Below are 117,551 nucleotides of genomic sequence, written 5' to 3' on the forward strand. Positions count from 1 at the left end.
CAGCTGGGGCTCCCCTATTAAGCAGGCCCATCAAACCCTCACCCTGACAAGCTCTACCTCCCCTGCATCTGCAGTACCCCAATGAGCCCCCTCCCCCCGGACACCCTCCCCACTGAGCACCAAACACCTGCACCTGGACCCCCATCCAAATGAACCCCACCTCCCCTGCACCCAGATCCCCTCCCCCACGCTGAGTGCCAACCGCTATCACTTGGTCCCCCCTGCAGACTCCCATTGCCCCTGCACCTGGAAACCTCCCAGTGCATCCAGATCCCCCACTGAGCTGCCTGCACCCAGACTGCCCCACACAGAACCCTCTTACCACTGTCTGGATCCCTGACACACATCTGGTGTGCCTGCCCCCAGGATGTTTCTGTGGCAATCATGGCCCTTGTGCTGTGTCAGGGTCAGGTTCAGCCTCACTGCCAAGTCCCTGTCCCGGGGGGCAGGGAAGGCTGCAGGGTGATCTCCCACCTCCATGTAGCCAGTGGCCTGTGCTCCCCTCTGCCATGGTGGAGCTTCCACATTTATTTATTGTAAAAAGAAAATTGCAGAATTTTAAAATATTGTGCACAGAATTTGATGCAGAATTCCCTCAGGAATATAGGGAGCTGTATAGCTGTGATGGTGGGACTGTGAAGGGGGTGCTGGACAGTAGGGGATCTGTGGGTGGGAGAGCTGGGCAGGGGGTATGGTGTGCAGGGTGCTTTGCAGTTGTGGTGGGAGGTCAGCGGGAGGGGTCTCTGGGCAGGGGGTGCTTGGCATAGCGCAGAGGTTGGCAAACTACAGCCCACGGGACCCTCCTGCCCAGCCCCTGAGCTCCTGGCCCAGGAGGCTAGTCCCCGGCCCCTCCCCTGTAGTTCCCCTTCCCCTGCAGCCTCAGCACGCCGTGCTGCCAGCGCAATGCTCTGGGCAGCCAGGTAGCGCAGTTGCAGAGCCACGGCCTAACCCAGCGCTCTGGGCGGCGCGGCTGTGCGCTGCCAGCCACTGGTGCTCCAGGCAGAGTGGTAAGGGGGTAAGGGACAGGGAGCGAGGGTGGGGGGGTTGGATAGGGGCCAGGAGAGTTCGGGGGGGGGGGGTGGTCAGGGGGCAGGGGTGTGGATAGGGGGTGGGTGGTCAGAGGATGGGGAAAAGGGGGGTTGGATGGGGCAGGAGTCCCAGGGGGCAGTCAGGAAGGGGGGGGGTTGGATGGAGCAGCAGGGGGCAGTCGGGGTGGGGGGGTACGGGGCTTGTCAGGGCACAGGGAGCAGGCGGTGGTGGATGGGGTAGGAGTCCAGGAGGGGCCATCAGGGGACGGGGGGGTTGGATGGGGCAGGAGTCCCAGGGGAGCCATCAGGGCAAGAAGTGGGGGGGTCGGATAGGAGGCAGGGGCTGGGCCACGCCTGGCTGTTTGGGGAGACACAGCCTCCCCTAACCGGCCCTCCATACAATTTTGAAAACCTGATGTGGCCCTCAAGCCAAAAAGTTTGCCCACCCCTGGCATAGCGGGTCCAGGGGCATTGGGCATGGAGATCTGTGAGGGAAGTCTCTAGGTGAGGGGGTGCTGGACATAAGGACAGGGCACTGGGCAGGTGGGCAGTGTGCGTCTAGCAGTTGTGGGTTTGTAAACAGTGCCCTTGTGCTGGGCTGAGTGGGGCCACTCCCACTGTGCTGCGCCTCACTGCCCCCAACTGGCCCCTCGCTCTGCAGACTGCCCCACATCACATGCCCTATTTCCCCAATGGGAGCCCACAAATAAGTATGGGGCCAGGCCCACAAAAAGTGAACTCGGACCTCTTAGGAGGGCATGATGCTATCTGTGCAGAGAACTGCTACCTCCACAGCAGCTCTGGCCTCCTGCAGATTTAGCCCCACTCCTTGGCAAGTACAGGTCCGCTGGAGCCATGCTACCAGGGATTCCTCTGTCTGCAGCTATCCCAGCACCTTCTTCACAAAGGCCCAGAGGGGTAGGCCATGGAAAGATAATCATGCTTCTCTCTGTATTACATTTCCAGGTTCCAGCATAGGGCTCCTATCAAAAGGATGCTTCAGCCATTCCCCCTTCTGTTTCTGACACGTGACCTTGTTCCACACCCAGAATATGCAGCCTCTTGTTCAAGGCCTCTTGAGCTGGGGATATATACGGGGAAAGGGAGAGTTGTGCTTACTTTATGGCTGCTTTATGCTAGCACGGCATCATAGGATGAAGATTAATTCCCCTCCAGCATGAGTAAGGATGGCAGAATCCAACCCTAATTAAAGCAGTCCAAACTCACTGACCATAGAAACCTCCTGAATGCTTCAGGGAAGAACTGTGTCAATCGAAAGTCCCTTTAAGACTCAAAAAAGATAAGAAATGTACAACAGTAGTGAATGGTCACTTATTTGTTTGTCTGCAGAAATAAGCTAGTTACCTTGCTGGATCAAGTGAGGACTTTTTTTGGATCGCAGCTGGAAGGTTTCTGTAATCAGTGGTTCAGGATGGCATGTTTAAATTCTTTGTCACTTCATTCAAACCTGAAAATGGAAGACTCTTGTACTGGTCCCTGCACATTTTCAGAGTGGAAATGGTATTTCTAAATCTCAGGCAACTCTGAAAATGTATGGGACTGTCTTCTGTCACCTTAGGGGAAAAATGCATTATGGAAATTGGTGCTTTGTTCATATAAGACTACCAGGCGTCTGAAATTGCACTGAGTATTATTTGACAGTACAGCATGTAAGTTTCAAAACACCCCTGGGAGCTTTGAACAATCTTCCTGTTGAGGTTGGTAGGGATAGATTTCTGTTTTCACTCAAAATAAAGGATTTTAATGTCTATAGAAGGAAGTAAACTTAACCTAATACCACAAACATTGTGATGCCTAGGGGGTCCATTGTCTACAGCCAACCTCTAAGATACAACCGCATTTGCTCCAATTCCTCAGACAGAGACAAACACCTACAAGATCTCTATCAAGCATTCTTAAAACCACAATACCCACCTGCTGAAGTGAAAAAACAGATTGACAGAGCCAGAAGAGTACCCAGAAGTCACCTACTACAGGACAGGCCCAACAAAGAAAATAACAGAACACCATTAGCCATCACTTTCAGCCCCCAACTAAAACCTCTCCAGCGCATCATCAAAGATTTACAACCTATCCTGAAAAATGATCCCTCACTCTCACAGATCTTGGGAGACAGACCAGTTCTCGCTTACCGACAGCCCCCCAACCTGAAGCAAATACTCTCTAGCAACCACATACCACACAACAAAAACACTAACCCAGGAACCTATCCTTGCAACAAACCCCGATGCCAACTCTGTCCACATATTTATTCAAGTGACACCATCATAGGACCTAATCACATTAGCCACGCCATCAGGGGTTCATTCACCTGCACATCTACCAATGTGATATATGTCATCATGTGCCAGCAATGCCCCTCTGCTATGTACATTGGCCAAACTGGACAGTCTCTATGCAAAAGAATAAATGGACATAAATCTGACATCAGGAATCATAACACTCAAAAACCACTAGGAGAACACTTCAACCTCTCTGGTCACTCAGTAAAAGACTTAAAGGTGGCAATTTTGCAACAGAAAAGCTTCAAAAACAGACTCCAACGAGAAACTGCTGAGCTTGAATTAATATGCAAACTAGATACCATTAACTTGGGTTTGAATAGAGACTGGGAGTGGCAGGGTCAATACACATATTGAATCTATGTTAAGTATCCTCCTACCTTCTTATCAACTGTCTAAATGGGCCATTTTGATTATCACTACAAAAGTTTTTTTTCTCCTGCTGATAATAGCTCATCTTAATTAATTAGCCTCTTACAGTTTGCATGGCAACTTCCACCTTCTCTGTATGTATATATATGTCTTCTTACTATATGTTCCATTCTAAGCATCCGATGAAGTGGGCTGTAGCCCATGAAAGTTTATACTCTAATAAATTTGTTAGTCTCTAAGGTGCCACAAGTACTCCTGTTCTTTTTGCGGATACAGACTAACACGGCGGCTACCCTGAAACCTGATAGAAACCAGGTATATAAGAATGTTCCTACTGGGTCAGACCAAAGGTCCATCTAGCCCAGTATCCTGTCTTCCAACAGTGGCAAGTGCCAGGTGCCCCAGAGGGAATTAAAAGGTAATCCTCAAGTGATCCATCCCCTGTCACTCATTCCGAGCTTCTGGCAAACAGAGGCTAGGGACACCATCCCTGCCCATCTGGCTAATGGCCATTGATGGACCTATCCTCCATGAATGTATCTAGTTCTTTTTTGAACTCTGTTATGGTCTTGGCCTTCACAACATCCTCTGGTATGGAGTTCCACAGGTTGACTGTGCGTTGTGTGAAGAAATACTTTCCTTTATTTGTTTTAAACCTGCTGCCTATTAATTTCATTTTGTGACCCCTAGTTCTTGTGTTATGAGAAGTGGCAAAACAACACTTCCTTATCTACCTTTTCTACACCAGTCATGATTTTATAGACCTCAATCATATCTCCCGTTAGCCGTCTCTTTTCCAACCTGAAAAGTCCAAGTCTTATTAATCTTTCCCCATATGGAAGCCTTTCCATACCCCTAATTATTTTTGTTGTCCTTTTCTGAACCTTTTCCAATTCCAATATATATTTTTTGAGATGGGGCGACCACCTCCACATACAGTATTCAAGATGTGGGCATACCATGGATTTATTTAGAGGCAACATGATATTTTCTGTCCTATTAGCTATCCCTTTCTTAATTATTCCCAGCATTCTGTTAGCTTTTTTGACTGCCACTGCACACTGAGTGGATGTTTTCAGAGAACTATCCACAGTGCATCCAAGATCTCTTTCTTGAGTGGTAACAGCTAATTTAGATCCCATCATTTTATATGTATAGTTGGGATTATGCTTTCCAGTGTGAAATACTTTGCATTTATCAACAGTGAATTTCATCTGCCATTTTATTGCCCAGTCACCCAGTTTTGAGAGATCCTTTTGTAGCTCTTCACAGTCTGCCTGGGTCTTAACTATCTTTAGTAATTTTGTATCATCTGCAAATTATGCCACCTCACTGTTTACCCCTTTTTCCAGATCATTTATGAATATGTTGAATAGGATATATTCCTATTCATAGGTAGGTGGGATAGGGACTTCTGGAATGTATTTTAGTTATTTTTTTATACCTTATTTATTCTTTTTTTAAAAAAACTAATTCCAACCTGTTTATCTGTGCTCCTGCCTGGTCTATGCAAATACATGTTCTTATTACTCTTCCCACATCCTACCTTCACTGTTGATTCTGATTGATTGATTGATTGTTTACATTCACTTGCGGATTCTTGTCTTAATTAGATGGTAAGATTTCAGGGCAAGGATGGGTTTTTATTCTGTATTTGTACAGCACCTAGTACATGTGTGGTCCTATCCTGATTGGGGCTAGTCCATGCTATCACAATCCAAATAATAAATACAAATTCTTTAACCTACTTAACAGTACTTTTTTTCTTTTTAGAGTCTAATATTGAAGGATTCAATCAGTTCCCAGAATTGAGTGTTCCATTTTTATTTGTCTTCAGAAAATGATAATAACTGGACCAAGAATTTTCCCTTATGAGATACATCACTCACATTTTTGTCACTTCCCCCCTATCGATACAAGTAGAACTGCTCTAAAAAAATCTCAAATTTCAAAAAAAATGTTGAAGAAAAAGGCCATTTTTAACAAAAAAAGGTTCCATTTTTTGACCAGCTCTAGTTGCAGGTAATGCCTTATGCCCTGTACCTAAGTACCTAATGGTTTTTTAAAATAAACCCCATGCAATTGGACCCCTGCGCCTTTGCAGAAACCCCCGAGGGCTTCTGTACTGGCCCAGAGCTCTGCCTGTTCAGAATTAATTGCAGAGACGAAAGGAAAATTGTAATGCCTTTTTTCCTAATTACGTTATTATTAGCACAAGCGTTGGTACTTTGTTTATCACTTCCTTGTCTCATGCACTAACATGGTGGTTCTTTCTGATGTGGTTCTCGGAGCCCATTGCCCACTGTTTCCTAGCTCACATGGGAGAGTGTAGCAGTGCAGTCTCTCATATTCCCAGAATCCTTACGCAGAGTCAAGAGACGGAAAGGGAGAGGCCAATGGGGGCAGACAGGTGCCTTCCCATGAGGCAGGGAGAGGCCTCATGAATCCAGGCAGGGAGGCAGATAGTCATCTTCATGATTCTGGAGAGACAGCTGGCTAATTACACTGCAGTAATCTGACTGGCATCAGTGAAAATTAAAACGGTTACAGAAATGCTGTTAATTGTAAGATGCCTTGAGGTCTTCAAGCAGTTAAGCCTAAAGATTGCCACTTACTATGATTTTACAGGCAGTTGCCTAGTGAAAAATAAAAGTAATCCATTAAGGAGCTTTGAGATCTATAGATGAAAAGCACTATATGAGAGATAGATAATATTTTATTATTACTTGACTATTTCTCTGAAAATCTTTCAGTGAGACCTTCCCATTCTTCCCCCTTCATTTTTGCAAATCAAATCCTGCCATTGGTGCTCCCCTTGATTTCATTGTCAGTTTTGCCCGAGTAAGGAATGCAGGACCAAGTCCTGGAAAGAGGAAAAGGTTGAGTCTATTATACTGATTTATCCCATAGGAACAAGTACTTTCTCCTCATGTGAATTTTCCCAGTTTAATCCCTGATGGTCATATTTATCCCTGGTATAAAACTCTATAGCTCTTTGTGTTTGCACCAAAGGTAAATTTGGCCCAAGGTTTTGTTTTATATCATTGTATCTCTATTTCCTTTTCCCTACATAGGAAACAATAAGTACATCAACAACACAAAACAAGGGAAACAAAAACTAAGAGAGAAGGATGGTCTTATCATTAAAACACAGGACTGGGAGTTAGGAAACTTTAATTTTCCAGCACGACCACCAGCTTCCGGTACGTCACTTTTTAGGGTACGTCCACACAGCAAAAAAAATCCCATGGCAGCAAGTCTCAGAGCGCAGATCAACTAACTGAAGCACACAGCAGCACCAAAAATAACAGCGTAGACGTTCAGCTCAGAAACTAAACAATGGCGGAGAGTCTCGCCCAAGCCCAAATGTCTACATTGCTATTTTTAGTTCCCCCTTGAGATTTGCTTCTGTGGTTTTGTTTTGCTTTGTTTTTGTTTATTTGCTGTGTAGATGTACCCCTAATCTCTCTGGAGCAGATTCTGATATGCTCATTCATGCTAAATAGCTAACTTTACACACATTGCATTACTCACAAGTAGAGCTGAGTGGAATGTTTTGGCCAAAAATAATTTTCACCAAAAAATGCAGATTCAGGTTGCCTGAAACATTTTGCAAATGTGGGTCCATTGTGGCAAATTGTTGCAGTCAAAACAAAACAAAAGAACTGGAGACACAAATTATTGAAGCAGGGAGTCCCCACTCCCAGCTCAGGGTTGTAACCACTGGGCTGTAGATTCATGCTTACTTTCTCCCTCTGGCCCAATAACTTTTCAAGTATTTTACGTGAAGTGGAACAGTTTCAGCAGGAGAGATTGAGAGAGTTTCCCCCCCCGGAGACTAGCCAATAGTCTGGCAGTTAGGCCCTTCCCCTAGGAAGGGGAGATCTGGGTTCAAGTTCCTGTTTCAGAACTGGGATTCAAATCTGGGTCTCTGATATCCCTGGTAAGTACCCTAAGCGCTAGGGTATGGGGGACACCCTTTCTCCACCTTGATTTTGTGAATCTAGCCCTTCATTTCTTTTGCTTTTATTTAAAAATGGTTAAAAATGCCCCAAAACATAAGAAACTTTTCATTTGACCCACATTAAATTTTTCAACTTTCAATTTCTGTTTGATCTGAACTTTTTTTTAACTGCCAGTGAACCAAAAAATCAGTTATTCACACAGCTGTACTGACAGAGCATATGAGTAAGTGTTTGCAGAACTGGGGCCTTAGAATCCTCATTACTAAAATGGCAATAATCACTCTCTGCCTTAGAGTTATAATAATTAAATAATTAAACCTAAGTACTACTCCATTAATGAAAGACTGTGTATTCGTCTAGGCTGTTCCTGGGGGAGTTGAGTGAGTTGTGCACGTGGGGACAGTTATGCTCCCAGAGATTGTAGTGAAGGTCATATTGCTGGTTAGGAAGGTTCAGTTGTGTCGGAAGAATGTTTTAAAAATATTCTCCTCCTCATTCCAGAGCACCTTTACAGACACAGAGAGCAGTGTAATGTCACTATTCATTCCTGTCCACGGCTTGTTCCTCTATTAAACCCACCCTGGTCATGCCTCTGCCTATCATGTCCCATTGTCTAGTCCGTGGTCAGTGTCTAGGATTGATAACCTTGACTGTGTCTGGATTATTTTCTTTGGCATCCTAACATCTGTTTGCTTTCTACCGTGTGCCCACCATCGTTATCTTTTCAACTGCAGCCAATCCTGGACCCTGACTTTAGATCCCATCCTTCTTCTAACTTTTTAAAATTTGTCTTAAAATCATTCTGGTTTGATAAATTTGATAAATAAATTTTCACTTGGTACCAAACATAATATTTTTATCAATCCGTAATTTCATCAGCTTCTGTGCAGCACTTGTAGCTAAAGCGCATCTCCTTGTAACATCATCCTAGATGGAACCTTTGGCACTAATCAAGCTTCCTAGGTACAGATAAGATTTTAGTTGTTTTACGACTTCACTATTGCTTCAGTCCAACACTATCTATTTTCCAAGATACAACCACTTTATCATCTTGGCATTTATTGTAAGTCCAAGCCTACTACACTAATTTTCCAAGGTAGTGAAGAGTATAATTAATTCAAACATGTCTGCCAGTTGTATGAAGTCATCTGCATAATTTAAAGAGCTTAACTTTTGGTCACCCAATGTCATGCCCTCTGACTTGTCTATCATTCTTAATGTCCAATTTAAAAACATGATGGAAAGCAATGGTGATTCTATGCCCCTTTATCTTACACCAAACTTTGACTTGAATCAGTTGCTTAATTTTTCCACCAGTTTTTACAGCACTACAGAAGTCTCTGTATATGACTTTTATAATTGCAGTTATCCTATCTGGAACACCATATGACTTTATTATTTCTATAATGCTTCTGACCAAATTGAATCAAATGCCTTTGTGAAGTGGATGAAAACAGCAAACATCCTCATTCTCACCTTTTTCCCCCCATCAACTGTGGGAGAATGAATATCTGATCAGTACAACTTTGGCCTGGTCCAAAGCCACACTGTTCCTTTGCCTACTACTTCCTTTACAACTGTCCTTAATCTGTTGACAATAACTTTCATCAAGATTCTTCCTGGTATTGATCATAATCTTATACTTCTATAAGTATTTGGATCAGCAGGATCTCCTTTCTTCAGTACTTGATACAACTTGATCAAGTACAACTTGATACAACTTGATACAACTGTTTCTTTTAGCCAGTCATCCAGTACCTCTTGCACCCACACCTTCTTATATATTTTTCCTGATGCCTTGATAGTCCCCCAGGCTTTAGCAGCTCAGCTGTTATATTGCCTGTTCTGGCAACTTTCCCATTTTTAACTGCTTTACTGCTCCTTCTATTTCTCCAGTCTGCCTTGCAAGCTGCCCCATTCATCTAGTAGGTATAGAATGCTTGCATATGGATGAACTGTAGCTTTCAGTACTTTGTCAAAAAGCTCTTTCCATACTTCCAGCACTGCTTTGGCATTTGTTATTTGTTCACTGGTAGCCTTTCTTACTGCTTGCATCATTGGCCTGATTGTGTTTCCATACAACTTAACCTTATTTCATATAGTTTCCATATATTGTTTTCTTGACACCTCCTCTAGTTGTTGAGCCTCTTTTTCTGGAACTTTTGCTTTTCCAGTCTTTCTTTGTGATTTGTTCACCGCTTTGGGCAATGCTTTTATTTCTTCTGCTTTCCCAGCAGTCTTGGTTTGCTTGCACTTTTCCTGTAATGTTCTGCTTGTGCCTTCCACAACTTCCTCTGCCAGGGGCGCCAGAACTTTCCCAAAAATTGGCCTCCCCCAAAGCCCCGCCACTGCCCTTGTCCCCCACCCAGGACAGGTGGAGGGACCAAGGCTCCACACAGCTGCTCGCACATTTCTTACCATGGCTAAGCTGTGGCTCCAAGACTCCACCCCGCCCCCCCCCACGACTTCTCCCAGCCAGAGGTGGGTTGGGTAGAGCTGCGTGGGCAGCTGTGGTGAGCCAGAACAGAGTCGCGGACCCCTCCACCTCCACCTGCCCTGGGCGCGGGACATGGGCCAGGGGCTGCTCTCAGCCCCCGTCACCGTGGGCAGAGGATCTGCATGCACGGCTCCCACAACTGCCTGGGCTCTCCTCCCCAGCTGGGCTCTACACTGGCCTGGCTGCGGGGTGGGACCTCGGCGGGGAAGGGTGCCCCTAGGGTTGCTTCCAACTGATGAGTCCCCAGTTTATAACAAAAAATCTTGTTATTAATCCCTAAATGCATGACCTTGCACTTTTCACTATTAAATTTCATCCTATTACTATTACCCCAGTTTACAAGGTTATCCAGATCTTCCTGTATGATATCCCAGTCCTTCTTTGTATTGGCAATACCTCCCAACTTTGTGTCATCCACAAACTTTATTAGCACACTCCCACTTTTTGTGCCAAGGTCAGTAATATAAAGATTAAATAGGATTGGTCCCAAAACCGATCCCTGAGGAACTCCACTAGTAACCTCCCTCCAGCCTGACAGTTCACCTTTCAGTAGGACCCGTTGTAGTCTCCCCTTTAACCAGTTCCGTATACACCTTTCAATTTTCATATTGATCCCCATCTTTTCCAATTTAACTAATAATTCCCCATGTGGAACCGTATCAAATGCATTTCTGAAATGGAGGTAAATTAGATCGACTGCATTTCCTTTGTCTAAAAAAAATCAGTTACCTTCTCAAAGAAGGAGATCAGGTTGGTTTGGCACGATCTACCTTTTGTAAAACCATGTTATATTTTGTCCCATTTATCATTGACTTCAATGTCCTTAACTACCTTCTCTTTGAAAATTTTTTCCAAGACCTTGCATACTACAGATGTCAAACTAAAAGGCCTATAATTACCCGGATCACTTTTTTTTCCCTTTCTTAAAAATAGGAACTATGTTAGCAATTCTCCCATCATACGGTACAACCCCTGAGTTTACAGATTCATTAAAAATTCTTGCTAATGGGCTTGCAATTTCATGTGCCAATTCCTTTAATATTCTTGGATGAAGATTATCTGGGCCCCCCGATTTAGCCCCATTAAGCTGTTCGAGTTTGGCTTCTACCTCGGATGTGGTAATATCTACCTCCATATCCTCATTCCCATTTGTTATCTTGCCATAATCCCTAAGATCCTCATTAGCCTCATTAAAGACTGAGGCAAAGTATTTGTTTAGATATTGAGCCACGCCTAGATTATCCTTAACCTCCACTCCATCCTCAGTGTTTAGCGGTCCCACTTCTTCTCTCTTTGTCTTCTTCTTATTTATATGGCTATAGAACCTTTTACTATTGGTTTTAATTCCCTTTGCAAGGTCAACTCTTCATGGCTTTTGGCCTTTCTCACTTATCCCTACATGTTCTGACCTCAATAAGGTAGCTTTCCTTGCTGATCCCTCCCATCTTCTTCTCCTTGTAGGCTTTTAATCACCTTTCTAAGATGCTTGCTCATCCAGCTTCGTCTACAACTCCTGCCTATGAATTTTTTCCCCTTTCTTGGGATGCAGGCTTCTGGTAGTTTCTGCAACTTTGACTTGAAGTAATTCCAGGCCTCCTCCACCTTCAGATCCACAAGTTCTTCAGTCCAATCCACTTCCCTAACTAATTTCCTTAATTTTTTTAAATTAGCCCTTTTGAAATAAAAAACTCTAGTCACAGATCTATTTTTGTTTATCCTTCCATTTAGTTTGAACTGAATTATCTCATGATCGCTCGAACCAAGGTTGTCCCTTACAACCATTTCTTCTATGAGGTCTTCACTACTCACCAAAACCAAATCTAAAATGGAATCCCCCCTTGTTGGTTCAGCAACTACTTGGTGAAGGAATACATCAGCTATTGCATCCAGGAAAATCTAAGCCCTATTATTATTACTAGCACTTGGCCTCCAGTCTATATCTGGGAAGTTAAAGTCTCCCATGATCACACAATTCCCATTAGTATTTACTTCATTAAAAACTTTAAAGAGGTCTCTATCCATATCCAAATCAGATCCGGGTGGTCTATAGCACACCCCAAACACTATCCCAGGGGAGGCTCTAGTAGCTTTCTTCCCCAATGTGATTTTTGCCCAGACACTCTGTTTTATCCATTCCATTACTTTTATTTCTTTACAGTCTACCTCATTGATATACAATGCTACCCCACCACCTTTGCCTTTATTTCTGTCTTTCCTAAACAGCACATACCCTTCAATAGCTGTACTCCAGTCATGACTACTATTCCACAATGTTTCTGTTATCCCTATAATATCTGGTTTCACTTCCTGCACCAGTAACTCTAGTTCCTCCATTTTGTTACCTAGGCTTCTCGCACTGGTGTACAAACATCTTAATTTTTGCTGTTTGGCTTCATTCACATTCTTTACCCAATTAGGCACAGACTTTCTGCCGCCACTATCACCTATTAGACTGGTATCTACAGTACCCTTCCTCCTTATGTCCATTCTCCTACCCATGGCTGTATCCTTTCTTACTTCATTTTCTTCCCTCTCAATATTTTAAAATCTGGTGTGGAGATTACCTGGACATCTCCCAACCATCTCCCCCAAATTCCTAGTTTAAAGCTCTCTTAATCAATTGTGCCAGCCTCCATCTTAGAAGTCTATTTCCCTCCCTACTCAGGTCAAGTCCATTCCGAGAGAACAGTCCTCTGTCCATGAATGCCTCCCAGTGGTCATATATCCCAAAGCCCTCCTTATAGCACCACTGCCTGAGCCATCTGTTGATCATCATAATCTTGTCACACCTTTGTTGCCCTTCTCTAGGAACAGGCTGAATCCCACTGAAGATCACCTGAGCCTCGATTTCCTTAAGCATCTTCCCCAGCCTGGCATAGTCTCCCTTGATTCATTCCAGCGAGAATCTATCGGTATCATTTGTTCCCACATGAAGGATAATCAGTAGATTCTTTCCCACTCCCGTTAGGATCCTTTTCAGCCTCAGGTCCACATCCAGTATCTTAGCACCTGGCAGACAGCATGCCCTTCTGTTCTCTGGATCAACTCTGGTTACAGGCCTGTTTATTCTTCTCAGTGAGGAGTCCCCAATCATGTAGATCTGCCTTTTCCTGGTGACAGTGCGATTCTCCGGTCTATCCCCTGTTCCCTATGACTGCAAGTCCTCTCAATTCCTATTCTCCCTTGCAATCCTCTTCAACCCATCCCGTATCCTCCCGGGGCTCATATTTGGTGTTATCTCCATTAATTCTTCCCCTCTTCCTACAGAACTAGCTACTCTTCTCTTCTTCCTTGCCCTCCCACCTTCAGTGATCACCTGCTGTGCCCCTTCTTCATTTTCCAACTCTGCAAACCTGTTCCTGAGCTATATTTCTCCTTCTTCTCACTTCTCCTTCTCCTTCACTTCAATCTTTTCCTCTGCCTGGTTCTCTTAGACACATGATTCCACTGTCCACTTTCCTGGAGGTCAGGTATCCCCTCCAGGATCATGTACATGCTGCAGCTTCCACGTCCAGTCATCTTCATTGTGTCTTCCACCGCTTCGATCACCACCACTGCTGCTTCTGTATCTGTCATAGCCTTCTCACCTAAATCCTATTAGTCTAGGAAACACAAACCAAACCCCAAACGACCACCACAACACTGCCAGACCACCACATACTTCCTTCACTAGCCTGTCTGTTCCTCTGCCTGGTTCTCCCAATGTTCTACTAAATTTGGACCATAAAACATAGAGGTGTCTGGTCATAAATTAGCCGAATCCAACAGAATACGCATGCTAAAGTAGGGGTAGAGGGGCTTTTTGACCCATGATGTGTTGGAGGGTGGGGGGGGGCAGGTTATTTTGATGAACGAGTTAGGAGTAACACTTGTTCTCTCTTTTTTAATAGTTAATTTTCAGGGTTTGTGGTCAAAATTATTCTAAAATCCAGCAGGCTCTAACAGTATTCAGAGGCCAGGTCTACACTGCAAACTTTTGCTGACTAGTTGCACTAGTGCTGGTTTTTGGGGTACTTTTGCACCAGGATCTGGGTTGGTTCTGATGCAGTAGGAACAGCTAGGTATGTTCTTAGACAGTGAAATTTGAGATTAAAAGAAGTCAACAAGTTCAGCGTTTAAACTGTTAGTTATGTTGGTTAATGGTGTTGATGAGATGTAGTCTCTGATTGAAATAGGTGAGACAATAGGGTGGAAAGTTATGCCATCAAAATTGCACTTTTGACGGTAATGCTTATTTTGCACCGAGGTGTTGCTGGAATAAACTATACAGGAAAAAAACAGTTTTGCTGATATAAACAGCATAGCTATGCCAGCAAAGTGCAACTAGCCTACACCAGGCCAGATACTGGATCTGTTGGATCAGATACATGCTGTTAGCCCAGCATGTTTTGGAGTCGGGATATTTAAGGTGTATTACAAATGGCAAACGAGATGTCTTAGTTAGGCAGAAGCTTTCCGCCACTGTCTGGGGACCAAAATCAGGAGGATGGAAGAGGTTGCAAGGCTGCTAGTCGCAGAATGCGCCTTTGTTTTGTTTTGCTGGAGTAGGACAGCAGCTAAAAGCGTTTCTCCATTTCAGGCGGTTGGGATGCAGCAGGTGCCAGCCCCCAGTGTAGTGGCAGGGCTGCTGCGGCCAGGCGCTGCAGCGTCTGGATTATCTGGGTGTATTTATTTTGTTCTCTCCCAGTAAAATCACTGGGGCTGAGACAAGACAGGCTGGCTCCAGGGGGCAGCCCCAGGTCCTCATGGCACTGTAGGGCGGGGATGCGGCAGGGGCTGGGGGGCGCTGGAATTTGAGACCCCGGGGCCCACGCGGGCAGCGCCGACGCAGCGGTCACGCGGCGCCCGCCTCGCGCAGGCGCCCCGAGGCACGAGCAGCGCCGCCTCCTCCTCCCCCCCCCCCCGCCGAACCACCTCTCACGCCGGGAGCGACGCCGGGCTGCGCATGCGCCCAGGCCGGGGCAGGAACTGGCTGTCGGCGGCGGCTGCGGCGGGCGGAGTTCGCGCCCCGCCGGGGATGGTGAGCACGGCCCCGCTGCTGCGCCTGCTGACCGCCATCGACCGCCGGAGGATGAAGCTGCTCATGGCGCTCGCCCTCGCCGCCTACGTGGCCTGTGAGTGGGGCGCGCTCCGCTGCCGCTGCCCCTTCCGTGGGGCCCCGGCCGGGAGGCTCCGCCGCGCCTCGCCCCCCCCCCCCGGCAGCGGCGCATGCCGCTGTGCCCGGCGCTGCAGCCCGGCTGGTCCCGCCCAGCCGCTTGACTCTCCCTGGGAGGAGTTTTTGGGGGGGGCGGGTAGGGCCCCCCCGGCCCATGTGCTGCCTTAGCGGGGCAGGGGCAGGGGGTGCCGAGCCCCAGAGGCAGGGCGCAGGCCGACGTGCCCGTGGCAGGAGAGCGCCAGGCGCGTTTGCCAGGCTGCTCCGCGTTTGAAAAATTCAGTGTCCCTGGCTGAGCCCCCCCCCCCCCGGTGTGTTGTTTTCTGAAGCTGCCCTGCCGTGGTGGTGGTGGTGGTGAGGGACCTCTCCCGCTCCCTACAGACAGCTGATGGTCAGGACAGCAAACGTGCGGCTCCGCCGCTTAGCAGCCGTACTTGTAACGGACGCAGAGCAGCGTTTCAAAGCCAACAAGAGCTGGCCTGGGCATTGGGGGGGCACCTCATCAGGGCTGACGAGCCGGGGGGACAGTTGTACCAGGGTCCTGAGCTCCGGGCCACCTTCCCCCCCTCCACCCCCCCGACACCCCCCCCCCCAAAATTCAAATTCCCGCCTAAATAAGGAAGAGGGAGGGAATGGGGCCCCAGCGAACATGATGTACCCCGGCGCAACATTTCTTCTGATGGGCCTGACCATCTAATTGTAGTGTTCAGACTGCCTTGTCCATGGCTCCTGGGTTCTTACTGATCTTTATAACATAACTGTTGAGGGTTTATCTTGTGTGTTTTCTTCTCTGTTGTTTTTGTGTTGAGCTGCTTGTATTACACTGTATTTTGTACGTCACTGAGTAAGACTGAATGTGTTCATGGTCTAGAACTGGTGTGGGGCAGGGATTCCTCAACCTTTTTCTCTCTGAGGCCTCCCCAACATGCTGTACAAACTCCATGGCCCACCTGTGCTACCACAACTGTTTTTCTGGGCCCTTGTTAGGGGGTTGCAAACAGGGCAGTTGCCCAGAGCTCTGCGCCACAGGGGGCCCTCCAAATCTAAGTTGCTCAGGCTTTGGCTTCAGCCCCAAGTGGCAGGGCTTGGAGCCCCGGGGCTTCAGCCCCATGTGGTGGAGCTTCAGCTTTCTGCCCTGAGCCCTAGCAAGTCTAATGCTGGCCCTGTTGGGCAGATCCCATGATACCTGCTCGTGGCCCCCCAGGGAGCCCTGGATTCTGGTTGAGAATCTCTGGTGTGGGGTACAGCTAAGGAGAAAGAAGAAAAGGAGTACTTGTGGCACCTTAGAGACTAACCAATTTATTTGAGCATGAGCTTTCGTGAGCTACCAGAAAGGAAGATGATGTCTGTCTGTATCATGATGATGTCTGTCATGCTCAAATTGGTTAGTCTCTAAGGTGCCACAAGTACTCCTTTTCTTTTTGCGAATACAGACTAACACGGCTGCTACTCTGAAAGCTAAGGAGAAGTTCTCCAGGAGGACAGGTGCCATGTCTCTTCTCGTGTCTGTATAGCACCTAATATCTCTTGAGTGCAAATAGTGATCTTATATTGTGTTTTGTGCAGTACTGAGCATGTTGGATTCTAAGATCCTGGATAGAAGCATAAAAATAGATGGGAGAATATTAAGATAATTATTGAAAAGAACCCAGGTGGCTCACTGGACCTGAATTAAGCTGCAAGGCCCCAGAATTACATGACCCCTCCCAAGTCTTCTCCTCCTGGCTGCCCAGTTCAGTCTATTAGTTTTCGGTGCGCAATGTGTGTATTTAAATTCAATTTATTTTATGCTAGCCCACATTTTTTATTTTCAGTGTGCTGCAGATCTTTCTATTGACAACAATTAGCTGCACCACAGAAGTTGGCTGGGATGATGCTGGAGACTTCAGCATTTGGGTTGGGGACAATGGGAGCTTTTTATACCCACCAGAGAGACATGTGACCTAGTTTAGTTTTGGGTATGCAGGAGGTAGTTTTAGGCTTTTTTTTTTTTTTTGTATTTGTGATGGGATGTATGCATTTCTTCTTTCCTTCTCAGGCAGAGGATATATATCTTGGGAGAAAAGATGTTTGACTTCCATGTTCCCCACCCCATCAACTGCTGGAACAGCTAGCTGCCCCACTGCATCTCAGTAGCTGCAGCTACACCAGTGATGCACACTGTTTCAGCTAAAATGGGACCATTTAAAATAATTCAGTTGCCAACAATAATGATCATTAGACTCCATAGGACAGTTCACATCTCACAAAGATATTTCAGATTGCCTGCAGACTTGGGCAGGCATTGGTACATTGCTTTATATCCATTAACAATTTGAAGGTTTTCTTCATAGTCAGAAGAACTAGAGACTTTATTAAAATGAAAATGTAATGTCTAGAGCACTGTTAAATAGGCAATGTAAAAATAAACTGCCACCTAATTTTGGTTTATGTACCCACATAATTATTTTATGTACCCACATAATTATATTGTCTCTGGGTAAAATATTGGCTGGGTTGGGTTTTTTTAGCCAGCAGTTCATGTCTACCTTCTAGTGCATGGAATAAAGGGAGAAGGGGAAACAGTGTGAGGACATTTGCTGCATGGCCCTATAGGGTCAGAGATTGTGTCTGCTCCTTCTTTGAGAATCACAAGAATAAGGGAGAAGAGAGAGACTAGTTTTGCATGTGTTTAAGAGTAGCCTGAAATGAAGTAGATAGGTAGCTGTGTAATCCTGCAGGTAGTTGTAAGAGGAGGCTTTCTGCAAATCCGTCATGTCTGATTATTATACTCCTAAATCTTTTGACAGGTTTCAGAGTAACAGCTGTGTTAGTCTGTATTCACAAAAAAAGAAAAGGAGTACTTGTGGCACCTTAGAGACTAACCAATTTATTTGAGCATAAGCTTTCGTGAGCTACAGCTCACTTCATCGGATGCATACTGTGGAAAGTGTAGAAGATCTTTTTATACACACAAAGCATGAAAAAATACCTCCCCCCACCCCACTCTCCTGCTAGTAAGAGCTTATCAAGGTGATCACTCTCCTTACAATATGTATGATAATCAAGTTGGGCCATTGCCAACACAAATCCAGGTTTCCCCCCCCCCCAACCCACGTTGTTAGTTATGATTCTTGCATCTTCAGTATAGTATGACAAGGTGCTGAACTGCACTGATCTGATAGTTTCCTGAGAAACTAAATGTTTTTTGTCTTTACTGTAGAAGGTGTCTATCCCTTCCCCCATTCTTTCAAGTAATATCCCATAAATATACTTTCATCAACACAGTGCATTGGAGTGGTCAGATAATGCCAACCTGAAGTAGTGTGGCAATTGAGAAAACTGAACTACTGAGCGGACACATGTTCTGGCACAATTTTTTCAAGTTCTCTTAGCGGTGATTAAGTGTTTGAAGGCTATGGACCTCCTTCCTGTTTTTTCCCCTATTCCCATATGTTGAGTTGACTGTTCTTACAAGATGAATTTTATTTGGAATACGGTACAATACTAAGACTGAACATAAATGTTTAAGTATTCCAAACATTGTTTATATAGAGTTCATGCTTCGTGCTTTACATGTATGTGTTGTGATATTTTGGTGGAATATTGCTTGTGGGCATGTGTTTGTAAGCCCCCAAAGAATACTGAGAGAATGAGATTGTTCTAGGAGGCTCTACCCTGGAAGACTCTTTTGGCAGCATGTATTGTACATACACACTTAGCCCCCCTCCCCCCAGTGTGGGTATACGTAGCAGTGTAGGTGGTGGGGTACAGGTTAAGCCAGGGGTGGGCAAACTTCTGGGCCACATCCAGGTATAGAAATTGTATGGTTGGCCATGAATGCTCATGAAATTGGGGTTGGGGTGCGGGAGGGGGTGAGGGCTCTGGCTGGGGGTGTGGGCTCTGGGGTGGGGCGAGAAATGAGGAGTTCAGGGTACAGGGGGGGACTCTGGGGGGGGCGGGGTGTGGGCTTTTGGGTGGGGCTGGGGATGAGGGGTTTGGGGTGTAGGAGGGTGTTCCGGGCTGGGACCAAGGGGTTTGGAGAGTGGGAGAGGAATCAGGGCTGGGGCAGGGGGTGGAGGCACGGGGCGGGGGGGGGGTGAGGGCTCCAGCTGGGGGTGCACGCTCTGGGGTGGGGCTGGGGATGAGGGGTTTGGGGTGGAGGAGGGTGCTCCAGGCTGGGACCAAGAAGTTCGGATAACGGGGAGGGGGATGAAGGCTGGGGCAGGGGGTTGGGGCGCTGGGGGTGGCTCAGGGGTACAGGCTCCGGGTGGCATTTACCTCAACCTCTTCACAAAGGAATCTACTTCTTAGAGAGTTGGCAAACTGGATGTAGGGCCTACTGAAGCCAACTGAAAAAGTCTCCTTGCATCTCCAGTAGCAAACTGTGCGACTTTTAGGTGTTCATTTTTTTAAGGACCAGATCCTATAATTGCTCTTCTCTCTGAGCAATCACTTGGATTGCAGTATCGTGTAGAGATTGGTTGCAGAATCAAGCCATGAGTCACTCGTTACAGAACTTAATGATTTATTAGGAACAAGAGATGTCCTTACCTTCCACTTAAGTTTACCCTAAAGACTTTGTAGTCCTCGTTTTTATTAAACTTGTTTCAACTGACTTAAAGGAACACTGTGCACTTGAGCTAGCCTGTAATTCATGTTTTATAAAAACGAAGTCCAAGAGGAATGTTCCACAATAATATTTTTAAAAAATAACTACCCACTGAAAACAGTTAGTTTAAACTCCCCTGCAAGTCTGAAACCCAAACTCTGCAGGGCTAAGAACATGAAAGTGACAATAAACAAAAATGAAATTGACTTAATTTTCATTGTCCAAGACAAGAAAAATCCAAATAGTACACAGACTATAAATAACAAACAAAATAGATTTTAAAAATCTTTCACTTTTTAAAAATATCGTGGCACTAATAATGTACATAAATGTATTTGATTACACCATAGAATCTAAGATTTTAAAAATGGCCATCTAAATGTAGGCTCTTAAGTCCATACTTAGGCAGGTAAATAAATCAGTGATCCTGCAAAGGCTTACGGAGCTGCTCAGCTTCATTCATGTGCATAATCTTATTGATGTATGTAAATCTCTTCAGGATTGGTGTTTTATCTAGGTTTATAAGTCTGGACTTGGAGTTTAATTTTTGGAAATCTTGACTAAGATTTTAAAATTGACTATGCCTTTAAATCTGTAGAGCCCTGCATGGATACAAATTTATATCTGTGGATATAAATCGGTATCTGCAGAACACAGGGCTCTCCCAGGAACTGCAGAATGTGGGGCCACTGCTCCCAAGAGCCAGCTCCCTATGCCAGCAGCTCCTTTGGCATGGCTGTACCTCCCGCAGCCCTGTCCCTGCCCCCCCATCACTTCCACGTAGCTGTCTGTGTCTCCTTCTGGGGGCGTGCGCGACACTTGAACACAAGAGTGTGACCAGAGATAGCTGCTGCCGGTGAGCCTGGTGCTCACCCTAGTGGGCGGGGCTGGGAGTAGTATAGCCGCACCGGAGGAGCTGCCGGTGTGGGGTGCTGGCTTCGGGGAGTGATGGCCCAGCACTGCAGGTCCTGATTTATATCCACATCCTCAGCTATAAATTTGTATCCGCGCAGGACTCTATAAATATGCATAATTTGCTTTAATATCAATATTTTTTTATAAATCACTTAGTGATGTCTTAATATGATATGGTGATCAGATGTTCTTTATTTTCTTTAAGATGCAAGAATTCCACTTCCAGTATACTGTACTTCAATAATTTTTTGATCATTCACAAACCTTATAATTCCAAGAATGCATATTAGTGGTCTCGCTCCATTTCACCTCAGAAATGTTAGTAATATTCCATAGTGAGGTCTAGTATTACTATGACTTCATTATTTTTGCAAAATATATCACAGTACATTTACTACTATAAAAACTAAATATGCCAAAACAATGTGCAAAATACCCTCCAAAAATGTACTTTGATTTTTTCCTAGTAGTGTTGGCTTACTTAATTGTTAAATTGCAAAATTGGGTGAGTTGCTGTGATCTCCAGATTTGTGTTAATGAGAGACTAATGTATATTCCAACACAGCAAGTAATATAACAAAATAACTAAACCCCTTTGTTTTCAGTTTAAACAGATTTTTTTACCAAACCTCCCCCAGGTTTTACAAAAAGTATTAGTTTCTTTTCCAAATTTCACCCTACTTTTTTATCATTCAAATATATAAAAAATAACTTATTCTATTAGGAAAATACAATACATTGCATGAGGTGTATGTCTTACTGTAATACAGTAGTCTGTATGTATATGCAAAGCTGCCTGTTGAAGTAAGGCTATGAATTAGTCTAGAAGATGCCAACAATAAGCAAATAGGCGTGCGTGCAAGCTCTGAAGTGCGTGAGCATCTGAATGTACTGATGAATCTCATGCCCACCGCATACACATTTCAAGCTGCTTACTCCTGGGGGAATTTTATGCCACTGTGCGTGCGCATAATTTATGTCCCCCGCATATTTCTTTGCTTCCCTGCAGAAAAATGACTTTCGAACGGGGAAGCAAAGGGAAGCCCCAAGAGCGGTCATGCGACCCTCCTCAAGCAGTATGTTTCAGCTGCCCAGGGCAGCTGGCAGAGAGGTAAATCACTGTGGGGTAGGGGGCATGACTGGGGAAGGCCCGGCTGGTGGCTCTTACCCTGCACCGGGCTCAGCAGCTATTCCCAGCAAGGCTGGGGACGAAGGGACTTCTCAAACCAAACCTTAGATTTCTCCCTTGGCTGTAGGAAGCTCTGTAAACTCCCCCCCCCCCCTTTCTTCCTGCACCACCCATCGCTCCTTCACTTCAGGGGGAGGGATCCCTGTATGGGGAGCTGCTCCCCCAACCCCCATGCATCCAGACCCCCTCATACCCAAGCCCTCCAACTGAGCATCACGCCCCTCGCACCCAGAACTCCCTGTTCTCCCGACAAGCCCTATTCTCCCATCTACACTTGGATCCTGCCTTGCTGAGCTCACTTTCCCATACTTGGTGCACCTGACACAGAGGGACAGGGCCCTGGGATATTTCTGGGGTAGGCCAGTCCTTGAGCTGTGTCAGGGTTGGGTGCAGCCTCACTGCTGAGTCAGTGTCCTGGGTGGGAGAGCTGCACAGGCATCTATCACCTCTGTGCAGCCAGTGGACCATGCTCCCCAGTGCCATGCTGAAGCCTCCACATTTATTTGACAAATAAAATTTGCAGAATTTTAAAATATTGTGCACAAAATTTTTAAGTTTTTGGTGCAGAATGCCCTCAGAAGTACAAGCTGTTAGCAGGTAACAGTTTAAACATCTGTCACACTAAAATGGGAAGAAAACAAAATTCTGCATCAGATTATGTTTCAGAACACAAGAAAGTATTGGAAAGTTAAAAAAACAAAAACAGGAGAAAAGGATTAAGTTGAATGTATGCTCTGCAAATGGTGTGGCACAATTATTAAATGTAATATTTATAGACTAATAGTTCTAAGTCTACAACAGTAAATTGTTTATTCAAATGAATAGTTTTATTTGGGGATTAGAGATGTGTTGTTTTCTTAAACTCCAAGGTGGCATTGTGTTTTGAGTTCTGTTTTAGTTCTGCAGCAAACCACATTGAATTCTATTAATCAAAACATTAACCTACTGCATACTTTTCCCCCTGTCCTTCCGTCCACCAAAATAAACCCTAATATTTACCCAGAAAAATTAATAATAGTTTTTTCCCCACTGATTTGCACCTGTATTTTGTTGTTATAGTAATAAACACTGATAAATTCCTGGGGAAAAATAAAATAAAATAAAAATCAGCCTACCTATAACTCAGTCATTTAGAACTAGATTTTATTAATAACCTCCAGTTAGTCAAACACTTTCCTTATGGGTCTGTTTCTCCACTGCCTTGCACCTTGTATAGTCATTTACTTTTTTTCCAAGTGAGTGTAAAATGCCACCATTCTCATTTAGCAGTGTTTCACACTGGCTTTGCACAAGTGAAAATTAGTGCCCAAGTGGAATTAGTGGAAAGTAGTGGAGAATCAGACCCTTCGTCTAAGTGTTTGAGTATCTGGAGTGTAACAATTAATACAAGCTAGTTGTAAATGACTTTGAGAGTACCATAGGTCATCCTCAACCGCCCCCCCTCAACTAACTGACCCAGTACAGGTTGGACAAGACAAGGTTATAGTGGTCTGTGTGACATTACACTAGGCCACCTTTCATGTCAGCCTGCTGTTTTGTGAACACATCTGCTTGCGGGCTGAGGGTCTGATGGAGATGCTTTTCATTTGTGGGTGCATACAGATAAGCTTCCTGTCTTGCACTGCTCCCCGTTTGTCAGACCATTGGTCTCAATTCCTGGCTGTGCAGCCCATGGAAATGTATTACAATTCTAGGACTGTAGTAACTTCTGCATTAGAAATAGGGACAGATTGGCTTGAGGCCAAGATTTTTTTTTCCCCTAAGAACATGTTTACCTGGAAAGATGATGAACTGTGTCTCTCCCACCTCAGTCACTGTTGTGTTCTGTGCGGGAGCTGTGTCCCATCAGAGTTATGAAGGGCATAATGGTTGTCTCATCCTTCCCTCTCTCATCTTACAAGTGTTCACCCTTTGGGCTGCATTTTCTCTCTCTTCTCATAGAATCATAGAAATCAGGGTTGGAAGGGACCTCAGGAGGTCATCTAGTCCAGTGCTTCTCAAGCTATCTGATGTGAGGGACCGGCAATTTTTTTTTTCCAGTGTGCGTGCAGACCGGCAGCCGATGGCTCGCAGACCAGCACCGGTCCGCAGACCACCACTTTGAGTAGCACTGATCTAGTACGCCACCCTGCTCAAAGCAGGACCAATCCCCAACTAAATCATCCCAGCTGGGGTTTTGTCAAACCTGACCTTGAAAACCTCTAAGGAAGGAGATTCCACCACCTCCCTAGGTAACCCATTCCAGTGCTTCACCAGAAGCTTTTCACAGAAGCCAAGTTGTTACCTGGAAAGTTAGAGCTCTCACCCCTTCAAAATTTCACCTCAGCTGACTGATCATTCTGCCAGGGAAGTTTACCAATCTCTTTGTTAGCCTGTCAAGGTTCTCTGAGCACTGTGGGTAATACCCACCCAACATCAAGAGTCCTTACTGAGAGAGGTGCCCCGTACCCTTACAGTATTGCCTGGGAAACAAAACTGAAGTTTTGGGCAACGTTCAATTGACAGTGTCACTTTCAGAAAACAAGTTTTAAAAATGAAGACTACAGTGCTGCCTGGGAAAGAAGTAGCTATATAATACTTAACTTTGTAGTGTAGACATAGCCTCAGTTGTCTGAAGTTATGTCGACGTACAGCCACCAATATGATTATATCACTGTTGCACGTTCACACTCTGCTCCTCGTGTCGGAGTGCATGTACAGTAGTAGCTCTTGCATTGACAGAGAGCAGTGCACTGTGGGTAGCTATCCCACTGTGCAGCTGACCCCAGGGTGTTTTGGGAAGGGTTTGTAATGCTTTATGAGGCAGGTTCAGTGTCATATGAAGCCGGTTTCTCAATCCCATCATTCCATGGGCATCCTACTAGGGTTCCAGCTGCTTTTCAACTGCACTGGTAACCTGCGAGCCAGCCATCTGTGTCAGACAGCATGGATCCAACACTGCTCTTCAGTATTGTGCTGTGCATTATGAACACAAGGCTATAAGAGGAGCTCAACGGGGGCACTATTCACCACTACCTTGACCCCAGACCTCTCCTTGTACAAGTGGCATGTCTGTGGCACTGCACTAGAGGCAACTGTTTGCCTCCCTGGCCTTCTGCTATGCTTGCCCGCAGCTCTTTGAGTTTTACGCAGCACTGCTGTGTGTCCCTGTCATAGCCATTTCCCTCCATGCCCTGAGCAAGTTCCTGAAGCTGGAGCAGAGCTGTTCCTGCAAAGCCTCCTTTCCCCACAGACCCAGGAGATCCAGCACCTCCTGTGTACTCCAGGCGGCAGTGCATTTGCTGTGTGGAGCTGGCATATTCAGCTGGGAGCTCTCCACACTGAACAAACAGGAAGAGCAAGTTCACCCGTTTACCTGGCTACAGGGCAGTGGAGTTCAAAACAGTGACCAGAGCAGTCGTGAGATACCTCCTGGAGGTCACTTAAGTCAATGTAAGCAATGCAGCATTTACACTTAGGCCTTGTCTACACTACAGGGGAGATTCGATCTAAGCTACTCAATTTGAATTACATGAATAGCATAACTCAAATAGACGTAACTTAGATCTACTTAACCGTGGGGTCCATGCTACATGATGTCAACAGGAGAGCGATCTGTGATCGATTTAGCGGGTCTTCATTACACCCGCTAAATCGACTGCTGATGCATCGATCGCCACTTGTAGATCCCCCAGTAAGTGTAGACAAGCCCTGAGACTGTTTCGCTATAACTATGTCACCCTAAGCTCTGCGCCTCTCGTGAAGGTGATTTGATTATGTCGGCGTAACAGGAGAGTTAAAGCAGCGGGAGGAGCATTGCAGTGTGTACGTCAACCTAACTGTAGCTGCCTTATGTCAGCAAAACTGTGTAGTGCAGATGTGGCCTTAGTCTGATGTCTCAGCTGCTAGACATGGAGTGCTGCATCTTCCTCTTCACCCCCACAGATTATGGAGTAGCCTTTGTGTTCCCAGAGCACAGGCAGCCTACGGAGGTGTGCTGGACAAATAGGTGCACAAGGCTTATTTTGAGTGGATTAGACCCTTTCGTTTTATCCTGTTTGTTTTTTCTGTAGCTTTTACCCTTACCACAGGAGTTTTGTGACGATTAAAATCTATACAGCACTTTGTAAATGTAAAAACTAAGCATTGATTTTATCCCATGTTAAGGCCAAGAACTTGCACTCTCCATGTTTCATTTTAAAAACTGTTAACTCTTGAACAACAAACTTTAAAATTTTAAGTGGCCTTAACAAATACCTTAGTTGTAATACTATTTTATATCAACGTAGACACCAACAAGAAAAAGTGATGGCTTTAATTGCCTTGCATATATTTCTTCTCTGACCTGGAAGAAAATCCAAAATACTAGGATCGAACGTGTGAGAGAGAAGAGGGGGGGAAAACACTCTGTACAGCTTCTCTTGTTGGTGGAAACTACACAAGAACACAACACAATAAGGCCATGGCTACACTAGCACTTATGTCAGCAAAACTTTTGTCACTGAGAGGTGTGAAAAAACCCTCCCCGAGAAACAGAAGTTTTGCCAGCATAAGCACTTGTGTGCACAGATTTTTTTGTTGAAGGATGGCTACTTTTAAACCAGTTGTTGAATGTCCAGGGAGATTGAAGTGTTCTCCTACTGGCTTTTGTATGTTACCATTCCTGATGTCTGATTTGTGTCCATTTATTCTTTTATGTAGAGACTGTCTGGTTTGGCCAGTGTACATGGCAGAGGGGCATTGCTGGGACGTGATGGCATATATCACATTGGTAGATGTGCAGGTGAACAAGCCCCTGATGGTGTGGCTGTTGTGGTTGGGTCCTATGACAGAGTCGCTAGGGTAGATATGGGGACAGAGTAGGCAACCTTCAACAAAAAAACTTTAAAAACAGGTTTAAAAGAGAAACTGCAGAGCTACAATTCATTTGCAAATTTAACACCATTAATTTGGGCATGAATAGGGACTGGGAGTGGCTGGCTCAGTACAAAAGCAATTTTACCTCTCTTGGTATTGACACCTCATCAATTATTGGGAGTGGACCACATCCACCCTGACTGAATTGTCATCACTGGTTCTCCACTTGTAAGGTAACTCCCTTCTCTTCATGTGCCAGTATATTTATGCTTGTATCTGTATTTTCACTCTATGCATCTGAAGCTTTTACCCACAAAAGCTTATGCCCAAATAAATCTGTTACTCTTTCAGGTGCCATCGGACTCCTTGTTGTTTTCGTGGATACAGACTAACATGGCTACCCCTCTAAAAATTGAAAGGGTGACTTGGAAGCAAGTGAATGATCAGAAATTGCTTTAAGTGACTTCTGTAATTGACTAGATTGCAAGATGTCATTATCAGTTTACCATGGTTCAGCATGTAATTGCTTCAATTACCCATGCTTAAAAGTACTCACAGGGTATGTCCGTGCCGTAATGAAAAACACACGGCTGGTCCATGCTGGGCGACTTAGGTTTGCAGGGCTCTGGCAAAGGGGCTGTTTAATTGCAGTGTAGACTTTGGGCTCAGGCTGGAGCCTGAGCTCTATGACCCTGTGAGGTAGGAGGGTCCCAGAGCTTGGACTCAAACGTCTACACCTCAGCTGGCATGGTGCAGCCACGGGTGTCTGTTTGCAGTGACACTGTAGACATACCTTCACTGCCTACCTGAGGAATTGGGACCGAGAAAGTTAGAGAACTTGTTGCAGGCAGATTAGGCCCAGCAAATAACTTCTAGATAGTCAAAATGGTGCCAGTGTGCATGCAATGCCTACAGTACTGAAAACAACAACAAAAAATCCAAATTAAAATATCATAGTTAAGAGAACCTAAGTGTCTGAAAGTGTGTATGTTTGAAATGTTCCAGGGGGTGGCTTCATGATTGTGAAATGTACTGTATTCTTTGGGATGAAAGTAAATGTTTTTTCAACTTGGAAAGTGTGAAGGTCTGTAAACAAGAACATGAGTATTTAAAGCTCAGGGCTGTAATTGTTGGTAGCTGATAGGTACTATAACCTGCTTGCAGTAGGTTATAGTACATAGCAAAAAGGGGTTAAATGGAAAGAAATGGTACCAAAAAAGGGGGGATGAACATGCAAAAAGGAAAACATAAGCGAGGAAAGAATTGATGGGGGAGGAGAAAGATTGTCAGGGAGAGTTGGAGAGAGATACATCTTGTGATGAGAGTCCGATCACATCAGTCCTTAAATGATATTGCTAACTATAATATCACAAGACAAAATAATAAGCATTTATACATAAGCATCCCTTCTTATACAAGTTACCTTACATTTTTCAGTATATCAACCTTCTCTTTAATTCCAGAGTTGATCTCCCAAATACAGTTGCATGGGAGCATGTAGAAGTATACATGGTTGCTAACTTTTCCATGTGATGTTTGTAAAAAAACAATAAGGGCTGAAGGCAGAGGAATATGTAATACAGCAGAGAAAAGACGTGCAAAGGTGTCTTCCTGGTGTAACTTGGAGATTGGGAATTAGTGCTACCTCCTTTTTGCTATGTGATGACTAGCTCTGGGATAATTGTGTTGTGTGACAATATAGCAGAGGTGGGCAAACTATGGCCCGCGGACCATCCTGCCTGGCTCTTGAGCTCCCAGCCTGGGAGGCTAGCCTCCGGCCCCTGCCCTGCTGTCACCCCTCCCCTGCAGTCTCAGCTTGCTGCGCCACCAGTGCTCTGCCGGGCTGCATGGCTGGTTCCGGCTAGGCGGTGTGGCTATGAGCTCCTGCTGCTCTGAGTGGCATGGTAAGGGAGTTGGGGGGATGAGGGGGTTGGATAAGGGGCAGGGGGTCCTGGGAGACAGGAGTGGGGGTGTGGATAGCGGTTGGGGCAGTTGGGGGACAAGGAGCTGGGGATTGGATGGGTCGGTGGTTCTGAAGGGGGCAGATAGGGGGCGAGGGCCAAGCTGTTTGGGGAGGCACAGCCTTCCCTACCCGACCCTCCATACAGTTTTGGAACCCTGATGTGACTCTCAGGCCAAAAAGTTTGCCTGCCCCTGCAATATAGGGTGGAGGAATGTAAATTCTCTAACCCATCTGGTATAAGTGGTTTGCATATGCTTTGGCACAAACAATTGGAAGCATGTGGTTTCCCATTTTAAAGTTTATGCTGTAATTAGGAGGTAAGGACGTATGATCAGCTGAACTTGAGCTCCAAATGCAACGTTGTGGCCCAAAAGGATGTATAAATAGGGGAATATCGATTAAGAGTAAGGAGATTATATTACCTCTCTATTTGGCACTGATGTGACTACCACAGGAATATTCTGGGCTGGAGCACCCACAGAAAAAAATTAGCAGGTGCTTAGCACCCACTGGCATCCAGCTCCCCCCCTCCCCTCCAGTGCCTCCTGCCCACCGATCATTTCCTCCCTCCCAGCACCTCCTGCCCACCGCAGTCAGCTGTTTCGTGGCATGCAGGAGGCTCTGGGAGGAAGGGGGAGGAGCGGGGAGGGGTCATGCTCAGGGGAGGGGGTGAAACTGGGCGGGAAGGGGCTGGGGGGGGTGAAGGCTTGGGGGAAGCGGTTGGGTGGGGGCTGGGCCTGGGGCGAAGCAGGGGATTGAGCACCCCCCGGACCCTGAGGAAGCTGGTGCCTATAGCTCAGGTGACTAACTCAAGCCACTGCCGGTGCTGCAGTGTCCTATTTTTAGTGTGCTAGCTTGAGCTGAGCTAGTGCAAGTCTGTCTACCTGTGCTGGGAATCACAGTGGTCAACTGCAGTGTAGCTATACCATCATAGGTCACAGAGGTACTGCAAAAAGAACGAGGAGGACTTGTGGCACCTTAGAGACTAACAAATTTATTAGAGCATAAGCTTTCGTGGGCTACAGCCCACTTCATTGGATGCATAGAATGGAACATATAGTAAGAAGATATATACACATACAGAGAAGGTGGAAGTTGCCATGCAAACTGTAAGAGGCTAATTAATAAGGTGAGCTATTATCTGCAGGAGAAAAAAACTTTTGTAGTGATAATTAAGATGGCCCATTTAGACAGTTGACAAGAAGGTGTGAGGGGATACTTAACATTCAATATGTGAAATGACCCAGCCACTCCCAGGGAAGGGGTGGAGTGGGGGCAGGGCTGGGAGCAGCAGGCAGAGGGGTGTCTGATGTGGCCCACGGGCCAATGTACTAGTCCTCACATGGCCCTCGTGGTGATTTGAGTTTGAGATCCCTGCTCTTACCCATGTTGCTGTACTCAGCCTCCTTCCTACCTACTGCTGATCTTGGGTCATATATAATATAAGAAATTTTACTAGCTTCAGTTCTTTTCGCAGCTGCCAGTGCCTTTCTCTCCTGCATGTTTCCTGTTCTGCAGCTGAATGGGGAGCAATTCATGTTTTTGGCTGCCAAGTTCTATACTGCTCAGTGTGAGACACTTCTTGATGGTGAGAACAAATCAGTGAATAGTGGGGACAGTGGTGAGAGAGATGAACCTGATCTCACATGCAGGTGAGGATGGTGGAGGACATAGGATCAGCTGAGAGGGGCCAGGTTGACCATAAGGAAGAAGGACTGAGGAGCAGGCATGACCAGAAACCTGGTTGGAGCTTAGGGGTTGGTGGAAGGAGACTGGAGAGAAGTTATGAGAGAAGCTAGGTGAGCCTAAGGCAGCTTTTCACTTCAGTCTGCCTCTGACCCTTCTGTCATCTGCCTTTCAGCCCCTGTCATCTCCCAGTAGCCTGTACCTTCTATCCTGCCACGCCCTCCCTCCCACCTCTGCAGTGTTCTCTGCACACCTGGCTTCCACCACCTGCTATATTGTGTCCTCCTGGAGTCCAAAAGGGGAAGCATTGAATATGAAGAGACACAGCCTGGCTGCCTTTGATTAATGCACTTCAGCAGCCCCCTCCCCACTTCTCCCCTTGCCAAAAAGAAAAAAAAAAAGCACCTGGAAAGAGGAACTGCTATGGAATTCCTGTTGTCTGTCTGCAGCACTGGTGGGTGAGGGAATCTAATTCGTGAGTGTGTGACCGGTAGAATTGTCTGAAATTTTTCAAGACTGTGAAATTTTGGCCAGCAGCAGCCAAAAAACAAAAACAAAACCACCACATCAACTTTTACAAAAATGTATTGCTTTTTGACCAGCTCTAGTATGTCTCCTGTGAGCTGGCATGACACTTGGCAACCTGGAGGGAGAGAAGTGATTTTGATGTAATATGTAACATTTACCATTAACCGCAAATGAAGAGATTTTTTTTTTTTTTTTGGACCTGAGATGGACTTTGATTCTCAAAATGAAAACTGTATCTCTTACTGCATGTTGGGTACAGCACCTGAAAAAGTGCATACACACAACAAAGTCCTTACTGAGAATGTGAATGTACTGTTTCTTTTTCATTTCTAGTAACAAATAAACTTGCCTTTAGGAAGGTGAACTGTCCTCACAACTTACAAAGATAAACAGGATTCAGCCATTTGTGTGGATGTAGGATTCAGTTATTTAGTGTTATTTAGTGTTATGCAGACTCCATACCAAAGGGGTATATGTGCCTCATTTTTTTCCTTATGAAAAGCATGTGGGATTGGGAAGGAATGTGCAGAGTGAATTCATTTTGCTCATTGTGTAGTCTGGAGATCTGATTTTTTTTTTTTTCTTTCTCCGAAATCAGTTGGTTAGAATAATGGCATGAATAAGATGCCAAACTGTGAATTTGTTTCAAGCCTATGGGATTAACGGATAATCTGTCTATAAAAATAATAGCCCAGAGTTCACACTTTCAGAGAGTAAGGAGACCAATAGACTTAGTTTACCATAATGTACTATTCCACTGGCATTAGTACACTACTTCACACTGTGAAAGGTGTTTGTGTAAATATTTAATTGTTCATCTGGGGGGGTGGGGGGAGCTCACTAATGGAAGCTCAAGTCTGGTAAATTTAGATGGGGATCTCTTCTGGGCTTAGCTGTGGACCTTTCCTGGCAGTGATCAAGAAGTCATTTACAACTCTTGTTCTGCTCAGTTGAAAGCAGAACAAGCCATTTCATAGAGGTGGTTAACTGCCCTTCAGGGTCAGGTGTAAGAGTTTTTGTCAGACTGATTCCTCTAACCCTGAATCCTACATGCCAACCAGATGTTTTTAACCTCTTGCCTTCTTCTGTCACTCCTCCTTGGGAGGGTGTGTGTGAGGTAATCGTTAGATCTTTCATTCAGTTCACATTTTGTGGGCTTTAGTTACGCTAGTTTTAGAAGGCAATATGATCTCTGCGTACCTTCTAAGGTATTGGGATGAGTCTATTAGGTCTGTTGGATATTTGGCTGTCCTTCTCTCTTGCCTCACCCTATTTCCAAAACATGAGCCAACTAGTTCAGCTGTTGTGAAGTCTTGTGGTTCTCTTTTCTGGGCCCTGCATCAAAGGCCACATTTGAATTAAACAAGAATTTATTTGTTTGGTTGTACTATCATTAGACACCTCTGCCCCCAAACCTTCCAACTGCCAAAACTTTCCAGTCCCCACCTTCTCACAGAACCAGATGCCTTAATATAACCCTAATACAGTCCCCACCAGCAAACCCTGATCAACAGTTTGCTTAAATGCAAAACCTGCCTTGCAAACCCTTAATAGCAATACAATGTCCAGTTAAGGGAACTGTAATGTGCAGCAGTTAAACTGGGTTAGTGACACTAATCCATTTCACAGGTAGTTCTCTGCACCTCCACCAGAAGCTCCTTTGTACATACAAAGAAATACAATACGGACAAAATCCACTCTAATCTGCGCCATAATGCAAAACCTCAACTCTCACCTCAGCAGCATTGAGGCATGTACTATGTGCAGATGTACATTGGCTAAAGAGAATATTTTATAAGTGGGAAAACACAAAGTCATAGTTAAGTTTTTGTGTTCGGTCCAGTTCAAGGAATTTTGTGTATTGTTTCTCTGCGTGCAAGGGAGATTGTTGTGGAGTAACTTAGTGCAACCTTAAGTATGGAGTTGCTACTGTGTATCCATAATTGAGGCCTTTAATTTTTTTTCTAATACAAGAGCTTTTGAAACCTTTCCCGTAAACGTAATAAAAAAGCCATTTACCTGCATAGCTGTGGATTTGTTGGTAGCTGTGACATCACAGCATGGTGCATTTTGCAGAGAGAAAAGTGGAGTTATTTGAAGTTCTTCCTCTTCCTGTTTGTTCTGGACACTAAGGGTACATCTACATTGGAATAAAAGACCTGTGGCATGGCCGCACCAGGCCCTGGCCAACCGACTTGGGCTCACTGGGCTCAGGCTGCAAGGCTTAAGCCCAAACGTTTACATGGCAATTTTACAGCCCAAGCTCTGTGAGCCTGAGTCAACTGATCTGGGCCAACCATGGTGGTTTAATTGCTGTGTAGATGTACCCTCCATTCACAATCCTACTTCTAGGTCAGTTGTCATGCAATATTTTTATATGGCCTCATTTAAAAAGTTGGTTTCTTACTGTAGCTCCAGTGAATACCTCTCTACAGCGGGAAGTGAAAAGCTTGACATTTCCCTTGCAGCTGACTACCTTCCTCATCAAGCCACCTCAGTTTCTCTCTGCCACTTGAAAACAAATTGATAAATTATATAGGGCATTTTCCTGATCTACAGAGTTCTATTATAAGTGGATTTTGACAATGTGTGCCTCAAGAATTCATGAAATTTCTCTCTGTAGCCTGCCTGGCTCTGGCTGTAGTCTTCACTGAAAAAAAAATATATATATTTTATATTGAGATGGCTATCTATAAAATTCCATTGAAGATAAGACCCCAAGTAGTTTTAGTCAAAGTCAACCCTAAGCCCCTCCTACCTCTCACCTGGGGTCTACCTTGATATAGCTAGTCAAGGTAAAAACTAGAGTACCTTTTCTCAGCTAACTCAATGTGGACTTCTAGTGATCACAATGTAAAAGTGCATCTATTCTTTCAGTGAAGACATAGTCTTCCTTCCTTCCTTATTCTATTTATAGTTTTGTAATGCCTTTGGTTGTGGCACCACAGAAAGTCCTGAGATTTTGGAGGTAGTCCAAAACCTCTTTGTTCTCTCCTTCAACATCATTCGTGAAGCTTTGCCAGCCTTTCCTCTGACCCTTTCTCTTACTTTTGCTTTCCCCCAATCCCATCACCCTGTAGATAATACCAGCCTTTATAGCCCCTTCATTTCCTTTCCCACACCTGCTCCTGTGCAGTTATCTATGCTGACATCGTGCCCAAAATGCTATCCTGGAGCTTATTTCATAGTCCATCACATTGTCCTAATTTAAAATCTCTCCTATTAAAAACTCACTTGTGCAGTATTTCCTGCAAAAAGGATTCACTTGATTTTTCCCTATCAGAGCTTCAATGGTGCGCACTCAACTGCATTATAGTATTGCCCTCACCCTTCTCCACGGCCTTTTTTATTTTGTCTCCACTTGTGGATCACTGTGGAAGGCCTTAAATCAGGGGTTCTCATAACAAAATTTTTGGTGGCCTCAGAGTGCGGCCACCAACTCTTGCTGGTGGCTGCGTTGGCAATTTTTACTCAAATAATTAACTTTAGGAAAAAAATAAATATGCGCATACATATAAATATGCACATATTTGCAAATCATTGTAATTTATTGAATCTTTTTGCAGACTCAATAAAAATAATGTACAGTTGTCTCTATTGTTTACTGGACAGTAGCAGAATAGAAACACAAATAAGGTGCTTTGCAGGTTCTTGTCTTTTTTGTTGTTGTTTTTCTTTTGTTTTTTGGTTGCTTTTTTAAAAAGACTTGCTAGCTAGTAAGTCTGCTGCTGTGAAAAGTGAGCCCAGGGACAAATTAAGTGTTGCATAGGGAGGTCAGTGGGAGGGGATGTGAGGTCTGGGGAGGAATGCATAACGGGCCGGCAAAGGCAGCAGGGGCCGGGGCGATGTGGGGGTGAGCCCCGCAGCTGGGGTTTGTAGCCCTGTGGCCAGAGCCTGCTGCCTGCCACCTCAGGGCTGGAGCCAGACCCTACATCCCTAGGAAGGTGGGGAACTCACTAACTGCCTGCTCCTCCAGCATTTGTCTCTCCAGAGGGCGTCATTGTTCAACCCCTGCTGGTGGCCCTGGGGAAGGAACCACTGCTTAGCCACTTCCCACACCACTGCCGAGGGGGCTGTGGCCACAAGAAAAGCCCCTGGTGTCCGCATGCGGGAAACGCTGTGCTTAAAGCATTGTGAATGTTGTAAGCTTTGTCTTCTATACTTCTCTGTAAAACACCCTTCGCACACTTGGGTGCTGTAAAGAAACAAATAAGAGTCCTAAGGAATTACATACAAGCCTGAGGCTAGGCTGTTCTACTTGAGTGTCCTTTATTTGGCAGACTAATTCATTAACCACCACTCCAGGACTAAAGCAGCCTACAGGCAATTGAGGTCACTGCAGAAACTTTTTGTACTGAGAGGCATATGCTAATACCATAACTGAACAAGACTTTTCTCCCCCCCTCCCCAACCCCAAGAATGAAGGAATTTGTGTGCTCACCCTGAGGCTTGTTGTGCAAGGACTTCTGGAGAGATTTAGACTTTATTAGATTCTGTGTGTTGCTTATTAAGGAACTTGCCCTTCATGTTCAGTGGTCCCAAAAAAACCTAAAATTGCTAGTGCAATCTTCTTAATAATTGGGGGATTTCTCTTCTCTCAGTTTATCTCACACTCCCTTTCCTAGGCAGAAGAATTAAGAAAATACAAGGGACCTGACACTCTTAATATAATCACATAAGCACTGAACAGGTTCAAAAAACCAATTTCAATAGTGAATAGTTTCACCAGACTGATATTCCATATCTCTGTATCTCACTATAGAAATGGAAAAGCTGACATCTGTTTGTTCACTATTCTGCATTGTATTGTGACTTATATCCAAAAAGAGATTGCTTTACAACACTCTTTCTCATTTATATATGTGTGTATATATGTATATGTATATAAATAAAAAGAGGGTTAAAGTTGCCAAGGAAAGCATTCGGAATTAAGAAATGCCACTTGTGATGAATCAGTCTTCTCCCCACAATAGTTTTTAAGTGATCATGTGCTGGTTTTAATGCAGGATCCTTTCCTCATCCAGTGCCCAGGTTGAATACTGCTGTAAATAAGGAAGCTAGCTGTTCAGTCTTTGTCTTTGATGTTCAGCAATGGCCAACGGCCGCATTCACTGCACACCACCCAACCCTTCAGGCTGGGGTCCATAGGACCCCTTTCTTGCTCACAGCACGTTGTCCAGTTTCTTTAATGAATAAAGCATTATATAATATCCACTTTGGCAAATCGTAATTCAGTTACTGCTGATATGGTTTACTCTATTCTGTGATGTGTGTGGGATTGATATATAGAAGGGGAGTATATTAGCTGATCATCTTTTCAGATAACTACAGATATATCTGTTTGGAGTATCTCTCAATCTGATATACTGCATGCTCTTTGTTTATTTGACATGCATGATTCAAAATTTTTCCCTTTTGTAGCACAGGAAAAAGCCTCATCTAACTTCATCGGTTTTGTTTGACTTGTACAAAGAATTCTGATCACTTGGCATATATAAAGTGACTTGTTTTTAGAATAGATAAGTTAGTTTTAAATTTCTTCTTATTAGGATGACATAAAATTGAGAAATAAGTAATAGTTTGTTAAATGGCACTATAATGTTTTTTTTTTCTTTTTTTTTAGCTGTATGGGGCAACTTTATCAACATGAGGTAATACTTTATTTTGTCCGAGTATCTTTATTTGAAACGAGGTTATTTCCGCTACCATCCCATCATGCAACAATAGGAAGAAATCAGAAAAAGCTGCTCACAAAGTTGTTGAAATATCAGCTCTTAACAATGGTAGATGTAGAATCCACCATTCATGTAATAAAAACGCCTTCAGCATCAGAGAAGTACTATAGGGCTGTGAACATCCTCACTGGCAGGGGACAAGACATGCTGAGTTTCCTCCTCCTCATTCCACTGGAGTGGAAGGACATTCCAAGATAACAGTAAAGGATTTGTACCTCCTTAACCCTTAAGCTTTGCCTTAACTGCAGAGTTAGATGAACTTTTGGCTGTAATGCATCTTCTGTTCACACAAGGAAAAACCTCTGTCCAAGGCTTGAGTGTGCTTTAAGACTAGGCTAGCAAACACATCTGAGGGTTTAGGCTTTAGCTTAGGTTTTTTTCAGCCAGGCTGGCAACCTACCTATTTTGCAATGAGACTGCAGGTTAAGCAAGCCCAGTTGCTGTTAGTCCTCCAGTGCTTTCCCACAGTTTCACCTGACCTGTGCTTCCTTGTCTGTGTGCTCCCTTTTACTGAACTGTAAGTTAAGTATATTGGCTCAGCATTTTAACCCTGCATGTGTCTGCTTCATCTGTAAGTCAAATACATTGGATCAGCATTTTAACCCTGCATGTGCCTGCTTCATTTCTGCTGCATTTTCCACAGCATTTGAACAGAGGCGCTATCCGAGTAAATGCAGTACAAATCACTTTGTGGTTTGCTAGCTGAATTGCTTAATGACCTTCCCATTAAAAGTTCTTGCTCTCAAACGCTGTTTGCTTATGCCTTCAGAGCTATTTGCATTAATAATGAGTAGCTTCTCTTGGAAGTTATTTACATTAAGTATTATTCTCATGTCACTACCACAGACAGCAGCTCCATGTTAGGGGTAGGGGAGATGCATCCTGTGAATGAATTCACAGAGTGGCCCAGTTTAGTGGACCATTAAGAATAATGGGATAACCCACCAGAAACCCATCCCAGCTCATAGGCTACTACAGCACCATTGGGGACCTAGCCACATGGGTCTGACACAGGTAGGGCTTTATGGTGGGGACACTCTATTCGGGCTAATTCTGTGGTGAAGGCATACCCTGAGATGTGTAGAAGATTCCTGCCGCCACTCCCTCAAAGCCTGCCTTGAATCTAAATATCTATGAATCAGCGAGGGTTCCCTGTGCAGCAACCCAAGGAAACTAATTTTAATTGAGAAAGCATGATCTTATGTGGGAATATCCCCATAGAGTTGTAAGGGAAAGGAGATGAACCTTTAGGGGAGAGACCATCCGTGTAGCTTCACTCCACGGAAGTAGAGTGCTCAGACCAGCCCTCTGTAACTAAATTGGTAAGTTAAGGAGGGGAAAACTCACTTAACATAAAGCTGCAATTGGCCAGTGCTCAAAACTACAGAATGTGAACACACTACAACAGATTTGACTTTTGAGATTACTTTAAGAACCTTTTAATATGTTGTATTTTCTGTTAAGTTTTTCCTTAATCACTTACCACAAAGGAGAAGATTCTCTGTTCCACAGATGCACGTTCAAAGTTGTGTGCATTATCTATTTTCAGGAAAATATCTAATACAGTAACTATTGTGAGTTAGTGTTACTCCTGAATAATATTCTAATGCTGCATGTTAACCTATAAGTCAGTTTTTGCTGCTGCTGGTACAGTAAGTGGCTGTCTTTTGTGAAAAGAGTCTCTAGAACCTGAATGGTTCTACTCAATACTGCACTCCTTCCTGAGGCAAAACTACTGAAGTCAGTAGGAGTTTTGCCTGAGTGAGACATGCTGGACTGACTGACTTAGTAAGATTTTTTACAGAATGATGTGAGGAGAATTGTTGTTCTGATTTCTAACACTGTGGTAGTATGTGTGTGTGTCTACTTAACAAACGGCCTTCTGTTTCTCGAGGTGTAATGAAGGCAGGTCCCAAGTAAAGGAGCTCTGTTTTACTTGAAAGAACTCGATTTTGCATTGGCTGCCCCTGAAACCTCTAGTATGCAAAAACTTACCACTGTAAATCATGTTGAATAGTTCCATAAGCTGTCTGAAACGAAAATTAAGTTGAAACAAGAACTCATGCAAACTTAAGTGAAATCACGTAGGCTTGGGCTACACTAGCAAATTATGTTGGTATAACTGTGTTGCTCAGGATATGGAAAATCCATACACCTGAGCGATGCAGTTATACCGACCTTACTCCTGGTATACATAGCTTTGAGTTGATGGGAGGACTTCTCCCATCAGCATAGGTACCGCCTCTTGGGTAGGTAGAGTGGCTATGCTGACAGGGGAAGCCCTTCTGTTGGCTTAGGTACCATCTTCACTGAAGCGCTACAGTGGTGCAGCTGCAGTCTTTTAAGAGTAGGCAAGCCCTTAGTCACAAGAATGCGTATGCTAAGTGGCTTGCTCAGAGGAAAAACATCTCTAATCACCTGAGATGTTATATACATTTAAACACTAAATTAGATTACAATGAAACCTGTACAAGAGACCAGCTTTATTCTGCACCTTCTTGTCTTAAGAGGCTACCCTGAAGTATCCCCAAATATATTAGCATGGCTCCACCTTTACTAAGCAACCTTTGCTTAAGTATGTTTTTGTCCATAGAGTGGTTACTTAAAACAGTCTTCAGTGTGCTGATTTTGCTTTTAAAAAAATTCAAAGCTGCCTTAAACTGCAGAACTGTTTACCATTTTCCAGTCAGTTACACTTTTGTATCACCCCACTAACTGCACTGGAATTTCACAGGTTCTGCTGAAGACATTATTTGGTCTGTAAAATCTTTATTATAGGTGGGAAATGAAGAACCTATCTTAACTCTCTGATCCTAGATTGAGTTCGCAAATTCAGCAGTTGGAAAAATATATTATATTTGTACACTTGATATGGAGTCATTGAGACAATAAATACAGACCCCTTCCAAGCCATTTTAGTCACGTTTCCTAGTAGAATTGAACTACAAAAATACTTTTGGGGAAGGTGACCCTGTGATGAGTGACTAGGTTATCTTCTTATATTGTATTGAATTTTGAATACAATGTTGAATCTACCATGTTGATCAAGACTGCTAACTTTGGACCTGATTTAAAGGCCATTAGAGTTAATGGAAAGGTTCCAGTTGACTTCAGTAAGCATTGGATCTGGCTATGGTGGTCATTTGCTCTGTTTGTGTAGCTCTAGAGAACATATTCTGGAGTAATAAACTTTTTAAAGGAAATTTTTAAAAAATTAAGAACACATTGGAAATGGCATTTAGTTGATCTGTTTAATGGCTCTTTTTCTTCAACAGGTCTATCCAAGACAATGGGGATCAGAAGGTTGAAAGTAAGATAGAGGAGGTTAGTTTATTAAGTGGTTAATATCCTCTTTATTTCGACCTTTTTTAAAATTAATTTTCTTTCTAACTAGAATATTTTACTTTATTATTCTCCCACTAATGTAATCCTCAGCATTAGGTCTCATTCTTCATTAGAGTGGACCCAAACAGCTAATCAGTGGCTTCCCTCTGTTTTCCCTAAATCTCTCTCAGAAGATTATAATTCGAAAGATCCAATCCTGTTTGCCACAGTATCTTCCTAACTATCCCAGTCATGCTGGGAATTGAGCCTTTGTTACCAAGTTTTAGGACTGCTGTACTAACTCCTTTCTCTGTCACCCCTCCAAAAAGTTAAGTGTATTTAACTTTTAACAAGCATTTACTATTTGAAAATTTCCACCTATGTGCATTGCTTTGTTCTTAACTCTTATGCAGATTAACCAGTTATATTTTAGCGATGAAATACTATGCTGATGAGCACAACTGAAAAACCTAATAGATTTGTACTAGGTTTCCAATTCATAAAATGAAAGTTTAGTAGCATATATAGACGCTGTTCTATGACTGACTATTCATTTTTAGGTGAGGCAATCAATAGTGTGTTTGATTTACCAGATTTCTCGTATCTCAAGAGAACTATATATCCACTGGTTTCAGAGTAACAGCCATGTTAGTCTGTATTCGCAAAAAGAAAAGGAGTACTTGTGGCACCTTAGAGACTAAATAAATAAATTGGTTAGTCTCGAAGGTGCCACAAGTACTCCTTTTCTTTTTATATATCCACTGTTACTTTAGACGTGATTTGAAGCCTATTAAATTCACTTGGTCTTTTCATTGACTTCAGTAGGCATTGGAACAGGCTCTTAATGTCTTGTGTTTTTTCATTTTGGGTACAACTGCAATAGGTTTTATGGATTTGGAAATGCTGTTTTTAACTTCTTTTAAAAAAAAAGTTAAGATGTACAAATCTGTGAATACCCAACATGCAAAAGTTACTGTAAAATTCCTGAGAAATAAAAATTCTCTGGAGCTTGCTGAAAGTACCTAGCCCCTAATTATGCTGCCTTAATTCACATTGTGTAATTCCTTTCTCCATTGGAATCAATGGGACTGCTTGTTGAAGTACTACTCAGCATGAGTTACTGAATTAATAAGCCCAAATTACAGTACATAGGGGGGAATAACACAAAGCACGGTTCATTTCCATTCCTGGAGGCTTTCAGTTGTCAAAATCGAATCTGTCAATATTTTTTAAAGTAAATCCAGAGTTTGTTAAAGGGCACTGTGGTGCTAGTGACACAATGCAGGTGATCCTAAAGAGATGCTGTCAACTTATATTTGGCCCTAAATTTAAATTTTGTAAAAAGCATTTATAAAGCCTAAAACCAAAAAGTATGTTCAGACTTCATCTTCCTTGTTTAAAACTCAAGCCTGGCATTACATGATAAAGAATCTGGAAGTGAAACTAATTTCATTTATTTATCACTGTCCAAGTTCAGAGAAATGAAGAGAGTTAAACAAAGAGCATAGATATTAGTAGATAAACTGCATTTTTAAATTTCTTTCCCTTTAATAATCCAGGGTGGTTGTAACAAGCCTGTTGAAGAAATGTGTTTAGAACTCGATTTTTTGTAATGTGTCATTGTCTCTTTAAAACAGAGGCCCTGACAACTTTTAGTCTTTAAAGGCAGTTTTCACAAGAGCTAGAGGTGTTAGTCTTGGTGTGATGGCTATATTCTAGTACGTTTAACTATATTCTGGCTGCCTAAACTTCCCCAACAACTTAAGTTGAATATTTCATGTGTTGTCCTAAACTGTTGTTTACTGTTGCTACATACTTTTTAAACAGCTACTCTGCATGTGCTGCATGTCAGTGGTAGGTGAAGTAATTTCCTGTATTTATAGCAGGTTCTTCCTTTTTTTGTAATATGCTTTGGATCCATTGGCACAAAACTCTCTAAATATAAGTTGTTCTGATCTTGGTTTCTTAAATGAATTTATTTAGACGAGGTGTAAGATTGCCACCCCTACTGTTACTCTTATAATAGTCTGCGTAGGCATTGTTTTTCTTTTTTCTGAGATGTAAATTCTTGCAACTTCCTTTAAAGAATTACTTTTATTGCTTCTTTAGGCTGTTGCACCACTAAGAGAGAAAATCAGAGACCTGGAAAAAAGGTACGTCTGTTCTTGTGGGGTTGGGGTTCAGTCAGCAGAGCTGTGTTTGTTTTGTCCTGAATGAGTCTCAAGGTCTTCAGTGAACTCACATGAATATTATGTGCTCAGTAATGTTGTACGTCTCCTGTTTGTTAGTAAGCACTGAGGCCTGATCAGTACTACGCAGGTAGGTTGACATAAGGCAGGTTATGTTGACCTAAATTATGTTAGTGTACCCACTGCAGCCTTTCTCCTGCTGATGTAAGTGCATTTATAACTGCACCAACATAATAATTTCTCCTCCACAAGAAGCGTAGCGCGTATGTAGCTGTAGTTAGGGCGCCGCAGTGTCCGTGTAGACACTGCAGCATTATAACTGTGTGCATTGGGAGTGGTCTCTTTGAAGTTAATGGGACTACTCATTGTTTGTGAAGTTAAGCTCTTGCATAGGGATTTGTAGGACTAAGGCCTATAATAGTAAATGTCAGCAGCACTCTGAGCACCGATTAACAGCTTGTATGAAAAGCCCTAAGGTGACCGTGTGTTTTTTGCCTTCATTAAAAAACAACACAAAAATAAAATCTGTTCAGATCTCTGCTATTAACTCAAGAAGGGTTCAGTTAAGTAAAAATATGAAGAACTAAAAGATGAACTGAATTTAGGAACGTTTTCAGCATTCATCAGTTTGGATGAACTGCTCTTCTCGTTTAAGAGAACTCAGGGCTGATAATTCTGTCCCTATTCCATATTTTGAACCCATGCCATATCCCACAGGCTGTACAGTGTCAGTAAGCATTTGAGTGCACCTGACATGCTGGCTGTCACTGTGCCTCTCCCATGGATGAAGAGTGAAACTGTGTTCCACTCCTGAAACTGAGTGTACATAATGCCTGCACAGTTTCCAGGATGCTGCACGCTTTGTCTTGGGTGCAGACGATATCGTGCTCAAATACAGATGTCCGGTTTTATTTTACAGCTGACTTCCAGTTTTACTGACCAGCCACTTACAATTTTTGTTGAGAATGTGTGACCCTCATTTACTAAATCCTAATATGAGCACTGACTTGACAGATCAAACAGGGTGACCTTGTTGGCAACATGCAGACATTGATTACACGTGGCCACCAGTAGGTACTGTACCTGCTACTGCTATTTTTATTAAACTGTAGTCATGAATTAATGGCTTAAAAAAAGTCCTATATATTCTCTTGTCTTCAATTGATTGTTATGAAACTAAGTACAGTAGAACCCTGTTTATCTGAGCCTCCATTATCCGGCTCGGTGTATTAACCAAACCATCAGTGTACATAAAGGAATATAAGTAATTGACGCTTTGGCCCTGGAAGGCACGACTCGGGCTGTCGGCCTCGGGCTGAAGCTCTTTGCCCATTCTTCTAATTATCCAAATTTCTCATGATCTGATCCGGTCTCGGTCCCAGTTAAATTGGATAAATGGGGTTCCACTGTATTTGTTTAATTTTTAACAGTAGCAGAAGTGTTTCTTTAGTGGGTTTTTTTATCTACCTGACTTGTGCTGCTGTCTGTTCTGTCCTTCGTGGATGGCCTGTGTGATGTGATGGCTTGATCAGTATTAATTTTTTAATAGTGTTACATTTTGGTGCAATATGTCAAATTGAGATCTATTTCTTTTTGCATCAGAGGCAGTAGGTTATTTAGCCTTTGGTGAAGACACACATGAATGACTTTGCATTTGGAGTATGTGTGCAGTATATTGTTAATGGGTTATATTTCAGATGACATTGTGTGCCTGCCACTGAGGGGGAAAATACGTACATGTACCCCTCTCCACACACCCGATTTTGGCATTATGAAATCACAAGAGATGAGCCTGACTTGCCATTCTTGTGTCTGTGTAGTTACTCACACTCGGTCAAAGCGAGTGTAAAATGCTATCCCCTGGTGAATTTTGATCAGGTAGCATTTTACATTCACTTTGCAAGGACGTAAAGAGCCACACAAGGGCCCTCTGAGTCTGTAGTTAGAGAATTGAGGCTGATGAATAGCGAGCCTTTAAAGCTTATTCTTCGCTACTGGTTTTATGAGTGTTGTGGTGGGTGAAAAGCGCTTATCTTGTACAGTCCAAAGGTAACCCATCCTCATGGTTCTGCGGAGGAGGAAATGAAGGCATTCTTTAATACTTAGCCCTTGAGAAACTTTTATTAATTTATCTGGAGTGAACTTTCAGAGTTCATATAAGTAACTTAAAGCATTATCAGAGTGGCATAGTTATCATAAACAATCGCTAGAAATCAGGAAAATCAGAGTTAAACCTAAAAAGAACCAATTAATTCAAAGCATAAAAATGTCCAGTTAAAGGATCCAGACAACCGGAACTGTGTTCCCTGTAGTGAGGACCTGAGGACAAACATATGGAGACATCCTTGTGGTCAGGGAAGGAATGGATTCCATTTTTTTCCCCACCTTATTTGATCCCCCTGTTTGGATCAAAGAAGTTCTGTTACCTCACCATCAAGGTGTTCTCCAGTGGTATGTGTGTGAGGAGAGTCTGCAACCAACCTCCAGGCATGGGAACATTTGAGGTTTCTGCTGCTGCCTGGTTTCCACACACAGGAAGCTGAAGATAGTATCACAAGCACTCTCAGGATGAAGGGTTGATGATGCCATTCAAGTACACAGCATCTGTGCTCTCCCTCTTGGAGATCCCCATTGAGACAAGGTTGTGGATGAGAGATAGTTGAGGCATGGTGCTTCAGACCCAGGGGCATGGAGGCAATCCAGTGGGATTCTGTTTGTGTATGGATGAAAAAGTAATCTTTCAAGGAGAATTCTTGGCGTATATGCAGTTCCATTCGCTCTACTGATTCATCTCATCCACTAGACTTTTAATCTTTTTAAAGGCAGTTTTCACAAGAGCTAGAGGTGTTGCAGCATGCAAACTAACTGGAGAGGAGGGGTGATGAATATTTGAGTTACTTTTTATGACACTTACTTAAGAATGACCTGAGTTACTGAAATACTGGCAAGACTAAAATGCTGCTTTACTGAATCTCAGCACAACCTTACTCGTTATTCCCATAATACAGCACACAAACAAGTGAAAAAAATCATTGAGGGGTGATAGTTCAGTGTCCGTAATTCTTTATGCTCTTGAGCATCAATTGTACGCTTACTATTTTCAGGCCTAGTAGTTTTGCAGAAAATGAGAATTGCTGGCTAATGTGTTTTATTTTAGTTCTCACACCCCCACCCCAGGAACATCTACCTTTTGTGTATATGGATTAAGGGTGCAAAAAATGGTATGGGAAATGGTAACACACACCCCTCCAAAGCAGTGGTAGTCTTCTGAGTCATCCTTAACTCTCACATTATGTAGCTCTGTGAAGGCTATCCTAATTTTAAAACAATTTCCTTGACTTTCGGGTTTTAAATTTTACATAAATGAAATGTAAAAGAAAAGAGTGAGAGGTTGAGGGTGCTGAGTAGTTAACAAAACTCTTTTTTTCGTCTCTCAAGTGGTTTTCAGGAGTTTTGATTTAAAAACAAATTCAAAACCAACCATCTGAAAATACTTGCCACTCAGCAGCAGTTCTGGTTTCAGACTCCTGTGATGTCATCATCAGCACCAGTTCTCCAGCTGTCCATAGGCCCAAACCCTGAAGGTTTTAGTGCAAAATCAAGCAAGAAAAGAAACACTTTTTAAAAAAGAATCTGTGCACCATAAAGCAGAAAATAAGGGGCCACAGATTTTTTTATTTGCAACTGATAATTCAGTCCTCTTTACCTTATTTTTACTAAATGCAGAACAGTTTCTTGTGGCGGCTCAGTTTTTTTTCTTTAGGAGGGTGATAGCAATTTGAAAGCAATGTTGCCACAAAGTTAAAAATCTAAGTAAACACACTTTTTGAGAATTTTCAGTGCCTGATGTTCTCTCCTATGAGATGAAATGTTAATTTTTGTGACAGATTTCACAAAGTAGATACACGAAGGAAAAGTTGTCATCAGTCACCTAAATAAATCTTAATTTAGTTTTTCTTCTTCCTGTTTTGAAATGTTCTGTAGTTTCACCCAGAAGTATCCACCAGTGAAATTTCTATCAGAAAAGGACCGTAAAAGAATTTTGGTAAGTCAGTATTTCATCAGGGCTCATGTTGTGGAAATACGAGGCATTGGTTTAGAATTGTGTAAAACTCAATTAGGGTCACAGGATTAATTAAAAGAAGATTTTTATAATTTTGTTGTGCAGCTTGATACCTCCTACATAGGTTCAGGAGCAACTACTCTAATTCCTTTCACCCTGTGGTGGTGAGGTGCTCAGTGACAGCATGTGGATAATAGCCTTGGGCTCTGGATTGGCGGTGTGACTCATTAATAGGGTTTCTGCTGTCTTGGAACTACATTGGCTGGGCTCTAAGATGTGTTTTTCAGAAGGGTGCTTGTCCATGTTCCCAGCTGCTGGAAATTTTCTGACATTGGGATTCTTCTGAAGAGGGGCAATGGTTTAGAAAGTGCAAAGTGTTGGAAAAACCTGTCCGACCAAGGCTTGGAGAGAGAGTCTAACGTGGGGTCAGATTCCTTGATGCCCTGTGGTCCCTTTTGCATTGCCATAGAGCAGACATGAGACAGACAAACATAAAGATAGAGGAATACGCCAGACCCAAAGAACCTGGGAAATCCTAGAGAGCATAGAAGACATTCCAGGGTGCATCACAGGAAGAAGAGGCCATGTTATGACAGGGCATTCTGATGCTCCAGGGCATCTCTGCTGCTGTCATGGCCCATAGATGCCATTGAAACAAGGTGGAGGTGAGCTCCGTCCTTAGATTTTTCGGTTCCCTGTGGTGGCCCTTGCTGCGGGGCAGGGATGAACTTGCCTGTGGATTCTAAGAAGTTTTAGAACAAACGGATTCTGTATCGTGTGCAAGTACGTGGTCCAAGTTTTTGCCGCCCTGGTAGGGAGCGGAGAGTAGTACAGATCTCTGTGTAGTGCTCTTATGCTTAACTTGTCTAATGTTCATTTTGATCTCAACTCCTTGCCTTTTAGAAAATTCAGTGGAATGAAAACAAGAGGCTTGTTTTCGCTATTAAAAATGAAGTTCCCAGAGCATGGGTAATAGCTTACATATGAACAGAAATTCTTCTGTATTCTTTTTTCAGTATATGCAAAGTTTAATAAAGAAGTGAACAATAGTTAAGAAAAGCCTGTGCAAAGAAAAAGGCCAGTGATCTGAAATCAATACCTTTTGATAGTTATCTGTCTGTAGTTGAGAAAGGTTTGAGGGCTGTATTATCAAGGCCCGCTCTAAAGCTCAGTGACAGTAAATGGAATGGCTACAGTTGACTTTAATCAGCTTTGGATCAGGCTGATAGAAACTGACTTGACTTTGGACAGAATGGCCAAGGCCTGCAGTACTTGTCTTTAGATCTTTGTAATCAAGTCTGCTAACAGGAGTGCATTGCTGATACTGCAGCCTTATTGCAAACATCTCTTCCAACCGTTGTCAGTATTATATTGCAAGCCCAGTGTACTCTGCATGAAACTAGATTTCAGCTTTGCATCAAGATCCTTGGATTCTTGTGCATAATGCAGGAAATTCTGTAGCTGCTTCATTTCAGTTTTTTATAGGAAGTTCTAAAGAATTAGATATAAAAACAAATACAGCCAGTAAAGTAGCATCCGTTTATTTTGACAATAAATTACCTTTATGCTGTACTGTCTCTGCATTTTCAATTCTCAAGTTTTCGGATAATGCATAGCTGCACCATGGAAATCATCAGTGACTCGGATGTAGATGTCATTTGAGGCTTTTGGCCCCTGCAGAAAGCACTAGAGGCAGTTTGAAATTGTGGATAGCATCCTAGCAGGATGGTTCTGCTAAATAATCAGTAGTATAATAGCTAACAATAATGGTCAAAATTTCATCAAGTTTGTGTCCATGCCCCATAGACAAGGAAGGGGAAAGTTAGCAGCTCTCAGAGCTGTTGTTTCAGGTGACTGCAAACTCAGATATCAGTGCACTAGTTTGTGTGGTTTGCATCTTCACAATAGCAAGGGCTAGAAATGTAACTTTTACTTTAAAGCAAAATTTTAATTTCTAGAGAATAGTTCTTTGGCAAGGGGTAAATTCCACAGCACATTCTGAGGCTGCAGAATACATTATATGTATTCTAAATCTTCACAGTATATAAGCAGCACTCATTAAAACCAGTAACATTAAAGGAAAAAAAAAAGCACAGGGCCTGATACTGTCTGGTCCTCTTGGCAAATTGTCTGGTCATGGCAAAACTCTCATTAGCTTCAGTGGGAGTGGGCTCAGAATCTTGGAATGTAAGCAGTCATGTAGTATGTTTGTCACTTATAGGTGGGACTGGTAATGCCACTTATTAAGGTTTCCCAACAGTTCTTGTTGGAAAATCCTGTTTTCAGTTACTTATAATGTTCGCCCAAATGGTTAACATTTGGTAAACTTCTCCATGCTTTCTGACTGAAGCTGATTTTTTTTTTTTTTTTTTTAAAGAAAATTTTCACCAAAATGGTTGCCTTTTCTGAGAACAAGGCTAGGAAAAAAGTTTTAAAAAAGTCTGGCAACCTTTTATTTGAGAAGTTATAACGTAACTTTGTGATAGAGACTGAAATTTGGCCTCTATGTCAGGGATGTGCCTTTGGCCATCCCTGTGAAAATCTACTCAAATCTGGCCGAGTTATAAGCCTTTGAAAAATCAGTTTGCATGTACAGATTTAGTAGATTTTAACAGCTACATTTCTTGAAGATTCTGTCCGTGGTGGCCATGCTCCAACCTGTAAATAAGCAGGACTTTTCCTGAAATTGCAGATCTGCGCTGCTGTGGGCTGTGGTGGATCCAGGTCCAGACACTTGAACTGAGAGCAGGGAACCTGTCTCTTCTGTCCTCTTTGTGCTGTCCTGCTGGGCACAGGCAGCATGGAGGAGAAAGTGTCTGATTTGAATGCAATGGGGGCAAAATCCAGACCTGCCGAGGTGCGGGAGGATGGAGTAGCTCGGGAGAAGGAGCCTGGAGAGACAGGTGGTGCTGGATGAGCAAAGAGACTGGGGTTGAGAACCAGTGGGGGCTGGAGAAAGAAAGTGAGGAGGGAAGAGAGACTGATCCGACAAGGAGTCAGGGTGCAGGGGTTGGGGGAGAGAACTGGGACTGGCTGAACGAAGAAACTGGGGCAAGGCGGTGGGGACACTGAGATTAGATGAGGAGCCCAAGAAGGCAGATTGGGACTGGGAGCATGGATGTGGAGGTGACTAGAGGGCATGGAAGGGAAGAGAATGATCAATTGAGAAGATAGGAAGGGGAGGAAACTGGGACTGGCTGGGTAAGGAGACTGGCCAAGGAGGCTGTGAGGGACAGAACATAAAAACGGCCATACTGAGTAAGATGAAAGTCCATCTAGCCATCTTCCAACAGTGGCCAATGCCAGGTGTCCCAGAGGGAATGAACAGAACGGGGCAACCATCTAGTGATCCATCCCCTGTCGCCCTTTCCAGCTTCTGGCAAACAGACTAGGGACACCATCACTGCCCATCCTGGATAATAGCCATTGGTGGATCCTATCCTCCATGAATTTATCTAGTTTTTTTTAAAGCCTGTTATAGGCTTGGCCTTCACAACATCCTCTGGCAAAGAGTTCCACAGGTTGGCTGTGCATTGAGTGAAGAAATACCCAATTTTGTTTGTTTTAAATCTGCTGTCTATTAATAGAAGAGAACTTGGAATCTGGAGGGTTTGGGCAAGGAGACTGGGATGGGAAGCCTGAGAAGTGGAGACTTGGAGACTCTAGGTGAAGAGAATAGGACTGGGGCAAGGAGCTTGTAGGGGTTGGGGAGGAGAATAGGACAGACAGGTTGGAGGGGATTGGGCAGAAGGGTCATTGTTGGGAGAGAATGGGCAGAGAAGAATCTGCCCTCTAGAGCCTGGAATGGCACTCGAGGTCCTGAGTGTCACCGTTCCTCTGCTGTCAGCAAGTATCTGTGGAACCCACTGACAAAGTGTCTCATCCCCCGATGGTTCTGCTTCACATAGAAGATAACCGCCTACAACTATATCAGGTACTCCATTAGCTCAGGTGGCAGAGAGCTGTGCCGTGGATCTCCAGGTTTCAACCCTGTTGATGAAGGTTGTCTATATGATACCATAGGATGGAATTTGTTTTTCCATTTTGCTTTTTGAAAAACTTAGGAAACCACACGAGGAGTTCTACATTAAAAGAACATTAAGGTTGCAAAGTCAAGCACTCAAAAATTAGAAAATGCCAGAATTAAGGTTGCCCTGTACAAACAGTCTTGCTCCCTGGGGCATATGTAATTGTGATGCCGGCCTTAATTAAATGACCACATACTATTTTTCCCTCAGGGCCTCTTCCTCATTTAGTGCACAGACTGGACACACACAATTAATGGATACTTTTGACCTTAATCTCTGTGCCTTGGTTTCCCATCCGCAAAATGGGGATAATACCAGTGTCTTATCTCACAGAGGTGCTATGAAAATTAATTCACTTCTTTGAAGTGAAAATTGGTGATCAAGAACGTTTGCGCAGCCCTCGGATAGCTATGAGCACCTTAGAAAAGCCTGTGAAGAAAGTAATAATTCTATCTTCAGGGCAGAGTTTGAAGAGTCTACAGTAAATAAGGCATGGAGCCACACATTGAGGAGAAATAATATACTGAATAGCTGAACAAGTGAGTGCAATGCACTCTGCGCACTGAATGAGATGGGGTCCTTTGAAAAAATTAGATTGTCTCATAATCCATTTGCACAGTGAGACTGACATGAGACTGCACAGGCATTTCCCAATTTGTGGGATTTTGCAACCTTAATTTTTATGTAGTTTTTGTGTGTGTTGCTATGTCAAGACAGTTCAAATTGTTGTGCTTGGGCTTTTTAGATGCAGTCTTTAAAAATTGGATAACGGAATAACTAAGAAAAATGGTTGGATGTTTCGTTCAATTCTGAATTAAAGTAGGCAGAATAGTGTCTTTCTCTCTCGCCTGTAGGAGAAATAGCTGAATAGCTTGATTGTGCATGGCAGAAGAAATCACTGAAAGGGAAAGCCAAGTGAAAAACCTGAGCTCTCCAGTCAGTTTTGAGCATTTGTGGAAGTGAATTCCATTATGTAAGTCCAGCTCCTGTGAAAGTCGGGTCTTCTGTGCTCACCAGGCTATCCGTTGTCTGACAGTTTCATTGTGTTGGTAGAATGTAGCGGTCAAGAAGGGACATGGTCCCAGAGGAAAAAGTGTATTTTCAGGCAGCTGAGGTCAATATAGGGATTGCTTTGGGTATCCGAGCCCAAATCTTCAACTAGGCATTGAATTCTTTGGGGAGCAAGTGCAGAAAGAAAAGCAAGGAGGTGAGGTGTTTACAGTGACTGTATATGCCCACTGTACTCTGGAGTCTGCTCATGTTCTCAGTTTGACTCCAGAGGCAATTGAAGGTGTGTTAAACCTAAGAAGTTCTTTATGGTTTGGGTCCTGGGTGCTTTAGAGACCGCCTTTCTGCTCATACTCTTGCCCATCAGTTGAGCATACTCAAGCTGACAACTCCTAGATGTGTCCATTTAGGACTCGATTTAGTCTCAGTAGAGGGTTCCTCACTGAGTTCATTTCCACTACCACACTGGTCCAATAGAGCCCAAGTCTGTTAAACTCTATTCCTTGCTGCTGGGCCTGTTTGTTTACCCATGCTTTTCCTGAGAAGATGGGTAGGTAGTAGGCTGCTTTCTTTTTTGGAAAATTTCTTAATATGGTTGATGTCAATTTAGGATCAGTACCATGTGCTCTCTAAATCTTACGTGATGTACCTATGAAATTATAAAATGAAAATATAATGTCATTTCGACATGGGATATTAAATGTCTGAAAGGGATATTAGATGCCTGAATCTGACTGAAAGCACCAGATATGACTGCAACGAGAAGGAAATGAACCTGCATGGCAAATATACAAACTTCTAAGTGTTCCAGATAGAGATGAATTATATGCTATTTTTAATGCATTTTAGTAAATGTTGAAGTCATCAACCATTTTATAATACTATTAAAGTAAATTTATTCTACCCAGATGGTGCTAGTGTATCCTCCTCAAGCACTAGGTATTGGGTCTGCAGGTTTGAAGTGACAGTTGTTGATCTGCAACATAATGAATTTGTGGTCTGTTGTGATTTGTAAGCAGCTGTGTTTTGAAATAAAGTGTGTCCACCCTGTCTTTCTGAACTACTGTGATTGCTGGAAGATTATATATAGACAATTTGGGTGCTAAAATCATCCTTTCCTTCCTTTTGATGAAGCCTGAAGTGAATTAAAATTATGTTGAATTAATTCAACAACTGTTTACTTTTCTGGGAAAATATTCAGCTCCTTTTCCAAATAATCTTCATCTAAGCTTTACAGAAGCCATACATTAATCAAGATAATCTAGATTTATCATAACAGCCCTTGGTAACATTTCAAGATGACTGCAAAGTTTAAAAAAAAAATTGGGTTTGTGCCCTATTTTGCTTGCTTACGACGTTAAGAGAGCCTAAACACTTGCCTGTTTTTTCAAAATTTTGTTTTCTCACTGTACCTAAGAAATATCAGCAATTTTGGGTCAAGCCTTCTCTGGATTGTTGCATAGAAGTGGTACCAGGGGTTTCTTGCAGCTTAGTCAAAGGAGGTGAGTTGTGGCTTCTTCCACAGAAACAGATTTTTGTCACACACAGTGCAGAAAGGCAAGACACCTGGTATGTGGTTTAACTAGACTTCATCCTCCTTTTGTTGTTCATTCTACCTGGTGGAGGGTTGCTGTCAGTCCCAATACCATTGCTGGGACCCCACCACCCTCTCCTTGCTGTACCAGACATGAGAAGCCCTAACCCCATTCCCCACCTTCTTGTACAGATACCTTTTCCTAATCTGCTTTCAGTTCCAGCTTATCTGGGAACTGGCTCCCTTATTGAATGATTACCTGCCCCCAGTAGTTGCCAGCAACAAAAGAAAAAAGAAATTTAAATAACTAAAATTTCCTCCTCACTTGTTCAGATTTCACTGTTGTTGTTTTTATTTACTGTGCCATTATATCAGAAATTCTGAATTTCTAATGTGAAGTAAAACAAGTGTGAGAGAATGGGAGGGGAACTTTCAGGCCTTTTATGGAAGAAAATAGGAGTAGAAACAATTTTCCCTTTGTAGGTCACCTGTCAGGCAAATAACACAGGCAAATAGAAAATTATTTTCCCTATCTTTTTTTCTTTTAAATTTGCATGACAGGCTTTTTTTATTCAGTGTTTGGGGGGGGGGGGGAAATGAATATTTTGGCTTTTATTAACAGAAGTAAAAGGATTTCAGTAATCTGTATGATCCTTCTGATGACATTTTATCAAATTGTCACATTATCCAGTAGTTGGATTCATTTCTTGACAATTACAGGAAATTCTTTCACTGTGTAGTTTGCAGGGCACTGGTAATCATTGAAGTACGCTGATGATACAGTGACTGTATAGTTAGATCACCTTGTTAAACCTGATCTTGATCATAAAGTCACATAATAGTACATTTCATATGAGATGTCATACTGAATCAGGTCAATTTATTTTGGTTAACTGTCTTTGGCAGTGGCCAACTTCTGTTTCCTTATACATTCATTAAAACTGCTTGTGAAGCCTAGAGAAAATAACTGCTTCCATAGACATGTCCCTTCGAACACTTCGCACAACGTGGGACTTGAACCTCTTTGTTGAAGCAGTCATACAATTACTGTGTTCAGTGATTCACTGGTCTTTAAGGGTGAGCTGCAAAAGCTAAGGCTTTTTGTACTTTTAAGCACTTTATGGAAAAGGTGTGAAAGTTAACTTCCAAAGGTTTTTTCTTGTTTCTTTACAATAGTTTCAGAGCTTGTCTATACTATTCTTCTGTCATCCATATAGTTACTAGCTAGATTGAAATATAAGCTGAAAACTGAGCAATACAGTGGGAAAGAGATAGAAGACAGTTTGGAGGATTTTTTTTCACACTCACACTTAACAGCCATATGGAAGAAAAGAGATTCAACTCCTTTGAATAAGATGAGAGCACTTAAAATATTTCTTTAAGCCCACCCCTCCCCACCATATCCTCCATCAAAACCAGGAGAAGACCAGGCTTAATTGTAGTAATATCAGGAATGTTGTGTGTTTTTTCTTGTGCATGAAGGGCACAAGCCCAATTTAAAGGGGCAGTGGGGGTGTCAGGCAGGAAAGAAAAAAATTGAATCCTTTAATATTCTCCACAATGGTCTTTGTTCAACATTTTCAGACCACGTGAAGTATTTCTCTTGAAATGTTGTGCTACCTAATATTGGGCCTGAAATTTAAAAAAAAAAAAAAAAAAATTAAAATGGAAATGGAGTTGTGTTCTCCTCCCCCCCTCCCCCGAGTGGTTCTCCTCCCCCTCCCCCCCACCCCTCCGAGTGGTAAGCAAAGTTTTGAAAGCTGCTGAATGTTCTTCTGTCTTCATGTTTGTGGACTTTGTCTGGTGTTTCTGTAAAAAGAAAAAAAAAATTCATACCCACTGTCCTAATGCAGATAACTGGAGGAGCAGGGTTTGTGGGTTCTCATCTTACTGACAAACTAATGATGGATGGCCATGAGGTTACAGTTGTGGACAACTTCTTTACGGGCAGGAAAAGAAATGTGGAACACTGGATTGGTCACGAGAACTTTGAACTGATTAATCATGATGTCGTTGAACCCCTGTACGTTGAAGGTGAGTAGCCTGCTTAAACATTGATATACTTTGTTTTCTGCACGTAATCACACTTTCCCAGCAGAAATGCATTTAGAAATTGGATTTATATGCAGTTTTGTGGCTTGATCTATGTTGGTGTGGTCCACCCTGCTCTGTCAACCTAGTTGTCATGACCTCTAAGGGGTCGCAGAGAGGTTCAAAGAGGTTGTCATGTTGTGAATGCCCTCTCTCTTCCTGACTAGATGGGAGGTGGATTCCAAAAACATTTATTATCACATAACATGAGAATGACCATACTGAGTCAGACGAAGGGTCCACGTAGCCCAGTAGACTGTCTTCCAACAGTGGCTAGTGCCAGATGCTTCAGAGGGAATGAACAAAACAGAGCAATTATTAAGTGACCCTGTAATCCAGTCCCAGCTCTGGCAGTCACAGGTTTAGGTTCACTCAGAGCATGGGGTTGCATCCCTGACCATCTTGGCTTGTAGCCATTGATAGACATACCCTCTATGAACTTACTTATTTCTTTTTTGAACCCAGTTATATTTTGTTGTACCATGAGTTCATGTTATGGAAATCCCCGGTTCTGGTATATGCACACTTCCTAATCATTTCGTTGCAAGCCCCCTGTGAGGTAGGGACATGATGTCACTGAATTCCCCACCTATCCAAAAAAACCCGCTCTTGTTATAAAAAGTGTAAGCAATCTTACACCTAAATTACCATAAGCAGCAGAACATTGTTCTGTATTGTAAACAAACTGATGTTTTAGTTAATTACTGGACATTGCTCAAGATGTATGTGTTATTACAGACTTCCTTTGGAATAAAGCAGCATGTGGTGTGGTGATGAGAACTTTATTTTAGTTACAGTGGCGTTTTTTTCATTTCTTTTATAATTTGAAAATGTGCAGCTATATAATAGTTATATATTTAAAAGAAGAATGGTAGTGGAAGCCTTGTTTGCTCTCCTTTTGCTGTATTTCTAATGGATGGAACTTTGCAGAAAAATGTCTTGTAAATCCATCTCCGTAGAAGTCTTGTGATGGGCGTCTGACTATATCAAAGCATGTTATGCTAAAATAGTTTTGCAGATGCACACTCATTCTCTGTTCTGACAATGCATTGGTTCAGTTACTTGTTTTACTTCAGCCTGTGCTTCCCCTGAAGGCTAATGGGACTAGGATCTGATTAACTGGATGTGTTTTCTGCAGGTACTAGTAGCTTATACCTCAGCCAGTTCACTCTTGTCAGCTTTCCTTATCTCTTCCCCCAGTATTACCTTCATTTTACTGATTATACTTGGTATATTTACAGGTTTCAGAGTGAAGTGAGCTGTAGCTCACGAAAGCTCATGCTCAAATAAATTGGTTAGTCTCTAAGGTGCCACAAGTCCTCCTTTTCTTTTTGGTATATTTACAGAGGCTTAGCAGTTTTGCTAATACTGTGGACAAATTACTAAGCACTAATGAATGGGAATACTGAAAAGTTTCTACTAACTCTCCTATGCTGCGAATAATTACGACATCAGCCAGCAGTTTCATGCATTTTAGTGTGGTATTCAGTGAGCAGTTTACCAGATCTCTTCTGCGTTCCAATCCTATCAATTCAGACAGGCAAAGTAAAGTTTTTAAGAAAAGATTCCACTATTTTGCTTTGATATTATTTATGATACACCTAGGATGTGTTTAGAGGATACATTAAAAATAATCCCTGCCATGAAGAGCTTACAGTCAACATCAGATGTGCCACAGTAAGTGTAAGTAATAAACTAGGTGGTGTGGTGAAGCCCGGAAAGAGAAGTTACTGTTGTAAGGTCTCCTGGTTTTTTGTCTTGGGCACATTTCATCTCTGGGTGGAACCCTAAAAATTAGGATAATTTTGCATAACATTGGGTTTTTAAGAAAGAATTTGAGTGCAGGTTTGGTGAAGAGAAGTATGGGAGGATGATCCATGCATAGGGAGCAGCAGTCATTTATTTGCTGCCTTCCAAGACACTAGACCATTTCTAGAATGTTTAACATGATAGCTTTTCTGTGGTATAGTGATTATTTAATCAGGAGACTTAATTCCTTATCTAGAAAGAAGGATATGTTCTTGATTGCATTTGATTTTGAATTTCGTTCCCAGATACATATCCTCCATGTATGTTTAAATGAGTCTCAGTGGGAATTAGCTTTGCAGAAGCTTCTAGGGGAAGGCTGTGTTGAAGTCCAGCTCTTTGATTCCCAAGAGGTAACCAGCATTTTCTCATAAGTATGAAGCAACACCCAGCTTTTCGGGATGCATCTGTCCTTGACTGATGCAGAGATACTAGCAGATGGCCTAAAAGCACTAGTTTTGTTCTCTGTTCTGTGAACTTCTTGGCTCAGGGTTATCATTTCACACAGGAATTGCCTTCACTTTCAAATTCATTGACTATAACACCAACAGAAGATTTACAGAATTGTAAAGCTTTCATTTAAGGTTTTCTGTCTAAGTGGAAACTAAGGCCAGTTACTTCTTTAATTAAATTAGAACAAATAATTTTGCAAATTATTGAAACAGTCCAGAGAATGATGTCTGGAAATGCAAAGTACTCTTACAAAACTGGGAGGGCAAACCTGATTTTATGGTAATTGAGTCACCGCTTTAAAATTTTATAGATGTTTACTCTCTTCAGAATGCTGCTGTCAAGATCCTAATACGGCTGGTATTTAGGAAGAAAAAATGGCAATCCTGCCTGCTCTGCATGGCTAATAAAGACCCCATATATTACTTGTGAGAGGGTGGGTTAGCACCTGTGTCCTTGGGATCTAAACAAAACCATACTAATAGATCTAAATTGTATTGGAAGTGATTGAATGGAATTCCAGTATAAACCTATGTGGGGAGAAAATAACGTGACTTTTTCATAATTGCATTAAGATCTAGTACTGTCTTTGTCAAGACCCCAGACTAATTAGTAATGATTATATATCAGATTCCAATGTAACTATAGAAAGCACTTCAACTTATTTTTTTAAATAAGTTTGACCTATACAAATTGTGCTTATATGATGCAACATTATTACAACAGTAGGTTTAATTTGTGGAATAATGACGCTGAGTCACAGCCAAACTTTGTAAATTGCAGGGTAGGGTCAGGAGATGACCATCATACTCTAGTTTGGATTCTTAAAAACTGGTTAGCATCTGTCAAAGTTCAGGGCTGCTGCTTTCAGACTGCTCCTCCTGTCGCATGTGTGCACACAGGGAGGTAAATGTTTTCTCAGGTAGTTGCTGCATTTGGCTTGTCTACCCCATTGGAAGAAATGGATTGCTTTGAGGGCAGCTGTGAGAACAGCCCCATCACTCTTCCATCTTCCCTAAATAGTACCCTGAGAAGGCTTCAGATGTGCTCCTGAGCAGGACGATGTGCACATGTTTTCTCCCCCTCCTTTCTCTCTATTCCATGCCCAGCAAATACAGCCTCTTGAGCAAGATGGCTGTGGGTAAGGATGACAAAAAAGTGACTTTGAAGTATAAAACCCCCCAAGGTGGGTTGTGTTGGTTTTTTTGTGGTGCACGTGATGGCCATGAGGAAAACTATCGTAAAGCAATAGAAACTGAAATAAATGGTGCTCTGCAGTATTTAGATACAGTATGGTGTTTAATACTAGTAAATCTTTGAGCATCCAAGGATTTCAGTGGATTTGCAATATTAATTAAGCCCCACAGAATTCTTGTGAGGCAGATAAATATTATCCCAGTACTACATCAGGGAGTTCAGCATGAATCGGCAGTCCATTAACACATGTGAAATGTGACCCTTCTGTATATAGTCAAGGGCTACCATACAAAAAGCATCCATTACAATCCTCTTCAGCACTTTCCAAACAATGAGTGGATTATACAGTTTTCATTACCACAATCACAAGTGCAGAGTACTCAGTGAACGCTTTGTCATTACAGCAAGCACATAATACTATGGGAGCATGGTTGCACAGTAGGAATTTTGCTAATGGCCTCCAGCATTTCGCTGTACAGTTAGGTGCTTTCAGTAAAACAATACCAGTGGGACATAGTTAAAGTTGTAATCTGTTTTAGTGTGAATATTGTGTCTTGGCTGGATGTGAAATACGATCTATTTGCAGCGTGTGATGAAAGGCAATTCCAGAATGACTCTCAAAGATAAGGAGACTCTCTTCAAAAATCTAATCGGTGTCTGCCTGCACTACATAACATGAAGTAGCTGACGGAGGCAGAGTTCCTGCATGGAGAAGATCCCATCGAAGTTGGTTTGAAACCTTATACCCTGACTAATTAATCATTTATATTCCCAGAGTTATTGGAAGGTGTGCTCTGAGTTAATTACACATCTGTACAAGTCTTTCAGTCTAGCCATTTTTCATGATTTCAGAATGGGAATATAACTCATGGCAGGTCAATTATTAATTTCACATCTATTTTCTGTAGGCATATATGAAGGGTAGGTTTTTTTTTCATTTAAAAGACATTATCAGCTTAAATTTGGCTCGAAATTAAAACAAGCTTTTTAAAAATAATCAATAAATATGTATCCCTCTCTGAAGTGTACCATAGAAGTGCTTGAATGATGGCATAAGAATTTAGGTAGGTGGGGTTATTGTAGCACTAAGAACCTGAAAGTGGAGAACGCTAGGGGGAAAATAAACAGCATAAATAGGGTATAGTAACAAGTACATGGCTTTTCAGTTTTTTCACTTTACTATATATATTGTTAATAGCATAGGTAAATGCATTTATTTGCAATGTACTTTTAAAATATTGACTCAAATGGAATTTAAACATGTTCTTAAAGTTAATAATGTTCTTAAGTGCTTTGCACGATCAAGGCTTAGGTTGACTGACCCTTTTACATAAGGATGTTAATTCTTTAAGCTGGTGTCTTCAGTAGCTGAGAATTGTTATCTTTTTGCAGAAGTTTGAACAGTTAACTTCATGAATGAGAAATACCAGATAAATTTGTAGTGCATGTTTATTCCTTTCCTTAGATATTTTCCTAGAACAGGCTGTACCAAATACAACTGACGTGCCATTGTGCTGGTATAAGATCTGTTGAATGCTCTGGAATTTCTCAGGCTAGTTTGTCAAATACAGCAGAGTTATCAATGCTTCAGTAGTTGCATCCTTATTCAGTTTTATCCCATTGTTTTCCCCCCATCTTCCAAATAATTATTTTATTCTGCTTAATAGGGAGCAGGCAGTACAATAGGACAAAAGCAGTCTTTGTTCTGTTTGTACATTGCCTAGCGCGATGGGCTCCTCGGTACTACTGCAGTAGAAATATTTCTTAATCTCTCAGTTCTAGGAACTGTCATTCCGTCTTGCTTTATAGGTCACAGGTACAATAAATTCTGTGTTTTGAGAAGTTCTTGCTCCTGAGGCACTGTGGATCAACTCTAAGGATCTTGCTGTGAAAATGTTATGGGGATAGCCTCATTCCTAGTGAGTTTTGGCCCAGGTCAGATTCAGGGCAGGTAGCAATCTTCTGCTCTGGAGAATCTAGTAGTGGAATAGTGATTGGTGCAAGCCAGGCATCAAGATGAGACCAGTGTGGATAACGTCACACTTTGTGTTCAGATGATGCATGGCTCTAATTGGTGATGTCAGTCTCATTTTATTAAACACACACACAAAAAAGCACTAAAGTGAAAAAATTTTCATGTTATGGGTTGGTATTGGTAGGGCTTTACCAACTGTATAAGTGATTCTGCTGAAACGTAAAAGGTTTTGATTTCAGTATAGTATTAAACTTGAATGAAAAAATAACTTGTAGCTTGTGGTTTTACCACCTCACGCTATACAAACTGCACCTGCACCCAATCTAACCTGGGGCTTCCCCTGTCTGAGCGATTTCTGTAGTAGACCAGCAGTGGGAGAACTGCTAAAATTCTCAGTATAGATGCTGCCTTATGGGGAATCCCATCTACCTAAGATGCAAGGAGTTTCTGTGTTTTTGCTTAATATTTGTTGGCTGTAATTTATATAAAAATGTTTATTGTATTGGTAATGTTGAGATGTGTTGAAGGCAGGACCAGAAGACACAAGCCATTGGTTATTGCAGATAAATTGTTAGACTCTCCCAACTCTGCCTTTTTTTGGAAGGCACTCGGATACCATAGTGATAAGTGCGGGAAAAGTGGATAGCATTTAATTACCAAAGACTTCTATCATCCAAGGAAGGTTTTTCTAAGTCACAACATCTAGTTGACCTACATCCCAAGTAGAGAGGTTGATTATGTTCATTCAGCATTAAAGACATAACTGAAGACTAAATAATATATGGGCATTTGGTTTTAATGTTCCTCACTTGTTCATGTTTTAATTAAAATCTAGAATACTAGGCTTTTCAATACGTAATTGTTAAAAATTGGCACAACTGAAGTTTCACTCTAGTTATTGTTCTTCTGTGAAGATCAAAGACAAAAGCTATTGCTGATGCTGGGCACTTGTTTTAAAGGGACATTGATTTTTTTTTTTAAGTTGACAAACTTTCTTCTGGAATTTTTTTACCTGCTATTGTTGCAAATGACACTTAAGATCACAATGACTGAAAAAGATTTGTTTGTTCACATTGTGCCTTTGACAGCACTTTGTTTAGTCAGTTTCACTGTTTGCTCTGTTTAATCAGTTCCACTGTTCTTTGTGTGGGTCTTTAACACTGCAGCAGGAGGAGAGGCAAATGAAAGTATTTAATCATTAAAACTACTAACTTGACAAGGGCATATAGGCACCTGTAGCTACCTCAAACTTCTTCTGACTTACTTTTTAAATTGACCAACTTCCAGGTTGAGAAGGTGGCCTTTTAAGAATCAGATATTTCCTTTTTGTTTTCAAAGATGTTACAGAACTTCACACTTTTTGTGGCCTGTTGGGCTTTGGGGGTATTTTGGCTGTTCTTAAACAAAGGTGTTGTCTAAACACACAAGTTGCACCGTTTCAACTACAGCTGTTTAAAAAAACCAAACAAACAAAAAAACTTACTTAAATTGATTATACCTGGCTTGTATTGATTTGAAAAATGATTTTGGTTAATCAGGTGTAACTTTTGTGTGAAGTCTAAGTTTGCATTAAATTTAGCTGCTATTTTTAAAATCAGCTTGACAGGTTTATAACTTTTGATCATTTATCCTTATTTCATTCTTCAAAAGACTCTCCTGTATGCATGTGAAGAAACCTTGGACATCTGAAATGACATGCCCTTTCAGTTTTCATAATGTTTGTTTAATAATCACCATAAATTACCAAAATTAATTTCCCAAAGTAATCCATAGATAGTAAACATGTAAACTCTAGCCTAAGCCCTTTTCCCAAAGTTGACTGCCTAGATTTCCTGCCTTATGACCAATCTGTCCCTAGTTTCTTCTGGCTGGTGGTCCACTTCCATCTTTCATGTTCAGGGTACCCAGCCAGGTTCCCACACCTGCTAAGAGTGAGTCAGTGGCAAACACCTGCCATTCATTTGGATAGCTCTTTCACTGTTGTTCTTTTATCGCTCTTACTTGGATACTTCCGTGATTGCATATACATGAGCATACACACTTTAATGTTGCATCTGCTTATGGTACCACAATTACCAGCTTCGCTTGGTATATTGCGTCGTTGACCTGCAGTGTCAAGCTTGTCATATAAGAGCATGACAAATGCAGAGTGTTTGCTGCATTTGTAATATGTACTCCTGTGACTGTAGTCTAGGTCCAGCTTGCAGTCATGGAAAACGAGCATCTGAGGGAAAGGATAGAAACATGTTTAAATACAGAAGTGCTTGAAAGAAGGAAAGTGGAGCTAGAGAGGCAGTCTTACTTGTCTTACGATGCTGAGATTGCAGGCCTGTTGGGTCTCTTGCATTACAATATGTGGGTGGCATCCACAAATTGCTTTTGCCCTTTCCCTTCCAAAATGGTTCAGTTGTCTTCATCTTTAAGTGTTTTGGAGCGGGGGAGAGAGCCTGATAAGCTAGCTGCTTTCCCATCCATCTGTCCCATGGCAAATACCCCATCACCCTCCTACCTGCTAGCCGTGGCCCTGCTAAGTCTTTTGCATAATATTGTCAGTGTCCATCTGCAAAAGAAGCAGTACTGTACATTGTACCCAGGTGCTGAAACATTCCCTCTTCTCTGGCAAGTTAAGCAGTTGATAGGACAAACCATTCAGGGCTGTGTTTCTTCTTCCAGTACACATTTTCCTGTGGTGCTGCAGCAGCTAACAACTGGAGAAAAAGAATCCGAGAAGAAGGGATTAAAAAATGGAGGAGATGTAGCTTTCACAGATCCATCTCCGTGTGTGCGTCTGTTGCACTTGTTTTCTATCTGGAATGAGATTGAGTAATTGAAAGGAGTTTTTTTGATTCTTGCATATGGTTACTTTTCTTGTTAGCATTTATATCACAGTTATGGATAAGTATCTGCTCAAATATATCTTCATTCACTCATGCCAAGGAAGGAATGTTCACTCTTAGTGGTCCACTGTTCTGAACATCAGTGTGCCATTATAATGTTAAACTTGTACTAGCTGTTACGTATAGGAAATTCCAGCGAGGTCTTTTCAGAAACATACATATTGGTCATCCAACATAATATCATTAAGTAGTAGCAACATTTATCTGGATGACAAAAATGCCTTCAAAAATGTCATTGTGGCAGATAATTCACTAAAATATCACAAAATATTCTTATAATGAAATGACAAAACCAGCCTCTGGGTTGTAAGGAATGAGGGGAGTTTGTGTCTAAAGTCCTGATAATAGGGGGTCTTGCAAATCCTCTTAAAATTTGTGTCCTGTCTGCCACAAAAAAAAAAAAAAATCAGCAAAATCATTGTGATTTAGTTAAATTTGGCTTAAAATAATTATGCATCATTTTTAACAGTGTTTTAAAGTAGTAAGTGAAACTTAAACCTTATACCTGTTTTCCCTCTGAATTTTTTCCTGCACCATGGAAATGCACTAACTTGTTACAGGGTTGTTTTTGGAATTGATTTGTGTGTTAGAAATAAAAGAATGTACATTTCCCTTAATATTTTGTATATGTGATTAATAAACAATTTATAGTACAGTAGCTCCCAGAGGAACTTATCAGAACATCCTTTTGTGCTGCTGTCATGGAAAAAATAAAAGTATCCAATTTCTAGAGGGCTTGTGGTCTTAAGAAGAGCTCTGTGTAGTTCGAAAGCAGGTCTCTCTCACCAACAGAAGTTGGTCTAATAAAAGATACTGCCTCACTCACCTTGTCCCCCATTTTGACATTGTGTCTCTCAACCTCAGCTAGCAGATTTTATATGCTGGCCGTTTAGTTTGTAAGCTGTTTGACATCAGTCATGCAGTGGTAGAACAAGATTAGCTATGCAACTTATACTCTTTAAACTGGTAGCTATATTTAAATGAGACCTTTTATCCATTCATATGGCAGTAAAATGGCTAATTCTATACTAGAATTGTTGGGCTTGAGTTGGTTATTTGACATAACTGCCATACCAAGTCATACCAATGGTCCACCTAGTCTAGTAGCCTGTCTTCCAGCAGTGGCCAGTGCCTGATGCTTCAGAGGGAATGAACAGAGCAAGACAATTTATTGACTGATCCATCCCTTGTTGTTCAGCACCAGCTTTTGGCAATCAGAGGTTTAGGGACATGCAAAGCATAGGATTGCATCCCCGACCATCTTGGCTAATAGCCATTGATGGACCTATCTTCCATGAACGTACCTATTTTTTTTTTTAACACAGTTCTACTTTTGGCCTTCACAACATCCCCTGGCAATGTGTCCCACAGGTTGACTGTGTTGTGTGAAGAAGTACTTTCTTATGTTTGTTTCAAAACTGCTGCCTATTAATTTCACTGAGTGAACCCTGGTTCTTGTGAAACATTGCCTATGGTCAGACTTCCAATGTGAGGTGCCTGTGAGGCACAGCAGTACTATGGATTGAAAAGGGGTTGTGAACTGGCTCAAAGTTTGTATCTTTGCCTTTTTGAAGGGAAGGGGTAATGAAATGGGTGTGCGCCATCTTTTGTTGTTTATGACGTATGAAGAATGCCCAGAAAGGTGTGTTCTGCTTTTTTTATTAATTTAATTGAGAATCAGTGTTTGTCTTCCCTATTTTTGCTTGAAGATTCAATGGAGAACTAAGTCAGTGATGACAGGTTTCAGAGTAGCAGCCTTGTTGGTCTGTATTCACAAAAAGAAAAGGAGTACTTGAGGCACCTTAGAGACTAACAAATTTATTTGAGCATAAGCTTTCGTGAGCTACAGGTTAAACCTGAATGAGCAGGGAGTGAGATTTATTCACTGTGCAAAGAGTACATTTTGTTTTGAAGTGGTATTTTTTGCTATCATCTGTCTAGTATAAACACCTGAACAAACAGTTTAAAGAAGAGCCCTGTAGTTAGAGCTTTAACATCCTTAACCTTCAGGTAAAGATTGAGAGTTTTACATCATAGCATCACACCACTAGATCATCAGCAAAACAGGGACCGGACTGGATCCTTCTGATATTTTAAGGTTTAAAAACAAGCAGGCTTTTAAAAAATTAAGCTTTGCTTTACACCTCATGAAGAAGCAAAAAAGACATGGCACTCTTTGTTTTATCCCTTCATAAATAACTTTTAAGTGTTTTCTTAGGTATCTGTGTAAGAGATCTGTTTTTTCATCCAAATTGAACTCTTCCCGTTTAATTTTTGGCATCTTCTGGTACACGCAGTCTCTCTTTTTAAACGAGAAAAGGATACAGGGTGCTCTGGACATACTGTGGTGAGAGACCAGAGAAAACTCTTTCTGCTCTCTACGTACTCTTCATTACTGTGCTACATTATGAATAGCTTGTGCACCTGATTTCGTTGAATCATTCTCGTTGGGTTTCATAGGCATCTTCAGTTAAGGCTCAACATTCTTTGTTTTATTGCTAACAAACCATTTTTTCCATCAGCTCCAGTCTTCAAACTCCTGTTTCACTCAGTGAAACCTGTAACCTTACTAGGCAACATCTTGTCTTAAGAAATCACCCAAAGTATCCTTGTTCCATTTCAGTAGGAAAATCACTTACCTTTATTAAAAAGCAGTCTGTGTTGGTCCCTTGAATGGTCACGTATGACAGATTTTGCTGTATTGCACAACTAGTTATAGGTTTCCTTCAATTCCTTTGACTTGTGCTTCTATTATACTTCCTCTGCTGAGCTGGCTAGTCTCTTACAATTTCTGAAATGAACAGGTACCGACTTCTCTGATACAGAAAGATTCCAATACCCATCCAAAAAAAATATGAATATGTACAGGCTGTGTGGAATCCAGCTGCATCACTTTCACTCTTCACTATTCAGTACCTTGGTCATATAGCCTATCAGGGCACTAACAGGAAACCTAAGATGAGCAGAAGCATGCATGATTGCATCTGTTTATCTAATCTGTGTAAGTCTCTTGACCCACCTTACCAGAAACAACTAACACTACATGTTTTGGAAATGGAGTTTATAAAGGATTGTACTGTCCCAGGTGAAGTGGACTTCCTAGGTACAATAAGGAAGATTAACGTAATTTTGACCCTAATGAAGCAAAGGCAAACATTGACAGTTTTCTCACAGTGTGGTTATCAGAATAGAAACATGATGTTAATGACTATTGATGCACCACTATGAAATTTAAACTGTTTACAAGTCGAAACAGGTTTTTTTTCTTCTATTCTAACCAGTAAAACCAAAGGCTCCTCCTAGTATCTGAAAGTTGAGCTACTATTTTTGCTTGTTATATCATCAAAAACAGTCTGAAACTGTAAGTTATCTTGAAAACTTGATGGCATAAGAGGCAGAATAAAGAACAGCTTGCTCTTCTGCAGCTGTTGTGCATTGGCTGTACTGTGCTGGCAGAAGTAAAATGTTTTACTTGTAGGCTATGCATTCTGCAAACACACTGGGAGCATCTATATATCTGTGTTAACAAGTGCTAACAGTGTTGCTATGATTCAAAATCTTAATCTGTTTAATTCTAAATTTATTTTGCTGTGTTTTTACTATGGATTTGCATGTATGATCTCTGGAGAGAACAATGTATTTGAAGTTAGGAGACAGATACGGAAGGTGAAGAGTTTGATCATAAGGCATTTGTTGCAATGGTAGCTTCCTGCAGCCCTGCTGCTTTTTCATTTAGTTTATTATACTGGGATTTTTTTTCTCCATTATCTCACAGTGGACCAGATCTATCATCTAGCATCTCCTGCTTCTCCTCCAAATTACATGTATAATCCTATCAAGACATTAAAGACCAACACTATTGGGACATTAAACATGTTGGGTGAGTTGAAAACTTTTTTTTTTCCCCCTAACTTCATTCATTTTGCTTGAAATACACAGAACTGCTAACAACTGTTGCGCTCACAATTGTGTTCCACTTAAACTTTAAGGCCCACCAAGGTACTTAAGCAGAGGCTTAATGATAAGCACATGAGTAGTTCCATTAAAGTGGATTATGAAAAATCAGAGGGACTATTTGCATTTTTATAGTGACGCACATGTTTAAGTACCTGGCTGAATCTGGAGCACAGCCATCTGTACTGTCATTGTGTCTATTGTGCCATGTGAGACTGAATTCATTAGCCCAGTTTGTTTACTAGCAAGCTAGCAAGAAGGTTCAAATTGCTGTTACGCTAAAATTTTAAATTCAGTATTTAATGAGTGTTAAATCTGCAAACCGAACTCTCGTTAGTATTGAAAGAAAGTGGTTTTAGGGTAAAAAAGGTATGCTTTTCCGCCCTTCATTCTCTGTCTCAGAATAACTCCTATATATCTTTGTTCATGTTGGATTAAAAACAGAATTGGAAAGGAAGAGCTAATATTTTCCTAACGTAAACACACATACTGACAGCTATTCTAGGACCAAGAAAGAGTCTTGCTTGTCCGGCACAAGAGAAGGAAGAGTTCAGCGATGGACGGGAGGCAGGGGGAATGAGTCAAAAATCGAAGAAAAATATTCATTTTCCTTGAAAGCCCCATTTTCTTCTAGGATGTTTACCTCTTCATGTGAACATTTCAGTATTTCAGCTGAGGCCAGCTACAAACAGCATAGGAGCCATCTTGAGCATAGGAGCCAACCAGAGTACAAGGATTTCCATATTCATGTCCCAGTTATTGAGTAATATCTATGAAGCAATTATGCAAATCAGGCACACAACCAGAGTGCAACTTGGGGGGAAAGTCTGCTGTCGTGTCTCAATGACTGTGGAGCATCCCTGTGTTCAGAGTGACAGCTGACTCCATTTCAGTATAATGAGTGTTTGTGTGTAGAATTGCAATAGCTCCATAGTATTGGTACTTCCCATTGTGGTGGTCTCTCCCCCAGCCAATTCTGAGAGTCCTATGCTGCTGCTGAGGTTCAATACAGTGTCAAGGACAAATTCTCAGCTATATTAATTTGTATTTAGTGCAGTTAAGAGTCAGGCAGCAAAGTGGCTTCAAGCCTCTTTTGTTATCCCTTTACATTCTAGTCTCGATCCAGTTGTCACTGCTTTAGCTTGCACTGGTTGCCAGTGACCCCTGGGATTTTTTGAAGTAGTGGGTGTTTGCTGAGACATGGGGATCCTCTGGCCCCACTTCTTTTCCCCAACCAGGAAATGCTGCACTGGGCACAGTTCAGGGAAGACGATGACTTAAAAGCTATTGTTGCAGTTCTGTGCCATCAAATTGTCCCCCTAGCCAGGGGAGAAATTTCTATCACTAGCTCGGCCATCTTGAGGGTCAGGGTGCCAGCAGAGCAGTGCAAAGCCTCCCGCCTCCCTTATGCTGGGCAGAATCAGGCCCACTGCATTAAGTTTCAGGAGGAGCTACAAAGGTCTAATGAACTTGCATGGGGAATATAACACACTTTTCTCCTAAACCACATAGCTCCACTTAGCTCCCACCCAGGTTCCTATTGATGTTTCTAGCCCTTTTGGTTTACAGGATATCAGACCGTAAAACAGTAGCTATTCCTTCAGTCTAGCAGTATTTTTTTGGCCCCAATCCCAGACTTAATATAGCAAATTTTTAATAGGAGAGTGGTTACCCATTAGAACAATGTACCGAGGGCTGTGGTGGATTCTCCATCACTGACCGTTTTTAAATCAAGACTGGTTGTTGTCCTAAAAGATATTCTTTAGTTCAAACAGGAATTAATTAATTAATGGCCTTGTGTTATGCAGGAGGTCAGACTAGATGATCACGATTGTCCCTTCTGACCTTGTGATCTATAGGAAAAAGTCCTGCACTTTAGTTCAGTGTAACTTTCAATCCATGAAATAAGTGTACGTAAGATTTGACAATTAGCCAGGTGCGCAATGTGAGTAGCTGCAGAAAAGCTCAGTCGTGTTCCTTCCAGCTTGAAGGTGGGTACTGGAGACTTGGAAGAAGAGAGGCTAGATCTGAAAGAAACTGATTAGGGAAGCCCTGAATTCTCGTCTTTCTTAGACAAAGTCGGGTCTAAATAAAGCAATAAACTTAACTGAAAGTCTTTTGTATTTACTAAAATTCACTGTTTACTTTTTCTCAATGTTTAGGATTAGCAAAACGTGTTGGAGCACGGCTTCTGCTGGCCTCCACCTCCGAAGTCTATGGAGGTAAGACATGAGCATAGATGGAGTATCTATAGTGTGACTAATCAAGAAAGATTTATAATAACTTCTGTGGATGGGGCATGGCAGCATCAAGTATTTGTGTAGTTGTCATACTTGGACTTGTTAGAGCTTTCATCTTAATGTTTAAAATGTAGCTGGTAATCTTTACTTTAAGGCCCTTTTACGCTGCCAGAGTGGAATACAGCAGACCAAGTGTAAATGAAAATCAGGCCCTAAGTGCTGTGTGTAAGAGTTGACCTATAAGAGAATGTCAGCATTCTTTGTAATAAAGGGGTCTTAGTGGCAGTTTCTAAATGTTGAACTCTTTGACTCCAGAGGCCATAGTGGGAATAAATTGGAGGAAAACAGGCAGCAGGTTTGATTCTTGTTCCCCAGACTGTTTGGAATCTGGATTATTATGATGATTAAGCAGCAACAGTGGTGTGTCCAGTGCTGAACAAGCCACAGGCCCTGCCCTAAAAGGGCATACAAAGGTCTGTCTACCTTGGAGAATGACCTACTGACAACATCACTATCAACAATGAGCCCCTGGCTACTTCCTGCCTTCCCCTCTTTAAATCTTGTTGAGAATTATTTAACGAGTGCAGATGCAGCAAAATGCTCTTTGGTAACATCAGGGACCATGATTGGCCTTGTTGGTGCTAGATAACCTTTCTAAAAATTTCCATGTGTTGTGAACACCACTTCTACTCCACGAGTACTAGCATTAATGGAACATTAGTGTAGCTGGGTTACCAGTTAGTACAGGCATTTTCAACACTGAGCTGATCTAACTAACACAGCAAGCAGCAGGATGTTGCTAATAGCTGAGCTCTCTAAAGACCTTTTCATTAAAAAGTTCCTAACTTCTCCCCTCTTCCTCTAGACAAAAAGAATGAGATGTGCTCTTTTTATTCCCCTCATGTTTACTTTTTGGATGAAATAACTTTAGGCAGCAGCTGCACCACAAATATAACAAGCCAGAACTCCTCCAACGACGAGGCAGTCACTGCAAATGGCATGACTGTGTCTCATCCCACATTCCTGCCTCCCTATTTCTGTTATGCCAGGGTCAGTTCCTACAGCGGGAAAGCACTGGGCCAGGAGACACTTCCTAACTGAACAGGAAACCATATTATCTCTTCCGGAAGATGGAACATTGCTACAGGCAGACCAAGCATACCAGTTCTGGAGCAGCATCTCTCCCCAGCAACCTGATTGCTGCAGGGGACAACTTAAAGAAACACAGATTGTCAGACTTCGTTATGTATAAAATCCAGTCAGGCAAAGGGCTTTACCGCCTTCATATAGTAGGTTTAACTAAATGGAAAAGTTATTATTTTTGAGTTCTTGGCAGGATAAACCCCTTGAAAATGCCCTTTAGCTGTTTCCACTTCCTACAGTGGTTCTCAAACTGTTTCTCCAGGGTGCTTCCAGGTGATTGGCAGAGTTGCTTCTGTCAGAGTATTGAAGCATCTGCATGAATTAAAGCTGCACTGTAACTTGAACACAGTCCAGGACAACCTTAGGGTTTCCACAGGCTTTTCTGATCAACTAAAATATCTGATATCTTTTCACTGTCACATGTTTCATTTGGCATGAATTTAACCATGACAAAATCTGACAACAGCTTAAAAATTAGAGTGGCAGGAAACATACAGAACTAAAACTCAGTGGCCTAGAAAAAGTAGAGCAGTGGGGCAGCAGAATAACGATAAGAATGTGGTAATATATGCAACTTTAAACCCAGGGAGGAGAAAAACACAGCACAGATAAAATGGGTGTTGTAATAAAAACAACTGTATCATGTCTATTTTATCCTGTCCTAATTATAATTTTTCTTTATGAAATCGAGCTCTATTGTTGAAGCAGGGATGGTGTGGAACTGGGCTTGGACCTTGAGAAGGGAGGAGAGGAGAAAGTAATCCATGCTGTGGGCTCAATTTTAAAAGTAATGAAATGACTTAGGACCACAAGTTTCATTGACTTTCAATGGGGCATTTTCTCCTAAGTCACTTTGAAACTTTTGAAAATCCTGCCTTAGTCTATAATATACAAAGATTCGTGAACCATTGTCTTTTGATGTGCTCTATGAATTATGGCTGAGTATATTTGACATCAGTATCTGCCTTCAGTGAGGTTATGAAAAAAAATTAAATTTCCCATGAGATTGGGCCATAGAGGACAGTTTTAATCAGTTAGAACCTTAGTTTGGAACTATAAATGAAATGCAAAATTTCTTTTTATACAGTGTCCTTTATAAAAAAGCATCGAAAAGTTGTAGCATGACAAAGACAAAGCTGTAGCTCCTGGCAGAGGAGGCATTCTAATTATAAGCCATTATTTGGTAGTGTCTTAACATTTTTAAAAAAAGGAAAGCTTGAAATCCAGGCCACAAATGGGGGAGGGGGAGAAAATGATGCTCCTCTGTCAGTGGAACTATTTGTTTTTGGTGTATGTGATGTCCCAGAACATGGTTTTCTTGAATGCTTACAGCAAATCTGGAACTGACCAGATTTCTTCCGAGGAGCTACAGTTCAATCTCACTGTCTGCCAGCCAGCTCTAGAGAGTAATGATTAATGCCATTTGAACACTAACTTTCAAATATTACTAACATCCATTTTTAAATTGAATTAATCTTGGCTGAAAAAGTAACCTCTCTGTGCCACTTGCTGACCTCAGAGTATCCGGCTCAGAGAAGAGCAAGGCACACACACGCCATTTTTGTTTGTGGGGCTTTTCCCCACCTTCACCAAACCAGATTCTTTATGGCATGTCTAGATCTCCACCTCCTGGTTATTTAAAATGAATGAATTGGATATTGGTCTGTAAAACTCTTAGGACCTTTTATATTAGACAGTAAAAGCCTCAGGGTCTGTGCTCTAGCAGGTCTCTCTCTTTTTTTTCTTTTTTTTTATCCTCAACAGTGGCATCCAGAAAGCAATAAGTCTTGGACAGAACTGTAATTTTCAGTCTCTGCATACGTAAACAAGCATATTACCTATCCAAATGGAATTGTTTCCACTTTCAGTCATGCTGCTCGATGGGGGTAATAAGAATCTGGAGAGAACTGGGCACAACTGATGATAATGTTGTGATTTATTTGTACTTGAAGATCAGAATAAGAATTGTGATCTGTAACATTCCTGTTTTTCTTCCTTGGTTATACCTCTTACTGCTGAGCAGTGCTAAACATTCTGGGATTTATAGGTATCTTTTCACAGGTCACCAAAGAAACTAGGGGAAGGCAATCTAAAGTGTGTGTTTAATACTCAATACAAATAGTAACAGTAAAAAAGAAAAAGATGCTTCCAGAGCGGGAATACCTTTCGTCCAGGCTGGAATGCTAGTCAAAGTGTTGTAAAAAGAGATACTTGCTGGTCCCAGAGTATCCAGCTGAGAGAAGAACAAGGCACGCACACACCATTTTTGTTTGCGGGGCTGTCCTGCACCTTCACCAAACCAGATTATTTATGGCATGTCTAGATTTCCACCTTCTGCCTCCTTTTCCCCCCAGCTCTTTTTTAAATTCCAAGATGTCTTAGCTCCTTTTACAAACTAAGTAGAAATTAGCAAAGAACTCTAAATAACCTGTAATAACCTCTTTATTAAATGATCTTAGATCAGAACCTTGTTTTTGCGTCTAGAGTTATTCCATCTTTAAGGTTCATTTCCAGACAAATGTTCAACTCAGACTGCTGTGAGTAATGGCTCTTATGAGGAGACACATCCAGCGAGGAGGCTGCTCTGTTTAATATGCTCAATTTGGGGATTTTATAGATTTTCAGATCGTCCTTAATAGTTACACCTTCGGGATTCTATTCGATGAATCTATTGGAGTGAAAGATGTTGGAGTTTAATATTTAAAAATTAGATAAATAATTTCAAGAAGAATTGTTTAACACTGTACATACTAAAACAAGCTCTATCAAAAGAGCCCTATATAAAATGAGTTATATTCCCTCTTCCTGTTACTAGAAAGAGAAAGTCATTCAAGTGTTGTTTCTCTCCATAGATCCTGAGGTTCACCCTCAAAATGAAGATTACTGGGGCCACGTGAACCCCATAGGACCTAGGGCCTGCTACGATGAAGGAAAGAGAGTTGCAGAAACAATGTGCTATGCCTATATGAAGCAGGTATTTGGTTGTCAAATTCAGTGGGCTTGCCGTACAGGCTGAGTACAAATGCAGAACAAAACTGAAAATATGTTGCTATAATTATAGCCTCTATGAAAGATTTGCATGGTTGATCATTTATTTCAAACAAATTAAATCAGTAACTTAGCACTAGAATAAAGATGAATTTTATGAGGTATTTGTAACATAATTTATTAGCTTACCTTTTTATAAAGGAAAAAGATGATGGTTAAGGGTGCGTTTTTCTTCATTAATCAGTATTAACTTTTATATGCATTAATCTTTTCTTATTTAGTTCAAATAGTGTTTGAAGCTGAAAAGCTATATAATGTCCTTTAATTTGTAGTGCATGGAGCTCTCTAATGTCTGATTTTTTATTATTATTTTCTTTTTGTTTTGTTTGGCATTTTTATATTAAGGTGGCAGAGGAAACCAGTGTTAATGCATTATACAAAATATTTCAAACCCTTGCAATGAGTAAATTCTTAACATTATTTTAAAACATATAGCTGTGACTTAAACATAGTAAAAACATTAATGACATTTTAACTTACGTCTGTGATCCAGTATGGTATAGCATAAGCCAGTCATGTTATGGATCAGAAAGAGAATAAATCTAAAGGATCTTGTCTGATTTGCTCCACAAGTTTATCTTGTAAGCCAGGGATCGGCAACCTTTAGCATGTGGCCCATCAGGGAAAGCTGCTGGCGGGCCGGGACAGTTTGTTTACCTGCAGCTTCCGCAGGTTTGGCCAATTGCAGCTCCCAGTAGCTGCGGTTCACTGTTCTATGCCAATGAGGGCTGCGGGAAGAGGTGGTCCGGCCCATGCTGTTTCCCGCAGACCCCATTGGACTGGAGCAGCAAACCGCAGCCAGTGGGAGCTGCGATTGGCCGAACCTGTGGACACTGCAGACAAACCATCTCAGCCCAGCAGCGGCTTTCCCTCATGGGCCAAAGGTTGCCAATCTCTGTTGTAAGCTGTAAAATGAAGATAGCAGTAGCAATTGAGGTGATGTGTGTGTTTTATAATTATCTTTAGCACAGCAGCTCTTTCCATGATGGCTTGCAAACTGTTATATCTACCTGTGAACAGGTTTTATCCTGCTATGAGGTCTTGCACATGTAACATGTTGAATCCTCCGCAATTAAATGGTACATACAGTAATATACTTGTAGCACTGCAGTCCTATGACTAGGGCCCTACCTAATTCACGGCCATGAAAAACATGTCTCAGACTGTGAAATCTGGTCTTCTCCGTCTAACCCCTCATTGAAATTTGGTCTTTTGTGCGCTTTTACCCTATACTATACAGATTTTTATGGGGGAGACCAGCATTTCTCATATTGGGGGTCCTGACACAAAGGGGCGGTCACTAGGTTATTTAGGGGGGTCGTGGAATTGCCACCCTTACTTCTGCGCTGACTTCAGAGCTGGGCAGCCAGAGAGTGGAAGCTGTTAGCCAGGTGCCCATCTCTGAAAGCAGCGCCCCGCCAGCAGCAGGGCAGAAGTAAGGGTGGCAATGCCATACCAGGCCATCCTTACTTCTGCCGTGCTGCTGGCGGTGGCTGTGCCTTCAGTACCGCAACCCCTCTACAATAAACTTGCAAAGCCCCCCCACCCCCCCATTCCCTTTTGGCTCAGGACCCCTACCATTACAACGCAATGAAATTTCAGATTTAAATAGCTGAAATCATGACATTTAAGATTTTTTTTAAAAAAATTCTGTGACCGTGAAATTGACCAAAATGGACTGTGAATTTGATAGGGCCCTACCTATGACCGAATCTGCAAGCTATTACTGTTTTTTTTTTTAATATAATAGGACTATACATGGTAGTAAGCACTACGTTTGGTAGTAAAGGTTTGCAGGACTCTGTGCTGTGTACACATGCATTAAATGAAAACTCCTAATCTGCAATCTGTCTTTGGAGTTGGTATCTCTGCTTTGATATTTCATTTTCCATCATGTGTGTGTGGTGTTGAGGAAATTCTCATTGCTTATTGTAGATATTGTTTTAAAGCTATTGCATCCTTTTCCTTTGTTCCTTTAGAATTGCAACTCAACGAAAGATCATCTGACTATATCATACCTTCCTTTGAATCTCTCTGCTGACTCTTCCTCCATCTAAAGCTTAAGCTCCATTTTCTTATCCATAGGGCCCTTCACAATTCTCTCTTCTCCCTACTTACCAAGGTCTGATGTATGCTAGAAAATTAGGTAATTTTAACAACGTCAATCGGGGTGTGAAAAATCCACACCCCAAGCACTGTAGTTAAGATGAGCTAGATCCCCGTGTAGACAGTGCTAGATTGTAAGAAGAATACTTCCATCAACCTAGCTACCACCTCTTGGGGGAATCCCTCCGGTCAGTATATATCAGCGATACACAGACTTAGGCTCATGAGCTGCAAGTGGCTCTTTAATACGTCTCCTGCAGCTCTTTGCAACACATGATATTAAAACACTGTGGTTTAATTCTTAACCAGTCAGGAGGCTTTTACTATGACGATAATTGTAGTTGATAAAATAATAATACTTGGTCATTTTGCTGTGAAAGTGTGTGTGTATGTATGTATGTATGTATATATAGTACTATAATAAATGAAACAATGAATTCACACTACAGTGGCTCTTTTGGTTAAGGTTGATTGTTAATTTGACTCCTGAACTACTGAGGTCTGGTCCGCACTCTTTATCACACCTCCCCCTCCACTCTGTCGATGGCAATGGTCTCAACCTTCTGTTTATCTGCTTCTTAAGCAAACATCTTGTGTTTTATGCATAGAACAGGTTCCCTGGCCTAATAGTAATGCTACTAGCTTCTCTACCTAAAATCACTGAATCATCTCTGATGGGGGCATCTATAAGAAACCAGGCAATGTTTAGTGATTGGGTGGTTGGAGAAAGTCTGTAACTATAAAATTAAAAGAAAGCTAATACTATGGTGCAGTGGTAGCTGCTCCCTAGCTAAGGTTGTGTTAGAGAGTGTAGTTTTAGCAGGAGCTTTAAACCTTTGTTTAGTAGTAATTTCATTGAAATAGCAAAAAGCAATACGTAAAATATAAATTTTGAGCATTATTTGAATTTTTTGTGGTGGTTTAATGAAAAGTGGATTGATACAAAGAGAACAGTAAGGTCAGAAATTGCTTCTTTTGGCCATTTTCCCACTGGATTGTCTTTTTTCTTGCATTCCTTTTGCAAGAATGTAAAACACTCAGGGGACATTGATGCTGGTCATGTGTTGATTGCTCAAGTATTAATTAAGCATCCGTGTTTCTTTCTAGATCTTTTTATAATTTCTTGGTCACAGTGGAAAATACTGAATCCTTAAACCCATCAGATTTCCATTTGATGACAAATCTGGTGCAGTGTGAGAGCTATCAATCACTTTTGGGGCAACAAGAGAGATTACCAAATACCTCTGGGGCCCAGGAGAAAGATGGTTAGCTAGGAAAGAGACAGCACAGTCTTAAGTGACCTTAACAGTGCAAAGGCAGAATAACTCTTCAAATGCATGGAATGTATCACAATTAGATGTATCAGTCTGCTATTGATATAAAAGCATAAGAAGTCAATATTAAGGTTTTGTCTTAGAGAGCCAGTTTGGTGAAGTTGGGGTACACACTGCTTTTGGGTATCTGTTGGAGCTAGAAGTGAAAGCCTTATGGAGCCAGAGATGAAAAGTGTTATATAACAGCTAGGTATTGTAATGGAGTTGGTTATTGAAAGTGTTATAGGCAATGTGAAGGTGGAAAGAACACACAAGCTTTTTCCTTTTAGCTTCCATGTTTCGTTTGTTTCCATATTTTTAGGGTTTTGGTTGGATGTGGTCTGACCTTCACAGATCAACTGTCACTAAATGTCATCTTTTGTTTCTAATACATATTCAAGTGTTAGTTTAATTCTCCCTATCCTTCATATGTTTTTTTTAAACTGTAAACTCTTTAGGACATATACTGTCTTTCTCTGTTTGCACAAGGGGGTCTTGGTTGCTGTCTAGGCCCCTTGGAGTTAATATAACATTAATATTAAATACCAATTTGGTGATCCGTTTCTGGGTAACGGACAGTGGCAGCTAACACTTATCTTCTGGTAGCGCAAAGGAATCTGTAAAAAGGCACTGATTTCTCCCTGCCTTATCACTGCCCAAGCATCCTCACTTTAAAAGCAGAAAGCTTTGATGCCATTTGATATTGCACAAAAGCAAGAATTTGGTAACTGAGCACATGAAATCTTGCATGATATGCTCTCAGAGGAAAAACAGATGCTGCTCTGTACAGATGGCTTTTTTACTGTTGCACCTTACTCACTGGAAGTTTTTCTGAGCATTTTATATGACTTAGGATTGTGTGAAGGCGACTTTTGTTTTAGATCATGTTAGATAAAGTTCACAATGTGATAAGAATGAGCTCTCGGCCCTGCAATGACTGCCTACTGCTGTGACTATTATTCTTGCACAGAGGTGATTCACTTTTGTAGTAATTTTTTAGTGTTTTCTGCTCTTTTTGTAATGGGGCAGGAGAAACACGTATTGGTTAAGAAACTCAGAAATATAAACAGACACGCTGCTGGTGTGTTACAAATGTTTGTAACTGCACTGGAGTATCTGCAGATATTCAAACCATGCAGAGTCAAATTCTTAAGCACAGTTACATGCATATAGGTATGTCTTACTGTTTAAAATCATATGTTCAAATGTGCCATTCTAATAAAAATGGCACTTTTGTAATGTGTCCAATCAGTTTTTTAATGTGTGTTCACAACTACTTGGTATCCCTATTTACAGCAGTAATCTGAGACTCTAATTTATGAGGTTCAGTGACATCTGCACTTCCCAGAATCTCAGCAAGCATGTTTTTTATCCACTTCTCAGGACAGGTGGAAAATATCCTTTCTGACTTTTTTCCGCTACATGTACACTGGAATGCATTGTTCACTGCCTGGCTTGTTTGGAAATTGCCACTCGGCCTGTGCTCAGTCTCTTGAATTATGATGGGAAACTGTGAGGTTGTGTAGGACACCCCACTAATTATAGGAAGCGAGGTGTGGGCAGTCATGCCTAATGGTTAGTCAGGTGCTAGAGCTGAAGTCAGGAATCAAGCCAGGGCTCAGAGATAGGGTCAGGTGCCAAGCCAAAGGTCAGAGCTGGAGGTAGAGTCACAAGGCAAGCCAGGGGTCACAGCCTGAATCCGCATCAGAGGTAGGTCATAGGAGCAGGAACGTGGAGCAAAGCAGGAACTGGGCACAGACAGGTGTCGGGAATAAGGAAGGCAGGAGTCAGGCCATATAGGCAGGGTCTGCAGTAGCAGCTAGCTCGGGATTCACCTAGTTGCTTGGACCAACTTTCTGTGCCTCTTTCTGGTTTAAGAACTGGGTCCCAGCCAATCAGTGGGACTGGATGTGTCCCCCAATCAGGAGCTTTATGTGAGTTAGAGCTTCGCTAGCCCCCTTCTTCTCTGGTTTGGGTGAGCTGCTGTGTGGCAGGCACAGCCTGAGCACTGCCTGCAGACCTATGGGCCTGGGTTTGAGCCCTGCCATCTCTCACACTAATATGATTATGCACATCCCAACTACACCAGTTTAAGCTGACAACTGTTCGGAATTCATTTTCCATTATCCCACATAACATGAACCAAATATATTCTTCTGTACAGTTGTGAAACTATACTAAATCATTGTTTTGTTAATGTAAACTAGGTTAAATACTTAGTTTTGCACTTTCCTTGACACTGTTTGAAAGATGTAGTGTGGTTAGCGTCTGATTTCTTCTTTTTACAATTAAAAAATAAACTCTACTGCTTGGTGACCTGAAGTCTTGTTTCAGACCTTGTGAATTTCTAGATCATTAATCTTCCTTTTTAAACCCACATTTTCATACCAATTAAATTGTCCTTTCTACTTGTGGTTCTGTTTAATTGGCGGAGCAGTATTACTTGTGGGTGCCAGATTAAAACTCTGCAGAGTTTCACAAGTGGAGTGCTAATAAGTAATCATCCAGTCTTCCCTTATTTTATGTGAAGCAATAGCTTCCAAATTGCCTCAGGATACCTCATTCTCTAATTAAAAATCTACAGTTTTTGTATTCCTAACTTCCCTACAAATATATTGGAAGAGATTGGATGTAATGATTATCGTATCAAGATATTTATTATTACGGAATTTTGTCATCCTTAAATATATCTAGAAGGTTTGTGTCTAGCCCCAAAGAATAATTGCATATTGCTTAAGTTTTATCAGACCTACTCAATGTGCAAAAACTAAATAGTGGGTGGAAAGATAGAGACAACTAAATGGAAAAGATGAGGTTTACAAAATAAAGATTAAAGAGCATGAGTTTTAAACAGAAAAGCAAACGTTGAATAACTATATTGTGAACACAGCTTTTTTGTAATGCGCTTCCTGTTTTGTTTTTATTCATTGCACTTGTTTCTGTAATCCTTGTTTGTTAATGCACAAATTGAGTTGGTTTCAGTATTCATAGGCAGCCGAGATATAAAATTTGAGAACAAAAATTGTTGATTAAATTGCTAATAGAACTACATTGTAATTAGTAACACTAAGTATAATTGCTCAGTAATTATCAAAATTAGGGCTTGTCTACACTGACACTTCACAGCGCTGCAACTTTCTCGCTCAGGGGGTGTGAAAAAACACCCCCCTGAGCTCAGCAAGTTTCATCGCTGTAAAATTACACTTTGTTAGGATTCCAGAGAAGAATTATTGTGGATTATGGATCAGGTCAAAAGTAAGTACTAACAAATGCTGAAAATTGTCAAAGTAATGCGAAGGATCACATTTAATTCATATTAGCAGTGAAAATGAGTTTAATTTCCAAGGGCGGGCTAGGTGGGTCACAGGCCAAGTGAGATGGCTGTGCTACAGGAAACATGCCTTCGCCTTAGAGCAGGCAGTTAGCCATCCTAATTATTGATCCTGATACAGGAGAGAAGGTGGTGATGCATTGTCTCAGATCAAAAGCTTTTCTGAAAGCCTTTGTACGGCTCTGCCATACTCAACACTGGACCTGAAGGTGCCCAGCTGGCTCAGTCGGTAGTGCATGAGTATCTTAATCTCTGGGTTGTAAGAGCCCAATGTTGGGTGCATTACTGTCTATCTACTGGAACTACTTACCAAGAGTTGTGGTGCATTCTTCATCATGAGCAATTTTTAAATCAAGACTGGGTGTTTCCCTAACAAATATACTGTAAATCAAAAAGGAATTAATTCAGGGAAGTCCTACATCAGCCCAGTGATATGGAGGAAATCAGACTAGAAGATCAGAGTGGTCCTGTAACAGGGTTCGCTCAGCACTCTGGCGCCTCCTGCTGGCTGTTCTGGGAATTAGCTCTGCATGATAGTGCGCCCTCTTTGGGTGGTGCCTCACTTCCATCACTCCTGCTCTAGGACCCACGTCTCTCTAAGGACCGCAGCATTCTCTTCAGTGACATAGCCCTCTGGCTGTGCTGCACTCTGTGCTCCTCCCTTCTGTCCAGCCACTCCCCTTAGTGGCTGCTTCAGCGAATTGTCTGGCTACTTCCTCTTTGCCTTTGCCTTGGAGCCTCAGCCTGCAAACCCCAGCAGCCAGGAGCTGTCTCTCGCTCCCCTGGTTCCTGCTCGCAGCACTACTCTGTCCAGGGTGCTGGCAGTTCTCTCAGCCCTCCAGATACTGTCCTTCCTCCCTGGACTCCCAGCAGAGAGCTGCCCTCCTCTGTCCTGCAGCTCCCTTTTATTATGGGCCTGCTGGCCCCTGATTGGCTGCTCCCTTCAGCCTTTCTCTCATTGGCTGCCTCCTGCACAGCCTCCCTAGGGCTCTATTAACCCCTTAGAGCCTAGTGTGAGGCAGGTACCCCATCACAGATCCTTTGAGGCTTTATGATCTATGAAGGTGCACATTGACTCTAGCGTTGGTATACTTGATCACTGGATACTGCTCACCAGTCTGGGCAGGCAGCTCACATAACAAATCTCTGGCCATGCAGCTTAATGCCACAGACCTTTTCCCCTTTTTATGCTTTTAAGTGTCTCACTGCTTGTCAGTCGCCAATAACTGCTGAGCAAGCAGCTGAAGTAAGAATTTTGAAGCCATTAGTTGTACAGCTGTTTCTGCAGAGTTTGCAGTCTCATGGGCCCCAACACACACGCACGCACACCAGAAGTCAAATATAGATAGACTTCCTGTCTTTCAAAACTGCATACTTCAGCAGTTTAAAAGAAAGCCCAGCAGGATGGTGCAGGGTCATGCTCAATTCTCATGGTAACTTCTGCTCCCCACCTGGCCTGCCTAGTTATGCTAAGGTTGCTGCAAAGGCCTACTAGTTTAACTGCTTTTGGCAATAAGCATTGCAGTCTATTATTCCAGTTACTGGCCATGGCTTTGGCACTTTGCTAGGCTGTTAAAATCTCTCCTTACATTACCACAGGCAGGGCCTAATCATGTATCCATAATTGCTCTAACCACATCAGTTAATGAGTAAGTATAATACTGTATAGAACTCTCACTCACGTCAAAAATTCGATTAAGCTATTTAGGACAAGAACCTTAGATCAAATCCTGGCCCCACTGAAGTCAATGGCAAACTCTCTCTCAGACTTCAGTAGAGCCAGGATTCCCCCTCCCCCCCCCCCCAGTTTTTTGTTCTGTAAAGTGCATAGCAGGCTTGGGTGCTGTAAAATTACTACTGATTATCAAGGCAGTGATGTGGGGAGTAAAATTTAGATTGAGTTCCAGTAATGGCGTGATGTATATTACAAATCACCGTCATGTCACCAGACTCAGGGATGACTGAGGGTTTTTTCTTATTCTCTCAGAAGGAGGTATTTCAGGAGATGCTTTTCAAAAGGTAAGGAAAGGAGGAGAGTGGTGATAACGGGAAGAAATAGTCCATATCAGAGGAATCTGTAAAAGGAAATTATTACGCAAACTCTCTCCTGTAATTGTGGCTTTATCCACTCACGTGTGCATCTTCATTACTCATCTCCAAAGCTCCCACTTTGTGTCTGTGTATATGCAGTTCAGTCCATCCATAGAAACCCTGTAATTATTGATGACCGTTTTCATTTTAGTTCTGTAATCAACAAACAAGGTAGCCAGAGCATGAGCTCCCAGTGTGATACTGTGTCATAAAAGAGCTAATTCTTGGTTATGTTAACAAGGGAATGTTGAGCAGAATTAGAGAGGTGATATTACTTTGGAATATGACATGAGTGAACCACTGCTGGAATATTGTGTGCAGTTCTGGTGTCCAAATTTTTTAAAGGATGTTAAAAAAGTGAAGAGGGTTCAGAGAATGATTTTTGGTTTGGAAACCAACCAACCTTATGATAAGAAACTAAAAATTCAATCAGTTTATTTTATTGAAGAGAAGGGTAAGAGGCTACTTGATCACAATCTATAATTACCAATGCAAAAAAGAAGATATAATACTAAAGGTTCCCTTAATGTATCATATAAAGGCATAACAAGGTTTTAATGGCTTGAAGTTGAAGTCAGCAAAGTTTAAAGTAGACACTGAGGCAAAATTTTAGGTGTGGGGAATTAGCCATTGGAAGGGTCCTTCAAATGATGAGATGAAATTTTACACCCCTTGTTTTAAATCAAGAGTAGGTGTCTATAAAAGATATAATCTAGTTCAACCACAAGTTGGGATAAATGCAGGTTTCACCAAGTGAAATTCTGAGGCCTGTATTATATAGGAGTTCAGACTAGATGATTGTAATGGTCCCTGCTAGCCTTAAAATCTCTGAACTCTTCGTTCCAGGCAGTGTAAATCATAGTGTAAAACAATCTTAAATTTTAGTAACATGCAAGGGTGAATCCAATTTGCTAATGTCATGGCCATTAAGTCAAGTCTGTGTGTATATTTGTATACTCAGGATTGGATTTTGTATTTGTAGGACCCATTGGTGACATTTTCTAAAATGAACTGCCTGCAAATAATTGCACTGTTGTTACTGTTCAAAATTGTAGATGGTATAATTTTTAAAATGTGTGTATTTTAGACATCAACAATTATATCCTTTGTAGTTGACTGCTAGTCAAGATTTTCACACATAACACACGCTAGTCAAAAGAATTTCAAGGGATGCGGGCAGCAATTTTAGTAACTTTATTTGAAAGAGAGTAATTAGCCTAGTTTTGCTCACTTTGATAGCTCTGCAGGTTTCTGGGGTTTCTCTGCAGGTTATTTACGCATTTTGTTGTAAGGATTTCTGATGCCAGAGAGTCCCCACATGCCAGAGTCACTTTGAAGCTCCTTATGTCCTGGTTTCATGCAAGTAGTTCTTCCTCTTCCTTACTAATCCTTTGCTTACTGGCTGGTGATTCATAGTAGATGAATTTGCAAATTGTGAGCGTTAAAGTTAATTAATAAGACTAATTCACCTGTTATTCCTGCTTCTGCATTGCAGCCTTAGTGTATGGTGAAGCTGTTTCAGTTAAAACCATCATTGGAAACCTTTACACTCCTAGGTTGCATTCTGTGTTGATCTGTTTTCTGAAACATGCAGACCAAAGCATCTTTCACCAAAAGTAGATTTATTAATGTAAAATATGGCATGTTTATTCTTTTAAGAAAAATATACATTGATATCATCCTCCCATGTCTTGCTGTAGACGTTATTGGAGCCAAGACGTTCAAAAATAAGTACCTACAGCTAGAGTTTCTCACTCCATATTTAGGTGCCTAAATTAGTGGCCTAACTTTCAAAGGTGCTGTGTACCCTGTATCTCTCGGTGAGGTGAGGTGAGTACCCTCGCCTTGGAAAATGAAGCCACTGATTTATTAGCCTAACCTTAGTCACGTAGTTTTGAAAATTTTGGCTCAGGGTAATAATTTCATAGGAGCCCTGACAATATCTGTTGGATAGTACATGCTACGCTTTGTATGTCATTAATTTTCCCCTTAAACAGATTTTTCTTTTTTAAAAAAAAAAGACCAAAAATTTTAGATGTTAGTATAATTTTTCATAACTTAGGTCTAGTCTACACTAGAAAAGGTTTTCTGATATAGATATACCAATATAGCTATACTGGAAAACACTCCATAATGTAGATGCAGTTTTTATGCCATCAACAAAGTGCTTTTGCTGAACAACTTATACTGGTTCAGTCACATGAGCAAAATAAACTATACCAGCAAAAGCATTTCTGTGTCAGTATAACACATTTGTGATTTGAAATATTGTGTTTAAAAAAAAAAAAGTCACAGCCCTAACCAATATTGCTGTACCAGCAAAAGTTTCCAGTGTAGAACTGACCTAAAATAAATGCCTTTGTGTACACATCCCTTGGAAATCTGAAGCTGGAATCTGTTCACTTACCTATTGTTCTGTTTTATACATAAGTAAAAGTGTATATACAATGTGCTTTTCAAGTTTTGTAAAAGCACCGAAGGCATTTTAAAGGATTTGAAAAACAGGTCTAAATATACAGACAACGGGAAAGGTTTAAGATTTGTAGGAGGCAGGAATGAGATCAGAGACATGATTTAAAACTGAAAGATTAGCGCAAGTTGTCTGCTTTGTACAGCTATGGGGTGTGGCTCACCTGGTAAAGAGTGAGAGTTAGTCGAAGGGTGCGTCTACACTGGGCTGTAAACCCACAGCAGCGAGTCTCAGATCCCAGGTCTGCAGACTTGGGCATGCACTAGGATGCTAAAAACAGCAGTGTGGGTGTTGAGCTGGAGCTCAGGCTGGGAACCTGGGGACTGGGGTGGGCTTCAGAGCCCAAGCTCCAGCCTGAGATGCAATGTTTACGCTGCAGTGTTTAGCGCTGTAGTGTGGGCCCCATGAACTTGAATCTGTGGACCTGGGCTCTGACATTCGCTGCCACTAGTTCTATAACACAGTGTAGACATACCCTAAAAGAGACAGGGAAATTGCAGTGACATTCACTGTTCCGTTTAAATAAAGGACAGCAGGCAGCTCCTGTCATTAACTGTCCAACACTGCAGGTGGCTCTGGATGCCCCCCAGATCAAGATGCCTTCAACTTAAGTGTTTGGTTTGAACAGTGAACTTGTAGCCTCCTTATTGACTCATCCCACCGCCTTCTTTGCTCTGGGAAACTTACAACTCACAGCTGGATCTATCTGGATTGAATCTTCCTTCTCCCTTCCCGCTTCAGCAAATAAATACATTTAGTATTATGAGTTTAGTATTATGAGTTAGCAGCACACATGAAATAACTGCCCAGTCCCTAGATGTTGGTGTGCTGTCCTGAGAGGAGGAGGGAGGTCACAGCAATGCAAAATGGGCTTGGAGGTGTTCAAACTAATGATGGGGCATGGCTAGGAGTATAACATTCTATAAATATTTGAAGCCTCAGATAAATTATTCCAGAAGAATATGGAGGGGGGTTACTAAAAGTAATGGGCTGAAAATGAGAGGGGAAATTTAGGCTGAATATTTGAATTAAGATTCCCAACGCTGAGATCTACTAGTTTGTGGAATAGTTTCCCAAGGGAATGGGCGGAGGCCTGATTTTCTTGTGAGTCTTCAAAATGAGGCTGCATAAAACACTATAAAATAAACTTTAGGAATAGTACTCCATTGGGATGTGGGTGGAACTAGATGATCTATTCTATCTCTGGCTTCTGTGCTAGCTACTTGAATCAGTTGTGTAGCTTGAAAAACCTCCCAGCAGAGAGGGGGATGGTGGTTTTCCCTAATGTGTCTTGAATCTTGACCATTAGGTACCCTCTCCCACTTGTAGTGTGAGCTCTTGCTGACATGCACACACTGCCATTTTGCAACCTATATTGGATAACAGAAGCCAGTTGACCCAGCGTGTGCAGTACTGCGTGAAATATAGTCCACAGTTGGAGACTCTTGTCTATTACGAATAATGGGAGTGGGGACCATGAAGGGACAAGAAACCACATAGGGCTGTTTGCAGATGCAGTGGAGGCATTCGTAAACATGGTGTAATGTACTCTGTAAGCTACTGTTAGAAGTATAAAGCTTAACACGTTGCATTACGAAGTCCACCACAGTCCCAGACTGCACACCAAGGGGATCTAGTCACATAGAGTGTTGGTGTTCTTAGGGGTTGGCCTTGTTTTGAAATGGATTAGCTTGATTTTTGGCTTATTGTGAAAGTCGAGGTGCTTATTTGCCACATGAAAGTTGACAACTGTGCTTCCAATAAAGCACACTTGGCTGATTGCCACACCCTTGGTGTGGATAGGGGACATGCTAGCAGATAGTGTCAGTATGGTCTTCGGGGTAAAGCACAGGATTGGAAGTCAGGAGAGCTGGGTTGTGTTTATAGTCCTGACACTAACTTGCTGTTACAAGTTTGGGCAAGAGACAGCAATCTTTTCTGTGTTACAAAAATTTCCCATTATTGATAGTGAGTGCTAGCTCAACACAGGTTATCTGCAAGTTTAAACAAGGGCAAACTGTGCACAGCACTGTTTAAACCTTACCCACGGTTTCTGAAATGGTGCAGAACACTGTTTGTTCTTATTTGTTCTTGCAGTTGAACCATGGGCACCTGCATCCCTTGGTGACACGTACTGTCAGCAATGGATAATTTTTATAATGTTTTTATAATGTTGCCAAGTTGTTAGCCTCTCTAATCCTTTTATCCTGTCTGTGAAATAAATACCCGCCTTTTTCACCAGGCTGCTGTAAGGATGAATTTGTTTATTTATCAATGATTCTGGGTTCCTGGGGCAGGCCGTTAAATATTGTTATAACTGAAGCTACTTTCAGGCTAACCTGTTTCCAAGAAAATCATTGTCTTTGGATGTCTCTCAAGTGAGGGATGTGTGAGCACAGGCTGCAGTTTTCTGAAGAGAAGTTGAAAATGTGTGCAGCACACTGTGTATCCCCTTATAATGGGAAAATCCACAAGCATAGTTTCACCATGTCTTCAAGTCCCTTTTTCCAGGAAGTGGCAACCAGCCACAGTCTGTTGGCAAACTGTTTGAAAACTTAAAGTTCCATGTTTTCATTGAAAGACTCAAGAATATTGTAACAGATTACATGATTTGTGTAATCCTAGGAGTTTGTGCTTGTGACTTCTGCTGCCTTTGAATTAGTGGTAAGAAGTTTACTTTTAGAGGTGAAGTTTCTACATGTTGTCACAATGAACTGTCGCGTGCATCAAAAGCCAACCCTGTGCATTAGTTCACCATGGCTGAATGTTCTCCTTGCCATGAAGGCTGAGGATTTGGCTCTCGCAGAATTTAGGTGAAACACAGTTTGTTCTCACTGACGGGTTCCAGTCCTGCAATTTCACAAGGTCACAGTTCCCTCTATAGACCACATTTGGTTCTGCTTGCTGAAACTCAGTTGACTGCACTGATTATCTGAAGATGGATTTACATAGCATCCACACAAAGCATTACTGGGTATAATGGAAACATTTCTCAGATTCAAATAAAATTTCTGTAGTATTAAAGTTGTGTAAATAAACAATGGGGATCTGAGAAATAAACTAGCCCGTAAACTTCATGTAGGCTAATGTGAAACAGTAATGTTATGGCTATGGTTAAGCGATCACTTTATTATAAGCATCAGTTCAGCACCCTGAAAATCAGGCTCCTTTAAGAGAGCTCACAATGGGCACCCAAAAATCTCTAATCACTTTATAAAAATTTCTCACTGTGCTTAGTCACGGATTATTCTGTGGCCTTGGCAAAGTCGCTTGACTGTTGTTCTCCAATCTGTGAAAATACTTTTCTGGTGTCTCATTGCTAAATCCTTAGAGCCTCTGATGGAAGACCCTATTGAATTGCAAAGTATTATTATGTTAAAGTATTTCTTAAAAGAAAAATTCATTAGGGTAAAGAACAGTCTTCAGATGGTCCATCAGTGGTTCATATTGCATTATGAATGTAGATAATTAGGGTAAATTCTCCTACCATATGCTCTGTGGTTTATGTGAAGTTACAGGAGTCTCAAGATGAGAAAGCAGCATGTGTTTAAAAAGTGTATGTTAGCATCCTTATACTTACGGAAATATCTCCCTTTTTGAAAAAAACACCTACTAAATGTGGAAGTCTGCACTTTGAAGGGATTGGCGTTGGGGGAGGGAGGGTTGTGGAATCTTCATTAAGTACAAGTTTTGTTGTTTTCTTTTGCTTACAGGAAGGGGTTGAGGTGCGAGTTGCTAGAATATTCAATACCTTTGGTCCTCGGATGCACATGAACGATGGCAGAGTTGTCAGTAACTTTATCTTACAGGCTCTTCAGGGAGAACCTCTAACGGTAAGTAATTGGCACGTGGTCCTGGGCTTAGAACAAAACCACTTAACGAATGCTATGGCCAAGATTTTCAAAAGTGACTGATGATTTTTTTCAATTCCCTAGCTTTTGGGTGCACAACCTGAAACACTTGAAAGAGGTTAGATTTTTAGAAAGTGCTGAGCTTCCACTCTCTGAAAATCAGGCCTCTAGACGTCTCAACCTGTGTGTCAAAAAATAACTAGTCATTCTTGAAAATGTTGGCCTGTATTTAAAAAACTTTATGGGTGTGCACGTTACGGTACTGTACCACAGCCTTTTTTGGTGACCTTGGGCAAGGTGTCTCTGCCTCAGTTCCCCATCTGTAAAATGGGGATAATAGCACTGCCTTGCCTTGCACGGGTGTTGTGAGGAGAAATACGTTAAGGATTGTGAGGCGCTCAGATAATAGGGGCCTTATAAGTGCCAAAGATATAGATAGAAGCATACATCCTAAATTAATCATATATCTCCACAAAATGGGTGGTGGAGGGGTACTTGAGGTAAAGGATGAGATCATGAGATATATAATTTCATACACATGGCAACTTTTTAGATTTCACATATAAAATTTGGAGACAATGTCTGGAGCAAAGAATGAGGAGAAATGGTACTAGGAAATCACTCAAGGGCTTTCTAGGATTTTATTGTTTGAATTAGGGATCTTTTTAAAGTGCGCCACAGGGTGTATACGGGACAGTCAGAGCGCAACATGTTTGAGTACTCTACAAAGCACACACTTGTAGAGGGCTTTGCTGCACGGGGCAGACAACCCCAAGATTGAAGTGCGTTGTTTATGGACAGTAATAATTTATGTGTGGTCTGCATGCTAGCAGGGCTCCTGTTTGTTTGGAAAGAAGTGTTGCTCAGGCAATAAATGTGCCTAGTCAGTAAGGAGAGGGGAGCTGAAGTCAATTTTTTCAGGGTATCTAACAGTCAGGAAAGATGTTGGGGGCCAGCATTCTTTCTCATACTTTAACACAATCTTATTAGTTCCTCTTTTTCCCCTCTTCCACTAAAACAAACAAAAATACCAATTTATAATGATAGAGGGATGAGTTGCCCTTGTGAGAAAACCTTCAAAAATGACTAGACTGGCCTAGGGCAAGGTTGCTAAGTGTCCAAGCACTGCTTATTCTTTCAGTTCTTCATACAGTTGCGCTGGGAAAGGGTTGCGGTGTTTTGGGGCTGGGGATAGAAGAAATCTATGCAATGGCATGTTCCAAAACCAGTCGTTCCTTGGTACAATCCTTCTGATTTTACATGGCTGTGGTGAGTCATTCCTGTTGTACTGCCCCATGAGCATGCCCACATCTATCACATGGGGTTAAACCAAAGAAAAAGTAGCACAAAAGACAGCGACCTCCACCCAAGAATTAATTTAACATAGGGGTTTTCAAAGGACTTTTGTAAATTCTTTTGAAAGGGCTTTCACCCTCCTATCCACCCCGTCCTTCACCCCTAAAAGCTGCAGTTGGTTAGCTGGGACTGGCTGCATAGAACAGAATATGTGGCCAAAACAGGGTGGGTGGAGTTCTTATTTCAGGCAGAGAGTTTTGATCCTAGTGGGGTTTTTGATTGCATCAGAATATACAAACACAATAAAGCAATGACTTGCCAGTACTTTCTGATTACGCCCTGTGTACTCTATGCTCCTGGGGTGATATTCAGGGGGCACAAAGTATCTCTCTCTAGGTGGCATTTAGAAGTTTTGCATAGAGCATCAGAGGTCAGATGTTGCATAGAGCATCAGAGGTCAGATGTCAGGTGTTTTATCTGACCATTCTCCTGTTGCTTATACCATGCTGGTCAAGTGGTTGATATGCCAGCTTGGCATCTGAATACGTAGTAGTTCTGAGCTTCTCAGACTTATCCAGCAGAGCCTTGACTTTTTTTATAACTACAAACTGTGAGAATGTAATCATTGCAGAGACATGAAATTCCCTGACAGCTTTCCTAAAAGGTGTTTATGCGGAATATTTATCTAGATTTAAAACAATTCATAGTTCAGGATATTTCAAAGTGTCATCAAGAAAAGCTTGGAGTAGTACTGTCCTCTGGGAGGAGAGTTGAAGGCTTGTCTATGTTCAATTTTTTTATTTTTTTTAACTCTCAACAGCCAATCTACAGTTGAACTCCTGCTGTTGCAGCTGCACCTATGGAGCAACGGGGAAATTTTAAGCAAATAAGTTGGTGTGAGCACAGCCAGTCGAATAATGACTCCCTTTAATTCTTTGGAGTCTGAAAAGTCACTAGGGAAGAGGATGAGGGTACTAGTGATGCTTCAGCATCCTGACTAGGTGGTGGACATTGGTTAACTGAAGCACAAGAAATGCAGCTCTCCATTTGGATGAATAGGCGGTCAGATTTTTAAAGTATGTCACAAGTTATTGCTATTGTTTATATTACAGTGACACCTAGAGGCCCAACCAAGGATCAGGTCTCCATTGTGCTAAGCACGGACATGTCAAAAAGACAGCCCCTACCCAAAAGTGTTCACTATCCAAGTATAAAATGAGACAACAGGTGGATGCAGCAGGCAAAGGGAGCACATGGTAACAGTGGAACAGTTCAGTGTAACAAGTAGCAATCACTGCACCCATCAGTTATGTAACCATTGCTGGATGTTTTGCAGCCATCACAGCAGAGGAGCATTACAAGGAAAACTTTGAAGAAGGCCTTGTGGTAGACTTCTTAGTTATAATTTGTAAAAGTCTCTTACCATAGATAAAATAATAATAAATAAAAATTTGACCCAAGGTCACTGTTCTACTGGTGTATGAGTATCAAAAAGCAAAATTGATTAGGCATAAGAGTGAGACTGAAGTTTTATTGAATTGGCCAACCTCAGTAAAATAAATCAACAGCCAACAGAAAAAGACTGAAAAGTGAATCAGAAATCAAAAACTTTCACTTAATTTTTTTACAACTTTTGCTGTTAAAATTAAAATCTGTTCTCATTAACTATTTTAAAACATGAGTGTGTTCATTTTTTATCCAAAACCCCCCCCACAAATAAATGGATAAAAGCACTCGTTTAAAAGAGAAGTTCAAATGTGGGAATTAATTATACAAAATGGAACATCTCTCTTAATTATTCTTCATTAGAGTCCAATGTTTTTGTCCCATGCAAACAGCTTGTTTTTATTGTTAAAGTATTTATATGAGAAGTTGTGGGGGGAGAGGGAGGGAACACAGTGTATTCTCAGACTGCCTTTAAAACATGTGGCAATGAAGATCACTGTGTAGAAAACATGCACAAAGTGAGTATTTCTCTTTCTTTCCACATATAGATAAAATTAAATATATTAAAACAGGTTTCGGAGTAGCAGCCGTATTAGTCTGTATTCGCAAAAAGAAAAGGAGGACTTGTGGCACCTTAGAGACTAATAAATTTATTTGAGCATAAGCTTTCGTGAGCTACAGCCCACTTCATCGGATGCATTCAGTGGGAATGAATCCGATGAAGTGAGCTGTAGCTCACGAAAGCTTATGCTCAAATAAATTTGTTAGTCTGTAAGGTGCCATAAGTCCTCCTTTTGTTTTTATATTAAAACAGAGGCTGGAAAGCTGTGTGGGGCATACTGTTGAGCCACCAGTGCACTCTCCCACATTTCTTTCAGAATAAGATATTAAATAAACTCTATTAGACCTCTAAATGTTTAGGGCTTCATCCAAAGCCCACTGAACTGAAGACTCCCTTTGAGATTAGTGGAGTTTGGGTCAGACCCTTAAAGCAGGCTTAACCAGAGACAGATGTTAGCATGTACATCAGTTGTGTCCCTATTTTCTGAGCAAAACAAATATTGTATCTACTTCTTCCGAAAAGTTTTTCTAATTCAGTGTGTGCCCGTGTCAAGAGGAGTATCCACATTTTTATCCTTAAACATGCCTATTTATAGCTTTCAAATATGTTTATTGATTTATACTGGAACTTTCAAAAGTATGCTGATTTATTGCCTTAACATCACAGCCAACTTGTGTAAAAACTGAAGGTATCTGTACTGTGGTGGAGCCATTGCAATGCCTTAGTTATTTCCACTTAATGTGAGAGGGGTTTTTTGGTTTTGGTAGCGGTTGCATGAAAAATAGATCTGTCTCAGATATTCACCGCACAGTCAGTGTAGAGAGTCAGGCAGCCGAGTGTCATGGCCAGGCCCGGAAGGTGATATTAGCAGCTGCATTTTCTATGGAGTACAGAGGAGGAACATTGGTGGGTCCTGGGAAGACCAGAGAGAAGTAGGCTATAATCCTCAAGACAAAAGATAAGGAGAGTTCTACCTGTAGACAGTGAAAAGGGGTTGAATCTTAGAAGAGTAGTGTATGAAGAATTGCCAAGATTAGGATTTGGCCTGGCACTCATGACGCACAGTCTGGCAGCCAGCTCAGTCTGTAACTTGATGTTGTGTCCCAAATCCATGCCTCAGGTGGTCCTGACAGCCTATTTATGGTGATGTTGACACATGCCATATGTTTTCATGTTCTTGTAACTTTGATTTTCATTGTTTTTTAGGTATATGGGCCTGGAACTCAAACGAGAGCATTCCAGTATGTCAGGTAAAGCTTGCTTGTTCTCTCTAGCACTTTTCTACGGAGTCTGATACCTGTCATCATATTATGATAGTCTGAGACATTCTACAGACAGGATCAAGCCAGTAAAATGTAAAGCAAAAAAGAAGTGGTGTTCTAGAACACAAATTCTACTTTCACAGAGAAGTTGAATATATAAATAGTCCCTAGCCAGGTGAGAACTTTAAATTCAGACATAGCTAGAAATTTGTGGTTATCCCCATCAGTGGACGCAAGTGGTTCTGTTATTTTTCTGCTTCATGAAAACTCAAAAAGAAAAGGAGTACTTGTGGCACCTTAGAGACTAACCAATTTATTTGAGCATGAGCTTTCGTGAGCTACAGCTCACTTCATCGTTGCATCCGATGAAGTGAGCTGTAGCTCACGAAAGCTCATGCTCAACTAAATTGGTTAGTCTCTAAGGTGCCACAAGTACTCCTTTTCTTTTTGCGAATACAGACTAACACGGCTGTTACTCTGAAACATGAAAACTCAAGTTTCATGTCTTTGTATCTGAATGCACTGCTGCCACCTTGTGTTCATAGGGGGCTATGTAGCTTTTAATTTGATTTCTAGAAATAGGCTTATACAATGAGGTTTTAGCCACTGATGAAACTACAACATGGAGCTGCTTTATGGTAAAGCCCAAGTTTAGATTAAATTTAGTGCAGTGTGTTGCTTAGTGTGGAAGTAGCACCTTGCAAGCCACAGTGTGCTGTGGCTACACTAAGGAGTTTTCACTGGTTAAGATCTCCCTTGTAGACAAGATCTAAGTTTGTCCTTCACCATCTTTATTAGGAAACATTCATATCAGAACAGTAAGATTCAGGGGCTTTTAATTTTGATTTCTATATTTTGTGTCTAGCAGAAATAAAATCATAACTTCAGCTCAGGCATGTCGTCTGTGTTTCCAATTTAAATCTCATTTCAGACATTGATTGTATTTCAGAACTCAGTAAAAGAAAATGTTTTTAGTTGCATGTAACCATGAATAGAGTCTAACCATATTTCATCTTCATTTGAAATTTGCAACTCTTTATTAACTGTTCATATAACACTATGGTAGGGTTTTCTTGCAGCACAGATTAGAATTCCCTTGGGAATTTGTGGTGACTTTTTTTTTTCCCCTTCAGGCATCACTTGAATATTTTAGTGACTAAGGCCTGAAGCTCAACATTGAGTAGTCCCACTGAAATCAATGAGACTACTCATGGGCTTCAAGTTAAGCACATGCAGAAGTCTGATCAGGATTGATGGCTGAGGGAATTTCCAGTAACCTCCAGATTGTGGCAGGTTAATCCCTACTCTGTCCTCATACAGTTATACATCAGACTTTGAATTCTGATCTAGTTGTGACTCTTACTTCCTAGTGCCCAGTTTAATTGCACAGACTCCTGAAACATCTTTGTTGCAAGTAAACAGGGAAATATGGTTGTTTTTGTTTTTTACAAGAATAACACCTCTTTGTAAAAAGTATAGAAAGCATCTAAAATCAAAAACACGATACTATTGTAAAACTGTAGACTCTAAAAGTCTGGCTATTTTGTGTAAACCTGATTTGCAATGCACTGACTTGATCCCCCTTCGGTCCAAACAAACAGATCTATATTAAGACTGCCTTTTTGCAAGACTTAAAGAATCTCTTAAAAATTACTCCTAACCTTTGAAAATAATTTTTAAAATACAGTTTTACAGTTAGAATTTTAAAGTTATTGGAAATACAGTAATATGCCTTCCTTCCTTCCTTCAAATTTTAAAATGTCATATTTCAATAGAAAATACAATTCTCCTGCATATTTGTTCTAAACAGCATTGAGAACCAGTTAACTGAAACCGTCCAGTCTAGTTTAATTTCACAAATGGAGTGATGTGCCCTAAATAAAGCATAAGGGATGCAAATAGAGTTAACACTTTTGAAAGCCTTTGGTTTTGATAGCCTGTGTTAGTAATAGAAGGAATTCTGTTGGTTATTATCTTGGCAGCTTCTCTCTAAAGCTGCCTGCCAAAATTTGACTTCACACCTTCATGCTTTCCTCTGAACAGTTTAGGGTAATATCAGACATGGCAAGTAATGATTTAATGTGTATTTATATTATGACATTCATGCTATAATCTTGTCCATCAGCATTTCCCATGGCTTGTACAATTCAAAGTGCTGTCCCATAATATTAGAGGAGAACTATTTTTTATCTCATTTAGTGCTGAGACAAAATCCTCCCTTATTTTAAAGTGACAAAAGTGCTTTATTTCATGTATTATAATTACTCATTGCATGTTAAGATTAGACTTCTTTGGTATTGAAAACCAGTGTGATCAGAACTGGATTGTGTCTAATAAGGCAAATCTTCAGTTTACTAAAAATACACCTTAAGCAGTCATTTAAAACTACTAATTTTAAAGGGCACAGCATGTCTGGTTTTCAAGTATTATTTATTTTACCTGTATCATACTATTTTTTATATCTAGGACAATTCCCCTTTTATCCCCCCATTCCCTCGCACACATCTTGAAGTCTGCTTCACTATATAAATGGCCTCAACAATCCAAAAATACAGACCACCTCTTCTAAAGCCGAGAGCCCTAATAACGTAGGGCCTGATCCTACAGCTCTCATTTAGATGTAAAATCCTATTGTCCTCAGTTGGAGCATTCACATGAGTAAAGGCTGTAGGAGTAGCCCCCTTGAATAATCTTTACTGCTGTCATTCATTTTTAAATCACTTTAAAAACATTTCATGCACGAGATACAGGATAAATATATTTCACATACAGGTTTAATATAAACAATGCGAGTTTATGGTTGAGAGCACGTTGCACAACACTGTTTGCTGTACATAATTACCTAACAGATAGTGCAGCATGATAACTTATTGTTTGCAATTGACGGTCGGGACTGACCGTGGTAGTATTACAATGCATTTATAGCAAAGCACATAGTTGTGTTATTGCTGTGATGCAATGCAGCCTACTATGGAGTGGAAGGGACTTTGTACCTTTACTCCAGTATGAGTTAATTATCCAAAATCCTCAAAATTACTGTTAACAATACACTTCAAAATGAGCTTTTATTCAGTTTATTACAGTTGATGAAACATTACTGTCTAATCGACACAAATCCACATTATAATTATTTATATAGTGCCATAAAAATGCATGGCACTTAAGAAAGTAGTAGGCTCTTCCTTGGCTTCAGAGAGCTTACATCAGAGGTCCCACACTCTGGTCCTGATGGCCAGACCCTTACACCCATGCAAAATTGCTGCGACTTGTACAGACACAGGAGTCTGTCTGTGCAGATCAGATTCAAGGTTGTGACCTATATTTATTGAACAGCATGTCCATATCTCCTGACTTACTCGCCAGATAAACCAGAGTGCCAGGGTTGTTGGGTTTTTTCGTTTGGTTGGGTTTTTTTGCGGGGGGGGGAGGTTGACAAACTTCTTTAAAAAATCTCTTCTCCCCCTGCCTTCTGCAGTAATATTAGTAGTAAATGGTATAGAAATTTGTAGCATTTTGATTTGGCACACCTAGTTTGAACATGTAATAAAGAGAAGAGCTGATGTTTTTGTTCATATTGATACTCCGGACCTAGGACCGAGAAGGAGGATTTAGTGCGTAACACCGAGATATCATTTTTTCCAAAGTAAACTTATTTTAACAGAGTCTTTTTAAAGCTTCTGAAAATAAGGACAAAACTTGGTAAGCAGCAGTGTCCTTGCTTCTTTTCACTATCTTGAGCCAATCTATTACAATCCATCTGAAAAATTGGCAATTGCCTCATTTTAAATGAGTGGAAGGCTTAGAGGCCAGAGGAAATAATAAAGTATTAATTGTTTAGCAGTAATCAGTTAATATTTCTTGGTTGTTTTTTCATATAACTGTGGAGGAACTGCAGCTTGTGCCTCCCCAATGTAAATGCTCTCACTACAGCAAATTATCCTCTAAAACGAACAGCAAGTCCTCCACTGTTTTTGATTTATTGAAATTAATAACTATGGAGCTAACCAGCCAGCAAATTACCAATTGGTATGAAATGTGGACTTCCACTTGAAATGTACAAAATTCATAAAATCCATTTTAATTGCAGGATTTGATTTCTGCATTCATCATCGAATTATGTTGCTTCAGTGGGGTTCTAGCAATATGGATCTCTTTGAATAAAGTATGACTGTTTAAAGAGAAATGGATATCTACTCAATCCCTGCTTTCCCTTTTGCAGTGATCTTGTGAATGGGTTGGTGGCCTTAATGAACAGCAACGTCAGCAGTCCTGTCAACTTGGTGAGCATACAGTTTTGTTGTTCTGCTACATTTACTTCACAGTCTAGTTTTTGCTTTCTTACTTATCATTGGTGTTAACTTTTACAAGAATTAAATGCAGCAAAAATACTTTCCATCATGCACAAAAAACCCGATGCTCACTTTACAAATGAGAGATTTGGCATAGTACTTGCCGGGCTCCTAGACCTTAGATCTGATCACTGTCTCAAGAATAAGAGAATTTTGCAATACGTTTTGAGTTTTAATTGATTTAAACTTTTTGCTCAATATGCAATGCAGCAGAACCAGTTTATCTGATCTAATTGGGACTGGGGGCAGATTAGATAATCAAAAATCCAGAAAAAACAGAGAATGGGAAAGTCCAATGCTGCAGCACCATCTAGTGGCCACAGGAGAGATCACTTCCCTCTAGATCTGGGTGTGCTGGTTGTCCAGTTAACACAGAGAGCTGGATAATGGAGAGTCAAATAAATAGGGTTCTACTGTATTAGAAAGGGGGGGGATGGAGTAAATTATTTTAAGACACTTCAGAAATGCAGTTGAAGACCACCCTCGTTTCTATACATCAAAAGTGCGATCTGAAACCATTGGTGACACACTATTGTAATTTATTAACCTGTTTCTGCTCCAGAAGCTTCATTTTTTGTTGTTGTTGTGATACGTGGCCCATGCCCCCCTTTTATGGCAATTGTACTGAGGTATCATCGGTAATAGAGATTAAATATGGATGGCTATTTCCAAAGCAATTATAACATATCCGTGGTTTATCTAGTCACAGCTTGAAATTACAATATTTAGGAACATATGGCATACTGCTGAGGTCAGCTCTTGAAAAAGTGTGATGATTTTTCCTTGGGATTCTCATGGAAAGCAAAATGTGCATCTCATGAGGCTAAGCGTATGGAAAAAAGGGGGACATGCACAATTAAACACCTGAAAGCCTTTGAAAACCTGCAGTTTCTTTTTTGGATGACTAAATAGATTAAACTTGGGAGCCGGGTTTTCAAAAGCACTCTCTTAGCTTAACTCTGCTGCTATTGAAATGGTAAAATTTCCATTGACTTCATTGGGAGCCAGAGTTAGGCCACCAATGAATGCTTTTCAAAATCTCACATAACAAAATGCATTTTCTAGGGTGTCTTTGAAGACACATTACATACCATGTTGTTTTAAAAGATGTGGGGGACCAGAAAATTTTTGTTTATAAATGGTTCTGGTCACTTTTCAAAGTAGAATTGAGATGTAGTGCCCCTTTGAGGATAATTAACCATTGGAACAATTTACCAAATTTGGTGGTGCATTTTCCATCACTCGCAATTTTTAAATCAAGTCTGGATGTCTCTTCAAAGAGATGCTCTCGTTCAAGCAGGAATTTTATTGGGGCAGTTTTCTGGCCTCTTATTCAGGAGGTCAGACCCTTCTGGCCTTGTAATCTATGAATTTTAGTTCATTCACATATTTGGTTACTATCCTCATAGTGACTCTTGGCAAATCACAAAATACGCATTTTTAGAGTTGCTTTGTAATTTCTCTTGTAACCTGTATCCACTTCCTTCTTAGGGGAACCCAGAAGAGCACAGTATCCTAGAATTTGCCCAGTTAATTAAAAAACTTGTTGGTAAGTATGACAAGTAAATCTTGGGTGAAATTCATAGAGGGCTTATATTATCAGATGATGATTACTTCATTAAAGTATGTATAATACATAAGGCTAATAGAAATGAAAAGAAACAGATTCAAAACAGCAGTTGTACCAAGGACATTTAATTGTCTACTGATTCTATAATTAAATATTAGATTAAAAATTTAGAATTTAGTTCAGATTTTCAATTATACATAAAATACTATATGAAGAAAAGAATGAATATTTATTTTCATGTGGCAGTTTGTCATGTACTGTTTACTTATATATAGTTTATGCAAGTTAATGGGTTCATTGTGGACGAATGAAGAGCCTTTTCTATTCTTCCTCATTACATGTTGCATTTTCTTCAAGGGAGAGGCGAATGTATATCTTTTCCTCCCAACAGCGAACTTAACAAAGAGCACTAAGAAATAGAGATAGGAAGGGCAATTCATGCCCATTCTCAGAGGGACTACCAGCTGTTTCTTAATATTGCTCTCCATTCTGGTCTGACCCCAGGTAGACTTCTCTATGCATGGGTTTTCTTCTTTCAAGAAAGAAAAGAAAATGTAAGATGATCCCTTTCAGGTGTACGACACTAAATGCTGGCAGCAATAGAAAGGAGAGATGCTCTGACTATTTTAGCTAAAAGTTCAGTACAAGACCCACACATCAACTCCTGCTGTAAATGCAATCACTAAGAAACTGAGCTGAATGTGAATGATATATATCATCTCCTGAACTAAAATACAAATACTGTTTGGGTAGATTTGTCCAGGAATCCTCCTCAGATTTTCTCTCTGAGCTTTTCTCTCTCTACCACCCTCAAAAGCCTCGTGCTGTGATGACCATTTTTTCCCCCCTATACTGACCTGGCCACTGGAGGCTAGAAGTGATTCATTCCAGCGCCCATCAAAGTCTCCCTTTCACTTGGCTGGAGGGGATGCTGGAGAATACTTGGCAGTCCCTACCTCTCACCCTGTGTTCCTGCTGTTGAGTGTGCTGCCTTTAGAACATTATTGAATCCCAAATTTAGGCTGTTAGGTAAAAGATCCAGGACCTCCATGGTAGCATTCTCTGAAATGCTTCCAGCTCCATAGAATCAAAGAATATCAGGGTTGGAAGGGACCTCTATGCGCAGGGCCAGTTAGGCAGAACTGCGGGGTCTCAATGTGTGGATGAGATGATGGTGTAGGGAGGCGGGGTTTAGATTTATTAGGACCTGGGAAACCTTTTGGGAAAGGGGGATCCTATACAGGATGGGTGGGCTCCACCTAAACCAAAATGAAACCAGATTGCTGGCACTTAACATTAAAAAGGTCGTAGAGCAGTTTTTAAACTAAGGGCTGGGGGAAAGCTGACAGGTGCGGAGGAGCATGTGGTTCAGACAAAGACATCCCTTATAGGAGGATATACTAATGGAGATTCTCTATGTCCTAGTAAGCAGGAGAGTATGGAAGATGATAAAATACAAATAGGATCTGATGAGAAACAGTCAAATGAAAAAAAAGTCTTATTCAATTACATCATGTAATGGGAGAAGCTAAAAAGTGACAAGTTTTTAAAGTGCTTATATATCAATGCTAGAAGTCTAAATAATAAGATGGGTGAACTAGAGTGCCTCGTATTAAATGAGGATATTGATATAAGAGGCATCACAGAAAGTTGGTGGAATGAGGCTAATCAATGGGACACAGTAATACCAGGGTGCAAAATATATCGGAAGGACAGCACAGGTGGAGTGGCACTATATGTGAAAGAAAGCGTAGAATCGAATGAAGTAAAAATCTTAAATGAACCAAGTTGTACCATAGAATCCCTATGGATAGTAATTCCATGATCGAATAATAAGGATATAGCAGTAGGAATATATTATCGACCACCTGACCAGGATGACTGTGAAATGCTCAGGGAGCTTAGAGGGGCTATTAAGATAAAAAACTCAATAATAATGGTTGATTTCAACTACTCCCATATTGACTGAGTATATATCACCTCAGGACAGGATGCAGAGTTAAAGTTTCTTTACACCTTAAATGACTGTTTCTTGGAGCAGCTAGTCCTGGAACCAACAAGAGGAGGGGGAATTCTTGATTTATTCCTAAATGGAGCACAGGATCAGGTCCAAGAGATGAATATAGCTGGACCGCTTGGTAATAGTGACCATAGTATAATAAAAGTTAACATCCTTGTGGCGGGGAAAACACCACAGCAGCCCAACACTTCAGCATTTAATTTCAGAAAGGGGAACTACACAAAAATGAGGATAGTAGTTAAACAGAAATTAAAAGATACAGCACCAAAAGTAAAATCCTGACAAGCTGCATGGAAACTTTTTAAAGACACCATAATAGAGGTTCAACTTAAATGTATATCCCAAATTAAAAAACATAGTAAGAGAACCAAAAAAGTGCTACCATTGTTAAACAACAAAGTAAGAGAAGCAGTGAGAGGCAAAAAGACATTCTTTAAAAAGCGGAAGTTAAATCTTAGTGAGGAAAATAGAAAGGAGCGTAAACTCTGGCAGATGAAATATAAAAATATAATTAGGAAGGCCAAAAAAGAATATGAAGAACAGCTAGCCAGACTCAAAAAGTAATAGCAAAAAAAAATGTTTAAGTAAATTAGAAGCCGGAAACCTGCTAAACAACTAGTGGGGCCACCTTGGATGATCAGTTGCTAAAGGAGAATTCAAGGACGATAAGGCCATTGCAGAGAAACTAAATGAATTCTTTGCATCAGTCTTCACGGTTGAGGATGTGAGGGTGATTCCCAAACCTGAGCCATTCTTTTTAGGTGACAAATCTGAGGAACTGTCCCAGACTGAGGTGTCATTAGAGGAAGTTTTGGAACAAATTGATAAACTAAACAGTAATAAGTCACCAGGACCAGATGGAATTCACCCAAGAGTTCTGAAAGAACTCAAATGTGAAATTGCAGGACTACTAAGTGTAGTCGGTAACCTATCATTTAAATCCGCTTCTGTACCAAATGACTGGAGGATAGCTAATGTGATGCCAATTTTTAAAAAGGGCTCCAGAGGTAACCCTGCAATTACAGGCTGGTAAGCCTGATTTCAGTACCGGGCAAACTGGTTGAAACTATACTAAAGAACAAAATTGTCAGACACACAGATTTGTTGGAAGAATCAACATGGTTTTTGTAAAGGGAAATCATGCCTCACCAATCTCCTAGAATTCTGTAAGGGGGTCAACAAGCATGTGGACCAGGGGGATCCAGTGTATTTAGATTTTCAGAAAGCCTTTGACAAGGTCCCTCCTCAAAGGCTCATAAGCTGTCATGGGATAAGAGGGAAGGTCCTCTCATGGATTGGTAACTGGTTAAAAGATAGGAAACAAAGGGTAGGAATAAATGGTCAGTTTTCAGAATGGAGAGAGGTAAATAGTGGTGTCCCCCAGTGGTCTGTACTGGGCCCAGTCCTATTCAATATATTAATAAATGATCTGGAAAAAGGGGTAAACAGCAAGGTGGCAAAATTTGCAGATAATACAAAACTACTCAGGATAGTTAAGTCCCAGGCAGACTGCAAAGAGGTACAAGAGGATCTTTCAGAACTGAATGACTGGACAACAAAATGGCAGATGAAATTCAATGTTGATAAATGCAAAGTAATGCACATTGGAAAATATAATCCCAACTATACATATAAAATGATGGGGTCTAAATTAGCTGTTACCACTCAAGAAATAGATCTTGGAGTCATTGTGGATAGTTCTCTGAAAAGATCTACTCAGTGTGCAGCGGCAGTCAAAAGAGCGAACAGAATGTTGGGAATCATTAAGAAAGGGATAGATAATAAGACGGAAAATATCATATTGCCTCTAAATCCATGGTACACCCACATCTTAAATACTGCATGCAGATGTGGTCGCTGCATCTCAAAAAAAGATATATTGGAATTGAAAAAGGTTCAGAAAAGGGCAACAAAAATTATTAGGGTTATGAAACGGAGAGATTAATAAAACTGGGACTTTTCAGCTTGGAAAAGAGATGACTAAGGAGGGATATGATTGAGGTCTATAAAATCATGACTGGTGTGGAGAAAGTAAATAAGGAAGTGTTATTTACTCCTTCTCATAACACAAGAACTCAGGGTCACCAAATGAAATGATTAGGCAGCAGGTTTAAAACAATCAAAAAAAGTATTTTTTCACACAATGCACAGTCAACCTGTGAAACTCCTTGCCAGAAGATGTTGTGAAGGCCAAGACTATAACAGGGATCAAAAAAGAACTGATAAATTCATGGAGGATAGGTCCATCAATGGCTATTAGCCAGGATGGTCAGGGATGGTGTCCCTAGCCTCTTGTTTGCCAGAAGCTGGGAATGGGCAATGGGATGGATCACTTGATGATCACCTGTTCTGTTCATTCCCTCTGGAGCACCTGCCATTGGCCACTGTCGGAAGACAGGATACTGGGCTAGATGGACCTTTCGTCTGATCCAGTATGGTCGTTCTTATGTTCTTAATCCTCTGAGATTTTGCTCAGCCCCTTAACGCTCCAGTCTTGGACATAGCTTGCTTCTGTGGTAGAACACTATGGTGCCACTAGACTACCTGGTAGACAAAATAAGTTCTCTCTCCATTTGCTGCTCACTAACTAACTAGCTCTGTTTTGCTCTGGCCACAAATTTTTAAACTCAAATAAACGTTTATATACAATAATGCAGAATGTTTTGGGCTTGTGTTGTAAGTTCTTAATGTTCTACCATGAAGGGATCTGAGTACAAGACTCACACATGGTTCTTCGCTCCACAGACAATAAGGAAAAGATAGTACTGGGGAGGAGGAAGTGTTTGAGTCACTTTGCGGTACCAGTCCTGGATGGTTCATCCTACCTTTGCTGGAAGGACAGTCATGTCAGTGTAAGGCGTTTTGGAGGATGGGCAGAATTGGGAATAATCTAAATAGGCTTGAGAGGGACATCATGCCACCCCTGGGGAAATGTGTAAGTTGAAAGCATAGCAAAGAAAGGCTAATAAAATGCAATATTTCATTCAACAGGTAGTGGCAGTGAAATCCAGTTTCTCTCAGAAGCTCAAGATGACCCCCAGAAAAGAAGGCCTGACATCAAGAAAGCCAAGTTATTGCTTGGTTGGGAACCTGTGGTATGTAAAGCTAGATTAATAGTGTCATGTGTATAAACCTGTTGTTTTTTTGATGATTGTCTTGCCTTTATAAAAGAAGATATTCTGCAGTTATTAGAGCATCTTAAAGAATTGGGGGAAGTGGAGGAAAGTATTCCAAGGGCAATTATTGTAAAGGTTATAAAGTGCCTTGAGTCTTACTTGGACACTCAATAAATGTGTACAGGGGAAGTTCTATGACCTGTGTTGTGCAGGAGGTTAGACTAGATGATCACAGGTCCCTGGCCTTAAAATCTATGCTTTGAAATACGTGACAAAGCATTGTAATAAAAATTAACCTAATTTGTATAACAGCTCTGACTAAGGCAATAGTCCCTCATATGCCTGTTGTATACCTTGGAATGTGTGGTACATAATGAATTAGCCCTCCACTTATCCTGTTGTTAAAAGAGAAATTTGCTTTTATGATGTGGATGATGATCAATACAAAATGAAATAAAAAATATTTAAGGGTTGAGGTTTTTAAGATCCTTTTAAAGATATGCAAATGTTACTGCACTCATCAGGCTTAATCTAGTCACAAGGGAGGCTTGAGAGGAGTAGCAGAAGAACCCAATAAAAATTAGGTAGTTGGACAAAGCGGTAGTATACTAACAGTGGGATTTTGAGAACCCACTCAGGTTGGCCTACCTCTGCTCCCACTTAAGTTAATGGGAGTTTTATCATTGACTTCAGTGAGAACAGATTTAAAGCTTTTGAAATTCCACCCTGACTTTGCCATAGACAAAACTAAGTTAATACATATTGGACTAATTAATTAAGCTACTTGTTCACTGTGGTTCAGAATTAGTTATATATGCTCTTTCGTAAAGGTAGGGGAGATCTGGGATTTATTGTAGGCAGCAGTGAAATTTGCTTAATATACAGTCGCTGTCCAAAAAAGCTATTAAATACCTGGGCTGCATTAAGAGGCCGGGAATAACACAGATAGTATGGTAATACCATTGTGTCACTCAGTGATGTGTACTCTTTCCTGAATACCTCCTTCTGCACACACCGACTCATCGCCCTTTCTTAAGAAAGGCCTTCCAAGCTGGCATTACAACGTCTTTTCTCCCTACATTACCTTGAGGCTAACTGGCCACACTACACAGAGCCACTCAAATAGCCAGCACAAGTGTTGCCACCTGGCCTTGATTCTTAAGCCTTGATTTCACTAGAGAACTTTGCTGGATAACTGTTTTAAAAACAATCGTGCTGCTGGAAAACAGATACTGGTTCTAGGGTGGGTGCACCATTAATGACTACAAACCCTTCAACCTTTCATGACCCAGCCTTCCTCCCCTCACCCCCGCATGGAATTCCAATAAACCCTGGAAATTGGCCAATACTCGGGTGATACCAGCATAAAGTATGTCTGTGATTGATAATGATCCTAATGATGAAACACCCAAACCTTCCTGGTTATGTTTCACTCACACAGGTGCCATTGAGCATAGCTGAAAGCAAGAGCTTGACTATTACAAAGAGAACTCTTCCCCATCTAAAACTGGGGTAAGGGGTTTAGTTTATTGCTTTTAGGCCAGCTTCCCCTCCATCAGTGTGAAATGGTTCATGTGGGGCATGAGCAGGTCAGAAGCCTGTCCTTTTAAAAAGAAAAAAAAAAAAAAAAAAACCTGTTGATGTAATGAGATTCCTCTTCCCCTGTGTGCCTGGGGCATTCAGAACCTAATTTGTTTTTAAAAAGTGGCACAGTGGCAGTAGATCATGTTCTATCAACTTTAATGGGATGCCAGAATTTGTACTCTTATCCAATGGTGAACGAGGATTGGTAGTGAATTGGAGAAGTGCATTGGTAGTTAATGTATGCATTTCTAAAGTGCCATCACTGTATCAATTCATGTTGGTGACATAAGCAAGAACAGAGATTACAATACTTGGAAAAGGAGTTAAATATTTCTGGTTTTGTGTGCCCATGAGTATAAAATACACTGTTTAAAACTGGAAACAGAAGAGGAAAATATTCTTCCTCTTAACTACACACAAAATTATTAGAATCTAATTAACTCTTTTAAAGAAAGCAAGATGATCAGTTCCTAATGGGATACTGTTATAACTGTCAGTTTTGCGTCGTGGTTGATATCCCCATTGCTATTTCTTAGTGGACCAATTTAAAGAAGTATTTTAATTTAAACCTCATTAGGCCTCACCATTTACACAGCTTATCTAGAGGATGTTCTCTTAATATAATTCAAAACAAGCCAAAAAACATTCTTTTTCCTCTTTTGTTTCTTACAAGCATATAAGGGATTCACCAAGTTTGTATTTGGGCGTAAACTGGGTTAAGTGTTACTGTCTGGTACTAAATGTGGTATTTACCGACTGAATTGACAGTTTCTAATTTAGTAAATGATCGTTAGATATAACAGTGATGGGTGTGTTAGAAGTGCATAGACATACTGTAACCAGTGGGTGGTGCTCTGTGTTTTTATTGATAAAGAATTTCAGAGCAGTGTTTTCATAACTTAGAAGATAGCCATAATAATACACTGTTATGAGAGTAGCCGGAATTTTAGGCTGATATGACCATCTCTTCTTTCTTTAAACAGGTCCCTTTGGAAGAAGGTTTAAATAAAGCAATTCACTACTTTCGTAAAGAACTCGAATATCAGGCAAACAATCAATATATCCCCAAACCGAAACCTGCAAGGATAAAAAAAGGAAGAACAAGACATAATTGAAAACTGTTACATTGGACAGGAGATTCCCTACTTTACGTTTGACAGGATGTAATTTTTTTTCTTTTTTTAAAAAGAAAGACTTAACAGGTATCATGAAGAACAAACTGGAATTTCATTCGGAAGCTTGCTTTAAAGAAGTGGATGTGCCTAAAAATTTAAAAATACTGCAAATCTTGCCTTGCACTTTTTAAATCTATCTTTTTATGTAAAATAGAGTAGAAAAATCTTTTGAGTATCTTCAAGTTTTATATCTTGCTGTGAGATCATTTGTTGTGACTGTCTTTGACAGTTTTATTTACTGGTTTCTTTGTGAAGCTGAAGATGAATATAAACGGGATGGGATATACCAATTTATTTATAAAATGGGTACTATAAATGAGAAGTTATACTATGCATACGAGAAAAAGCTAGCAGTATTGTCAGGTGAGTGAAACACTGGCATTTAGTATATAGGGGTATAAAAGAATTCTGTATGAGAGCTTTATGTATTCTTTAAATCAGAGTTTTTTCAGAGGTTTAGTTTTAGTTGCACACTTGAATTTGGACTGTTTTCATTGAATATCATGGATAAGAATATTTTAAATCACTACTGTGTTGTGTGTACTCTGGGAAAAAAGGTTAATGTATTATTGGTTACCAGTGGTTGAATATGCTATTTTAATAAAATATGAAAAGTTCTCCTTACGGGTTTGTTTTTCAGTTAAAGTAGTTCTATAGTTTGTGTTTTATCTGTACATATCTCAAATGTTAATTTTTTTAAAAAATCCATAATCTGTTATAAAAACAAGTCATCCTGTTTGAAGGTCAATAATATTTTTTTCACTTTTCAAATCATATTTATTTCTTAACTGATTCTTGGGCTCAAAGATGTTCATGTCAAAAAAAAAACAAAAAACCCTCAGGTTATTATAATTAAAGTTTGTCATTGTTTGCATTAGGCCTAGATTGTCACAGTGCAAAAGTATACGATGCCTTTAAAACACAAAATAGAACTTTAGCATCCCCAACATGAGAGAAATCATGTATTTTACTTAAAAACAAAACTTACTATTGATTTTATCAGGAAATACACACCGCTGTACTGACTAACTGTGATCTCATCACAGGAACCTAAATCCCATTATCTCCCACTTGTTGGATATCTGCACTTACTGCAACTGTCTGGTACTGGGAAGCATAAGGCTAGATTTTTTTAGAGATATTGAGGCATTCCTCTGCTCAGAGTTGCAAAACCTAGGTCTCATTGAAAGTCAGTGGGACTTAAATGCATAAGTGCCTAAATCCATTTTGAAAATGGGATTTAGCCGTCTAAATCCCGTGGGCTTTGCAACACTGAGCAGGGGAATGCCCGAAAACCTTTAAAAATCAGGGCTATGGTCCGACCCTCAAGAGCTAACATTCTATCGGTACTGTGAACCACCACGCATGCTTCTTGATGGTCTAGAATAAAAGAAGAAATAATGATAAAAGTCCAATGGACGTCTCAATGGTTTGCTATTAAAGATTCTGTTTAGGTTTGCTCACTACCTGGTCTGTCTTCATAAGGGGATGAGAATTAGAGGAAGTCTGTCTTGTGCTTTTGTAACTCAGTGGTTCATGTGTGTTATGTATTGTCCTCAGTGCTTGATCTGCAGAGAAGATAAGTGTATTACAGCTCTGAGTTTCAGAGCCAAACTCTAGCTCAAGCTGTAAACTCTTGCTTTTAGCTCTGGAGGTCCCTGGTTCAATCCCCTGTCTCTGCCAAAATGACATCCTTCAACTTGCTCGAAAACAAAATCTGAGATTGTAGCAGTAGCATAGATTTGAAAACCGTTAGTGGCTTTATGGTGGTTTCAAATCAACATTGTAGTGTTCAACATAGCTTATGGTTAATACTGAAATTCAGGTGTAACTTCAGGCTGTCTACTTAGGACTTGACAGAGCTGGCGCCTGTGAGATAGAGGACATGGGGCTGCATGTGATCCTCATTACTTATGTAACGTTATACACATCCTCAGTAGGTGGAATGGGGGGAGCTGTCAGAGAGAAGCCTGAGCTAGCTGCTGCTGCTGCCCCAAAGCGTCACCAGTGGAAGGAAGATGCCAGACCTAATCAGATTGGAGGTTGGGAAATCTGGAGATTATAGGTAAATGAAGGCATGCCCTACTTTGCATATCTCAATATGGATGACCTCATGTTGTGTTATTTGCTGAAGTTCTTTGTTTTCTACTCCTACTCCCAGCTCTCACTGCAGTGTCAGGTGCACCAAGCAGAGGCATGCCATAAAGGTCCATGTTGCCAGGCTTGAGGTGCCTTTAAGTCCTAAGTGAAACTGAAACCTCCAAACTGAAATAAAACGGTTGGTTATTTTCAAGCATCATTCGCTGACAGTCTGATGGGATTTCTGGTGTCAGACTCCCATAGCCACTAAGGAAAGGAGTGAGGAACCCAGACACCACAGTGAGGGTGAGAAATGAGCATGCCCTCAGCCAAACCAAGAAAAATTCCATGTTGCTTTTCCAGAAGGCTCCAGGCAGAAGGAGCCCAGCTGCTCCTGCTTCCTTCCAGGAGAGAATCTTTACAGGGTTATTTCAGATCCAGCTGCTCAGCTCTCCAATAACTAGGATCAGAGGGGCTGTCCTGAGGCCTTGCTCTGCCACTGCTGTCTACTCTGCTCCTCCTTTCCTCACAGCTGTGGCTCCCATTTTGAAACTCCCCCACAGCACACACTGAGTGTGAGCCACTCTGTCCCAGCACTCACCAACGGGGTTATTGAGAACTCATGATTTTTAGTGTGAATGTCATATTTGGGCTTTTTAAGGGTTCTCACAGCTTTCTGATTTCTGCCTTCAGTCTTGAAGCATTTTGCCCTTTTCTAAAATGGCCACCATCTCCCGACACTGTTAATGGGACTAAGTCACAGGCTACCTTCAACAAGATGGCAGTCATTTCCCGACAGGCTTTGCTAGTGAAAGTGGGGCTGCCCCCAGCAAAGATGGCTATTTTCTCACACTATTTGCAATGGGGCTGAAGATAGGCTGCTCTCAGTAAAAATGATGGTCCTATAGTCATCACATGAGAACCTGACTGGGTATAGAGGAATGTGATGATGCAGGGCATGAATTTGGGAAGGGGCAGCAGAAAAGGATGGATGTTCGGAAACAGGACAATAAATTCAGACCTGTCAAGTGTCATTCCCATATACCTGGTAAAATATCATGCATTTTCAGAAAGAGACTCCTGCAATCTAGGGGAAGGTGCACTGAGATATAAGCCATCAGCCCATGAGTTCTAAACCCAGCTCTTCCAATGACTGCTATGACTATTTGTGTGCTTCACAACTATTCTTACCCAAAGCTTCCATATACCCTACCCGAGGGAAGGTGTAATGATGTACAGCTAAGATAACAGAGAGGCTGGATATGGTCACTGCGGGCACAGTCAGAAGTAGAACTCTGTAGTGGCTAGATCACATAGAGACTTGAGTCTACTTTTTGCACCTCCTAACTCACATAGGAGAGGTTCATGCTTTTAGAGCCAGAGATCTGAGTACATTCTCTGTTAATACTTTACGTCTATGGACTGACCTTTCGTCAGGGAGGATAACGTGTTTCTTCACCAGCTACTACTATAGCAAAACAGGAAGAGCTCTGTGCTGCGTCTCAATGTTGTAGATCAAACATTATTCGTGCATGACCCATGGGCGGGGAGGAATTAGTGTGAGGAACCTGGGATAATTTAAATATACTTTAATGTGAACTATATTTGTACAATGTATTAATATTTGTTATATTTTGATTAGTGGGAACTGTCCCTTTACGAATAGGATGCAGCATTTAGGATGAGGTTTGTTTGAACATGATTAAGTAGGGTGGAAGAGAGGATACTTGTGTTTGCAGAGTAGAAGGTCCTGCCACAATGAGTTCCAAAAAGGTTGGAACTTTATTAAATAAACACATCTTCACAGAAAACTTCACTCGTGAAGGTGCAAATATGAGCAATTACTAGGGGACTTCATGTCTCCATTTTGGTTTGCACATCTTAAAAACACCACCACGCTTTGCTTTAATTGGCAGACTCCGCAAAGAGACCAAAACTGGCATTAGCCCCAGATACTAAACTACCTCTCTTATCCCTACAGAAAGTGTGTGGGGTCTCTTCTCCCTCCCTTCTTCTCAGGGCTCAGAAGTGCTGGCTGGTCGGGGTGGGGGGAGTCTTACCGCCTACTATGTGTGCTGTAGATAAACAGGAATTCATTCAGGAAGGCTGCATGAGCATTTCATTAACATGTTTTTTTGTTCTTTTTTTAAAGCCTAATTTTACAGCTGAATTTTGAATCCAAAATGATTGCACACAAATTGGGAGTGGAACAATTCCTCCCAAAGGTGAACAGATAGAAGAAAGAAAAGGAGGACTTGTGGCACCTTAGAGACTAACCAATTTATTAGAGCATAAGCTTTCGTGAGCTACAGCTCACTTCTTCAGATGCATATCGTGGAAACTGCAGCAGGCTTTATATATACACACAGAGAATATGAAACAATACCTATTCCCACCCCACTGTCCTGCTGGTAATAGCTTATCTAAAGTGATTTCCAGCACAAATCCAGGTTTTCTCACCCTCCACCCCCCCACACAAATTCACTCTCCTGCTGGTGATAGCCCATCCAAAGTGATAACTCTTTACCCACCACTGCCACCAGTTGTCACGGAGTCCCTGGGCGATGCTCTGGAACTGCTCCCCATGAAGCCAGTCAGGACTCTGGGGCAGTCGCCTTTCTGTGAGCAGCCTGTCTTCAGGACACACAGCTCACCCGGCTTCCACCTTCCTGGGTCTGACCTCGGAGCATTCAGCATCCTCTGCCCCTCCGTGCGCTTCCCCCCAGCGAGTCCACTCAGGTGGGGCTCCTGGGGAAGCCAGAGGGTCCTGCACCCCAACTCCGCAGTCAGACGTGACTCTCAGCCAGCCAGTAAAACAGAAGGTTTATTAGACGACAGGAACATGGTCTAAAACAGAGCTTGCAGGTGCAGAGAACGGGACCCCTCAGCTGGGTCCATTTTGGGGGGGGATTAAAATCATGGTTTTATGTGGGGTCCCGGGTTATGCTGCAGGCTCTGGTCCCAGCCTCAGCCCCCTTAGCCCTGTCTGCATCCACCGCCCTCCTAGAGCCACCGCCCTGCTCCTGGCCCCAGCACTGCAGGGCGTGGACAGGGATGGGGGAGGGGCGCACTGCACCTACGTGGGAAGATCGCGAAGGTATAAATGAGTTCGTGCAGGACCACACATTGTGCAACTTCAGCAACACCATAGAGGCTAGGACTGTTGAGTGTCTAACCTCCCATTTGCTGGGGTCTCTGTCTTTCCCTGGAAATTCACGTTGCTGCTCAGGAGCCCATGAGAAAGTGTCTGAAACTGGGACTTTCCTGGGGAAAAGGGGAAGGTGTATTGGGTCTGAGAAGGGCACCTAGCCTGGAAGAGGGGAGCATGAGCCTAGGTGGAATGGTTTGATCTGCTGGCAGTTGCTGCTGCTCAGGAGTCCCCTTGTCCTTGGCCACTGGGATCTGTGGGTGCAGGGGGGGCTCTCTGTAACATCTTTCTGCACCTGGGAGGCCCAGACAGCCACAGAGAGGAAAGGAAGCTGAGCGGCATGAGCTGATCCAGGTGTGTGTGAAGAGGAGGTTAGGAGTAGAGCTAGGGGAATAACTGTTTTTTGGTTTTTTTTCGCCCTCTTCAGGTCAGTGGCAAAACAGAAACATCTGAAACACATTTTGAGCTGGGTCACCCTGAAATGACAATTTGGTGTTGGTTCTTGCCAAAACAACAAAAAATGGCTTTAGTTGAGTTGGGTTTTTTTTAAAAAAAATTTTTTTAAAGCTAATTCTAGCTAAATTCAAAACAAAAATATCAGTGTTTCATTCTGTTTTGTTTTGTTTTCATTCTCCTCTACCCTCACCCCTTTTTACTTTTGGCCGAAATGTCTTATCCTGAATTTGCAAACAGTTTTAGTTGACCCAAAATTACATTTTGGTTTTTTTTTAAATAATGTTGCCCAGCTGTAGCTGGGAGCCTGCCTCTTGTGTGAGGGAGAAGTGGACAGACAGTTGTTGAAAATGTTTCTCTGTCACTGTAGGCATGTCCATTATTAGCGGTGTCCTTTGAAAAAGAAGTGAGATCCCGCAGGCATTTTGTACACTTTCTCAGAAAATTGGTAGGACCACCGCTTGGTCTGAATTACTGATTCAGCATGCACGAGGAATGTGACCTTGTCAGGTCTTGAAACATTAAAAGCTGGCTCAGAGCCAAACTGTTCATATTCTTTAGGAACTCTCTCTGAACATTGACCGCTTTTCCATTTTATAAGGATAGCTACGTGATTTCAACAACCATGATGACCAGGCATGTTGTTTTCTAGAACACTTAAGGAACTGCCTGAAGAGATCTCTGAGCCTTTAGCAATTATCTTTGCGACCTCATGGAGGATGGGAGCAATCCCAGAAGACTGGCAAAGAGAAAACATAGTACCTCTCTGTCAAAAGGGGAACAAGTACAACTCGGAGAATTATAGACCAATCAGCTTAACTCTGCTAGTTAGAAAGATAATGGAGCAAAGCAACTCGAAGAAAAGAAGGCGATAAAGAGCAGTCAACATGGATTTGTCAAGAACAAATTATGTCAAATAATCCTTTGACAGGGTAACAAGCATTGTGGGGAAGCAGATGATGTGATATATCTTAGTGAGGCAGTTGATACTGCCTCACTTGACCTTCTGATAAGGAAACTAGTGAAATAAAGCCTAGATGAACCTACTAGGAAATGGGTGCACAACTGGTTAGAAAAGCATACACTGAGAGTAATCATCAATGGTTCACAATCAAGCTGGAAAGGTATATGAATTATGCTCTGGCAGGAAATTATCCTGGGTCTAGTTCTAATCAATATCTTCATAAATGATTTAGATAATAGCATAGTGAATACATACACAAAGTTTGCCCGTTATACCAAGATGGGAGGAGTTGCAAGCGCTTTCGAGGACAGGATTACAGAGAAGGGCAACAAAAAGGATTGGGGCATAGAACAGCTTCCATAGGAGGAGAGATTAAAAAGACTGGGACATTTCAGCTTGGAAAAGAGACGACTAAGGGGGGATATGATAGAGATCTATAAAAATCATGATGGCGTGGAGAAAGTGAATAAGGAAACGTTATTTACTCCTTCGCATAATACAAGAACCAGGAGTCACCCAATGAAATTAATAGGAAGCAGGTTTAAAACAAAAGGAAGTACTTCTTCATACAATGCCCAGTCAACCTGTGGAACTTGTTGCTGGGGATGTTGTGAAGGCCAAACCTGTAACAGGATTCAAAAAAGAACTAGAAAAGATCATGGAGGATAGGTCCATCAATGGATACTAGCCAAATGGTCAGAGATGGAACACCTTGCTCTGAGTATCGCTAGCCTCTGTTGTCAGAAGCTTGAGTGGACAACAGGATCACTCGATGATTGCGTGTTCTGTTCATTACCTCTGAAGCACCTGGCATTGGCCACTGTTGAAAGACAGGATACAGGCTAGATGGGCCATTGGCCTGGACCAATATGGCTGTTTTATTTTCTTCTGTAGGGTGATTGATAAAGTTTTCTCCTTAACTGCTGAGGACAGCACAAGAAGTAATGGGCTTAAATTGCAGCAAGGGAGATTTAGGTGAGACATTATGAAAAACTTCCTAACTATTAAGTTAGCTAAGCACTGGAACAAATTACCTAGGGAGGTTGTGGAAGCTCCATCACTAGAGGTTTTTAAGAACAGGTTAGCCAAACACCTGTCAAGGCTGAGCTAGGTACTTAGTGTGACGTTGCACTCCATATGTTTTATGGAAATATGTTTATAAGTGTGAATATGATGTTACTAAAATATGCTTCATGCAAAAGGTCTCTTGTAAGGTATCATTACAAAGTTTATGATCTACTGAGTGTGTTCATCCTATTTGTTTTCATGTATTATTTCTATGTCTGGAGTTAGGAGAATAAGATATAAAATTTGTATTACTGCTGTAAACATGTTAAATGGAAGCCATTAAGGGTGCTTCAGAATCAATGACGGGTGAATGGGTTTGTTTACCTGCAAGCCTTCCTGTGTTGGTGTCTTCCAGCTCCTAGGTAATGAAGAAGGAGGTCTTACAGTGACATGTGATCATGTCACCTGAACTGGAATCCATCTTAAACCTGGTGCTTTTCCCATTTAGAAGGAGAGGGGTGGATCCAGAGAGAAGCACAAGATTCCTGCCTTGTGCCAAAGCTATTAAAGGGGGGGAACAGAACAAAGGGGGCTGCCAGTCATGAGAAATCCCCTAGTTACGACCTGAGCTGGAACTAACAAGGACTGCACCAGGGAAAAGATTGGGCCCAGACTAGGAAGAAGTCTAGTCTGTGAAAAAAGGCTTATCGGAACATCTCTGTGGGTGAGATTTACCTGTATTCAGTTTCTTAAAGTATTAGGCTTAGACTTGCGTGTTTTGTTTTATTTTGCTTGGTAACTTACTTTGTTGTGTCTCTTATTACTTGAAACCACTTAAATCCTACATTTTATACTTAAAAAAATCACTTTTGTTTATTAGTAAACCCAGAGTAAGTGATTAATACCTGGGGGAGCAAACAGCTGTGCATATCTCTCTATTAGTGTTATAGAGAGTGGACAATTCATGAGTTTACCCTGTATAAACTTTATACAGAGTAAAATGGATTTATTTGGGGTTTGGATCCCATTGGGAACTGGGTGTCTGGGTGCTAGAGATAGGTGACTTGCTGAGCAGTTTTTGGTTAAAGTCTGCAGCTTTAGGGGCATGGGCCAGACCTGGGTCTGTGTTGCAGCAGGCTAGCGTGTCTGGCTCAACAAGGCAGGGTTCTGGAGTCCCAGGCTGGCAGTGGAAAACGGGCTCAGAGGTAATTCCAGCACACCAAGTGACAGTCCCAAGGGGGTCTCTGTGAACAAACCCATCACACTTAGTCCCGCCTCAGTGCAGGCGGCTGGAGTAGTTGACCTATCACGGTCACTTTCAGGCCTACATTTCTATGATTCACCAATGGGCTATCTATATTGTCTGCATATGAGAAGAGGAAAACGTGGCCTCCCGTAAGCTGTTTTTTCTGGCCAGAACCATTTTGGAGAAGTTTAAATAAGTAACGTTGAGGATTTCCATAGACTTGTATAATAACTTATTTTAATACTATATGTAGTTTAAAATCTGTTCTAAAAACCAAAGCTTTATCTCAGGACCAAAAATGGGGCAGTATAGTTCCTTTTTGGTTTAAATTTGTGTCAAAGGACGTTCAGAAAGACCATGTAATATTCTTGTAATTGTTCATGATGTTTCCTTTCACGGGATGTTGAGGTCTGAAATTTTGCGGGGGGAATCACCAACTTCAGTTGAGTGTTCTAAAGCCCTGCTGATTTTTAGCAGGGACACAGAAGGGTGAGAAAAGCTTCCAAAACTAGCATTTTTCACTCATGTAAGACATGGTGTCAAGAGAAGCTTACTTAATGCAGTGTAAAAAGGTAGCTGAGGCCTTGTCTACATGAGAAAGTTACACCAATTTAACTAAATTTAGTTTAACTGACTGGGAGCCTATGTGCAAATGATCCAAAAACATAAAAGGAAACATTTTCTGTGTATAAATTTAACCAGTTTTCATCTGCATAAGAACACTTGATAGGTGGGGCCAGGTGCAAAGGAAAACTAACTAGCATTTTTAAAAATCTGTTTTCATCTCCAAGCATCTGCCTCTGGAGCGCATCCCTGCACTAGTGTACTGCTTGGGCTGCTGGGTGGTTCTCCATCACACTACATCTGCTGAGGTGGGCTGTAGACAGAAGATCAGTAATGGGTAAGGCTTAGGTGACTTGATGGCTGGCATAAAGACATTATACTTATGCACGGTGTTGGAAATTCTTATTTACTTCAAGCCCCAGTGTGCCATAAGTTCCTATCCTGGATGTTTTTTTCTTTATTAACTTGCTACCATTTTCATTCAGACACAATTTTTTGATCATAGCTTTCTGTTCCCTTTTAAGAGCATAATGTGATCGTATCCAAGCTGTACTTCCCATGACCACGGCAGAGGGCACTGTCTGGTGCTATTTCATCACTATTAATTTCATGGGACAATATATTTTTATACCTGATTATATAGCGATGGAGAGACACTTTAAACATCTATTATTTTTACACTCACAACTTTAAAATAGCTCCTTTGATAATTTTATGCCAAGTTTCAGCCCAGGTTAAACTTCTACAGCCAAGCTGTAAAGGACGCAACATGAACTATAAAAGTGCTATAGTATTTAACATGTATTATGCATTAGAGGGTGCTGAAAATGGAAATGTAGG

The 117,551-nt window shown here is 41.5% G+C and overlaps 1 protein-coding gene across 1 annotated transcript; it reads left to right on the forward strand.

Moving 5' to 3' along the window:
• The first annotated feature begins 15,100 nt into the window (after positions 1-15,100).
• On the forward strand, positions 15,101-107,866 carry UXS1 (UDP-glucuronate decarboxylase 1). Its single transcript, XM_073351134.1, has 15 exons — positions 15,101-15,279; positions 36,649-36,676; positions 40,036-40,084; positions 42,194-42,237; positions 46,258-46,318; positions 54,760-54,940; positions 67,098-67,202; positions 69,439-69,498; positions 73,512-73,633; positions 88,732-88,851; positions 93,380-93,423; positions 97,655-97,715; positions 99,276-99,333; positions 104,366-104,469; positions 107,058-107,866. Exons 1-15 carry the CDS (start codon positions 15,111-15,113, stop codon positions 107,187-107,189), a joined length of 1,338 nt encoding a protein of 445 aa, XP_073207235.1. The 5' UTR covers positions 15,101-15,110; the 3' UTR covers positions 107,190-107,866.
• Positions 107,867-117,551: the final 9,685 nt, after the last annotated feature.

This window comes from Lepidochelys kempii, chromosome 1, assembly GCF_965140285.1.
Source record: "Lepidochelys kempii isolate rLepKem1 chromosome 1, rLepKem1.hap1, whole genome shotgun sequence".
In the NCBI taxonomy this organism is placed as follows: domain Eukaryota; kingdom Metazoa; phylum Chordata; order Testudines; family Cheloniidae; genus Lepidochelys; species Lepidochelys kempii.

Bases quoted from the DNA above. Each gene is read 5' to 3' on its own strand.
- UXS1 (XM_073351134.1), top strand. From the start codon at position 15,111: ATGCGCCCAGGCCGGGGCAGGAACTGGCTGTCGGCGGCGGCTGCGGCG. The intron at 54,941-67,097 runs GTGAGTAGCCTG...ATTATCTCACAG, and splicing joins TGAACCCCTGTACGTTGAAG to TGGACCAGATCTATCATCTA. The intron at 73,634-88,731 runs GTATTTGGTTGT...TTTTGCTTACAG, and splicing joins GCTATGCCTATATGAAGCAG to GAAGGGGTTGAGGTGCGAGT.